Below are 121,896 nucleotides of genomic sequence, written 5' to 3'. Positions count from 1 at the left end.
TCCCGAATTGGCTGAACAGTTTGAAGTTGGAACCGTTTGAGTCGGTGAAAAATGTGAAAGGTAGAGCGCCAAAATCTGGAGAAGAAGAAGTTTAATAATAATAATAAACAGTTGAATTTTGGCGTAGAAAACCATGAATGCTTTGGAGCATTCACACAATTATACAAATATACAGAAGAAAAAAAGGGAATTCCACGCCATGGCAGAGTGGTGGTTGTTGTGTTGTTGGACACTTCCTGCTTCTTCGTCTCGTAAAGTGACAGATGCGCAGCGCACTGCATTGTGGGGAAACAAATAAGAGCGCCGAGAGGCTACCTGACAGCACAAAGGAAACGCAACAGCAAAAGTGACTTTTAATATGATAAAGTGATAAGATGTAAGTGCGTGGCCAGCCTTGTCAGAGCTCCGAGTGTGCCTGGCTAACGCGGGGGATGTATGCTCGCCAGGATACGACGCTGTCTCGCCGAATAGCTTTGGCTCAGCGCAACTGTTTGCAGGCCCAGCAACTGGTAGCGACCTCGGTCTAAGAAGGTAAATATCTATCCTCCAGTTCGTGTGCCAGCGGCTGTCTTATGGTCCCTGCTTATATCCGACTACCGTGCCTGGCAGGCATTGTTGTCGGGTGTCGGTAGTCGTCGGATAGCCGGTAAGGTACCGGTAGCGTTCGGCTAATGCTAGCATCTCTCGGTCCGCCGAGGTAGTCATGGTTAAACACGGTCAAACCGGAAATTCAATCGAGACATACTTCAAAATTAAAGCTTTTGTTTTTAAATTTTATTTTAAAAAAAGCAAGTCCAGGTCAAGACATCGTGTTCATTATTACATATGGTTGATGACAATATACAACATCGCATTTGATAATAAAGCAACGTCAATATATATTATATATATTTAAGTAATGAGCTCTCTTATTACTGTAATCACATGAGTGCATAAACAAAATGCATTACACATTATGGGAGGTATTTGAACATTTTGATGAGTCTTGCAAAAACATTATGTGATTCATAGTCAGTAGTCATCTGAGTACAACATATATGTTAAGCTAAATACACTCTCCACCAGCAGAGCAGAAAGGAGGAAATCATGTGATCAATCATCTCAACTATATATTTCACGTTGTTTTGTGTCCACAAACTATTCTTTTTAATTTTCCTGAAGGAATCAATAAAGTACTATCTATCTATCTATCTATCTATCTATCTATCTATCTATCTATCTATCTATCTATCTATCTATCTATCTATCTATCTATCTATCTATCTATCTTCACATCTTGACTGAAAATTAACTGGAATAGCTGACCACACGATGTTTTTTATTTTGCCACCCAAAACGGGAAAGTCTTGTTTAATCTCCACCTTGATTAGAACTTGACACTTAGCTGATGTTTGCTAAACTGTATTGTTGGCAATACATTCATTAATTAAGTTTATTTGGAACATTTATGTCTTTCTTGTCCTACGTTTTACATTAATTACTTTATATTTCTGTTCACTAGGGTGAAGCAAAGAGGTGTTTTAACAATTGTGTGTGGCCATAGTTAAAACAGTGACATGAAATGAGCAGGTTGTAAACTGGACGTCGCCTTTGCAAGCAATTGAGAGGTATAATGAAGACTGACTTTTGTTTTGTAATGTTGTTTCAGTGACCTGTGGTGGTTGTTGATCTAAAATGATATGTCAAGAAGCATCTACTACAGGTATATTAATGTGCTCTATTTTGTCAACAAATAGATGTGCAGATGAAAATATACTATATGCACCACGATAGGAAATTAGTTAATCTAGAACATTGACTCAGGTTGTTTTATGCTCTTACAACTTTACCATAAACCACACATTTAACAGCATTTCTTTCTTAATGTAAAATGATGGATTAGCACTATGATAGTATTTTCTATTCTTGTTTTCCGAGTCTATAATTCACTTTGCTTTTATTAGGCCATTTCAGTCCAGGAGTACTTTTTTTGAGTCTGTAATGCATGCTTTTCCCTGTGCGAGCCCCTTCACTCAAGCTTTTGTTTGATGGAAAATCTCATGGCTCTGAAAGTCCTCATGTCTCGCAGACAGCTGCTAAGCATCCTGTAGTTCACTGGCCTCCACATGAATCTGGCTTTCCTCACTGTACATCTGCTTTGATTGCAGTTACATAACTTGGCATTTTGTTCTCTGAGAGCCTTTCACCCTCTCCTTCTCCATTATCTTACTTTCAGTCCTTAATGTTCCTGTTTGACTGTCAACAATACACTGTTATCTCTGTGACCTTCTAAATTTCCCACTAATTATTGCAGATTCCTTTGTAACATATTACATCTTATTTAATTTTACAGTTTTTGTTTTTTGTTTGCGCAAACACCATTTTCGCCAGTTAGTGTTTCTGATCTTATTATCTATAATCATTTCAAGTATTGTTTTAATCAACCTTTTGGTTATGTTAACATTCCTTTCTGTCATGTCAGTATAAGAAGTGAACTACTGTATAATGCAACTTCAACACAACAGTTTTGAGTTCTCACCCGTAATTTTGATGACACAGGATGGCTTTGTAGCATATAAGGAGGGGCAGAGATAGGATTATTGATGGCCAGGTAACATGGGTTAGCGCAGTACTTTATCTTAGGGTATCTGGGGGCGCCAACTATTGGCCTTTGGAGGGTGAAACCGTTACATTTTGGCTCTCAAATGTGCTGTATTGACCCGCGTGTAAGAATACTTTTTCCAGAGAAAACAAACTGAAAAAATGGTTGTCCTATAATCATTGGTCTAGAGCAGGGGTCGGCAACCCGCGGCTCCGGAGCCGCATGCGGCTCTTTGACCACTCTGATGCGGCTCAGCTACATACTTGCCGACCCCCCGATTTTCCCAGGAGACTTATGGATCTCAGTGTCTCTCATAAATAACTCCCAGGGAAAAAATAATCCTATTTAGACTATAAATACTAGATAAAGGGCGTGCCCTGATTGCACTGCAGTAATTGTCCTCTATAGCATTTACATACAGCGTGCCAGTCCAGCCGCATGTTGCATGTTGTTATTAATCGCACACACAGGAGACAGCAAAGCATACTTACTCATCAGCCACACAGCTTACACTGACGGTAGCCGTATCAAACAACTTTAACATTGTTACGTTACAAATATGCGCCACACTGTGAACCCACACCAAAAAAGAATGAAAAACACATTTCTGGAGAACATCTGCACTGTAACACAACATAAACACAACACAACCATTACCCAGAATCCCATGCAGTCCTAACTCTTCCGGTCTAGATTATACACCCCGCTACCACAACCCCCCCACACATCAACCCCCCCCCCCCCCCTCTCCTTGCGTTGGTTGAGCGGAAGAGTTAGTGCTGCATGGGATTCTGGGTATTGGTACCGTCAGTGTAAGATGTGTATTGGTACCGTCAGTGTCAGATGTGTATTGGTACCGTCAGTGTAAGATGTGTGGTTGCTGAACTAGTACGGAAGAGTTAGTGCTGCATGGGATTCTGGGTATTGGCACCGTCAGTGTAAGATGTGTGGTTGCTGAGGTAGTACGCCTTGCTGTCACTTACGTGTGGTCAAGCAGGTACACTGTTAGGGCAGACTGTAGAGGGCGGTGTCATCACGCTCTGATATTCGGGAGTCTCCCGGGGAAAAATGAGAGGATTGGCAAGTATGACGCTATCAAGCGCCATTCATTCAAAACTCGCGGGCTGCACTAACATCAAATGTCCACATTAAAGTGCGTGCCGGTGCGTGTGTCGGAGACCCCTGGTTAATATAGCACAAAGCATTTAAGCTCTGTATGCAGTGTTTTTCATTTTAAATTGTAAATTTTTTTGTGGCTCCCATCACTTTCTTTAATTTGTGAAACTTGCCAAAATGGCTCTTTGAGTGGTAAAGGTTGCCGACCCCTGGTCTAGAGCAGGGGTCGGCAACCTTTACCACTCAAAGAGCCATTTTGACGAGTTTCACAAATTGAAGATAACAATGGGAGCCACAAAACTCTTATGAAATTTAAAATTAAATAACACTGCATACAAAGCTTTTTTTTTTTTAACTTTTGGGCTATGTTTAGACCAGGGGTCTCAGAAACATGCCCCGGTCCGCACCTTATTAAAACAATTGAATGTTAGTGCGGCCCGCGAGTTTTACATTAACGGCGCTTGACAGCGTCATACTTACCAACTCTCTCGGTCTTTCCGGGAGACACCCGAAATGTAGGGCGTACCTCTACAGCCTGCGCACACAGCGTACATGCTCAGCCACATGCTAAATGCAGCTTCTGCCTTGACACGAAAGTGATAGCAAGGCATACTTAGTCAACAGTCACACAGCTTACAATGACGGTGACCGTATAAAACAACTTTAACACAACATTAACACTGTTACGTTACAAATATGCGCCACACTGTGAACCCACACCAAAAAAGAATGACAAACACATTTCTGGAGAACATCTGCACCGTAACACAACATAAACACAACACATCGAATACCCAGAATCCCATGCAGCCCTAACTCTTCCGGTCTACATTGTACACCCCCGCTACCACCAAACCCCGCCCACCTCAACCGACGCACGAAGGGAGGTGGGGAGGGGGGTTGATGTGTGGGGGGGTGGTGGTGGTAAGGGGCGGGGGGTACAATGTAGACTGGAAGAGTTAGGGCTGCATGGGATTCTGGGTATTCGTTCTGTTGTATTTATGTTGTTTAACGGTGCGGATGTTCTCCAGAAAGGTGTTTGTCATTCTTTTTTGGTGTGGGTTCACAGTGTGGTGCATATTTGTAACGTAACAGTGTTAAAGTTGTTTTATACGGTAACCGTCAGTGTAAGCTGTGTGGCTGTTGACCAAGTATGCCTTGCTGTCTCCTACGTGTGCAGGTAAAAGCTACATACACCATGTGGACGGGTTGGCACAGTGTTTGTACAGGCTATAGAGGATCAGAAAATGCAGTGCTGTCATGGCACGCCCTTGATTAAGTTGTTAGGGTGTAAATTGGAGAATACATGCCTCGGGAGATTTTAATTTAGTTGTAAGGGTGAAAACTGGAGAATATTTACCCCGGGAGATTTCTAAGAGAGGCACTGAGATCCGTAAGTCTCCTGGGAAAATCGGGAGGGTCGGCAAGTATGCAGCTGAGCCGCATCAGAGTGGTCAAAGAGCCGCATGCGGCTCCGGAGCCGCGGGTTGCCGACCCTTGGTCTAGAGGTTTATAAATGAAAACCAGCAAGCCGACGGGACACGCAATGGCTGACAGTGTGCACATGAACGGTGCTTCTTGCCACACACAAACACACGCACAGAGAAGAGCACAGCAGAAAGACAGAATTAAAGATTTTCAAAGACATGTTAGACATAACCATTACAAAAAGTTCTTCATTAAAAAAAACGAATGTAACATACTTAAAACATACATTTGCAAATCTTTCGGATACATCTCCGACCGGCGTTCGAAACATGACTGTTTGATAGAAAATGTCAATGAAAATTTTACATTGTTGACATTTGTTGGAATTTTTCTTTCCTCGAATTTCCACGGATTGCGGGGCCCAACGCACGGAGCGTGATCTGCGTATAGGGAGGGACGGCCCAGCGCACCAGTCTATAGGTACTTCCTTGATAATTCTCATATATTAGTCCCTAGCACCGAGTTACAGTTACAAAGTAATAATGCTACCTCAAAACTACAAAATGATGAAAAGGAAAACACACCGAAATCATAATGGAACTGTGGCCGTGTGCGTTATGACTCCACTCACAGCACACGTCCTACAGAACAAGATGAAACAAAAGGGATCTGTGGTGCAAATTAAGCGACTTTGTTGCTATATTTAGCAAGTAAAGATATGCATTTTAAAAGTCAAAAAGAGGACTATGTCTGTTAGATTTGTCTACACAAGCCCGCAGAGTGTGCATACAACTGCCATGCAAAGGCCCCAGAAGCAACCCAAGCTTTTTTACTACCATGAGTAGTAAAGAAGAAGAGCCTGTTTAGAGACACGATTCTGTCCTTTAGCAATCATAAGTTGTCGTTTGGGGTACATTTCAGCTTTTCAAAGGGTACTTCAACACGTAAACAGTACACTATGTAATTTATTATCATCTATGTAACTCTCTTAAGGGTAATCAAATAATTTATGCAATATCACAATATTACGTTGAATACTTTTTGGAAACCAAGAATACATTGATTTAATGAATACATCCAAACACACTATTAATATTTAATATGTGCATGAACAAATAACAGTTAATATCGTATGTAGCTTCTAAAGAAGGAATAGGTTTCAGCACTTCAAGATTGGATCAACAACAGTCCTTTTTAATCTCATTAGTACCACAGATCTTTCATTTTTCGGACATGATAAAGGCTTAAATAATTTCAAACACATATCTTTACAATAACCACAAATATAAGTGTTTGTCTTGTTACATGTAGTAATCAGTAATGATGGTAAACGTGATTATTTTTACTAACTCAGGTACCTATGAGTCACTCACCGAAGTGAATCGATTCACTTGATTCAATTATCACAAAGCGCATGCGCAAAAGCTCACAAATGGCTAGTGACGCGATTCACTTGACTTACTCAGCACAGAGCGCATGTGTAGAACATTGCACATGATTGGCGACTACACAAGTCTCGCCGTCAACAGTCACAAGGCGCATGCGTATGGACTCACACATACATAACACGTAATCCCATTTAATAACACCAGCAAAAGAGGTAACAGTATTGATTCTACAATTTTGAAAACTATTTTAAAAAAGAACTTCACTTCGTCTTGATGAACTGCAGCCTTTTTTCAATTATATCCACAGTTGCAACGGTTAACGGCGTTGTATTAGTAAGTGTCACTGAATTAGGGCTGGGCAATATGGCCTTTTTTTAATATCTCGATATTTTTAGGCCATATCGCGATACACAATATATATCTCGATATTTTGCCTTAGTCTTGAATGAACACTTTATGCATATAATCACAGCAAAATGATGATTCTATGTGTCTACATTAAAACATTATTGTTCATACTGCATTAATATATGCTAATTTTAAACTTTCATGCAGAGAGGGAAACCCCAACTAAGTCAATTGACCAAAACTGTATTTATTAATTAAACAGTTATTAAGCAGTGGCACAAACATTCATGTCATTTCAAAACAGAAAGTGCAAGATTGTCAGAGATATTTTAAAACAAGCTATTAGTGCACTTTTGTGCATGATGTCACTAAGATGACAAATCAAAACAACACTAAATTAAAGTGCACTTTTTGTACTGAACGCCACTACAATAGTTTAAAACAAATAAAGTGCACTTTTGTGCATGATGTCACACAAGATATTTCAATAACTGTCAAATAAAAATGAGCTGCATAATAGGAAATCAAATAGTGTACGTCCTTTGCTATGTGGTAGGTTCCGGCGGACGTTATCTCCTTATGTCGTTTTTCTTTTCATGCGGTGTTTATGTGGAAATGGTTGCCTCGGCATTTTGTTGGTGTGGCACCGAACAGAGATGTTGACATGCAGAGTAAGCACTCTTCATTCTCTAGCAGATAACTTTTCAAATGATGCTACAAATTAACAGTAATGCTACTTTTTGTAGCAACGCTTTTGCTCCACACTTGACAAATGACGGTTGTCTGTTGGACATATTCCCACTTGACGCCAAACCACCGCCAGACGATGGACCCCGTGCTGTTTTTCTTGGGAATTAATTCTTCCTTCATTTGTTACCAGATTCGCACCTTCTTTCTCTCGTATTACCACTCGCACCACAGCTAACGTTACCCATGCTGCTACCTAATCTGCTCCGCGAGGACGTATACGTATGTGACGTATGTAAGAAGGTGCACTTGTTATGTCTCTGTGAGAAGGAGAGCCTAGAAAGAGTGAGAAGAGCCTGCAGTGTAATGCCTGCAGCTAAAAGCACCTGCGTGAGAAAGTATACTCGAATATCACGATATAGTCATTTTCTATATCGCACAGAGACAAACCCGCGATATATAGAGTATTTAGATATATCGCCCAGCCCTACACTGAATCATCGTTCACTTTGTAGTTCTTTCACTCAGTTTCGGCAGGGCGCAGTCAAAAAACGTATACCGTACATACATTTAAAACAAATCTGTTATTAATTAGTATTAACATTTTTTTTTTAAAATCATTTTGCCAAATATTCAATTGTTGCTGCTTTTTGTACAATGTACTTGTTTTACAGACTTTTAATGACTTAAAACATTTTTTAAAAACAACTAGTAACACATCTGTCATGTTCTTCTGGTGTTAATATAAAATGTACTCGACTTTAGAGACTCTACTTCTGTCCCTCAATGTCCCTGACAAAAGAGGCTAGCTGCAGCAAGCATGACATCACACTTGCTTGGCAATGTTACCCGAGTCTTCTTAAAAGCCGCCAATGTCCTCTTAATATTTGCACACTTTTGTAGATGGCTGTCCACGAGTACATCTGCAATATATATATAAAAATCACGTCCACTTTGCAGACATGCTGACAACGCTCCAGACAATGGCGTGCATTTTATTTACATCCGGTAGCACAGTTTTTAGTGATCAAAGTCTTTTTTCCGGTACATCTCTTGTCAATAATGCGCAAATAATAGGCTACATATATATTAGGGCTGCAACTAACGGTTAATTTGATAATCGATTAATGTGTCGATTATTACTTCGATTAATCGATTAATAAATATATATATATATATATATACATATACACACACTACCGTTCAAAAGTTTGGGGTCACCCAAACAATTTTGTGGAATAGCCTTCATTTCTAAGAACAAGAATAGACTGTCGAGTTTCAGATGAAAGTTCTCTTTTTCTGGCCATTTTGAGCGTTTAATTGACCCCACAAATGTGATGCTCCAGAAACTCAATCTGCTCAAAGGAAGGTCAGTTTTGTAGCTTCTGTAATGAGCTAAACTGTTTTCAGATGTGTGAACATGATTGCACAAGGGTTTTCTAATCATCAATTAGCCTTCTGGGCCAATGAGCAAACACATTGTACCATTAGAACACTGGAGTGATAGTTGCTGGAAATGGGCCTCTATACACCTATGTAGATTTTGCACCAAAAACCAGACATTTGCACCTAGAATAGTCATTTACCACATTAGGAATGTATATGGTAAATTGAAATGGTAAATGGGTTGTACTTGTATAGCGCTTTTCTACCTTTTTAAGGAACTCAAAGCGCTTTGACACTATTTTCCACATTCACCCATTCACACACACACATTCACACACTGATGGCGGAATATATGTATGGAGTGTATTTCTTTAAAGTTAAGACTAGTTTAAAGTTATCTTCATTGAAAAGTACAGTGTTTTTCCTTCAAAAATAAGGACATTTCAATGTGACCCCAAACTTTTGAACTGTAGTGTGTATATATATATATATATATATATATATATATATATATATATATATATATATATATATATATATATATATATATATATATATAAAAGCCAGAACAATATATATATATATTGTTCTGGCTTATATATATATATATATATATATATATATATATATATATATATATATATATATATATATATATATATATTAGGGGTGTAACGGTACACAAACATATCGGTTCGGTACGTACCTCAGTTTAGAGGTCACGGTTCGGTTCATTTTCGGTACAGTAAGAAAACAACAAAATATACATTTTTTTGGTTATTTATTTACCAAATTTGTAAACAATGGCTTTATCCTTTTAACATTGGAAACACTATAATAATTCTGCCCACGTTCATCAACATTAAACTGCCTCAAGTTGTTGCTCAGATAAAATAAAATGACAAAACGTTTCTTCTACATATAAAAAGTGAAACATTAAACAGTTTCAAGTCAACTCATCATGCTTAATTTATTACAGCATTTGGAAAGCCTGTAGTTGATTTATTATGTAAATGTTATATTTTTATCAACATGTGATAGCAGGGATCCTGCCATTCAAAACTAGGCTGCTGCATTACTAATGATTAATGTAACTATAGCTGAAAAAATGGTACAATAGCAATAGGAGAGACTATTCATCCCTGAACACCATGGAGTTCATGTAGGCTTAATTATGCAGTTACATTATTATATCAACTATCAGAGACAGAAACTCTTCATTTAACATAATGTCCTTTTTTGCTGCTTCAACACAGCTCAATCAACACAGAAAAAGGTCAAGTGAAATATCAGACAGACAGGGCTTTGCTATTTGTAACACACACATATACACACACACACACCGCAAAATTAGCTAACGATACACTAAAAGCGAATTAGTCTTCACCTCAAGCCAGGACTGCGAGCGAGCTGAGCTGTCTTTTATATTTCTAGAAGGTCAACGGGCTCATAGTGATGTTACTAGTAGTTGACTCGGAGGTGTTTATTATAATTTGGGGAGAGTCCGCTGCCTGATGCTTACCTGCTAAACGCTAAGCACTGACTACATGCGCTCTTAATACGCACTGCTGATTGGCTGTTACTGCTCTGAATACGCACTGCTGATTGGCTGTTACCGCTCTGTTTGTAACCAATCAGATGGTTGTGTGGGTGGGACAATGCTGGGTGCTGTGTAGAGTACTGACAGAAACATAGGCAGAAGGAAGCGTAGGCGGCTACTTAATATGTTCGTGTGGAAACTTGTTCGGTACACCTCCGAACCGAACCGAAAGCCCCGTACCGAAACGGTTCAATACAAATACACTTACCATTACACCCCTAATGTGTATATATATATATATATATATATATATATATATATATATATATATATATATATATATATATACAGTATATATATTAGTTCACACTGAAACGACCAACTAATGTTAATGTTTTATGTTCGTGTGGTTTGGATTTGATGTCAGTTTTTCCCATGTTTGCAAACACACCGTCCATGCCTGAAAGGTGATTGGCGGAGAATGAGGAAGTGTTGTTGTTTGTCTCGGGACTCACGAGACGAAAGTGTTTCCACGGGAGGTAAAATTAATTGGGATTGTGCCGTTTGTTATCATAAGATTGGTAATAAAAGTTAAAATTAGCGTCAGACTTTGTGGGATTTCTTCTGGGGTCAACAATATATTGTATTATTTTAATTTGTTTTCAAGTAAAAAAAACATTTTCAAGGTGTGGCGGTAATAAAAATGTTGTGGCGGCGCACCACATTCAATACCATTTAAACGGAAACCCTGGTCAGTCATCATCTGTCTTTGTCACTGTCTGTGTAGGCGAGGCCGCTAGCATACACACACACAAGTTGAAGCTTGTAATGTAAACGTAAGGTAACGTAGTACAAATGATCGGGATAAGCCTGCCCCCTCACCCATTGTTGCAAGTCTCGAGTTGTCCTAATAAGTATATGTGCGTTGTTATGGAGTTGTTGTTTTTCCTCACTCCAGACTTGGCCCACCTCAATCGGAGCCCAGTCTGAAATCAACTTTTTTTTTTTACTCATTCTCCCCTAGCCTCTCCCTTTTTCCAATTTGTTACGTAACGCAGTAAGTGGCATCCAATCATCGTTCTTGTTCTGTACGATGTTTGTTTGCCTAATAATGAACGGGTTTGTGGTGAAAATGAAATGTTGTACCTGTACAATGACAATAAAGAGCAAACCATATGGAAATGTAATGACTTGTTGTCCCATTTTGGACATTTCCTGAAAATAAATGAAAATCCCCCTGTAACTTTTTGAGCTACCTAAAGTAGGCCTGGACCGATAACACATTTTGCTTGACGATATATTAACGAATATATTAAATTATTGCAGATAAATGGTATTATTGTCAGTATTTTTATGGGTCAAAGTCGATAATACATAATGATAATACATAATGATAATGCACGTGTATCTTTTCAAATGCGATAAACGTTGTTGTGTATTTTAACATTGTAATTGGAATGAAAGTTATACAAAACAAACAAATAACAATAAAATATACTTTGTCTGTTAGCAAAATGTTGCACTTGAATAAAAATTACAACCAAAAGCAAAAAAATATCTTAAGGAGGGGCTGGGCAGGGGGACTCTAATATACACAACCTTAACAATAAATAAATGATAAATAAATAATAATAATAATAATATATAATAATAATAATAAATTAGATAAATAAGGTATTGACAAACAAAGATGCACTTCAATATTTAACATGCAGGCAGAGGTAGAGTTGTATATTACTTAACTGACAATCAAGTTAAGACATTTTTAAACAAAAGTGCAGAGTAACATTATAAACAGTACAGCCAAAAGTTCTAAACAGATGTATTAACAGGTCATATGCAAAACATAATTACGTTTGGCAGATTCCGAGTGAGGAACACCAACATGACATGACAAGATGACAGCACTTAAAAAAGAAAAAAAAAATGCTAGTTTTATAACAGTATTAAATGGAATAATTTATTCAACCACACTTTCTGGGAGTGCACACCATTTTGCACTGTTTTGTTAACACTGACCTGGCTTGTTGTGGAGTGGTTGTGTTTCAAGTGGGCGTGCAGGTTTGTTGTAGTCGCGCACATTCAGCAAACTGGCTTCTCTGTGTTGATAAGTTCATCTTGTTCCAAAGGTTTTAACTAAAATATTCCCACACTGATGCGGTGGCATTTGGTTTGTGATCATTTTGTCCATGTGAGCTGTTACATGCTAACTAGTTGCACTGTGTGCTGCTAGCGGGTCAGCGGTCCTACGTCGCTGCACAAAGAGTCAAAAACACTTAATGAGGACAAGATAATTCACCCCGTTCTTTTCATTCCACTATGGTACAAATGTGCTTAGCTACTAAAAGCGGCAAAATGCGTGAATGCTCTTAAAGCATGCACATGGCGATTCATCAATGCTGGAAAACTTCCCGGCTTCAATTTTCATTTATTGTCGGTCAATTGACGTATCGAATATTGGCCCAGGCCTAACCTCAAGCACAATGTAAGAAACAATGAAAGTGCACAAGCGTGCTTGTCTGTCTCTGCAAGGCTGCTAGCATACACTCACACAAAGAAGTATAAACGCAAGTAAGCGTATTACAAATGATCCCGATAAGACCCACAATTTAATCAGTTGTTCCTTATTCAATTTGGGATATTTTTTAAAAGTTTCATAAAAATCCGCTAATACGTTTTTGAGGTAATTTGTTAACTAACTCACAAATTAACAGCAATATTTACATAACCTCCTGGCACAGGTTTAAACATTAAAAAAAAAGGAATACTTTGAAATAACAATAATAAAGCGTAAATATGTCTTTAAAAGTGTTACATCAGTGTTAATTTTTTGTAGTTTGATCTTTTTCATGTAGTTTTTTCTATTTTTTTTGTCGACCCATTGCCTCTTTAAATGTACAGTATTGTATTGAGCAGCCAGTCCAGCGATTTTTGGTTCTGTGGATTTTATCACACTTGTCCCTTCAGTGGTGTCATCACAAACACACACTCTCAGCATAAGAACATAGTAAAACATGTGACATTGCTTTATTTTCATTCTGCTGCCTCGCAATATTTGCTGAGGTGTAATCATATCAGTGTGGCGCAACTCTTAATCCTTTTTGTTGTTAAAGCAGAAGTTGTTTACTTACTTAAGTAAATATTGTTAGTTAATTCAACATCTTATGATTATGAAAAGTAGCTAAGAAAAGATAAAAACACATAAAGATGACAATTATGATCTCTCTTTATAAAAGTCTGTTTTTTTCCCTTCTTTGTAGGGCACAATTTAGCCACATGGTCAGAGCCTGACTCTATCATGGGAGTCAAAACCTTCACCCATAACTCGACCTCCCACAGCCAGGAGATGCTTGAGAAGCTCAACGCTTTGCGCAACCAAGGTCACTTGTGTGATGTTACCATCAGGGTGCAAGACAAACATTTCCTGGCTCATAAAGTGGTCTTGGCTTGCTGCAGTGAATTTTTCCGTTCAAAACTGGTTGGTCGGCCAGAGGAGGAGGACAAGTTTGTGTTGGACCTTCACCATGTGACAGTGAGTGGCTTCGCTCCTCTGCTGGAATATGCCTACACGTCTACACTCTCCATTAGCACCGAGAATATTATTGATGTCCTTGCAGCTGCAAGTTATATGCAAATGTTCGCTGTGGCAAGTACGTGTTCAGAGTTCATGAAGTCCAGTATTCTGTGGAGCCCAAGTAACAATAGTAATGACACAATGGCAGCAGACAAACCCCGTGAATCAGCACCAGAGAGTGCCTCATCAAACTGTGTCCTTACGCCGCTTGACGGCAGCCTGTCACCTGTGTCGTCTGACTGTAGCATAATGGAGAGAAATGTTCCTGTTTGCCGCGAATCACGCCGGAAACGGAAAAGCTTTGTAACCATGGCGTCGCCTGAGAGTCCGCTCAAATGTGCCACACAGATGATCACGACCTCCCCCCAGGTCCCCAATCCATCCCCCTCCTTCTCAGACAACACAGCCCAGCCTGTGGAGTCCTCCCTGGCCTTCCCATGGACGTTCCCATTTGGCATTGACAGGAGATTCCACTCAGATAAATCAAAGCTCCAAGAAAGCCCACGTTGCCAAGAACAGACAGCCGCAGTTACTTCTGAAGTGGTGGTTGGTCGTCGACTCAGTGACTTTCTAACGTGTGAAAGTTCCAAGGCGGTGTCGCCACCTGTGCCAGCAGAGGAAGATGACGTGAGGGTAAAAGTGGAGCGCCTGAGTGACGAGGAGGTCCAAGATGCGTCCTCACACCCTGTCAACGCCCCACAAAGCTCGCTGAATGATCAACAGACGGTGCCAGGAAGTGACCAGGTTCAGGAAGACCTCCTCATCAGTCCACAGTCATCCTCCATAGGTTGGTTTATTTTGGCTACAAAATCAGTGGAACCTGTTTAATAGGTCAGGCTTACGTAGGCCACCCTGTTCGTCATGTTACTAAGAATGTCCCATTGATCTTTCACGATCAGTATCGGACAATTTTCTTGAAAAAGTATGCAACCGTAGTAGCCGATTAAAGTCTTTTAATGCAGATCACAAACCTCAATCTGACACTATGTATTTTCCGTTTCCCGGCTGACAAGCTGCTAGTGTTTCTATTAGGGATGTTACGATAAACGGTAATAATGATTACCACGATAAAACTCCCGACGGTTAGTAATACCTAATAAATCAAAATGATCGAAAAACCGTGATTGATAACTGCACTTTGATAAAATTATGAGCCGAGTAGCATTAGCTTGCTAGTTTTCCTAAATGCTTACTTGAAAACAGACGTTAACGTCTTTCCCCATTAAGAAAAGTCATACCCAAATCTAAACTTGTAAAAAACATTACTCTCTAAACAACTAAGATGCAGTATTCACATTGAACATAAAGGTTGTGCTGTCTTAGCACAAAGTGATCGAGCTATAGTCGACGGTGTCGAAGTGGAACAGACGGAGGCGTCTTCAACAGGAAGTGAACTTGCGTGACATCACATTAACCGTAAGTGAAGCGAATTGATCACCCAATTTGCTTTTAATAAAAAAGACATTCAAAAGTGTTTACAAATTAAAATGAAAGGAGATAAACATTTACACACACAAATAAACTCAATATGGGTCCTATGAAGCCAGAACTATATTTAATGTTTCCTCTGCCAAAAAATTTAATTTTTTCTATTTATATTAGCTATTTTAAAGAAAGTACAACTTTGTTAAAAGAGTGTGTATTAGTACTTTTTAAACACATTCAACAATACCGCAATATAAAATAAATGTGATCATTTCATTCACAATAACCATGATCTGAAATGTTTATATTGTTGCATGGTAAATGGTCTGTATTTATATATGATATCCAAAGCGCTTTCCGTTATACATTGCATTCACACACTGATGGCGGAAGCTGCCATGCAAGGCGCTAACCATGACCCATCAGGAGTAAGGGTGAAGTGTCTTGCCCAAGGAACCAGCAGCCAAGACTAGGATGGCGGAATCAAACATCCCCATACACAGTTTGGAGCCACTACCCTGATCTAATAATAATCATTTCAATTACGGCAACATTAAATGCATTTCTTAATATCATTATCACTGGTGGATGGGGCTAAACATGCTACACACCAAGAGCAAGTCAGGAGCAGACCTGCTAACCTGCTAAGCTAACTTTTAACAACAGTAAGAAATAAGTGTTTAGTAAACATTCAGAAGTGTAACTGGAACCGCATTGCAGCAGGAAGTAGACAACTATTAAAGGGAAATCAACAAGTAGATTAATGAAATGAAATGTCGGAAATGTAACAGCCAGTACACAACACATAAGGGAAGGGCAGATTGATCCATAAATTGGTGATGTCAGTACAAATGTAGTATGATCGATTCCAGAGTGATTAGGTCAGTATTTGTATTTTCTCAAAATTACTGTTTTTGTTAATGTTTACAGTAGACCGAATAGTCCTAACCCAGGACACAGGAGGACTTTGGGGGAAGAAACTAAAGGATTGAAATGAGTAGCATAATGGTAGTTTCCCCATGCGTTTAGTTATTGTGTGAGATGGATTTGGTTTCACTCAAACTATTGTATGTAATGAAAGCAAATAATAGGAACTAGTATTATTATTGTGTTGATATTTTAAAATCTCAGTTGCATTTACCATAAATAAATTGACAAATCGGCCGATCTCGCTCACGAATATTTGGAATCGGCAGCATAAAAGCCTGATCAGAGCATCCATACTTTTGTCAGCATAATTTGAGATCCAAAGGGTTCCTTTCTATGTCAATGCTGACGTGCTGTATTATCGTAAACTTAATTATTATCGCTAAGCAGTGTGAAATGACAACAGTTATGAGGACTGGTAACACATTATTAAAACTTGTGGCAAAAAAAGTGACTTGCTGTTTGTTGCAAAGTAAGATTCAAAATAAGAAAATGGCAGTATCAGGTTTCCAGCCTGCAATCAACTACAACTTTTTGTTGCTAGCCACTGGAAGAAATAGTTTTACATGTATGAGAGCTTTATTACCATTGTAGTCGAGACATGCAATGAAATTACCGCAACAGCTCTGTTCTTTAAGAGTATAAAATATCACATTAAACAGAAGACTCAAAATTAAAATATGACAAATGGAGGAAAGCCTGGTCAAGGTTAAAAAACATTTTATTGCTAATTTTTCTATACATAATGTTTTATTCTTTCAGGATCCCTGGATGAAGGAGTGTCGGAGGGCTTGCCATCTCTGCAGGGTACATCTAATGCTGGAGGACATGCAGAGGATGATGAAAGGTATCATTTCAATTTGTTTAGACTTGCTGTAAAGGAAGTCACAAGCAGAACAGAACGTGAAACATGACGTAAAACCTGTAACTGCATGTAGAAAGCACACTCATTTCAACATGCTGCTGAATTTACAACAGCAAGATTTATAGCAGTGGACCAATGCAAGATCTACCTACTGATGCATTAAAAAAAAATATAATAATAATGCAATGATTATTGTTTGAATTTATTTCGAACATGCATACAATTACAACATGATACATCACAATTTCCAGTTTCTCATTTCAACATGTTTGAAAAGGAGTAGGAAGAAGCAGAGTGTATTTAATCCTACATTACATAGCAATTGCTAAAGCTTTTGTTCACTTCCTGTTCTCAATTTATTCACAATATACTCCATGAATTATAACATAGATAAATGGTAAATAGTGAAGTAAATTGGATTTCATATAGTGAGATGAATAAGATTATCAGTAAGTTAAGAATGTTTATCTTTGTTCTTCTTTTTTGTACTTTGTAAACACGGAGTTTGAATAGTTTCTTAAATTGGATCATTGTAGTACACTGTTTGATTTCTTTACTAATCCATTCCATAATTTAACTCCACATAATGATATACTAAATGTTTTAAGTGGTTTACATGCATACACATGTATCTCTTTTAAAGATTTAACACAGTATGCAAAAAATCCTAACAAATTCCTAGAATATATTTTTTGATTTAGTTCTGGCCTGGTGGGCTGATCCAAGGGGGGTCTAGCTAATGGGGGTGCCTGGGCAGGGGTTGGGGTGTGGGTGGGACAGGGGGCAGCCTCCTTGGGGTCGGTGGTGGGCTCTCCCTCTGGCGTCGGGTCTCCTTGGTCTTCCTCCTTCCCCTGGGGCTGGGGGTTATTCTATTCTATTTTTTTGTCTATTCATTGATTATTTTTTTTAAAAAATTTTTATTGTATGTATATGTGTGTTTGTATGTACTGGAAAGTGTGTATTATGGTTTGGTCGGGTTGGTATTTTTGGTCGGAAGAAACCAAAAATTATGAAGCAAGATTCGTTTCATGAAGTCACTCACGGTTTGGGAATACAGGAAACAGGAAGTGTCACTGAGCAATGGGAGGGACACGCTAACAGCCAATCACATAAGAGCATCAACTACACCTTTCGTGCTTTCAGCTTCTAGTTCAGATTATAGTCAACAAGCGCAGGGGAGACGTTTCCTCCAGGGTCGATGTTTTCATCGGTGGTAACACCCTTCAGTTTACCCGACAATGGGTCTGCTCAGCTCTGCTTTCGAGTTGGAATGGCCGCCAATTTGTGGCTTTTTGATCGCTTTATTCTTAATCCTGCAGGACACAACCGGACACATTTGCCAGTCGCCACTACTGCTGCACTTGCATGTTACCACTTGCTTACTGACGTCACTCACGCAACACATTGCCATTCTTAAAGGAGCACACACACACATACGCTACTCTCATAACACTAGTGTGTTTGCGCCGTCTTTCTGTCTTGCTGTGGATTCACTGCATGGAGTGAAAATAGAAACTGTGAGATATCAACCCAATAACAGAAATTTGTCTTTAGTTTTGTTGGTTTTAATGCAGACAGTGCAACAACATCCTGACAATGTGTTGTTGGTTGAATGAGTTGCTTCCCAAACTAATGTGTAGTGTTCAATAGCTTTTACACTACTGCTATCTACTGTCTCAAATCTGCAACTAACTTCAAATCTATTTTAATTGTTTTATTACCTTAGCCGCGCTCATCCTACCTGGCACCCAGGTAAATAAATAACAGCTTTGGGAAATTGGAAATTGTGTTACTGTATTTATTGGCAGGCTTGAATAAATCATAAAAAGTATCAATAATTATCGATATCGATCAATATAAAAAATGTATATTGTGATATAGTTTTCGGCCATATCGCCCAGCCCTAGTGTGCATATATGTACAGTATGTGTCTGTGCATGCGTGAGTTTATGTATGTATTTATATATGGTGAAATATGTGTGTATGTATATATACATATGTTTATTTGTATATAATGATACATATATGTGTAAGCGTGTATTTATATATATATGGGTGTATATATGTATGTGACGTATTTTCCGGACCATAGGGCGCACCAGATTATAAGGCACACAGCCGATGAGCGGGTTTATTCAGGTCTATTTTCATACAAAAGGCGCACCGGATTATAAGGCACATTAAAAGGGTCATATTATGATTTTTTGCTAAATTTAAAACACTTCCTTGTGGTCTACATAACATGTAATGGTGGTTATTTGGTCTAAGTGTTGCATATATTATGTTTTACAGACAATCTTCATGTCGCTTTCTGACCGTCGCATCAGGATGTGCCGTTTTGTGGGTGGTTTTATTTAAGTTGCTCCACTTCGACAGCGTCTTCACCCCGTAATCTATAGCGTGCAAGGACGGTAGTCAAAGAAGTGTCAAAAGATGGAGCTAGTTTTTTTTTATGACATTCAGACTTTACTAAATCAATAATGGAGCAGCATCTCATCTGTGGCTCACTGGTGCAACATAAATGCCGGAAATGTGTCCCTTGAAAAACTGTCCGACCGGAACTCTCTAATAACTAAAGTTCCATGGGTGAATTATGTAAACCCACTACACCAGTAGTTTTTAGCGCTTCCATAGTGAGTCTACTGACAGATATATTATCTACCTTATATTAGAAATGGCAACAGCGGAGAATGAATGCCCCACAACAAGAAGATAGAGAAAAGGAAGAAGCTTATCAACTTCGGTGTTAGCACGGGCTACAATGGCGGACTTGCGCCAATTTTCAGGACTTATGCAGATCCCAAATACACATCAGCAGGTACCAATAGGAAAGAAACGTTGGTTTTGCATAATTTTGCACAAAATGCCAGGTAATATGTCTGCTAATAGGTGCCATTTTGCGGTCTTTAGACACACACCATAATATTACTGTATGTTGAAGCAGAGTACGTCTGACTACGGTAGCCCTAATGCTCCGACAATCCATCAAGCGGTGCGGCTTCATAGCTTACCAAAGTCGTACTAAAAAATGTTGACAGATTTTTGAGTGCTGTGTGTAATGTTCTATATACTCAATGGAACATTTCCAGTTTTGGTGTTGTTTACTGGCGTCATCTTGCAGTCTACACGTATCTTATGTGTGACTGCCATCTACTGGTCACAATTATCATTACACCATGTACCAAATAAAATAGCTTTGGTAAGCACAAACAGAATTATTCTGTACATTAGGCGCACCGGGGCAGTGAGTAGAATGGCCTGATGAAGTTGTGTCCGGGATGGCCGCGGCTGTCATCGTTGTCACGTTTTGGGGTGTTCTTTTTCGTTTTTTTTAGTGACTGTGGAATGAATGGGCAGTTGTTTTGGCTTCCATTTTGAAAGCTGTCACACAGGTTTCGCTTCCTGTTAGGCGGGGTCCTTGCCCGTCTGTTCCGGCCTCGCGCTGTGGTGTTTGTGTCGGTGGCTTGGCGCAGCGCAGCCCTTTTGTTTGGTGTATGTGCTGTGGCTCTGTAGTTTGGGCGGTGATGTGTTTGTGGGGGGTTGGACTGGGGAGTGAAGTTTTTTGGTTGGTTGATGGTGTTGATGTCTCTTGTTTGCATTTGGAAGGACTTGCTGGAGTCCATGGTCTTGTCAGCGTGTGGTTGTCAGTCGCGGTTTTTCAGTCGTTTTAATTTAATTAAGTGGTGCTGGTTGAGGGCGGTATTGCAACCGTTGTTTCTCCTGCCGTAGGTCTGTTGTGCCTATGGTTACTTGGTCTGGTGCGAGGGGGTGGCCCCTGTTGTGGTTTGTGGCAGCGCATGGTGATTGTCGGGGCTGGTGGACTTGCCGACATCGTTTTCAAATGTTGGTTGGCTTGTCAGGTGTCGATCCGGGCCTGCCCTGGCATTCTGTTGCGACGTCCTTTGCACACGATGTCGTGCCGTCGCCTGGGTGCAGGCTAGTCGTGGGTTGTCTCTGGGACAGGGAGGCACACGGCCAAACGTCTGGGAGTGGGCGAATGGATTGGCTGGTTCCCGGTGGACGGTGGATCGCTGCTTTGCTGGCTTAAATATGGATTATTTTGTTTATATATAGTGTGTGTGTGTGAGTGCACGTGCGTGCGATTATTATTATATCTGTGCGTGCTAGCGGATGTTTGGGGGTATTTATTTTTATTTTTATTTTTTATGGTGGCCGCTCTCGGACCCTGCTTGCCCCACAGGGTTCACCTTCTCGGGCTAGTGCAGCGTGTCTGGGGCCCCTGGGTCCTGCTGTCCACCCACTTCCTGTCTTTGTTGGGGCCTGCTGGGTCTAGTCCCTGTGTTAATCGTGGGACCTCAGTGGGTTGCATGGTATTCTGCAGTGTTGCATGGCGGCCAGCTGCTAGGGTAGTGACCTTTGTGTGTCGGTGTCTCTGTGATCTCCTCCTTTTTTTCTTTTTTTTTCCTTAGAGGGCTTATCCGCAAGGGCAGTTGCTGGGTGTTCCATCTCCATAGTTGGGGTGCCCGCAGGTGGGGCGGGTGGTTTCGGCCCTGCCGTGCCCCCGTGGGGGGGTTGGGCTCATGGGGCCCTGGTTGCTTGTGGGGCGGTGCGGTCTTTCCGTCCGGCTGTTGGGAGTCATGGGCCCCTCGGGCGGGGCGTCCCATCTTTCTGCCTGCGAGGGGTATGGTCTCCGCTTGCTTGGGGGATGGCTGTGCCCTCCCGTACCTTGTTTTCTGCTAGGCGCGTCTGTCTACGGCCTACCGCTGGCCTGCTGGGCGGCACGGTGGGCCTAGTTCTGGGGGTCCTGTCACTGGCCGACCTGACTGCGTGGGGCAAGTTGTCCCTTGTTCCCTGGGCACCGCACCTGCTGTTTTTGGTTGCGCTCTCTGGGTGGCTGGGGCCGTACTTTGGCTCCCGCACATACTAGAAGACAAATATATTGTATATACAAACACACCTACATATGCACGTACACACAATTATTCATACATATAGACATACATACGTGCATTCATTAATACATAGATACGCACATACATAGGTACATACGCTCCCACATACAGTACATACACAAATACAGTATATACATACACACACACACACACACAGTACATACATACACATGCACTTTCATTGTACAAACGTACATATACACATACTGTACATACAAAAGCACATATGCTTACATACACTCATGCATATAAACTTGTTTCATCAAACACATACAGTATTAACGTTGTCCCCCCAGGGGAAACTAGGTAAATCTCGGCACACTGATAAAACTTAACCTCTTTTTACTATGACAATCTTCAAGGTTTATATAGTTTGCTTCTCTTTCTTTTCCTACATTTATCTGCTTTCTTTTGTAGTTCCAAGTTATCATTACATATATGTTTTGTTCAGTGACGTGCAGTGAAGTTCATGACTGGTGAGGCACTGACTTCATCACAGTCAGTTTTACAAACATATGAACCCCAAAGAGTATCTTATTCACCATTTGATTGGCAGCAGTTAACGGGTTATGTTTAAAAGCTCATACCAGCATTCTTCCCTGCTTGGCACTCAGCATCAAGGGTGGGGGTTAAATCACCAAAAATTATTCCCGGGCGCAGCGCTGCTGCTGCCCACTGCTCCCCTCACCTCCCAGGGGGTGAACAAGGGGATGGGTCAAATGCAGAGGACAAATTTCACCACACCTAGTGTGTGTGTGACAATCATAGGTACTTTAACTTAACTTTAACTTTATACATACAAACCGTAGCACACAAAAAAGCACATTTAATAAAAAAAACGTTATTATGGTCTTACCTTTACTTATAAGTGCGGGAACAGTGGTGTTTGTGTTGGAGGAGTTGTGAATGAATGAAATATGAAATCCGTGCTGCAGTCTGCAGGTGTACCTAATGTTGTGTCCCTGTTCACGGCTCCTCCGGCGCGAGCATCGTTGTTTTTGCACTTTTTGGCTTCTTGTTAAGTGACTTTTTTTGGGTGGATTCTGTCTTGCACGTGGAGGGTTTGGGTGTGGGCTTTGTTTGGTGTGGCGCTCCCGTCAAGGGTGCATTCTGCGGCGGGGGTGCTTAGGCGGGATTACTGCGAGCCTCAGCCAGTGCGTCTTCGCAGCAGTTTTATGATTGCTCAGCACAAGAAATACTTTACACACATACAGTTGTTGACAAAATACACTGTACATTATATACCTCAGCTAACTAAACTATGGAAATGTACAATATAATTCATATAGCAATACGGTCTCACTGCACAGCAGGCCAGCAGTTAGCCGAGTCCGCAATCCATGTTGAGGCACAAGTGCCTCAACTGGCTGCTGATCACCGCACCGTCTCTTCTCAGTATTTGAACGGCAAATGTGAAAATTCAGCGATTTTGAATACAAATAATCTAAAACTGGTGAAGTTAAATAAATGGAAAATAACTTTATAGTATAATCACTGAATACATATAACAATTAAATTTTTTTTTTTTTCTTTTTAAATTTCTTTTCTTTCCATGATGGCAGGTGAGGCCCCGCCTCACCTGCCTCTGGTGACCGCACGTCACTGGTTTTGTTGCATTTGAAACAATTGTATTGTTGATAATAGAGGTAATTATTATTCATTATCAATAATGCTATTTCTATTGGTATTTTTTTTGCTCCATTTGTAGTGCAGTATGTACATTGTCATTTCTGTTTTTAATATTTATCTCACTAACTGCTTCTTTTCTATAATTTTTCATATTATATTTGTACATATATTTTCTGATGTTGTTCTGTTGTTGTTGTTTTTGTCTCTCTGTCTTATCCCTCTCTTGTACCCGCAATTTCCCCTTCTTTCTTCCTTTTTTTCTTCTTCTTTCTATCCCCTTGTGCTGCGGTCCGGCTGCGCCAAACATTAAATAAATCCAAAAGGGACAAGCGGTAGAAATTGGATGGATGGATTTAATAAAGTCAAATACAAGCCAACTAAGGCTGCAGCTAACGATTATTTTTCTATCGATTAATCTATAGATTATTTTTTCGATTAATCGGTTAATCTATAGATTATTTTTTCGATTCATCTATAGATTATTTTTCCTTTTACCGATTATTTTTTATTTTATTTTATATAAAATGAAGATGAAAAAATAAAAGTAGGCCAGTTTTTTCAAAAGGCATGGCTTTTATTTACAAAAAAAAAAAGTATGGCCACTCAGTCAACATTGACAACAACATGACAAAATATTCTGTAACAATGTAAACATTTAAAACTTTTAACATTTAACAAAATTAAAAGTAGCTTATTTGCTTTTTAATGTGCAAATATAAAAGTAAACATCCAGTGCAAATCTTAATATTCTGAAATAGTATAAGCATTTCAAAAGTAAAAGTATTGCTTATTTTGCTTTAAAATGTGCAAAAATAAAGATAAACATCCAATACAAAAAAGTGCAAAACGAAATATTCTGTAACAACAGTGTAAACATTTCAACAAAAGTGAAAGTATTGCTTATTTGCTAAAATGTGCAAACATAAAGATAAACATCCAATACAAAAAAGTGCCAATCTAAATATTCTGGAGCACTGTAAACATTAAGTATTGCTTTTAAAATGTGCAAAATAAACATCCAGTCCAACACAGTACACAATAACCAATTCTACTCATTCCAGTGAGTGACTAACAGTTGTAATGAAGAAAGGTTAGCATGTCTACTTGCTTTGCTTCTTTTCTTGTTTACAATATTCCCAGCAGCTGAAAATAGGCGCTCAGAAGGGGTCGATGTGGCTGGAACTGAGAGGTAATTAGCCTTCACCTCAAGCCAGGACTGCGAGTGAGCTGAGCTACAGTTTAAGTTTCTAGTAGGTCAACGGGCTCATAGTGATGTTACTAGTAGTTGACTGAGAGGTGTTTATTATCATTTGGGGAGAGTCCGCTGCTTGATGCTCACCTGCTAAACACCTATCTGCTCCACGCTGAAGCGCTGACTACATGCGCTATGAATACGCACTGCTGATTGGCTGATAATGCTTCGTGTGTACCAATCAGATGGTTGTGTGGGTGGGACAATGCTGCGTGTGTACCAATCAGATGGTTGTGTGGGTGGGACAATGCTGCGTGTGTACCAATCAGATGGTTGTGTGGGTGGGACAATGCTGCGTGCTGAGACAGAGGCAGAGAAGCAAAGCAACTTGTTAAGACTTTAGCAGCTAAAGTTAGCTTTAGCTTAGAAACTCGTTCGGTACACCCCCGTACCGAACCGAAAGCCTCGTACCGAAACGGTTCAATACAAAACACATACCGTTACACCCCTAGCAGATACAAATGACACATTCATGTTTATGTGTAATGATGACAACGTATGCTAACGCGGACGATTGACTAGTTGATGGTTGATGGGTTTCTTTTCAAATGTTCGTTCATAGCCGTTGTGCTGCTATGATAGGCCATTTCCGCTCGACACAGTGTGCATACAACAACATTATTAGGCTGTGTATTGAAATACTCCCACACTTTTGACGACTTTTGGCGTGCGTTTTTCCCCTCGCTCGCACAGTCTGCTTTGCGCTCCGCCATGACGGTAGTGTGACGTAATTATGCGACGCGTCGACGCACAAAAACGGCGTCGACGTATTTACATAACCGATGACGTCGACTACGTCGACGCGTCGTTTCAGCCTTAAAGCCAACAAGAGAAGTATCACACACTTCTCTTTTGTAAAGTCCATCTGTACAGCAGATGCTGGCATCTACATCAACATTATCATTTGCCAGAGTGCTGGACAGGACAAAAACTAAAAAAGTTGTCAGTGCTATTTTGTATGTTACCGGATTTATCGGTATTATGTCCTCATATCGGTCCAATAATGATCAATCTAATATCAATCAATCAAAGTGTACTTATATAGCCCTTAATCACAAATGTCTCAAAGGGCTGCACAAGCCACAATGACATCCTCGGCTCAGATCCCACATCAGGGCAAGAAAAAACTCAACCCAATGGGAACAACAAGAAACCTTGGAAGGGACCGCAGATGTGGGAAATGACCGGTGCAATGGATGCCGAGTGGATACGGTTAATAATGTGAGAGTCCATAGTGGGGCCAGCAGGGGATCCTCTTGTATGTAGACAAGTCGGGGCGCAGAGATGTCACTGACTAATGCATAAGGAGTGGTCCACCCCGGGGCCCGACTTCATGTGAAAGTCCAGTCTATTGGGAGGCCAGCAGGAGATCATCTTGAATGGAGACAAGTCAGCAGCACAGAGACGTCACCAACTGATACAAAGAAGAGTGGTCCATCCTGGGTCCCGACTTGGAACAGCTAGCGTGGAACAGCTTCGTGGTGGCTGATCCGTGGTCACCTGATAACCTCTCCACGCAGGAGAGGAGGGCAGAGCAGAAAAGAGAGACGGCAGATCAACTGGTCTGAAAGGGGTCTATTTAAAGGTTGGAGTATACAAATGAGTTTTAAGATGGGACTTAAATGCTTCTACTGAGATAGTATCTCTAACTGTTACAGGTAGGGCATTCCAGAGTACTGGAGCCCGAATAGAAAATGCTCTAAAGCCTGCAGACTTTTTTGGGGCTCTGGGAATTACTAATAAGCCGGTGTTCTTTGAACGCAAACTTCTGGCCGGGACAAGATAGGATGGAGCTAGACCGTTTAGTGTTTTATACATAAGTAGTAAAACCTTAAAGTCGCATCTTAAGTGCACAGGAAGCCAGTGCAGGTGAGCCAGTATAGGCGTAATATGATCAAACTTTCTTGTTCTTGTCAAAAGTCTAGCAGCCGCATTTTGTACCAACTGTAATCTTTTAATGCTAGACGTAGGTAGACCCGAGAATAATACGTTGCCGTAATCGAGACGAGACGTAACTAACGCATGAATAATGATTGCAGCGTCGGTGGGAGACAAAATGGGACAAATTTTGGGGATGTTATGGAGATGAAAGAAGGCTGTTTTAGTAACACCTTTAATGTGTGACTCAAATGAGAGAGTTGGATTGAAGATAATACCGATATTCTTTACTGAGTCTCTTTGTGTAATTGTTTTCTTGTCAAATGTTAAGGTGGTATTATTAAATGGGTGCCAATGTCTCACAGGACCGATAATTAGCATTTGCGTTTTCTACGGATGATATTGGAGTAGTAATTACTTTTAGCTAAGGTACGCGTGCGTTTATAAGTTATTAAACTATCAATCTATGCTTAATGGAAAACCTCAAGTTTAGTGGCACGCCATTTGCGTTACAGCTTTCCACATGATAGTTTAAGAGCTCTGTTTTTTTCTGTAAACCAGGGGGTATGCCTTTTAGGTGCCTATGTTAGCTTTAGTGCTGCTATATTATCAATGACGTTGCGCAGGGCATTGTTAAAGTTGTTAGTGAGATTATCGATAGCGCCCATATAATTTGGGAATGGTGCCATTACCGAAGGCAATACGCCAGCAAGAGTCGTAGTTGTGGCAGCATTAAGTGGCTGCTGAAGCAGTGGTTATTAGTAGATTGTTGACAATGAATCAGAACTTCAAGTTTGACAAGGTAATGATCAGACATTACTTTAGTGTACGGGAGGACCATAAATTTGGAGGTTTTGACACCCCGGACAAGGACTAGGTCTATCGTATTACCGTTGCGATGCATGGGTTAATTTATTATTTGTGTAAGACCACAGCTATCAATTAAAGTCTGGATCGTCACGAACGGAGGTTCTGACGGGGTATTCATATTGATATTAAAATCCTCCTTATAATTATATTATCTGCGTGTGTCACTAGATCGGCAACAAACTCTGAAAATTCCCTAATAAAGTCCGAATAGGGCCCAGGGGGGGCGATAGATAACAGCCAGATAGAGAGGTTGCGGTGTGACATACGTCATAGTAAGCACCTCAAATGATTTATATTTTTACTTAGGTCAGGGCTAAGGTTAAGGTTTTCATTGGATATTAGTGCGACCCGTCCACCCCTTTTAGGGGACGGGCAATATGTGCACTCGTATAGTTAAGAGGAGATGTCTCGTTAAGCGGGAAAATTAATCTGGTTTTAGCCAAGTTTCGCTGGGATCAATAACGTCAAAATTGTTGTCTCTAATGACCTTTTTAACTAATGATGTTTGTCATGCACCTCTATAAAACAAAGCTTATGAACCTGCCTCATGCAAATTACTACAATTACAACTGTAAAGGAAGAAAAGATAAAAAGGAACACTTAAACATGATGAACTTGCATAATTAAAGTTTCAACATTTAATTTTTATCATATAAAATATTGATTAGCTGGCAGCCCTAAGCCTAAGAACGGGCAGGTGACGTGTCCCCCTTCCCGCCCCAATATTGAAGACTAACACATTAGTCCCATCCAAAAATTATATCGCAGAGGAGAAATTTTTTTAATTTTAAAATATTTAACTCTCACGCTTTTATTTTATATGTGCGTCAAGTCACTCCTTGCCCCTTTCTTTTCACCAGCTCTGACGAGAGTGAGGGACAGCATGTGATCTTTAAACTGGAGTGTTCGGAGCGTAACCATACATGTGGCTTGTTTATTACGTCTTGTCTTTAGTTGAAATTCTTATTTATAAACCACATTTTTTGAGTGAAATTATCTTGATTGTGGGCTGGTCACTCATCAATATTTAATTGATAATTTTGTCAGTGTTCCCACATAATGTCAACACTAGCTAAAAGGTTTTGCCATCTCCTCAGCACAATACATTACCACAAAAGAAAAATCTGAAACAGCAACAGGACTAGGCTAACGTCAGCATGAGTAATGGTTACACAACACAAAGACAACACCTAATTTTACTCAACCATTTGTTTGGGACCTTTACTGTTCCTAATATACATAAGCGACATGTCATCGGCATGCGACTGTGAATTGTTTTTGTTTGCGGATGACTCTGCCCTGCTGGTATCCGACAAGGACAAGTCACAGGTGGAGAAAATCCTCAGTGCTGAGCTCTGTAGAACTTGCACCTGGATCGCTGACAACAAGCTATCCATACACTTGGGTAAAACAGAATCCATCCTGTTTGGGTCCCACATCAACCTTAAGAAAGTCAATGACTTCACCATAAAAGTGGGTGACATAGTTAACACCAGGAAAGATGAGGTCACCTACCTAAGTTCCATTCTAGAGGCTAACCTTTCCTGTGATAAAATGGCAACCAAGGTGATCAGAAAGGTTAACCAACGAACAAGATTTCTCTACAGAATCTCCTCTCTGGTCAACAAAAGCACCTTGAGGATTGTGGCGGGAACTCTTGTTCAACCCTTTTTCGATTACGCATGCACCTCTTGGTACCCTAGCACCTCCAAAACCAAACATCTCAGAACAAGCTAGTCAGGTTACTTCTAGACCTCCACCCCAGATCCCACCTCACTCCTACCCACTTCTCTAAAGTGGGCTGGCTCAAGGTGGAGGACAGAGTTAAACAAAATCCACTACACCTCCCTGATACCGAAGTACATGTCAAACTACTTCCTTAACATAAATGACCGCCATAACCACAACACCAGGGGGAGCTCCACTAACCACGTTAAACCCAGATTCCGAACTAACAAAGGTCTTAACTCATTCTCTTTCTATGCCACATCAATGTGGAATGCGCTCCCAACAGGTATAAAAGAAAGGGCATCTCTATCCTCCTTCAAAACCGCAATAAAAGTTCTCCTCCAGGCAGCTACAACCCTAAACTAACACCCTCCCCGGATTGCTAATAATCAAATGTAAACAAATCAAATGCAGATACTTTTTCTTATGCCTTCTGATCTCTCTCTCTCTCTCTCTCCTCTCTCTCTCTCTCTCTCTCTCTCTCTCTCTCTCTCTCTCTCTCTCTCTCTCTCTCTCTCTCTCTCTCTCTCTCTCTCTCTCTCTCTCTCTATGTCCACTACTTGCTGTCCATATCCTACCCCCCCCCCCCCCTCCACACCCCTGATTGTAAATAATGTAAATAATTCAATGTGATTATCTTGTGTGATGACTGTATTATGATGATGGTATATATGATAGTATATATCTGTATCATGAATCAATTTAATTGGACCCCGACTTAAACAAGTTGAAAAACTTATTAGGGTGTTACCATTTAGTGGTCAATTGTACGGAATATGTACTTTACTGTGCAACCTACTAATACAAGTCTCAATGAATCAATCAATCAACATTATTGGTATTTATTATTATTTTAAAAATATATTATTGATTGTAATAGATCCGAAAAGGAGAACGTGGGGAATGATGTTTAGTTACATTTTTAAAAATATATTGTATTACTTCCACACTAAATCAGAATTTGGGTGCAGTTATGTTGTAGTTTTCTTTCAGGTTTCCGATGTGTCCCCACCCAATGTTAAACTCTTTCCTACGCCGTTGCTGGAAACAACTACCGTATTTAAATAAATTAAATAAATTATTTTTGTTTAATCTTATTATTTATTTGTGTGTGGCGTCGCGCGGGTCTCGCTTCCTGTTGGGTGGGGCCCGTGCCCGTGTGGCCCGACCTTGCGCTGTGGGGTCTCTGTTGGCGACTTGATGTGGTGGCGGCGCGGCGCCCGTGTCTGGTCTGGATACTGTGTCTCGGTTGTTTGGGCGGTGGTGTGTTTGTGCGGGTTTGGGTTGGGGTGGTGGGGTCTTTTGGTGGGGGGGGGGGGTGTCTCTTGTTTGCGTGTTGGCGTTTGGGCTTGCTGGCGCTGGCTGGTCTCTGTGATCCTGTTGGCGTGTGATTGCCGGTCGCGTTTTTTTTTTTTTTTTTTGATCGCTTTGATCTGACTGGCTGTCTGGGGGTGTTGTGGCTGCTGTTTCTGCTCCCGTTTGTTTGTGGTGTGGGCGCCCGTGGCTGCTGGGTCTGGTGCAGGGGGGTGGCTGATGTTGTGACTGGTGGCAGCGCGAGCGCGTGGTGGTTGTCGGGGCTGACAAACTGTGTATATGTATGTGTATGTGTGTGTGTGTATGTATGTATGTATGTATGTATGTATGTATGTATGTATGTATGCATGTATGTATGTATGTATGTATGTATGTATGTATGCATGTGTATGTGTGTGTATGTGTACATGTGTATGTTTATGTGTATGTATATATATATGTATGTATGTATATTTCTGGGGGTACGTTCTGGGCCTGCCTGTCGGGTGGGGGTCGGCGCCTCAGGCTACTGCATCCGGACTGCGTGTCTGGAGCTCCTGGGTCCCACCGTCCATCCCTTCCGGGTGCCCGTCTTGGTTGGGGCCTGCTGGGTCTGGTCCGTGCGTCTACTGTGGTAGCTTGGTGCTGCAGGGTATTCCGAGGTGCTGCGAGTCGGCCAGTTGTTGGGGTAGCGACCTTGTGTGTCAGCATGTCTGTGATCTTCTTTTAATTCTTTTTTTTTTTTTTTTTTTTTTTTTTTATATGAATAGATTTAATTATTTATTTATTCTTATTTTTTTAAATATATTTAATTAATATTATTATTATGTATTTATTTATTTTATTTATTTATTCCCCTACCTCAGGGGGGGGACTCGGCGGGGCGGTTGCTGGTTATTCCATCTCCATCGTTGGGGTCCCTGCGGGTGGGGTGGGTGGTTCCTGTGGCCCCGTGCTGGGTGGTCCTGTGGCGGCCGGCTTGGGTGGGGTGGCCGTGGGCTGGCCTCGCCGCGCTCTCTGGGGGTGGGGGAGTGGGGGGGGGCTCGTGGGGGCCCTGTTGCCGGTGGGGCGGGGGCGGTCTTCCCGTCCGGTTGCGGGGGGTCTCCGGGCCCCTCGGGTGGGGCGTCCCGCCTTTCTGTCCGTGTAGGGTGTGGTCTCTCGCTGGCTTGGGGTCTGGCTTCCCCCTGCTTTTCTCGTGCCTTGTCCTCTGCCGGGTGCGTCTGTCTGCGGCCTGCTGTCTCCCTGGGCACCACACCTACTGTTTGTGGGATGGGCTCTCGGGGAGGCTGGGGCCGTACTCTGGCTCCCGCACACACTGGGAGTCAAATGTATTGTACATGCAAATTCATATATACTCACACACATACATACAGACATACATAGGTACCTACGCTCCCACATACATATACAAATAAATACAGTACATATTTACACACTCAAAGTTCGTACATCCACACGCACATTCATTATACAAACATACTGTATACACATACTGTACATATACATTCACTGTAAAAACATACATATACATATACTGTACATATACACTCACTGTACAAACACACACATACACATACTACACATATACATTCACTGTACAAACACACACATACATATACTGTACATATACATTCACTGTACAAACACACATATACACATACTGTACATATACATTCACTGTTCAAACACACATACTGTATACACATACTGTACATATACATTCGCTGTACACACATATACACATTCTGTACATATACATTCACTGTACAAGCACACATATACACATACTGTACATATACAAGTACATATGCACACATACACTCATGCACATAATCACGTTTCATCAAACATATATTAACGTTGTTGCCCTAGGGTAAACTGGGTATAACACATGGCACACTGACAAAGCTTAACCTATTGTTACTATAACAATCTACAAGGTTAATGTAGGTTGCTTCTCTTTCTTCCCCTCCATTTTTCTGCATTCTTTCGTATCTCAAGTTATCATTACGTATATGTATTGTTGCATTTGAACAATTGTATTGTTGATAATAAAGGTAAAGTATTGGTATTGTTTATTACCAATAGCACTATTTCTATTGGTATTCATATTGCTCCATTTTTAGTGTAATAATGCTCATTGTCATTTCTGTATTTTTTATTTTCTTTTCGCTAACTGCTTATTTGCTATTACTTTTACCATCATATTTGTACATGTCGTATTTGCTGATGTTGCTCTGTTGTTGTTGTTGTTGTGTTTGCTGTTGTTGTTTTTGTCTCTCTGTCTATTCCCCCTCTTGTCCCCACAATTCCCCCCTCTGTCTTCCTTTTTCTCTCTTTCTATCCCCTCCTGCTGCGGCCCGGCTGCACCAAATGATAATATAAATACATTTAATAAAGTCAAAATACAAGTAAGGCAACAAGAGAAGTATCCTACACTTCTCTTTTGTAAAGTAAATCTGAGCAGCCGATATGGGCATCTACATCTGCTATATGATTTGCCCGAGAAGCTGGGCAGGACATTAAAAAAAAAAAAAAAAATTAAATACAGTTCTGCCCTTATACTGGATCACTTTTTACAGTCCAAAACAAAACACTTCTCCATGAAGCTCACTCCGGCTGTGACAGAATGCTCCTTTGCTACGATTTGATTGATTTCATGTGTAAAAGTTTTCACAGAGATAAGTCAATCCAAAGTAGGTCGTCATTTTAGTGCACTCTCTATTTGTAAATCCTCAAAAGTCACTGCGTCCTGATCTGGCTTTCAGTTCGATGTCATTTTGCACATAAATGATCTCAACGACAACACAAGTTTGTAAAGCAAGTATATGTTGGAGTTTGACTGTCTACTACAGTACATCAAATGAGCTGAAAAGTAAGACAAAGGAGGCGCTAAGCTGGTGTGGTAACACTTGGTCTTTGTCAAATTCTCTGAAATGCTTATGGTTGAGAAATGAACATTCAATTCATGAGCACAACAGCGCTGCGGGACATTCCTGCAGTCAGCATGTCGCCTTCCCTAACACTTGTGACATCTGTGGCATTGCCCTGTGTGATAAAACTACATTTTATAGTAGCCCGCCTAACGCACACCTGTGCAATAGTCGTGCTGTCTACTTAGCATCTTGATGTGACACACCTGTTAGGTAGATGGATTATCTCGTCAAAAAAGAAGTGTTAAGTAACACAGATTATGACAGATTTTTAAACAATATTTCCGAAAAATGGGCATATTGTGTACATATAAAAATACACTCTTTGAGCGCAACTAATTAAAAACGGGAGCTAAAACAAAGTGCCCATTCATCTTCTAACGCTTGTCCCTTTCGGGTTCGCGGAGGTGCTAAAGCCTATCCCAGCTGCACTCGGGCGGAAGGCGGGGTACATCCTGGACAAGTCGCCACATCATCGCAGGGCCAACATAGATAGACAACATTCACACTCACATTCACACACTACGGCCAAATTAGTGTTGCCAATCAGCCTATCCCCAGGTGCATGTCTTTGGAGGTGGGAGGAAGCCAGAGTACCCAGAGGGAACCCATGCAGTCATGGGGAGAACATGCAAACTCCACACAGAAAGATCGAACCCAGGACCTTCGTATTGTGAGGCACATGCACTAACCCCTGCCCTACAACAAAGTGTTGCTCTTTTATTTTTTTCTTGAGTGGAGTGGTTTTTCACACATGCTAGACCAGTGATCACCAACCTTTTCAAGCCCAAGATGCCTGGTTTCAGCCAAAAACCAAAGCAGGATCTACCAATACGTCATATGTATGTATATTGGGGAAGTCGCTGTATGAACATTTCTCATTACGGTTATTGCGACCAAAATTATCATGGTTATCGTTATCGCGGTATTTTTAAATGTGCTCAAAATGTTGAAAAAGTACTCGTTTAACTAAGTTTTAGTTAAAAAACTAATAACACATTCAAAATTATATACATTGTGGAAGAAACATTATTGTAGATAACTGTTAAATGTAGCTCAAGTAGAAATTAAATGTGCATATGAAAGCAACATTAGCATTATTAACAGAGTAATATTGCAAAAAACTAAATAACATACTTTTTTTTTTAAATAAATATCAAAATGTGCATGATGTCCATAAGATGTACAAAACCCAAAACCAGTCAAGTTGGCACTTTGTGTAAATCGTTAATAAAAACAGAATACAATGATTTGCAAATCCTTTTCAACTTATATTCAATTGGATACACTGCGAAGAGCAAATATTAGCTCATTTGGAATTTGATGCCTGCAACATGTTTAAAAAAAGCTGGCACAAGTGGCAAAAAAGACTGAGAAAGTTGAGGAATGCTCATCAAACACTTATTTGGAACATCCTACAGGTGAACAGTCTAGTTGGGAACAGGTGGGTGCCATGATTGGGTATAAAAACAGCTTCCATAAAAAGCTCAGTCATTCACTAACAAGGATGGGGCGAGGGTCACCACTTTGTGAACAAATGCATGAGCAAATTGTCCAACCGTTTAACAACAACATTTCTCAACGAGCTATTGCAAGGAATTTAGGGATTTCACCATCTACAGTCCGTAATATCATCAAAAGGTTCAGAGAATCTAAAGAAATCATTGCACGTAAGCGATGATATTATGGACCTTCGATCCCTCAGGCGGTACTGCATCAAAAAGCGACATCAGTGTGTAAATGATATCACCACATGGGTTCAGGAACATTTCAGAAAACCACTGTCAGTAACTACAGTTTGTCACTACATCTGTAAGTGCAAGTTAAAACTGTACTATGCAAAGCGAAAGCCATTTATCAACAACACCCAGAAACGGCGCTGACTTCGCTGGGCCCGAGCTAATCTAAGATGGACTGATGTAAAGTGGAAAAGTGTTCTGTGGTCTGACGAATCCACATTTCAAATTGTTTTTAGAAACTGTGGACGTTGTGTCCTCCGGAACAAAGAGGAAAAGAACCATCTGATGTGTTATAGGCGCAAAGTTGAAAAGCCAGCATCTGTGATTGTATGGGGGTGTATTAGTGCCCAAGGCATGAGTAACTTACACATCTGTGAAGGCACCATTATTGCTGAAAGGTACATACAGGTTTTGGAGCAACATATGTTGCCATCCAAGCAATGTTATCATGGACGCCCCTGGTTATTTCAGCAAGACAATGCCAAGCCACGTGTTACAATAGCGTGACTTCATAGTAAAAGAGTGCAGGTACTAGACTGGCCTGCCTGTAGTCCAGACCTGTCTCCCATTGAAAATGTGTGGCGCAATATTAAGCCTTAAATACCACAACTGAGACCCCGGACTGTTGAACAACTTAAAGGCCTACTGAAATGAATTTTTTTTATTTAAACGGGGATAGCAGATCTATTCTATGTGTCATACTTGATCATTTCGCGATATTGCCATATTTTTGCTGAAAGGATTTAGTATAGAACAACGACGATAAAGATTGCAACTTTTGGTATCTGATAAAAAAAAGGCTTGCACCTACCGGAAGTAGCGTGACGTAGTCAGTTGAACATATACGCAAAGTTCCCTATTGTTTACAATGATGGCCGCATGAAGTGAGAGAGATTCGGACCGAGAAAGCGACAATTTCCCCATTGATTTGAGCGAGGATGAAAGATTTGTGGATGAGTAAAGTGCAAGTGAAGGACTAGTGGGGAGTTGAAGCTATTCAGATAGGGAAGATGCTGTGAGAGCCGGGGGTGACCTGATATTCAGCTGGGAATGACTACAACAGTAAATAAACACAAGACATATATATACTCTATTAGCCACAACACAACCAGGCTTATATTTAATATGCCACAAATTAATCCTGCATAAAAACACCTGTGTGTTTGTTATGCTAGCTCCTAGCTCCTCTGCTAGCTCCTAGCTCCATAGAACACGCCAATACAATTCAAACACCTGATCAACACACACAATCACTCAGCCCAAAAGACCGTTTACCTAACCCAAGGTTCATAAAGCTTATATATTTTTAAAAAGTTACGTACGTGACGCGCACATACGGTCAAGTTATCGAATGTTTAGCAGCCAAGGCTGCATACTCACGGTACCTGATATTCAGCTGGGAATGACTACAACAGTAAATAAACACAAGGCATATATATACTCTATTAGCCACAACACAACCAGGCTTATATTTAATATGCCACAAATTAATCCTGCATAATAACACCTGCGTGTTTGTTATGCTAGCTCCTAGCTCCTCTGCTAGCTCCTAGCTCCATAGAACACGCCAATACAATTCAAACACCTGATCAACACACACAATCACTCAGCCCAAAAGACCGTTCACCTAACCCAAGGTTCATAAAGCTTATATATTTTTAAAAAGTTACGTACGTGACGCGCACATACGGTCAAGTTATCGAATGTTTAGCAGCCAAGGCTGCATACTCACGGTACCTGATATTCAGCTGGGAATGACTACAACAGTAAATAAACACAAGGCATATATATACTCTATTAGCCACAACACAACCAGGCTTATATTTAATATGCCACAAATTAATCCTGCATAATAACACCTGCGTGTTTGTTATGCTAGCTCCTAGCTCCTCTGCTAGCTCCTAGCTCCATAGAACACGCCAATACAATTCAAACACCTGATCAACACACACAATCACTCAGCCCAAAAGACCGTTCACCTAACCCAAGGTTCATAAAGCTTATATATTTTTAAAAAGTTACGTACGTGACGCGCACGTAGGTACGGTACGTGTTATGCTAGCTCCTCTGCTAGCTCCTAGCTCCATAGAACACGCCAATACAATTCAAACACATGATCAACACACACAATCACTCAGCCCAAAAGACCGTTCACCTAACCCAAGGTTCATAAAGCTTATATATTTTTAAAAAGTTCCGTACATACGCAAAAAAAAGCCAAAGCTGCATACTCACAGTAGCACGTCTGCGTCTTTGTCATCCAAATCAAAGTAATCCTGGTAAGAGTCTGTGTTGTCCCAGTTCTCTACAGGCATCTGTGTATCCAAGTCAAATGTCCTCCTGGTTAGAGTCTCTGTTATCCGAGTTCTTCCATCTTGACTGCATCTTTCGGGAATGTCAACAAAGAAGCGCCGGCTGTGTACTGTTGTGGCTGACTACGTTCGAAAAATACGTCCATTTCGCACCGACAACTTTCTTCTTTGCTTGCTCAGCTTCCTTCTTCATAATGCAATGAACATGATTGAAACAGATTCACGAACACAGATGTCCAGAATACTGTGGAATTATGAAATGAAAACAGAGCTTTTTCGTATTGGCTTCAATGTGGAAGGCATACCCGTGTTCGCCGGTCTACGTCACGCGCATACGTCATCCTCAGAGGCGTTTCGAACCGGAAGTTTAGCGGCAAATTTAAAATGTCACTTTATAAGTTAACCCGGCCGTATTGGCATGTGTTATAATGTTAAGATTTCATCATTGATATATAAACTATCAGACTGCGTGGTCGGTAGTAGTGGGTTTCAGTAGGCCTTTAAGCTGTACATCGAGCAAGAATGGGAAAGAATTCCACCTGAAAAGCTTCAAGAATTGGTCCTTTTCAGTTCCCAAACGTTAACTGAGTGTGTGTGCGTGTGTGTATATACATATTTACATATATACTATATTGCCAAAAGTATTTGGCCACCTGCCTTGACTCGCATATGAACTTGAAGTGCCATCCCATTCCTTACCCATAGGGTTCAATATGATGTCTTTTGCAGCTATTACAGCTTCAACTCTCCTGGGAAGGCTGTTCACAAGGTTTCGGAGTGGGTTTATAGGAATTTTCGACCATTCTTCCAAAAGCGCGTTGGTGAGGTCACACACTAATGTTGGTCGAGATGGCCTGGCTCTCAGTCTCTGTTCTAATTCATCCCAAAGGTGTTCTATCGGGTTCAGGTCAGGACTCTGTGCAGGCCAGTCAAGTTAATCCACACCAGACTCAGTCATCCATGTCTTTATGGACCTTGCTTTGTGCACTGGTGCACAGTCATGTTGGAAGCGGAAGGGCCCCGCTCCAAACTGTTCCCACAAGTTTGGGCATGGAATTGTCCAAAATGTTTTGGTATCCTGGAGCATTCAAAGTTCCTTTCACTGGAACTAAAGGGTCAAAGACAACCCCACACCATAATTCCTCCTCTACCAAATTTCCCACTCGGCACAATGCAGTCCGAAATGTAACATTCTCCTGGCAACCTCCAAACCCAGACTCGTCACTCAGATTGCCAGATGGAAAAGTGTGATTCATCACTCCAGAGAACGCGTCTCCACTGCTCTATAGAGTCCAGTGGCGACGTGCTTTACACCCCTGCATTCGACGCTTTGCATTGGACTTGGTGATGTATGGTTTAGATGCAGCTGCTCGGCCATGGAAGCCCATTCCATGAAGCTCTCTGCGTAATGTACGTGGGCTAATTGGAAGGTCGCATGAAGTTTGGAGCTCTGTAGCAACTGACTGTGCAGAAAGTCGGCGACCTTTTTGCACTATGCGCTTCAGCATCCGCTGACCCCTCTCTGTCAGTTTACATGGCCTACCACTTTGTGGCTGAGTTGCTGTTGTTCCCAAACTCTTCCCTTTTCTTATAATAAAGCCGACAGTTGACTTTGGAATATTTAGGAGCGAGGAAATTTCACGACTGGTTGTGTTGCACAGGTGACAGTTCCACGCTGGAAATCACTGAGCTCCTGAGAGCGGCCCATTCTTTCACAAATGTTTGTAGAAACAGTCTCCATGCCTAAGTGTTTGATTTTATACACCTGTGGCCGGGCCAAGTGATTAGGACACCTGGTGGCCAAATACTTTTGGCAATATAGTGTGTGTGTCTTTATATGTACTGTGTGTATATGTATATATATATATATATATATATATATATATATATATATATATATATATATATATATATATATATATGTATGTATATATATATATATATGTATGTATATATATATATATATGTATGTATATATATATATATATGTATATATATATATGTATGTATATATATATATATATATATATATATATATATATATATATATATATATATATATATATATATATACAGGTATATTAGGGCTGTCAAACGATTAAGATATTTAATCGCGATAATCGCAATGTTCCTAGTTAACTCAAAATTAATCGCAGATAGGTATAATTTTTCATCATTAATAAGTGTACCCTAGACCAGTGGTTCTCAAATGGGGGTACGCGTACCCCTGGGGGTACTTCAAGGTATGCCAAGGGGTATGTGAGATTTTTTTTAAATATTCTAAAAATAGCAACAATTCAAAAATCCTTTATAAATATATTTATTTAATAATACTTCAACAAAATATGAATATAAGTTCATAAACTCAGTGAAGCACAAGCTCAGGTTTCTCACTAAAATGTATGTCAAAAAGAACTGCGAAAAGAAATGCAACAATACAAATTCAGTGTTGACAGCTAGATTTTTTGTGGACATGTTCCATAAATATTGATGTTAAAGATTTCTTTTTTTGTGAAGAAATGTTTAGAATTAAGTTCATGAATCCAGATGGATCTCTATTATAATCCCCAAAGAGGGTACTTTAAGTTGATGATTACTTCTATGTGTAATTGAATCACTTGTTTATTTTTCAACAAGTTTTTAGTTATTTTTATATCTTTTTTTCCAAATAGTTCAAGAAATACCACTACAAATGAACAATATTTTGCTCTGTAATACAATTCAATAAATCAGAAACTGATGACATAGTGCTGTATTTTACTTCTTTATCTCTTTTTTTCAACCAAAAATGCTTTGCTCTGATTAGGGGGTACTTTTGAATTTAAAAAAAGTTCACAGGGGGTACATCACTGAAAAAAGGTTGAGAACCACTGCCCTAGACAGATATATATCCATCCATCCATTTTCTACCGCTTCTACCGAAAAACCCTAAATGTGGCTAAACCGGATTTATAGCGTAGCGCTTTTATTTTGAAAAAAAAGTCAATCAATCATCAATCAATGTTTATTTATATAGCCCTAAATCACAAGTGTCTCAAAGGGCTGTACAAGCCACAACGACATCCTCGGTACAGAGCCCACATACGGGCAAGGAAAAACTCACCCCAGTGGGACGTCGGTGAATGACTATGAGAAACCTTGGAGAGGACCGCATATGTGGGTAACCCCCCTCTAGGGGAGACCGAAAGCAACGGATGTCGAGTGGGTCTGACATAACATTGTGAAAGTCCAGTCCACAGTGGATCCAACACATCAGCGGGAGTCCGGTCCACAGCGGGGCCAACAGGAAACCATCCCGAGCGGAGACGGGTCAGCAGCGCAGAGATGTCCCCAACCGATGCACAGGCTAGTGGTCCACCCGGGGTCCCGGCTCTGGACAGCCAGCACTTCATCCATGGCCACCGGAACTATGCAACTCCCCCTCGCAAGGGACAGGGGAGAAGAGGAGAGAAGAAAAGAAACGGCAGATCAACTGGTCTAAAAAAGGAGGGGTCTATTTAAAGGCTAGATTATACAAATGAGTTTTAAGATGGGACTTAAATGCTTCTACTGAGGTAGCATCTCTAACTGTTACCGGGAGGGCATTCCAGAGTACTGGAGCCCGAATAGAAAACGCTCTATAGCCCGCAGACTTTTTTTTGGCTCTGGGAATCACTAATAAGCCGGAGTTCTTTGAACGCAGATTTCTTGTCGGGACATATGGTACAATACAATCGGCGAGATAGGCTGGAGCTAAACCGTGTAATATTTTATACGTAAGTAGTAAAACCTTAAAGTCGCATCTTAAGTGCACAGGAAGCCAGTGCAAGTGAGCCAGTATAGGCGTAATATGATCAAACTTTCTTGTTTTTGTCAAAAGCCTTGCAGCCGCATTTTGTACCAACTGTAATCTTTTAATGCTAGACATAGGGAGGCCCGAAAATAATACGTTACAGTAATCGAGACGAGACGTAACGAACGCATGAATAATGATCTCAGCGTCGCTAGTGGACAAGATGGAACGAATTTTAGCGATATTACGGAGATGAAAGAAGGCCGTTTTAGTAACACTCTTAATGTGTGACTCAAACGAGAGAGTTGGGTCGAAGATAATACCCAGATTCTTTACCGAGTCTCCTTGTTTAATTGTTTGGTTGTCAAATGTTAAGGTGGTATTATTAAATAGATGTTGGTGTCTAGCAGGACCGATAATCAGCATTTCCGTTTTCTTAGCGTTGAGTTGCAAAAAGTTAGCGGACATCCATTGTTTAATTTCATTAAGACACGCCTCCAGCTGACTACAGTCCGGCGTGTTGGTCAGCTTTAGGGGCATGTAGAGTTGAGTGTCATCAGCATAACAGTGAAAGCTAACACCGTACTTGCGTATGATGTCACCTAGCGGCAGCATGTAAATACTAAAGAGTGCAGGGCCAAGAACCGAACCCTGGGGAACTCCGCACGTTACCTTGACATAGTCCGAGGTCACATTGTTATGGGAGACGCACTGCATCCTGTCAGTAAGATAAGAGTTAAACCAAGACAAGGCTAAGTCTGACATACCAATACGTGTTTTGATACGCTCTAATAAAATATTATGATCGACGGTATCGAAAGCGGCGCTAAGATCAAGAAGCAGCAACATAGATGACGCATCAGAATCCATCGTTAGCAATAGATCATTAGTCATTTTTGCGAGGGCTGTCTCCGTAGAGTGATTTGCCCTGAAACCGGATTGAAAAGGTTCACAGAGATTGTTAGTCACTAAGTGTTCATTTAGCTGCTGTGCAACAGTTTTTTCGAGAATTTTGGAAATAAACGGAAGGTGGGAGACCGGTCGGTAGTTTACCATGAGGTCAGGATCGAGGTTAGGTCTTTTGAGCAGAGGATGAATAACCGCTTTTTTGAATGCTAGGGGAACAGTGCCGGAGGAAAGTGATAAGTTTATAATATTTAACACTGATGGACCTAATAATACAAACAGTTCCTTGATAAGTTTCCCAGGAAGTGGGTCAAGTAAACATGTTGTTTGTTTTATCCCACTTACACGCTGTAATAATTCCTCTAATGTTATTTCATCAAAAATAGAGAGACTATTTTGGAGGGCAGTGTCCGTCGTATATACAGTCGTATTTGTGTTAATAGAGCCCAGTTGTAGCTGGGATGCGTTGTCTTTAATCTCCTTTCTAATGAGTTCAATTTTCTTATTAAAGAAATTCATAAAATCATCTGCCGAGTGGGTGGAGCTACTGGGCGGAGTCCCTTGTTGGGTTAGCGATGCTACTGTACTAAACAGAAATTTAGGATCGTTTTTGTTGAGGCGGATGAGATTTGAGTAGTATTTAGCTTTAGCTAAGGTAAGCATGCGTTTATAAGTTATTAAACTATCACTCCATGCTTGATGGAAAACCTCAAGTTTAGTCGCGCGCCATTTGCGTTCCAGTTTTCTACATGATAATTTATGAGCTCTAATTTCTTCTGTAAACCATGGGGTGCGCCTTTTAGGGGCCCTTTTTTGCTTTAGCGGTGCTATACTATCAATAATTTCGCGCAAGGCATCGTCAAAGTTGTTAGTGAGTTTATCAATAGAGCCGACATAATTTGGGAATGGTGCTATTACCGAAGGCAGTAGGTCAGCAAGAGTCATCGTTGTGGCAGCATTAATGTTGCGGCCGCTATAGCAGTTATTATTATTATTAGCTTGTTGACAAAGAGTCAAAACTTCAAATTTTATAAGGTAATGATCGGACATTACTTTAGTATATGGAAGTATCATAACTTTGGAGGTGGTGACACCCCTGACAAGCACTAGATCTATTGTATTACCGTTGCGATGCATGGGTTCATGTATTATTTGTGTAAGACCACAGCTATCAATTATGGTTTGGAGCGCCACGCACTGAGGGTCCGATGGGGTATTCATATGGATATTAAAGTCCCCCATTATGATTATATTGTCGGCGTGCGTCACTAGATCAGCAACGAACTCTGAGAATTCACTGATAAAGTCCGAATAGGGCCCAGGGGGGCGGTAGATAACAGCCAGGTCGAGAGGTAGCGGTGTGACAGACCTCATAGTAAGCACCTCAAACGATTTATATTTATTATTTAGGTTAGGGGTAAGGTTGAAATTTTCATTGTATATTAGTGCGACACCCCCTCCCCTTTTAAGAGGGCGGGCAACATGCGCATTCGTATAGTTAGGAGGAGATGCCTCATTGAGCGCAAAAAATTCGTCCGGTTTGAGCCAGGTTTCGCTAAGACCAATGACGTTAAGATTGTTGTCTCTAATGACCTCATTAACCAATAACGCCTTGGGAGACAATGATCTTATGTTTAAAAAGCCCATATTATAGGTATTGGGCTGTTTTGACGAGTTTTTGTTAAGATTATCCGTAGTGGCAATATTAACAATGTTGCGTTTATTATGCGTAGTGCACTTTAAATAGTTTCGACCATATCTAGGAATTGATATGACGGGAATTTTCCGATTGTTTGCTTGGTGCTGCAATAGACTGGACATATCATAATTTGCCACCTCAGTAGAATGCATGTCCACCCCTGACACAGACACAACAGAAAAAACATTATGTGAATTGTGTATTATTCTAAGAGAATTGCTATGCGTACATGGATTATCCAGCCTGGCGCTGGCTAGTTCTAGCTTAACTGACTCCTCACCCGGACTAACAGACATTGTAATTGCCTGTGACCGGGCTTGCTCTAGTGTAGTCAGTCAAGTGAGACTTAAATAGTAGTCTATGTTTCTAGACAGGATGATGGCGCCTTCCTGGTTAGGGTGAAGGCCGTCTCTCATCAGCAAGCCTGGTTTGCCCCAGAAAGAGGGCCAGTTATCAATAAACGTTAGTCCCTGCTGCCTACAGTAGCTAGCCAACCACTTGTTAAGCGAGACTAATCTGCTATATCTCTCATCATTGCCTCTCGCAGGCAGGGGGCCAGAGACAATTACTCGATGCCTGGACATCTTTCTGGCGAGATCACAAGTCCTGGCTATGTTTCTCTTTGTAATCTCTGACTGTCTCATTCTAGTGTCATTGGAGCCAACGTGTACAACTATATTCGCATAATTAGTGGTGCGATTAGCCTGTCGTACGTGTTTACTAGGCCTGTTGCGAGTTAGCTCCCTAAGATTAGCTTCAATGTCAGGTGCTCTGGCCCCGGGGATACACTTTATTGTGGCTGGTTTGCTAAGCTTTATGTTTCGGGTGATGGAGTCCCCTATAACTAAGGTGTGGTGCCCGGTAGACTGGGGTGTAGGACTAGCTAAAGAGCTAAATCTATTATGCGTCTCAACCGGTACACCGTAGCTTGTAGGCCGCTTAGGACTGCTACAAGCTGGGCTAGTTAGCTCGCTACAGCTAACGCTAGCAGATGTGTCCGCAACATCTAAAGTTACGACATTACTCTGCTCTAACTGGCGGACACGGCCCTCTAGCAGAGCCAACCTCTCCGTGAGTATGGTGCAAGACGCGCAGGAAGCCATTACTCACAGTGTTTTCTGTCACCGAGTGAAGTTCCTGCTGTCCTCAGGGAAGTGGTCGCGGTCTGTAGGAGTAGCTTCTTACTGACCGGCGCTGCCTTTCTCCGCGCTAGCTTAGCAGCTAGCTAGCAGTTGCGTCTTCTGAGTCCACACAGGAGCTGCCTTCCTTCCTCTTAGCAGCATGTCAAAGCAAAAGTGTGTGATTGTTTTGAGAAAATGTGTTGACATGTTTTAATGTCGGATCGACTGTTTGCAATTTAAAAAAAGTCCCCTTTCGACATCCTGTCGACCGTCTTTCATTTCTGTTGAGCTTCTATGCCATCTTATTTACCAAATCAATCACAGTAACAATCAAATTGTTTTGTTATCACTGCACCTTAATCGTAATCTGAACACAGAAGTGACGCACCACCCACCTAGAACGACACGCACAGCAGGGGTTTGATGCAAGGATGTCGCGAAAAATAGTCCTTGTTGGGAGAACAACTTGCTATGGCTTTAAACCTGATATTTACAAAAGGTAGACTTTCAATTTCTGCGTGCTTGTAGCTTATCAGTAGCAAGTGAACTGCAGCCAGGTTGCCCCCGCTACGGCGCGGCCCGATTGTCAACAAGGAAGTGTTAAAAAAATTTGTGCCGTTATTGAAATTTATAGTAACGCGTTATCGCTTTAACTTTGACAGCCCTAACAGCGGGCGTGTTCAGAGGTTAAAATGCGTGCCTGTTTGCGGGTCTGTTATTCACTTTATGGGTGTGGGTGTCACTGATGTCATATTCCATCCATCCATTTACTACCGCTTATTCCCTTCGGGGTCGCGGGGGGCGCTGGAGCCTATTTCAGCTACAATCGGGTGGAAGGTGGGGTACACCCTGGACAAGTCGCCACCTCATCGCAGGGCCAACACAGATAGACAGACAACATTCACACTCACATTCACACACTAGGGCCAATTTAGTGTTGCCAATCAACTTATCCCCAGGTGCATGTCTTTGGAGGTGGGAGGAAGCCGGAGTGCCCGGAGGGAACCCACACAGTCACGGGGAGAACATGTAAATTCCACACAGAAAGATCCCGAGGCCGGGATTGAACTCACGACTACTCAGGACCTTTGTATCGTCAGGCAGACGCACCCCTGTTCCACCGTGCTGCCCACATTAAATGTTTTCTAATATTTTCGTGAGGGTCCCAAAGATAGACTGGTTGATCACGGTGGACGGGTTAGCGACCCCTGTGCTAGACTATCACAGAAATGTTCTAAGAGAAAGAATTTCATCAGGCAGCGATTTGCTGTTTTTTAAGTACCTTAACATTTACAACTTAGTTTTATTGCTATTGTGAAACTTTTGGAACCTAAATCTGTTTTTCTATTCTTTGCTCTTTCAGGCTAGAAGGCATTCAGTATCCGTATCACCTTTATATCAGCCCATCAGCCCGGCCTGGAACCAATGGCCCTGATAGGCCCTTCCAGTGTCCAACCTGTGGAGTTCGATTCACACGCATTCAAAACCTGAAGCAGCACATGCTCATACACTCCGGTATGTAAACAAGTGAACACAATTTTTATAGATTCAAGAAAACGGTAGAAAGTGACATGTTATTCAGACAACGTCAAGACGAAGTGGGGTCACCTGAACTAGGCGCTTGTAAATTTGTAAAAAAAAATAATAGTGGACATATTTACTTTGCTGCAACAAATGTGTGCATTTTGTTAGTTGCTGTAATAGAATGCAGATTAATACTGTCATGCTTTTATTTGAAGCTTACTTTGCACTGAACAGGAATTTATTGTGTGCACATTTTAATGCTGTGTAACTGGACAGTAGTTGTGTTGCTCTTGGCGTTTCACGCTGTTTTGCGATGATGATGACGTTAATACTACAACACATGTAGGTGAATTTTGCTTAAAAATAACCCCTTTGCTTCTCAAAATGTATTTGAGCAGTGTAACGTGTCTGTTGACCTTGACTAAAGCAGGGACTTATTAGAACATGGTAGACTGATTATCACCACCACTGTATTATACAGTATTTGGTTTTATCATTTGCTATAGTTTTAGACTTCAAAACAAATATGAATGATAGAGTATTATTGAAGTTGATAGAATATTTATGTTCTTTCAGTGAAAATCAGATTGCAGTGTAATAGGAAGAAAAACAAATAGGCCATTACTTTGGACGTGGGAAACATTTGTTTAGAAAAACATTCAGCCATAATTCCTACAGTATCACAAATTTGAATCACAATTATGGCTGCCACAATTAAATTGTGATTGTCTGCGATATTAACATTTAAAAAACAGGCTCCGTGCTAATCAAACCAAGCACTTCAAGAACCGCGGTGGCAGAGAAAAGCCCTGTGAAGTGCGCGCTCGTCCACACCAGAGGCCTTTGTGTATGAGCAGAGAACTCCATCACCATGCCAAATTGAAACATTAACATTATTAGCATTATTAACATTAACATTAACTAACTTTTACGGGGGTTGCTGCAGCTGATCGCTTTGTTTGACTTCAATTCACTCGCTTCACTTCCGTGGAGTCACAGCATGTTTGAGACCACACTGCTATTACATGGCAACAACCGTGGACAATATTTGAGACAGACGTATTTGTCCCACCCAAAAAGTATATCGCGGGGTAAAATGTTTGATTTTACTTTCATTTTGAAAGCGCAACACTCCTTCACTCAACTGCTGTGACTGAGAGTGTCATGGACAGTAGGAAACATGCAGCAAGCGATCTGTAAAGCCATGTGTAAGGAACGTTGCCACAAGTTGCTGGTTTAATGGGATGGTCCCTCATCCATTATTTAATTGCTAACTTTGTCAGTGTTTCCAATAACATCAGCTCTAGCTAAAATGTTTTGTCATCTCATGGACTTGAATACAGGCTGTAAAGTGACAGCACGCTGAGTTGTCAGTGAGGCATGAAGCTTGTGTACTAGATGTGAAAGGTATCACTCCTATTTGTTTGTGTTGGCCAAACTGATCCACATGGATTGTTAGAGAAGAACAGGGCTTGTTTATCAGACTTTAAACTGATTTGTGTTTTAAATTGATATTAAAAACTAAGCACCATTTTTTCGTACATTATTGGTAAAGGTGGGAATCTTTTTTGTCGCCTCACAATTCGATTGTTTTCCAATTCTTTGGGTGATGATTCGATTCAAAATCTATTCTAGATTCAAAACAATTCTCCTAATATATTATTTGGTAAATAAATCAATTGTAATAAAACCTTTCCAAAACAGGTTACAGGTTACAAAAGCTCCTCTTGGCTGCTGTTGTTCGACTTATTTTATACACGCAGTGTATAAAATAAAATAAAACATTATTTTTTAATAAATGTTTTATATTTTTTGGTACAAAAATCACAGAATGTTAATCAATTTAATAAAAGAAAGTAGAGCAACCACAACTTTAACCCAATTCCAGCTTTACAATACTTGGGATTCAAATTTAAAAAGCAATTGAGAAGACATTCAAGCACAATACTAAATAAAAGGAAAACTAAGAAAAGCAACACTTTTAATAATAATATTAATATCAATAATAGTATCAATAATAGTTGTTTAATGTTTTTAATTTAAAAAATGATTCTTTAAAAAAAAAAATATTTCTCGTGTTCTCAAATTATGAATTGACTTTGAATCGGAATAAAACAATCTTAATTTTGATGTGAATTAGGACTGCATGATTTTGAGAAGAAACCTAATTTTTCTTGATATGACACACCTGTTAGGTAGATGCATTATCTCGTCAAAAAAGAAGTGTTAAGTAACACAGATTATGACAGATTTTTAAATATTTCAGAAAACTGGGCATATTGTGTACATAGAAAAATATACTGTTTGAGCGCAACTGTTTGAGCGATTTTTCTCTCCAAAATTGCAGTTGCGATTTGATTTGCAATGTTTATATTGTATACAAAGTTTGAAAATCCCTGGTCTATATCATGCTCTTAAAATGAAGAAATAACCGTTTATAATGTAATGTAAATATAATATATATAATAATGCAAGTAACCATTTAAAATTATATAAATGTTTATTTCTCATTACTGTAGAACTGTTTAGCATTGTACTGTAATTGGAAGGTACATTTTAGTTATCTTAAAAAAAATAAACAAAAAAATAAAATGGACTCTCATCTCTGTTAGCAAACATTTAACCTAAATAACTATTGAAATAAAAAACTACATCCGGTTGTTGTTTTTTTGTTATCACTTGATCATGACATTCTCACTCATTCGTCCATGTTGATAGGCTCATATTGCCCATACGGGTTGAAACAGTCGGGACAGTTGGCTTTGTAATCATATTTTCTCCTCCTAATTTGTGTTACTTTGCGGAGCGTCTCACTAGTGAGTTGCGAGTAGGTAGGCAATGTCTGTGTGCTTCCTGTGTGTGCAAGCAAGCAGTCTTGCTCTATGCCAACCAAGACAAAGATTGTGAATAACTGAAAAGAAGTCTCACTCAACTGAATACACGCAGGCCACCCATGGTACCGAAAGAAAGCATTTAAAATTGAAATATGGAGCTAAAGAGAAAAACCTGCCTGGTTGATTCAATGAACAAAAACACACACATTGTTTCTTTAAATTTATGGATAATGTTTATTTAGCCCTTTTACTAGACGGTCTCATTACAAATTACATGATGGCGTCGCAACACAACACAGTTTTACCTAACATAATAAATAATTGTGATTATTATTTTGGGCCATAATTGAGCAGCTGTAGTATTACCCACACACAAATATTAAACATACCCATTGACACGAAAGCTAAGTGTTGATTTTTTTTTTTTATTCCACCAGGCATTAAGCCTTTCCAGTGTGACCGCTGTGGAAAAAAGTTCACACGAGCCTACTCCCTAAAGATGCATCGGCTGAAGCACGAAGGTAAACGCTGTTTCCGGTGCCAGATTTGTAGTGCCACATTCACGTCCTTCGGTGAATATAAGCACCACATGAGAGTCTCCCGACACATAATCCGCAAGCCGCGGATTTATGAGTGCAAAACGTGCGGCGCCATGTTCACCAACTCTGGCAATTTAATTGTACACCTGAGGAGTCTGAACCATGAGGCATCCGAACTAGCAAACTACTTCCAGAGCAGGTGAGGAGTCAAGGGGCGCTGACCCCATCATTCACTCAGATCGCACCGGGGGTCAGAAATCACACATAGGTCATATGTCATAGATCAGAGGTTAGATCATATAGATTTGTATCTGTGTTGTTAATGTAATAATTCATTTTGCATAGCTTTACGTATAGAGAATTTTTTTGAATGTATACACTTTAGTCAAAACAACTATTATTTGGAATTATTTGGCTGTGTGTGTGTGATATATTCAATGTTAAAATGAAATTTAAATGCATCAGAGGGCTTTTTTTTACAAATGTCCATGAAATAATAATATGAAATTGGCGAAAGGGAGGTCACACAACAGAACCAAAACACCCAATATTCTGAACATAATCTTATATTGAGTATTTGCTCCATTATTTAGCAGATTGTTTTTGGCATAAGGGAAGCACTTGGTCTGTTTTTGATATTTTTCAATTGTTGCTATCAATCATCCACCTCCTCTTCCTATTCCTTTTGAACATGTTGAACTTGAACTATTAAAGTTGTGATTATTATAATATGCTTGTAAATGTTTTCAATAGAGATGAGGCCGCTATTATCGGCCGATAAATGCTTTGAAATGTAATATCGGAAATTATCGGTATCGGTTTCAACCTCCCGATTTTCCCGGGAGACTCACGAATTTCAGTGCCCCTCCCGAAAATCTCCCAGGGCAACCATTCTCCCGAATTTCTCCCCGGCAACATTATTGGGGGCGTGCCTTAAAGGCACTGCCTTTAACGTCCGCTACAACCTGTCGTCACGTCAGCTTTTCCTCCATACAAACAGCGTGCCGGCCCAGTCATAATATATGCGGGTTGTACACACACATAAGTGAATGCAATGCATACTTGATCAACAGCCATACAGGTCACACTGAGGGTGGAAGTATAAACAACTTTAACACTGTCACATATATGCGCCACACTGTGATTCCACACCAAACAAGAATGACAAACACATTTCGGGAGAATATCCGCATGGTAACACAACACAAACACAACAGAACAAATACCCAGAACCCCTTGCAGCACTAACTCTTCCGGGACGCTACAATATACACCCCCCGCTACCACCCCCCCCCTTCCATCTCCCGAATTCGAGGTCTCAAGGTTGGCAAGTATGCTCTAGTATACTCTGGACTGAAGCTGTGTGCCTCCATTGTTTTTGTAGCTGTTGCTTTGAGGCATGTTTAAAAAAATAATGCACTTTGTGAAAGTCAAAGTATAGTATTTCCCATAGTTGTAGTGGGTATTAGGATTATCTCAGGGAGAGCATGTCCCAAATTCCAAGCTGCTGTTTTGAGGCATGTTAAAAAAATTATGCACTTTGTGACTTCAATAATAAATATAGCAGTGCCATGTTGGCAATTTTTTCCATAACTGGAGTTGAAGTTGTTCTCTTATTTTGGAAAACCTTGTTTTTGATTGATTGATTGAAACTTGTATTAGTAGATTGCACAGTACAGTACATATTCCGTACAATTGACCACTAAATGGTAACACCCGAATACGTTTTTCAACTTGTTTAAGTCGGGGTCCACATTAATCAATTCATTGTAAAGTTACATTGTTTAATGCATCCAGCGGGGCATCACAACAAAATTAGGCATAATAATGTGTTAATGCCACGACTGAAATATATTGTTTATATCGGAATCGGTAATTACGAGTTAGACAATATCGGAATATCGGATATCGGCAAAAAAGCCATTATCTGACATCTCTAGTTTTAAATTATCAAAATAAAATGGATTGATTGACCTAGAACAGGTGCATTTTAATACATTTTGAACATAGTGCAACAGTTACTTGATTTCTCGTTTTCAATTTATAGAGGCTCAGGATATTTTTGCAGTCCGACACCAGTAGTTTTGTGAGAAACTCAATTTGAGTTTTTTGGGGTTTTTTTGCTGTAAACTATTATCCTCAGAATTATCAACAAATTAGGAAATATTTCACTCAATGTAGCGAATCTGTAGAATAAAAGTTACACTTTTTCAATTGAACTACTGAAAAAATACACTTTTTTAAATAAAAAAAAAAGTAATTGAAGAATGAATTAAATTGCCATGTCCGTGTATGTTTGTTTTGTTTGTCTGTTGCTTCCAAACAGGCTGCAGGGTTCACTCTTTGCTGTTATATTGCGGAATGAAATAAATAGAGAAGCCCCTTGTCAGTCATCCACTGTCTTTGTCTCTGTGGGTGGAGGCGAGGCCGCTTTCATACAAACACAGAAGTTTGCCATATAAACCTAGAACAGGACAAGTGGTAAAAAAATGGATGGATAGAACTCCTTACTTGTTTTTCTGTGGTTGGTTTGCACACTGGAAGGGGCGTTGCAAGAGAGAGAGAGAGAGAATACGGCTAATTGGGATGAGGAAGTCCCAATAATGAGACCACTACACTGCTTAATTGTCCCTTTATTTCATATGAACCGATTCTTTCACATGTTTAAGAACTCCATCTTTATCCCTGATGATGGTCATGGTATTTGAGTGGCTTGGACCAGGCATACAGTTGAAATTAGTCTGCATTACTCCCTTTTCATATTGACATACTGTAATTAAAGGAACAAGGGTAACTAAAAATACCAAATGTGGTGTTGTCCTTGCATAGTGTCGCACTACTACGTATTCTTCCGCATATCTGTAGTTATTTTTTTATTTTTTACATCATTAATCATTTATCGGTGTATTCGTATTGCATGCGGAGGAGTAATCGCATGAAGTGGATGTTCTTTGTTTTGACTGTGGATTATTCTTGAGTGTTTCTAGTACTTTCTAAAATGGAAGGTGGTGCTTAGCAAATGTAACTGTAACGACTGCAATACCACCGGCTCAGCTGCGCCCGTGCATGTGTGGACTTATTTTCAGTTATTGTCACCCCAACGTCATTTTTGAATAAATTTTAACTGAAGACGAGTGATCTCATTACATTATGTGCTTGCATGTTCGCACGGCCATCTGCCTTCCCAAAATTGTAAACCTAAGGGAAACACTGTATTGTATTTGCTTTCAATCAATTATGAAAATGTTGTATCATGAAAGCCATATTTGTAATTAATTTGTTTTACTTTTTAAAAAGTAACTAATTCTATTTTCCTATGCACTACTAGTCTGAACAGTACAAACTGAATGTGTAATATATACTTGACTGTGAACTGTGAACCCAATATGTTTTGTTTTTTTGTTCTAATAGTGATTTCCTCGTGCCCGACTACCTGAGCCAGGTGCAGGAGGAGGAGGAGGCTCTGGGAGTCCAGTATGATCTGGAAGAATCCCAACATCACCCTGTCTATGCAGGTGGAACCTCTACTGTCATTGCCACCTCGTCCTCCTCCTCAGTCCAGCTACCTGTCATATCCCAGGTCTCCTCTTCTACCCAGAATTGTGAGAGCTCAACTGGCCTCCTTTCACCTGATTCCCTCGATCCCCTTGAAAACCACTCCTTCAAGATGGATACCGGCCATACTGTAGCCCTGGCAGAGGAGACAAAGACGAACAACGGCGAAGAAGGGAGTTCACCAGGGGTGTTTGAACAAGAGCACCATCGGCGGCATAACGCCGAGCCCGTTGAGTTGGCTTCTATCACCATCGAATGATTCAGTTTATTTGATGACACCAAAAAGAAATGTATTTTTACATCACTGACTGCATCAAGACAAGTTGTCCCCAAACTCGAGTTGGCCTGGTGAGGTTTTCCACTTTTAACAAGGTAAAGCATTACTTTTTATTGTTTTCCTGAACAAGTTGAAACATAATTTAAAAAATTTTCCCATTTGATGTGAGTACTTTTCTGCTGGAGGTATGTGAAATTCAAGCCTTGTCCTTTTGGGAAGTGCCTGAGAGTAACTGGTAACTTGTGATTGAAAAGCACCTGAGTTAGCCACCAATAACAAATCAAGTCCCTGCAAACTGGGTTTCAAAACACAAAATGTCCTTTACGGTGATAATGCCAATTTATTGGTTACAGTGTTATTCTTTCAGGGCTGTCACTGTAGGCATACATATCAATGTCATTGCTGTCTATGTTGCAAGTTTCTAATGTAGTTTGCTGTCTGAATGCAGTATACGTTGGCTAATGTAGAACAATGTGTGTATATGTATTTATCCAATAGAACACTTACAGTACATTTTGTCTATATTCACCGTTTTTAAGCAAAATACTACTGTCAAATATCCAAATTATTATTATCACTGACAAGTATTTAACTCTCAATCATACAGTTGTGGTCAGAAGTTGTGGATTGCTTCAGTTGTTATATAAAAAATTGTTTAGAAAAACAGAAACTTTTTGGCATGAACAAGAAAACAGATGCTGAACCAGCAACCCCTCTCTTAGGTCAACGATCAGTGACTTCTGACCTAATCCCGAATAAATACCTCTCTAGGATTTAAAGTGAAGTGAATTATATTTATATAGCGCTTTTCTCTAGTGACTCAAAGCAATTTACACAGTGAAACCCATTATCTAAGTTACATTTAAACCAGTGTGGGTGGGCACTGGGAGCCGGTGGGTAAAGTGTCTTACCCAAGGACACAACGGCAGTGACTAGGATGGCGGAAGTGGGGATCGAACCTGCAACCCTCAAGTTGCTGGCACAGCCGCTGTACCAACCGAGCCACGCCGCCCCAAAGACACATTTAGGGTAAAGGAACAAAATGCAAAACATAAAACTTGGCTTTTGGCAGGCAATTCTGTAATAAATGAAATTCTCAAATACAAAATGAAATAGTGGTTTATATTCAGGCCGCATGGTGGCCTGGTGGTGATTATTTAGGCTGAAGACTCAAGTTTGTCAATAGGTATGAATCTGAGTGAGAATGGTTGTTTGTCTATATGTGCCCTGTGATTGGTTGGTGACCAGTCTGGAGTGTAGCCCGGCTCTCGCCCAAAGTCAGCAGGGATAGGCACCACCTTACTCGTAACCCAAATAAGCAAATAAGCGGTGTAGAAAATGTACAGAAGTTTAGCCACATTAAGTAAATGTTAGGTAACATAGTAGAAATGCATTAAATTCTATTTGCATTCAGACAAATAGAAGAATGCGGGCTCCACTTTGATTCAGTGCATTAAATATTCCAAAAATTAGTGCGGTCACATCTCTACTTCTGGATGAATGGACAATTTGCAAAGACAAACTCAAACATTTTCTTAACCAGACGAGTGGAAGCCATTGGAGCTGCATTTTTATTTATTTTTTAAAAGGAAATCTTTGCAGAAGAGCATGTTCCCCCTAATTGTCCTAGGCTGGCTATATCTGTGGATTTATATGTCAGGTGCTCCAATTTCCTCCTACGTCCCAAAAACATGCATGTTAGGTTAATTATAGACTCCAAATTGTCCATTGGCGCGAATGATAGTGCTCGGTATCAATTGGATGGAAATGAAAAATCTAAACTTGAAATAATGGATTTTGCTGTTTTTGTTTTGTGAAATCAACACTAACTTGAAAAATTTTAGTTTTTTTTTTCTTGTAGAGATATATAATGGAGTCTGTGTTAACATCTGACCACAACTGTACAGAACGTAGAAGGTGCCGCTGCCATCTAAGTTGGATATGCAAAGTCTTCACACAATCTCAGTGCTCTGAAACAAGCTGTAGCATTTCATGCAGGTTTGAATTATGTCTGCTCTTTTCATTTTTCTGTGAACAGATAAGTGTGTTATACAGTTGTATCCACTTAAGGTCCCGTTAATGTCAAAAACCCGCCAACCATCTCATCTTCTTATGTGCTATACATGCAGTACGTGGCTGACCTCTCGAGTCGACATGGACTTTCCGACCCAAAGGGGTTATTAGTATTAAAAAACAGATCAGTTTATATTGGGGTATTGTTAACTTCATCATTATCGCTTGCATGTTTTTGCAAAAAGAGATTTGTTATGTACAACAATAGGAAGAAAGATGGGGGCAACAGTAAAGGAACTGCAGTGAGCTTCTCAACTTTGGGATTGGTTGTTACTTATTTTGCAGGAGATGTCTCAGCTGTTCTTGTATCCTCCTTTCTGCAACTAACAAAATTGACCTTTTACATTTTGCACAAATGTAGGAAATTTACCAACAAACTGCCGTAGATTAAAAAATCCTTTATCGCCCATACTCCTTGTAGTTCTGGCAAAAGTCACATGTAAATATGCAAGCAATGGCTGTTTTACTTAAATCGACAACCGCTTATGTCGACACGAGTCAGCCAATCCGAGGGATGTTGACTGCTCGACTTTAACAGGATTCACTGTTTGAAGGCGTTATAAGCTGCATCACCAGTTTGAGGAAAGCCTATTTGAAGACATGCAAGATGTTAAAGCGTAACATGATTGATCAGACTGTAGATGTTTGGTATTATGGGTCCTATTCTTACATGTGCTTAAGTGAAAAAAGCTGCGCAGTTGCATGGATTCTCCCCCTGATGCGATGCCATCATCAAACTATCTGTTTCATGGAAAATACACATAATGTAGTGTCTATAATTTATTCGATTGATTTTTTTGACAGTTAATATCAAACTGTCAGCTGTCAGGCCCCCTCACAAGCACACCCACTCAAACCGCTGTCTAAACAAAACTTTTAACATCAGGGTAGTTTAATAACGAGTAGCACAGTTTAATCTAAAAAGTTACATCTTGCCGAAAAAAGTATTTATGTTTTGCGTGTGCATACGCATAGGTCTGGACTATTATGGCAACAATTATTTTTGATTGATATTGAAATCACAATTAATAACACAATCATTCTTTCATTTGAAAACATCAGTATTTATTGCACAACCAAAACTCAACTTTAAATAAAATGTTAATGAGCAACAGATATAAATTAGTAATGAATAAACAAGAAAAGTAAAAATCACAATGATAGTAACAGTAATAAATTAAAATTACAGTAGGTATATAAAAACAATAACATTCAGAGAGGGACAAGCGGAAAAAATGAATGAATGGATGGATTGACCTGGATTTTAGGTCAAAGCATAATACTGGTAATTGTGTAAATGTGCCATAAGTGCTTTAAGTACATTATGCCTGTGTATGGTACTTTTCTGAAACCTTAATTTTGTTAGCACAATCAGACCGGATGTGGTGCACTGCGCTATTATTGTGTTGGGTGGTCTGCGCGGTTGTTCTCAGCTTTAATAAAACATTTTAAAAAAGAGCGCACCTCTCAAGTTGCGACTGCTCTCCTGTTTATACATTGGTCTTACATCGATGATGTCGTTCACAACAACACGAGTATATGAGATGTGGGTGTATGGATTTATTTTTTTGCTAGCTTTAGCTTTGTTGTGTAGTCGCTGTTTCAAGTGATTATATCAACATTGTTTAGTTTAGGACATGTTTCGGGGATGAATGAGCGGTACGGACACATTATTTTCCCAAACAAATGTTCCTTCTCCTCACAATGACAGCATTTCACTCACGTTTATGTCAATTTCCGTGATACTCTGTTTATTAGCCTTTTATTAGCGTATTATTGCTTTATTGGCCAATTCTGTGACTCTGTCCGCGGTTACGCCAACACGGAAATCATATAGCCTTACTTTTTTGTTGAGTTTAGTGATTATTGATTAGACATACTAGCACAGTGTCAAATAAAAAGTAGCAATCATTGTGAGTTCATAAACTTCCAGTAGACGTGGTCTTCTTTGTAATCATACGCTCACTCATCCATTTCTCTGTCACAAGCGCCGGAATTTGCATGCATGTTGTGCGGCCCATTAATTTTTTTTTCTTCTTCCAATATTAGATTTTTATGATCGTGAGAAGCAATAATTGAAATAGAAATCAAAACTTGATTAATTGGCCTGCCCTAAATACAGGCATGGCATCACTATGACGACACATGTTTAGCACGGTCTGGAGTGACGCGGCCTTCTCAAATGTGAAGTGTTTTATTTTTCATGGATTTCAATGACATACACACGCCATGTTTCATGATTTTCACATAGCCAAAAAATGCACTATGGCAAAGTCCGCCTCATTGGTAATGAGCCCGCCTTCATCCACGACATAAGCACTTGGGTCTCACTTACGCAGAGTGGGCGTGTCCGTAGCCTGGATAGGAGAATTCAAATAAGAGAAACCTGTGTAACTTCAAGCGCGTAAAAAAAAACACTTAAGCGAACGGGAGAATAGGGCCCTATGTGTTATTTAATAGACTTAATTATACATTATACAAATCCTCACTTGGTATAACAGTAAAACTGTGTTTTAAGTGATTTTGGGTCAAACATGTGCAACTAAAAATCTAATCAATGACTTGAATGCTGATTGGCTAACTAATCAGTTGAAGTAGGAAGAAGTAAAAAGCCTTGTTATAAGGGTTGATTGTACAGATGAATATTATGTGTTAATGTCCTGATTTAATCAAATTCACTGAGCGCTGTCTTAAGAGTTTGTCACACAGTGCCATCGTGTCAGCAAAGTCTTGTGTGCCATTTGTCCCACTGAAAATCAAGCCTTTCTTTTCCCCACAGGACCAAATGTTTTATATATCATTGTGAGATTTGCCATGGCAATCAATACTTGCACATTTAAAAAAGAAAAAAAAAAGAAAAAAAGATGGCGATAATCAGTATAAGTGGTCCATGGAAAGTAGCAAAGGGGTTTTGCTATTTTGCCCCTAAAACACTGTATGATGTTGTGCATCCAAGAGGTTAGCCTTAGTAAACGGACCTATTAACTCTAGTTGCACACTCAAAACTATTTTTAATTTCTCCATTTGTTATGCTTTACAATTGTTGTGTAGGTGTCTGTTTTCTAACAATCTTTTACATATATATATATATATATATATATATATATATATATATATATATATATATATATATATATATATATATATATATATATATATATATATATATATATATATATATATATATATATATATGTTATGAAAATGCTGCTGTTTGCTGGAAAGTGCCCAAACTATTTTTGTGAACTAATTGTGTGCAATAAATGGACAGGTGTTGTTCTCAAAGTGAGAAGTCAGTTTTTTTGGGAGAAATATATCCTGTGTACACTACACAACAAAAGTCAGTGTACCGCTCGTATTTCTGGCAATATTTTAATATATATTTTGCATTGAACAACACTGAAGAAATGACACAATGATGTATCTCTTACAGACCCCACACTGGAAGATAGAACATCAGGCATCGAACAGTTCTACTCTTTGAGTGCAGTGTGTTACGATAATATCAACACCCAGCCAAATTCGAGTCATCCAGGCCCAAAATCACACGTGAACAAACGTGAACTAACAAAATCGAAGAAGCAGAACCCTAGCAACCGCCATAGCAACACCCAGAAAAACAGGCAATATCAGAAGGGGAGGGAATGTTAGTGGTCTTGGGACTATTTTTGAAAGAAAAATCCCAAACCAAAAAAATCATGGAGACGGCATTAACTTAATATTTATAATCTACTGAGCAAGCTAGAGGTGCGTATGATCTCCACAAAGCTGTTTTCGCTTCTTGAGTCGCTTCTTTCCGTGACACATCACAATTCACGAAATAATGACTTGTGAGTTGTCTGTTCCCCCCCCACAGACATGAAAAGTTTTGGTTGTTTTGGAAAGTCTGGAGAACCTTTTTATCAGGCATACCTGCTTTGTTGACATAAACAATTGCAATATTACCTGAAGCACAGGAGTCACACTCAAGGCCACATCATTTTATTTTGCCCACAAAGGCCTGGAAATAATATGCATCAAAAAAGTAATTTATCTTTTCTTATTAAATGTATTCGTTCATTCCGTTTTGACAGAAAAAAAGACATGCACTGAATGCAAATGCATATAGTTTTATTCAATATTATCTAATAATGCAATAAATATTATATTATACATTACAGTTTGTTCTCAAAATAAAAATAAGTACTCAAATGTAAGCTGGACTTATGTATGGATCTGTAATAATAATGTTAACCTTAATAATGTAATGTTCGTTACATTTGTTATGAATTTAGGTTAGATCATACCGGGTGGTTATAATCTGTAATAATAAAGAACTAGTTTACTGTTTCCTAATAATTTAACAAATATTAAATTATCAGACATTACAAACCTTTTACTAAAATACAAATAAATATCTGATTTAATAATGATTTCAAAGCAAGTTATCCATTAAATTGTACAATTGGAAAAATGGTAATAGATTTTACAGTAAAAAAAAACAACAACTGTCAGCTCAGTTGCCAGAATTTAGTACGTAAAAAAATATATAATAATCAAATGCATAGGCATAACTACAACTATATAATGAGGTGAATCCTTATACATTCATATTAGTTTGATACTCACTGTTGCAATCGGCCTTCTGAGGGCAGCCAGAACTGCAATGTGGCCCTCAGTGAAAATGAGTTTAACACTCCTGATCTAGGGACAGTGCAGCTTAGTCCGCTCTGAGTGCCTGACTGCTTGTTTCACTGCCAAGTGCTTGAGCTGATACCGAGTCTGCAACCGGATGCAATGTCACGTGCAACTAAGGTGTAAAAATATGCGACTGGTTGATTTTTCGTGAATCTGTTACCGTTTGTGGTGACAAAATTCAGTATGTACCTATAAAAGTACCGAGTTGGGTCCCCATCCCGAGCTTGTAGTTCACTGGGAGCGTCACATGTTATTGGAATCTTCTTCCACTCCTTCATGAGTCTCATGACGACTGGGCGAGAGGATGGCTAATTGGAACCAATTTGGCTATTTTTATTTGGAGTGTACTACCTTTTGTTGCCAGAAGGTTAGACCTTAATGGCTGTTTGCTGACTAATTTTGAGGGGACGGTGAATGTACATTGTTTTAAAAGCTGTACACAAACGACATCACTTAAATTGTATCAAAGTGTCATTTCTGTAGTGTTGTCCAATAAAAAGAGATAATGAAATATTTTAAGAAATGTGATGGAAGTACTCACTTTTGTAAGGTACTGTGTATATACAAGACGGACCAAAAGTAGGTATAGTCTTAATTTTTTGTTTTTGATCATATTTGCACCTATTTATTAGAGTTACAACTTCATTACACCAACAGTTGGGTGCAACATTTTAAAATGCATGGAGAGGTAGATGGGGCCAGTCATGATATTTAAAATGCAGCTGCTATAATCTTGTAGAGTTAAAATATATATATATATATATATATATATATATATATATATATATATATATATATATATATATATATATATATATATATATATATATATATCAAGAGGTTGCCTACAGCCGAAGCTGCTAATGGTTAATTGGAGAACCCTGCAGTTATTTGCTTTTGTAGACCCTGTAAATGCAAAAAAAAAAAAAAAAAAAACTGTTGGTGTATACCTACTTAAGGCACCCACTGTATACACTACAGTACGTATAATTTATACAAATAATTTGTCATGTATTTTTATTAATATGAACTGAAGAGGAACATAACCCATTTGATCTGTGAAACAAGAAGCCTGTGTGTTCGTCTTTAAAGTTGCATGTTTGTGTCGTGCAAAGTGTAGAGCATGTCATTGATGTGTTGATCACACGGTGTAGCTTTAGATCTGTCGCTGGAGCATGACCTCTTTTCTTTTTCTATACACTAGCCCTTTTATGTGCAATGGTTTTCAAAAATATTCTTGTCATACATGATATGCCTTTTAAATGTACACTTGGTGTTGTCACGAGAATTTTTTACCAACCTCTGCTTTATTTACAAGTATGGGAAACATTTATATATATATATATATATATATATATATATATATATATATATATATATATATATATATATATATATATATATATATATATATATATATGTATATATATATATATATATATATATATAATGATGATACAAACACATATGGTCACTGTTTGATGGCATCGTTCTTGTTAAATGTGAATGGAACAGTTTTTCATTGAAGAGTAGTTTTCACTCTGTGACTGTCTGCAGTATGTGTGTATAGTTCATATGAATAAACAGTATATAAATACTGGTTTGCATATTCTTTATAATGTAGGCTACTTGATTACAAGCTGCTTTCGGAAAGATTTATTTTTTGTCTTTGATACTGTATTTAGCTTGGAGAAACAATATATGAGTTTGTAAAGGACTGCACATTTGTGTGTGTGAGTGAGTTTTACATTTTTGCTCTCAAAAACTGACAATACCACTCTGTATTTTAGGATTTGTGGTTGTACTAATTCTGAATTTGATAAGTGTTTTATGGCTTTGCAGTCCTGCTGTTATTTTGTAAATGCATAAAATGCAAATAAAAATACAACTAATGCCATGTGTGACGTTTTCTGTCACTGATGTTGCTCATTTGTCCTTTGCATCACAGCAGGGTGCCCAAAGCAATGAACAGTGGTCCTTATTTTAACTGGCCAGCTTATGACGACCAAGTCATCAAGTCCTGGTCCTCCATCTTCTTTTTATTGGTAAAACGTTCCCACTTATAGAGTAAGTGCACTTTTTTGGTAATTTTGCCGATCATTCACAATCCTTATGTAAGACGAGACTACATATGTTTTTCTTTTTTTATGCATTCTAATTCGTAAAATACAGCAAGTACAAAGTGGCTAACAACGCAGTCCTTTTGCGCCCATATAGCCCTCTGAAAAACATCCAAAAACCGCCAACAACACTCCATTTACTTTACATCTCATGACCTGTATTGACCATGTGTGACTATGACCATGTCAACAACCTGGTCCTGAACGTCGACAAGACCAAGGAGATCATCGTCGACTTCAGGAGGGACCAGTCCAGCCATGCTCCACTCTTCATCAACGGCACAGCAGTGGAGATCGTAAACAGCACCAAGTTCCTGGGGGTGCTGATAACTGACAATATGACCCGGTCCCTACACTTGTAAAAAGAGCTCAACAGCGCATGCACTTATTGCATCAGATGAATAGAGCACTGCTCCCTCCCCCCATTCTCACCACATTCTACAGAGGCACTATAGAGAGCCTACTGACCAACTGCATCTTTGTCTGGACTGGAGCCTGCAGTGCCTCAGACTGGAAGTCTCTGCAGAGAGTGGTGAGGACAGCGGAAAAGATCATCGGGACTCCTCTTCCTCCTATCCAGGGAACCGCAAAAAGCCGCTGCCTGACCAGGGCTCAGAAAATCTGCAGAGAATCCTCCCATCCCCACCAAGGACTGTTTTCACTGCTGGACTCTAGAAAGAGGTTCCGCAGCCTCCGTAGCAGAACCTCCAGGTTCTGTAACAGCTTCTTCCCTCAGGCCATAAGACTCTAGAAGGCATTATAATAATCCCCTCAATTCCCCCCAAAAACGGATTGACTCGCTGGAATATAAAGACAATATAACATACATCCATAAATGTGGATGCATATGCAAAAGTGCAATATATTTATCTGTGCAGTAATGTATTTAATTATATCTACACCTTATTGCTCTTTTATCCTGCACTACAACGAGCTAATGCAACACAATTTCGTTCTTATCTGTACTGTAAAGTTCAAATTTGAATGACAATAAAAAGGAAGTCTAAGAAGTCTGTCTATTAGTGATATTTTTTAGTATAAGCACTAAAGTTAAAAAACTACTTTTCGTGGTGCCCTAATCACAGAGAGCTAACTAGCTTATGCAGCTACTGTATTGACATACTGAGCTGCTGCATTGCCTCTGAATTAGTGAAAAATTATTCTAGATTTTAAATTATGTCTCATCTGTATAATCGAATGATGTAGCCATAAACGGTTGGTCAATTTTGACATCCACCTTAAACCCGGAGATGGCCAGAAAGGCCCCTAAAGGCAATTAATGTTTCATCTAAGTAAGGTAAGGCGACTAAGTAAGTTGGCATCCCAGTGGGAGCAGACATTGTACAGTAAGTGACTGCTTTATTATGTTTGTATATCTTGTTTGTCACTTAGCAATATTGCTGCATGATGCTTAGTGTGTCACTAAAGCTGGATCTGTTTCGGAAACAGCTGCTACAATTTGTAGCCCATCCTGTATATTCAGGCTTAAAAATTCAAGGTTGTGGACAGTATTGATAATAACTGCATTACAAACTGCATTATTTTTTTCAGTAACGAGTAATCAAATTAATTACTGTTCATGTCGTTGCAACACTGTTAATGAGAATGAAGAGTTGTGTAAATCGTAAATAAAAACAATACAATGATTTGCAAATCCTTTGCAACCTATATTTAATTGAATAGACTGCAAAACTTTATTTTTTTCAAATATGAGCTCATTTGGAATTTAATGCCTGCAACATGTTTCAAAAACGCTGGCACAAGTGGCAAAAAACACTGAGAAAGTTCAGGAATGCTCATCCAACACTTATTTGGAACATCCCCCAGGTGAACAGGCTAATTGGGAACAGGTGGGGGCCATGATTGGATATGAAAGCAGCTTCCATTAAATGCTCAGTCATTCACAAACAAGGATGGGGCGAGGGTCACTACTTTGTGAACAAATGCGTGAGCAAATTGTTGAACAGTTTAAAAACAACATTTCTCAACGAGCTATTGCAAGGAATTTAGGGATTTCTCCATCCACGGTCCGTAATATCATCAAAAGGTTCAGAGAATCTGGAGAAATCACTGCACGTAAGCTGCAAGGCCGAATAATTCGATCCCTCAGGCGATACTGCATTCAAAACCAACATCGGTGTGTAAAGGATATCACCACATAGGCTCAGGAACACTTCAGAAAACCACTGTCAGTAACTACAGTTTGTCGTTACATCTGTAAGTGCAAGTTAAATCTCTACTATGCAAAGCAAAAACCATTTATCAACAACACCCAGAAACGCCGCCGGCTTCACTGGGCCCGAGCTCATCTAAGATGGACTGATGCAAAGTGGGAAAGTGTTCTGTGGTCTGACGAGTCCACATTTCCAATTGTTTTTGGAAACTGTGGACGTCGTGTCCTCCGGACCAAAGAGGAAAAGAACCATGCGGACTGTTATAGGCGTAAAGTTCAAAAGCCAGCATCTGTGATGGCTTGGGGGTGTATTAGTGCCCAAGGCATGGGTAACTTACACATCTGTGAAGGCACCTGGGGAAATTGCCCTCCTGTGGGTTCTTCTGACACAAAGATCCTTTCGTTATCCCGGTAGTCTGAGGTAACAAGTCTTTTATTTTCATAAAGCAGTATGGTTTTGCTTTCCAGCAAAGTGTCTCTCGCTCTCATGCCTCTGCTCACCAGCAACTACCACCACGTCTCAGTCTGGCTGCTGCTAATAAGAGCGACAGGTGATTAGATAACAAGCCCCAGCAGGGCAATTTACTCACCTGCCGCTGACTTCAAGGCCGATCCTTACACACCCCGCTCCGCGGCAGGCCCGCAGACCACGCCCCCTCCACAGCACCATTAATGCTGAAAGGTACATACAGGTTTTGGAGCAAAATATGTTGCCATCCAAGCAACGTCTTTTTCATGGACACCCCTGCTTATTTCCGCAAGACAATGCCAACCCACATTTTGCACGTGTTACAACAGCATGGCTTCATAGTAAAAGAGTGCGGGTACTACACTGGCCTGCCTGTAGTCCAGACCTATCTCCCATTGAAAATGTGTGGCGCATTATGAAGCGTAAAATACGACAACGGAGACCCCGGACTGTTGAACAACTTAAGCTGTACATCAAGCAAGAATGGGAAAGAATTCCACCTGAAAAGCTTCAAAAATTGGTCTCCTCAGTTCCAAAACGTTTACTGAGTGTTGTTAAAAGAAAAGGCCATGTAACACAGTGGTAAAAATGCCCCTGTGCCAACTTGTTTGCAATGTGTTGCTACCATTAAATTCTAAATTAATGATTATTTGCAAAAAAAAAAAAGTTTATCAGTTCCAACATTGAATATCTTGTCTTTGCAGTCTATTCAATTGAATATAAGTTAAAGGATTTGCAAATCATTGTATTCTGTTTTTATTTACGTTTCACACAATGTGCCAACTTCACTGGTTTTGGGTTTTGTATTTTTAGCCACAGAAAGAAAGGTACGAAAGCTCTATTGTCCTTTTAGTGAAATAGAGTTACCACAGCAGCTTTTTCTTAGATAAGAGTATACAATTTGTGAAAACACAAAAATTACAATAAAAAAATTGTATGTAAAAAAGTTTTTTATCACCCATTCAACTAAAGTCACAAGTCGATTTTGATTATGTTGACAACCGCTTATGTCAATGCCAGTCAGCCAGTCTGAAGGGAATCAACATAAACAGGTTGCATTGTACAATTAAAGACTTTAGGCCCAAATCAAAACAATAATAAAAAAACGCAGAGCCTAAGGTTAAACTACAGTGCTTAACACCACCACCCAAATTTACAGTTAAATGCTGACAACATTGGCACTTATTTCAGAGTTCAGGACCTAAAATAATGTCTACATGTAAAATTAGGCTGGTTTTATCACAAGTTTTAGCACATTTTGCAACACCCACGTTTAGCTCCATCAGTCTGTTGATGTCACATACAGAAGGCTGGAGACAATTACATATTGCGTAAAATGTGTTTTGGTTGCAGCGTCTTTTCCAATCACGATATTTGTGTGCAGAATTTGAAGGAAATTATCAAATATCTCTGCCAGATGCATTGTTGCAGGTTAAAAAGGGGCTCAGCTTGCAGTAATGCTCATAAGTTTACATACCCTGGGAGAATTTATGATTTCTTGGCCATTCTTCAGAGAATATGAATGATAACACAAAAACCTTTCCTCCACTCATGCTTAATGGTTGTGTGAAGCTATTTATTGGCAAACAACTGTGTTTACTCTTTTTAAATCAAAATGACACAGTCTGGTACCCAAATGACCCTGATCAAAAGTTTACATACCCCAGGGACTTTGTTTTGATAACATGCACAAAAGTTGACACAAACAGGTTTGAATGGCTAATCAAGGTTCCAATCCTCACCTGTGACATGTTTGTTTGTAATTAATGTGTGTGTATAAAAGGTCAGTGAGTTTCTGAGCTTCTGACAGACCATTGCATCTTTCATCCAGTGCTGCACAGATGTTTCTGGATTCTGAGTCATGGGGAAGGCAAAAGAATTGTCAAAGGATCTGCGAGAAAAGGTAATTGAACTGCATAAAACAGGAAAGGGGTATAAAAATGTATCCAAGGAATTGAGAATGTCAATCAGCAGTGTTCAAACGCTGATTAAGAAGTGGAAAATGAGGGATTCAGGTAGACCAGCAAAGATTTCAGCCACAACTGCCAGGAAAATTGTTTGAGATGCAAAGAAAAATCCACAAATAACTTCAGCTGAAATACAGGACTCTCTGAAAAATTGTGGTGTGGCTGTTTCAAGATGCACAATAAGGAGGCACTTGAAGAAAAATGGGCTGCATGGTGGAGTCGCCAGAAGGAATCCATTTGTGCGCAAATGTCACAAAGTATCCCGCTTACATTACGCCAAACAGCACAGAGACAAGCCTCAAAACTTCTGGAACAAAGTAATTTGGAGTGATGGCTTCCTTCAGGCGACTCGACCATGCAGCCCATTTTTCTTCAAGTCCCTCCACTCACTGAGCTTTTATACACACACATTAATTACAAACAAACATGTCACAGGTGAGGATTGGAACCTTGATTAGCCATTCAAACCTGTTTGTGTCAACTTTTGTGCATGTTATCAGATCAAAGTCACTTGGGTATGTAAACTTTTGATCAGGGTCATTTTGGTACTTTCTTTTGTCATTTTGATTTAAAAAGAGTAAACAGTTGTTTGTCAATAAATAGCTTCACACAACCATTAAGCATGAGTGGAAGAAGGTTTTTGTGTTATCATTCATATTCTCTGAAGAATGGTAACTTATGAGCAATACTGTACATTTTCAAAGGAGTGTAATTTGCAGCGATTATTTAAAAGATTCTGACTTCGAAGAAAAGGGTTTTTGGTTAATGTTTGGATGGAAACCATTAAAAAAGATTTAAGCAAAATGTAATCCCGAAAATCAGGAGCACCCTTCGGAGAAAGACTGCGTCAGAACCTGGAGGAAAACGGAGAAGGAAAAGCAGACCCGGCGCTCAAAAACAAGAGAAAAAGAAGGTAAGCCGTGGGTCCTTTTCTACTGATGTTTTTCTCAAGACGCTTTAGGAAAAGCTGAAAGAGCATGAGGAAAGCGGCTATGGTGTCTATATAGGAAGAGATGGAAAAGCAAGGAAGTCTAGAAATGGCAACTCTTTGAAATTAAATTTTTGTTAACAATGTTAACATATCAGTTTTGAAGTAATCAAAACCAACGCGACAAATGCAATTAAATGATCAAAATAATAGTTTGCCTTTAATTTTTATTTTTTTTACGAGCAAAAAATACATAAAGAGAACTTGTTAGTGAAAGGTTGGTCATCTAGACCAGGGGTTGTTAACTTATTTTACGATAGGGCCCAACTTTTCCACTCAAATAACACTGAATTGGTTATCTTACTCTTGATTGTAATCCTATTCAATAATTATATCTAAACTATAGTTCAGCAGGATAAATTGTGTCAAGCGATATGAAACCATGTGTTGATCACAAACATTATTATCAAGTCTTAGGTCTAGCTCAGTAAAAAATAAATACTAATTAAATCACTGCAAAAGAAGGGACTTGTAAAAAAAAAGATGAAAAAAAAAACTTAAAGGCCTACTGAAATGATTTTTTTTTATTTAAACGGGGATAGCAGATCTATTCTATGTGTCATACTTGATCATTTCGCGATATTGCCATATTTTTGCTGAAAGGATTTAGTATAGAACAACGACGATAAAGATCGCAACTTTTGGTATCTGATAAAAAAAGGCTTGCCCCTACCGGAAGTAGCGTGACGTAGTCAATTGAACATACACGCAAAGTTCCCTATTGTTTACAATGATGGCCGCATGAAGTGAGAGAGATTCGGACCGAGAAAGCGACGATTTCCCCATTAATTTGAGCGAGGATGAAATATTTTTAAATGAGGAAAGTGCAAGTGAAGGACTAGTGGGGAGTGGAAGATGCTGTGAGAGCCGGGGGTGACCTGATATTCAGCTGGAAATGACTACAACAGTAAATAAACACAAGACATATATATACTCTATTAGCCACAACACAACCAGGCTTATATTTAATATGCCACAAATTAATCCCGCATAAAAACACCTAGGTGTTTGTTATGCTAGCTCCTAGCTACTAGCTCGAGCTAGTTATAGCTCGAGCGGGTAATATGGACGGGATCCTGTATATATAACCCGCCAATACAATTCAAACACCTGCACAACACACACACTCTCTCAGCCCAAACAACCGTTCACCTAACCCAAGGTTCATAAAGCTTATATATTTAATCAAAGTTACGTACATGACACGCACGTACTGGCAAGCAATCAAATGTTTGGAAGCGCGCGGGTGGGACCTGATATTCAGCTGGGAATGACTACAACAGTAAATAAACACAAGACATATATATACTCTATTAGCCACAACACAACCAGGCTTATATTTAATATGCCACAAATGAATCCCGCATAAAAACACCTAGGTGTTTGTTATGCTAGCTCCTAGCTACTAGCTACTAGCTCGAGCTAGTTATAGCTCGAGCGGGTAATATGGACGGGATCCCGTATATATAACCCGCCAATACAATTCAAACACCTGCATAACACACACACTCACTCAGCCCAAACAACCGTTCACCTAACCCAAGGTTCATAAAGCTTATATATTTAATCAAAGTTACGTACATGACACGCACGTACGGGCAAGCAATCAAATGTTTGGAAGCGCGCGGGTGGGACCTGATATTCAGCTGGGAATGACTACAACAATAAATAAACACAAGACATATATATACTCTATTAGCCACAACACAACCAGGCTTATATTTAATATGCCACAAATTAATCCTAATGCTAGCTCCTAGCTCCTAGCTACTAGCTCGAGCTAGTTATAGCAAGCGATCAAATGTTTGGAAGCGCAGCTGTGTACTCACGTTATCGCAACTGTGTATCCAAATCAAAGTCCTCCTGGTAAGAGTCTCTGTTGTCCGAGTTCTTCCATCTTGACTGCATCTTTCGGGAATGTAAACAAAGAAGCGCCGGCTGTGTACGTGTTGTTGCTGACTTCCCTCGCAAAATAGACACTTTGCACCGACAACTTTCTTCTTTGCTTGCTCAGCTTCTTTCTCCATAATGCAATGAACAAATTGCAACAGATTCACCAACACAGATGTCCAGAATACTGTGGAATAATGAGATGAAAACCAGAGCTATTTCGTATTGACTTCAATGGTGTCCGAATACTTCCGTTTCAATGATTGACGTCACGCGCATACGTCAACCCTCAGAGGCGTTTCGAACCGGAAGTTTAGCGGGAAATTTAAAATTGCACTTTATAAGTTAACCCGGCCGTATTGGCATGTGTTGCAATGTTAAGATTTCATCATTGATATATAAACTATCAGACTGCGTGGTCGGTAGTAGTGGCTTTCAGTAGGCCTTTAAAGGGGCTGTTTGCAACATTTATACTAGACGGGGCTAACTTTCCAATGTATTTTACACAAAAGATCCCGCCCTCTTATTGCTTCTCGTAAGTACGTAATACAACAAGTCATACCAAAGACTATAAAAATGGGACCCATTACCTCCCTGCTTGGCACTCAGCATCAAGGGTTGGAATTGGGGGTTAAATCACCCAAAATGATTCCTGGGCGCGGCCACCGCTGCTGCTCACTGCTCCTCTCACCTCCCAGGGGGTGATCGAGGGTGATGGGTCAAATGCAGAGAATAATTTCACCACACCTAGTGTGTGTGTGTGACAATCATTGGCACTTTAACTTTAACATGCATGCACATTAGTTTTAATAGCAATTTGGATAACTAGCGTTCGCTGTCATTGAATGTATATGCTGTACCTAGAAGATAGAAAAGCACTATACAAGTATAACCCATTATAATAACAACAACATGACTGCATATTGTTTTTTAGAATTTTAGAACTTTGTAATTGTGAAAGATATACACACTTAATAATGGGTTACACTTGTATAGCGCTTTTCTACCTTCAAGGTACTCAAAGTGCTTTGACATTTTTTCCACATTCACCCATTCACACACCCGACCCATCAGGATTAAGGGTGAAGCGTCTTGCCGAAGGTCACAGTTGTCAAATGTGTTCTGTTAAACCACTAATATTAACATAAGCTGGTGGTGTTCTTATTTTTTTTGCTATGAAAACTGTTACTGTGAGGAAGTTGCAAACAGCACCTTTAAGTGCAAATGAAAATACAGCTTTACCACCTTAGTCATAATTTGAAACTTTGCTAGGACTTTAGCTCTAATGAGACAGTCGTGTATAAAGAGAGTATGGCCAACTACAGGCGCCATTTTTTTCTACCAAGTACGTTTGCAGCTGTGCCCGGATGCATGCAATTGACGTTAGTTTTTCTGACGAAATAAACCAAAATAATTTGTCTATATATAGTTCTAAACTATATATTTCCCGAGAGGGACAAGCGGTAGAAAAATGGATGGATGTCAACTGTGGTGGCTGCCTCCAATGTAATTGTAATCACTGTATATATCACTCGTTATGTATTATTCGAAGTGATCTTTCTTTACTTCTGTAGTTTACCTTTGTAGTTATTCCCCCATATTTCTGCACAATGGTAACACTGGCAAGCAATAGAGAATATGGAGTGACTTTTGATCCAGAACATATGTTTATTCATTATTATCAAATTTCTTGCCACTTAATGTTGTATATTTTTTATGAAATTTTGAGTTAATATTTTCCTTTATTATTACATCCAAAATGTGGTTTCTTTTAATTTTTCAGTGTCCGTCTATTTGTATTTGGGTTTGACTTCTACTGTTACTGAATAGCATTATTTTAGTTTTACTGAGATTTAAATATAGTCTGTTTTTGTCAAACCATCTCTTTAATTTGTCAATTTATTCTGTTATTTGTATTATAGCTTCTGTGTTTTCCACTGAACAAAACACAAGTGTTGTGTCGAGTATCTCAGGAGTTTCCCCATTTTTGCTCATAAACGTGCTCCTAATTTAAGAGACAAATTAGTCAAAGCAGATTGTTTTATTCGTCCACAACATTTTCTATCATCTCTTCCCAATTGGTAATTTTTCGTGTCGTAATTGTGTTCAATGTAATGCTATGATTAAAGCTGAATATTTCTCCCATCCTCATTCAGGTCGAAAAAAACCCTATAAAAAGTGTAATTTCCTGTAGAACTAAATTTGTTGTGTATCTTCTCAAGTGTCAATGTGGCCTTTGTTATGTTGGAAAGACTAAGAGAGAGCTCAAAATTCGCATTTCAGAACATAAAAGTAGCATTAGGAATTGTGATATAAAATCCTCTGTAGCAAGACACTTTAATAGTGCTGGACATGATATATGTTCATTGAGGTTTCAGGGTTTGGAAGAAGTGAAACCTTTGAGGAAAGGGGGAGATAGACAAAAAGTTTTACTGCAACATGAAGAATTTTGGATACACACGTTACAAACTGAGTACACTAAGGGGATGAATGAGGAGTTGCTTTTGGGATGTTTTCTATAATGGTTTTCCATGAAGTTGTCTATGTGCATATCATGTGTTTCATATATATTTTTTGTGGCTTGATGTAGGGCTTCAGGATGGTGCTTCATTTTGGTACTTTATAAGTAATATATATGTATACAGGGAGCTATATAGCGCTTTATTTATTTTTTTCACTGTGCTGCGGTGCTATGTCTTCTTTTATTATAATGGTTGCCCACACATTTTTTTATTGCTTTATTTATTTTCCTATGATACTGTACTGAGTCTTTGATTTATTTTGTACACATTTCTATTTTGTCTATTATCTGTGCACTTTCATTTTTGAAGTTGTTCTTGATTTCTTGTTACGTCAGTTGATTGACCACAGCTGTGACTATTTAAGTGCATCACTTCCTGTTGAAAATTGCACACTGACGAAAACAATTTCGAAACCGGTCCGTGTTTGGTAGTGCCTGCGCAGTTTGTATTAATATTATTAGAAGGATACGAGTGTTGCTGGCCTTGCTTTTTCTTTAAGTTCACTTTTTGCTGTGCACTTCTTTATTTTTGTCTACTAGGTTTTTTGGAGAGTGCAAGTTTTTCCTGTATTTTGTGTCGAGTGTTTACCTCTCCCAAGACATGTAATCGGTGGCTCTCCAGTGTTGACGGAACCATCACTTCCCATACTTGTCTTCTTTCCCGGTGATGGGGAAAGCGATGTAAAAGCTTTCCACAATTATTGTGGATGAAGCACACCCATGTTGCACAACAGGGCATGTTTCAGAGGTGGGACCAAGTCATTGCTTTGCAAGTCACAAGTAAGTCTCAAGTCTTTGCCCTCAAGTCTCGAGTCAAGTCCCGAGTCAAGACAGGCAAGTCCCGAGTCAAGTCCAAAGTCAAGACTGGAAAGTCTCAAGTCAAGTCACAAGTCATGCATTTTGAGTTTCGAGTCCTTTCAAGTCCTTTTAACCACAGACTAATATTTTTACACAGATTGTGTATGCTTTTAAAACGTTGTATTTATTTATTAAAACAAGTGCATTTGAAATAGCAGGAAAAAAAATAGTACTGACATTGCAATTCATAATAGTCATTTTAATAGTGTAAACAATTTTAAACATTTAACTCATTCCTTTACAGAATAAACACATTTGCAAAAACAAGTGCAACTGTACTTATTTTTACAAAAGTGTTAACATTGTATGTCCATGGCATATTGCATTGTAACTAGTTCCACAGCAGTTTCTATTCTGTTCTTACCTTATCTCATTGATCTCATCTCATACTGTATGTGTGTTGATGTGTGCGTACACATGAAAAACATAACAAATACATGAACATAACAATGAACAGAGTTGTACTTTTTAGATGTCAGGGCCCTATGCAATATGTACACATATTGTTAATATAGTATACATTTTAACTGACCTTTATTTGACTATGTTTGTCTTTTTGTAGGTGGCTAAAATATGCGGTGCTGCTGACCGCCGTCTAACGTTATGTTACTGTGTGTGATACATTGAGTAACGTAACGTTATGTGTTAGGTACCTCATGCAACCCTGCTTAAAAAAAATCACTTGACAAAAAGTATGAATAAGGTAGCAAACTGCAGTGGACGCAACATATTGCCGTGTTTGCAATGACGTTATAACCACAGACATCTTATAAGTAGACGCAGCATTGGTTGCTGTGACGCGAGCAATTTGCATCTTGAAGTGGTGATGAGGAGCCGGCGAGTAGCCTAAACTGACAGTTGACAGGTAGAAAACAAAGATGCCGGGCTGGTGTTCAGCGTTTTCCTGCTCAAATGAGCGGACTGTTGAAAATAGGAATCGGGGGATTACTTTTCACAAGTAAGATTTAACATTAATGTACTATTGGTTGTATTTTATGAAAATAACATTACCACAGAGTTGAGAAGGAGCAAAGATCTTCAATATTTGTATGTGAAAATCACAAAGAAATCTTCTGGGGGAGGATGACGCCCCTAAAGCGGTTTGGTTTACAAACTTTCAGCCCCACCTAAAACAAAATTCACCAGCCGCCACTGATTATGATGCATTCTCATTTTAGGCAAAATATAAGACAATACTTTCTTAACAGTATAATTGTAACCAGGAATAAGTCTTCAAGTAACAATATTCAAATACTAACATTGTTGGGTAAGACAGCATTTGGTTTTATTCTGAATCCAGTGAAACAGATTGGTGGTTTCAGCTGATATAAAGACTTTCAGGTGTTTATATATGTTTAAGTATTTGGCAGACGCTTTTATCCAAAGCGACATACATAAAAAATACATATATAACAATCACTGTAAACATGATCATTTAAGGGAAGAATGTAATACAAAATATCAATACAAAGTGTCAAGACAGAATAAACTCTCTGCTGCTGCAGCAACAGAGATACAGTATATAAGATATATAGATATCTAATGTATTCATACATTGTTTATGTAGGATATACACATGTATATATAACCTAATCATATTGTTTCTTCAATTTAAAAATAGCTGACCGTTTTTTTCCCCTTTCTCTGGGGATTATATTCCCAGTTTTGATCTCGGACGTCTGGTTACTTATAGCGTATAAGAATATTATATTACTGTTAAGCAAACTATGAATAATAAAACACGCCAAAACACGTGTCCTTTATCATAGCTACACGTATGACAAAAAAGCGCGTGAAAATCAGTGGTATTCAGTGAGGTAAGATGAATTAAATGTGCTGACAGTTCATTGCTCCTGCCAAATGAATTGCACTAGTGGAGCGGATCACCACTCCAAGATGGCGGCCCCGCGTCTCGTCTGCGCCTGTAGGCAGTAGCGCTCCATGCTGCGTACCCTGGCACTCAGCAACAAAGGGTTGGAGTTGGGGGTTAAATCACCAAAATGATTCCCGGGCGCGGCGCCGCTGCTGCCCACTGCTCCCCAAGGGGATGGGTCAAATGTAGAGGACAAATTTCACCACATCTAGTGTGTGTGTGACAATCATTGGTACTTTAATCTTTAATCTTTAATCTTATAAGATGTCTATGGTTATAACGTTAGCAGTGAGTTTACAGCCTCACTGATTTAACTACACAGCAAATAAAAGTCACGTTACTTAGCCAATAAACGTTAGCTTACATTCAAAACTTACCCTTCTTTGTGCATCTTCAAATGTCGAACGAAGTTGGAAGTTGTTACGTCTCCGTCTATAATATTCGAACTGCATGATTTGCATAGGGCTATTCGTTTTTTGTTGACCGAGTCGTAGTTTTAATACCCGAACGAAATTAACTTTGGCATAATTGTTTCTCACTGCCGCATTGTTTGACAATTCTTCTTCATTGGTTGTCCTGCAATTTGATTGGATGAGAGCTGTGTGATGAAAACAGCGTAGATCTAATTTGATTGGCTGTTGTACTGAGAGCACACCAGCTGACAGGAACAACATGCTGATAGACACAGACGAAGAAAAGGAAAAATACGGAGCGGCGCGCTCCCAAATAACTTTTTAATCTTTGGGTTTTGGGGAAAGTAGCAAGTCATGTCAAGTCAAAAGGCTCAAGTCCAAGTGAAGTCACAAGTCATTGATGTTAAAGTCTAAGTCGAGTTGCAAGTCTCTTTACATTATGTCAAGTCGAGTCCAAAGTCATCAAATTCATGACTCGAGTCTGACTCGAGTCCAAGTCATGTGACTCGAGTCCACACCTCTGGCATGTTTACACATCGAAAAACTAACGAGGAAGCACCGCAAAAACATAGCATCAGCTCAAAGTTAGTAGTAGTCGTGACCATACTTGCCAACCTTGAGACCTCCGAATTCGGGAGATTGGGGGGGTGGGCGGGGGCGGAGTTGAGAGAGGAGGAGTATATTTATAGCTAGAATTCACTGAAATTCAAGTGTTTCTTATATATATATATATATATATATATATGTATATATATATATATATATATATATATATATATATATATATATATATATATATATATATATATATATATATATATATATATATGTGTGTGTGTGTGGGAAAAATCACAAGACTATTTCATCTCTACAGGCCTGTTTCATGAGGGTTTCCTTAATCATCAAGAGGAAGAAAAAAAAAATCTCCTGATGATTGAGGAAACCCTCATGAAACAGGCCTGTAGAGATGAAATAGTCTTGTGATTTTTCCCACACATACATATTACGCTCTACCACGGTATGGAGCACTATTTTTTTTTTTTTTTTTTTTTTTGGATAATCCAATCAAGACATATATATATATATATATATATATATATATATATATATATATATATATATATATATATATATATATATATATATATATATATATATATACACTACCGTTCAAAAGTTTGGGGTCACATTGAAATGTCCTTATTTTTGAAGGAAAAGCACTGTACTTTTCAATGAAGATAACTTTAAACTAGTCTTAACTTTAAAGAAATACACTCTATACATTGCTAATGTGGTAAATGACTATTCTAGCTGCAAATGTCTGGTTTTTGGTGCAATATCTACATAGGTGTATAGAGGCCCATTTCCAGCAACTATCACTCCAGTGTTCTAATGGTACAATGTGTTTGCTCATTGGCTCAGAAGGCTAATTGCACAAGGGTTTTCTAATCATCAATCATGTTCACACATCTGAAAACAGTTTAGCTCGTTACAGAAGCTACAAAACTGACCTTCCTTTGAGCAGATTGAGTTTCTGGAACATCACATTTGTGGGGTCAATTAAAGGCTCAAAATGGCCAGAAAAAGAGAACTTTCATCTGAAACTCGACAGTCTATTCTTGTTCTTAGAAATGAAGGCTATTCCACAAAATTGTTTGGGTGACCCCAAACTTTTGAACGGTAGTGTATGTATATATATATACATACATATATATATAAAAAATTGGCCCTTGTGTGTGAATGTGAGTGTAAATGTTGCCTCTATATCTATGTTGGCCCTGTGATGAGGTGGCGACTTGTCCAGGGTGTACGCCACCTTCCGCCCGAATGCAGCTGAGTTAGACTCCAGCGCCCCCCGCGACCTCGAAAGGGACAATCGGTAGAAATGGATGGATATATATATATATATATATATATATATATATATATATATATATATATATATATATATATATATATATATATATATATATATATATATATATATATATATATATACATGTATATATACCGGTGTATATATATATATATATATATATATATATATATATATATATATATATATATATATATATATATATATATATATGGTACAGTAAACAGTAATGAAAACACAGTTGTTCTACTAACTGTACTGTACTTGCTGTCTACTTTAAAAAAAACAAAAAACATTTACCTTTCACTATTTGAGTAGCCTTTGTTCTGCCATTTGAGTACTGGCGAGCGATCTCTGAATCCGGGAACATATCCTTCACGGATTTGTTGAAAACATCCGCAAATGAGAACGGGATGTTTCTTGCAGCTATCAGCATGGCCATCTTTGTCTCGGCATATGTTACACCCTCGGGTCTCCATTTAGCAAGGTGGCCCATAATACTGGGCTGTGACCGGTGCTGCGTTGCCGTCGCCTTGTGCTTCTCTGACCGTTCATGAGTGAATATATCCATTCGGCCACCATGTTATGGGTTATAGATAAACCTATGGATAACGGAGACATATACAAACCCCGTTTCCAGGAGTTGGGAAATTGTGTTTGATGTAAATATAAACGGAATACAATGATTTGCAAATCCTTTTCAACCCATATTCAATTGAATGCACTACAAAGACAACATATCCGATGTTCAAACTCATAAACTTGATTTTTTTTTGCAAATAATAATTAACTTACAATTTCATGGCTGCAACACATGCCAAAGTAGTTGGGAAAGGGCATGTTCACCACTGTGTTACATGGCCTTTCCTTTTAACAACACTCAGTAAACACTTGGGAACTGAGGAGACACATTTTTTAAGCTTCTCAGGTGGAATTCTTTCCCATTCTTGCTTGATGTACAGCTTAAGTTGTTCAACAGTCCGGGGGTCTCTGTTGTGGTATTTTATGCTTCATAATGCGCCACACATTTTCAATGGGAGACAGGTCTGGACTACAGGCAGGCCAGTCTAGTACCCGCACTCTTTTACTATGAAGCCACGTTGATGTAACACGTGGCTTGGCATTGTCTTGCTGAAATAAGCAGGGGCGTCCATGGTAACGTTGCTTGGATGGCAACATATGTTGCTCCAAAACCTGTATGTACCTTTCAGCATTAATGGTGCCTTCACAGATGTGTAAGTTACCCATGTCTTGGGCACTAATACACCCCCATACCATCACAGATGCTGGCTTTTCAACTTTGCGCCTATAACAATCCGGATGGTTCTTTTCCTCTTTGGTCCGGAGGACACGACGTCCACAGTTTCCAAAAACAATTTGAAATGTGGACTCGTCAGACCACAGAACACTTTTCCACTTTGCATCAGTCCATCTTAGATGAGCTCAGGCCCAGCGAAGCCGACTGCGTTTCTGGGTGTTGTTGATAAACGGTTTTCGCCTTGCATAGGAGAGTTTTAACTTGCACTTACAGATGGAGCGACCAACTGTAGTTACTGACAGTGGGTTTCTGAAGTGTTCCTGAGCCCATGTGGTGATATCCTTTACACACTGATGTCGCTTGTTGATGCAGTACAGCCTGAGGGATCGAAGGTCACGGGCTTAGCTGCTTACGTGCAGTGATTTCTCCAGATTCTCTGAACCCTTTGATGATATTACGGACCGTAGATGGTGAAATCCCTAAATTCCTTGCAATAGCTGGTTGAGAAAGGTTTTTCTTAAACTGTTCAACAATTTGCTCACGAATTTGTTGACAAAGTGGTGACCCTCGCCCCATCCTTGTTTGCGAATGACTGAGCATTTCATGGAATCTACTTTTATACCCAATCATGGCACCCACCTGTTCCTAATTTGCCTGTTCACCTGTGGGATGTTCCAAATAAGTGTTTGATGAGCATTCCTCAACTTTATCAGTATTTATTGCCACCTTTCCCAACTTCTTTGTCAAGTGTTGCTGGCATCAAATTCTAAAGTTAATGATTATTTGCAAAAAAAAAAAAGTTTATCAGTTTGAACATCAAATATGTTGTCTTTGTAGCATATTCAACTGACTATGGGTTGAAAATTATTTACATTTTTTATTTTATTTTTATTTATTTATATTTACATCTAACACAATTTCCCAACTCATATGGAAACGGGGTTTGTATAATAGTCTCATTTTCAGGTGAGAGAGGACGCTAAAGGCAGTGCCTTTTAAGGTACGCCCCCAAAATTGTTGTCCGGCTGGAAATCGGGAGAAATTCGGGAGAATGGTTGTCCCGGGAGAATTTCGGGAGAGGCACTGAAATTCGGGAGTCTCCCGGAAAATTCGGTAGGGTTGGCAAGTATGGTCGTGACGCCCTGTAGTCAAGCGAGTACCTTTTGACCAATCATTGAGATCGCCCGAGACCGAGTTGGCCATACTTACTTAATACTCGACTGTGGAGTGAGATTGTCATTACTGCCACACATGGTGGAAAAGTGTATTACAACTTAGCACCACTACGAGCCATACTGAACATAGCTGAGAAACAGATATTCTTTAGTGGCCCTCGAGGCGGTGCTCTTGGCCCAATTGGCCCTGGCCCAATGGTTAAAGGGGAACTGACTTTTTTGGGAATTTTGCCTATTGTTCACAATCATTACAAAAGACATGACGACGGATGGATTTTTTTTTAATGTAATCTCAATATTAAATAAATGTAAATAAAAGTTAGCTTACAGCTGTGCCAATGGGAGCACCACTATTTCGCCCATAAAATCCAATAGATAACCATTCAAAAAACGCCAACGATACTTCATTTACATTTCATGACTTGAAAATTAACCAAGTATTAGTGATATTGTTATTGTAAGCGCTAACGCAGACAAAGTATTTATAGCAGCGCCGTGATCACTTTTGTGTGTCCCTATGTTTACATCATCAAGTGGTATGCGGATTTCTTGCTTCGTTGCTCCCATTAAGTTTATTGTAGATCATAACATTTTTTAATTTTCCTGAGGGGACTCTCCTGAAGGAATCAATAAAGTACTAACTATCTATAAATCATGCCTCTCACCTGGACATGAGACGTCTGAGTAGGTAATCCGACAAGTTGGGACACTTTGACAGCCATTTAGGATCTGGAACTGGCAAGAAAGACACGAAAAGTGTTTGTGCATCCTTGCATTCTCCAATGTTTCAGTTTGAACACCGTGAATTTGAGCGTATGTATTAATGGAGACAAGATGTAGATTAGGTAATAATAATAATGGGCTATACTCTCAGGTAAGTAATGATCCTGTGAGGACTGCAACAACAAGGTAGTCCTGAAATTAATAGTTGGATGAACCTCTTAAAAAATTTACGACTGGCTTTTCCTGTCAGCCTCTGAGACCACCTTAACCAAAGCTATCTATAAATTTGTCTTCCTTCGCTGGATTAAAGTTGTCATGACAAGGTCTGTTGGCCTCCTGCCTGTAATGGAACCTTTTCGAAATAGTGTAAGGCTTTGTTAAAAAATAGAAGATATATTGCTGCTGCTTAAAGCCTACATTGACGTCATAAAGTACAATAAATTAAAAAATAAAAGGGCAAGATGTTCATAATCACATCATATCTTTTTATCTGACTATTGTCCATCAAATGATTGTCAGTACAATACTGCCAATATTGCCAATACGGATACTTGACACTTCTTGACAATCATTCAATGATTTTGATATTTTGCCTTTATTTGACCACAATAAAAAGTACAATTACAGAAGGATTGGGATGTACGATTCAATGCAGGAATGATGTTCATCATCACATCATCTCTCTGTCTATCTGTTTATCTATTAATCTAGCAAATGTTAGTATACTTCCAATACCAACACGCAGACCGATATTTTCTACTTGACATTTTTACAATTAAAGATTGTTGACTGATTTTGTGTTTTTGCCCTTCTTTTGTTGATCATGGTTAGAACTTATAAAACACAAGACAAAGATTTAAGGCAAAACACAAAATATTTTTGCAACAAATATTTGTGAACATTTAACAGCATACAAATACGATATAAGACAATATAACATTATCGACAAAATAATACAATTATTCCTTATTATTACTTTGTTTGGGCAAAATCAAGTCAATAGTGCAAAATGAGTAAGTTACTAAAATAAACAAAAACTATTATTTGCTCTCATTCAAATATGTTAGATGTTTGTGTCCAATAACTTGTTTCCTGAATTTCCACAACAAATGTGAACTACACCACAGTAAAAACACAAGTATTTCTAATATCTTGTAAACAAATACAAAAAAACATAGAAGAGAACAGGAAACTATCGATCTTATTATGTATCGATTGTATAGATCCGGCCTCCCCGACTAGCTCACTATCTATCTAACACTTCCTTGTGGTCTACATAACATTTAAAGGTGGTTCTTTGGTCAACATTTTGAATAGATTATGTTTTACAGACCGTTTTCAAGCTGCTTTCTGATCGTCTCTTCAGGATGCGCCTTTTTCTGGGCGGCCTTATTTACGTGGCTCCACTTAGACAAGGTCTTCTCCTCGTCAGCCATGTTCTTGTTTTTAGCGCTTCCATATCGAGTCTACTGACAGATATAAGTTAGAACTATACGCTACTTTCTATTAGAAATTGCAAAAGCGGGGGCTGCATGTGCATGTACGAGCCAGTCTGCCCCACAACAAGATGATAGAGAAAAAAAGGATCTTATTAACTACAATGCGGACTCGTTCAAAGCACTTTTGGTAAATTCCTACCATCACAATTGGGAAAACGTCACTAATAGGGCAAGTTCCAAACCGGCTAGTTTGGAGGATATTTGAATAAAGGCAAGATTATTTTGTAAATATCTCCGCAATACCTCCATGGTTTGATTATACATTTTCGGGATTTAATGCAGATAATACATAATACACAAAATACAGGTAGCATTAGCTAAGAAAGGTTGGTTTTGCATAATGATTAAACATTGTAATTAGATTAATCACACTTTTGAATGTGGATTAATCACAGATTATTACTCGCTTCCATAATGAAAATTTTACTTTAAAAAAGACCCCAGTGTTTCAACAAAACATTTTATTGTCAAAATGTCACACAAAAACATTTTTTAAATTGGTTTACTTGAATGAACGTTTTTTATTTGCTCCAAACTTGTTTACAGTTTTATCTATGAACAACCTGCTTTTGCCTTTCAGGTAACCAAATGTCCACGGTTATGGTAAAGGATAATTTGTGGTCAAAATAATTCAGGTGATTAATCTGGATACATACACTTCAATGCAGTTTCTATGCCGCTGGACAAAGCTCAAACAAAATCTCGTTGACATGTATAACTTAAGTGTTATTATGACAATGACAATAAAGGAATTGATTGATTGATTGATTGATTGATTGAATAATGCGATATTATTTTTGTGAATAATTACATGAGTAACTCTGGGAGTTTTGACAGTCCTACAAAAACTATAACAACACCACTGGCTAGTTTATGGTACCAGTAGTGCTTTAACAGAACATAAATATTTTTATCAAATGTCTATATGTTTCACAATTACTAATTATATTGTGTAAAATTGCTTGTTGTCCTAAGGAATTTGTTTGGCGTTCAGGCTTGTCACTCACCACTGTCTGGTACACTCGTACAGTCAAGAAGCACGTGCGCACGCACAAAAGCAGTGAAGTGAAGCAACTAACAATTTGCAATCTCTTACAATAGAAAATATAGTGTGTTCCATTTGTACTGGGAGGTCGGATTTTCCGAGTTCCTAGTCAGAAGGTTAAACTGGAATGACCCCTGAGGTCGAATTTACTACTCAGAAAGTTGGAGAGTCTCCACCACAGCCAAATTGTCTTCACACCTCCGCTCCGGACAGGCTAACCTCCTCCAACCTCAGAGGACAAAGCTACGAACAATGGGAGACTGGACTTTCTGCTCCGCCGCTCCCAGTCTGTGGAACGCTCTCCCTGACCACCTGAGGGCACCGCAGACTGTGGATGCTTTTAAAAAAGGCTTAAAAGCCCTTCTTTTTAAAAAAGCCTTTTTTTTAGATATGTGCATACTAGCTACAGCTATTTGGCTGTTCTATTTTTTTTAATTTTTATTTATTATCTTTTTTTTTTTTTATTTTTTTTTTTTTAAATTTATTTATTTATTTATTTATTTTTTTAATACACTTTAGCACTTTGAGATTTACTCAATATAAAGTGTTTTTTTACAAATAAAATATATTATTATTATTATTATAAATGGCTGCTTTGAGTGTAAACAATAATAGAAGTTTCTGTAATGTCCGTTATTAGCACTTCTGACCTTTTTTCTTGCACTAAATCAGCCGAATACGGTATATTGCTGGACATTTATAAATGGTAACTGCAGTGTAGGGTTGTACGGTATACCGGTATTAGTATAATACAGCGATATTAATTAATCATATTAGGTACTATACCGCCTCTATAAAGTACCGTTTTTTTTATTTTTTTATTATATTACGTTTATAAACTCAGGAAATACATCTCTGGATATATGAGGACTTTGAATATGACCAATGTATGATCCTGTAACTACTTGGTATCGGATTGATACCCAAATTTGTGGTATCATCCTAAACTAATGTAAAGTATCCAAACAACAGAAGAATTAGTGATTATTAGATTTTAACCAAAGTGTAGATAGAACATTTTAAAAGAGAAAGTAAGCAGATATCAACAGTAAATAAACAAGTAGATTAAAAATTAATCTTCCTTAATAATTTTGACAAAATAATAGAATAAAAAATGACACAATATGTTACTGCATATGTCAGCAGACTAATTAAGAGCCTTTGTTTACTTACTACTAAGTACAAGTTGTCTTGTGTGTTCACTATTTCATTTAAGGACAAACTTGCATTAAGAAACATATGTTTAATGTACCATAATATTTTTTGTTAAAGCCAATAATGCAATTTTTTGTGGTGCCCTTTATTTATAAAAAAAAAGTATCGAAAAGTACCGAAAATTCTAAAAATATATTTTGGTACCGGTGCCAAAATATTGTTATAGGGACAACACTACTACAGTGTAAATCAAAATTTTCATGTGTTTCCTCCTCATCCACCGTGTTTGAAGGTTGCAGAAGGAGTCAATATTTTTCCATAATTTGTTTATATTCGGATAAGGCAAGCGCAAGAATGTGGCCATTTTGATTTCTGACCTCGTAACTGGAAAGCGTCATAACTCGGCTGTAACGTCATTCCCAGCGCCGACTTCCAACTTCCGAGATTACCGAAACGAAACTTTACATTCAATGATAGCTAACATTAGCTAGCCAAAGCGCTATCGTTAGCTAACACAAAACACAAAGCTAATGCATGTTTGTGTGTTACGTATGGGCGTATTTTACATCATTACATAAAAAATCCGGAAGATGATGATAAAATACAACACTTTTAAGTCAACCTTTTAGTTGCACCCTAATCCTAATAGTTAAGGCAGACAAAAGACAGGTGCGTGAATACGAGGCACTTATTTTAACCCTGTTGTGTAACACTTGGCTCATCCCTCGCTCGTTGTAAACCTTTTTCCCCTGTCGTAGGTGTTTGCAGATTTGTTTACGACTGGTTTACATTGCAGGCTATCTGTGGACGTGCGCGGCCAGGAGGCGGGTTGGTTTGATCAAATGGACATGGCAGTTAGCGAGCAGACTGATAATGCGACGGTGAGTCTCTCAGCCAGGAAAAATAAAACAGCCTGCATGACTAATGCGCATGTCATGCATTCCCAATCAATGGAAAGGTTGGACGCAATGGAATATTCCACAAAGCAAAGCGTTGCCAAATTTGTTAGCTTTTTTTCTTTTTTTTTTTTTTGCATCCACAGAAAATAACAAATTCTGCATTCCAAGAGGTGATTCCAGGACCTGGGTAATATTACACAGTCATTACTGCAGTAATGCAAAAAAACATTTATTCCATTAACAATACACACACAGCATTGACTTGTCATCTGAAAAATATTAGGCACCCTGATTTCTCCCCACCCAGCAGTAGCTCTAATCTTCCAACTACTTGCTGACAGGAGCAAGAAGAAAAACATTCGACGGCGATGTGTCAGTTTCCCCCCTTCCCCTTCCCCACCCTTAACACAGCCTGCCAATCTACTATTGGAATCTTAGCCAGATGAAACATTGAGTTTTCATTCCAACGTAAATTCTTTTCAAGAATCATGTGATGCAGCGCAGGGCCTTGGCACGTAGCACCGCGGCTATCATCCCGTGCTGTACTAGCCTGCATTTGTCCAGGTGGACAGGTACGACATTGTAGTGACCTACATCACCACTTGAGACCCCAGAATCCTCTCCCTATTGATTCGTATTAACATTTCACAATAAGAGTTCAAAATAACGCAGCTGTTGGGGTCCATAAAATACAGATCTTGTTATGCTCGAGATTTCGTTATATAGAAATTCTTTTTTTTTTTTACCCTTTTTTTTCCGAAATACATTAAAATGATCCCCAAACCAGTCGTGACGTGAATGTTGGATTGTGCTCCTTCGTCACAACACTGGGTCGATAGTTAATTTTTTATTTACTTCCAATTTCTTTCGACAGTGAAAGAAAAATCATTCGTCATTGCTTTTGATGTGGCTGTGCTTCTTCATCCTTCGTCGTCAAGATAAGTGCGATTTTCTTATTTTTTGCGCTTCTAATTATTCTTCAGCCCTTCTCCAACACATTATGCCAATATTCAACTTATGAAAAAGTGAGACTTGGCACTGAAAATATCCTTAAAAACGTATAAGCTACAAACAGATACACAAGTTTTTAAAGAACTAAGAAGTAAAGTGGTTGTAGTATTTTTACTTCTTGCAGATGTTTGCTGATTCTCGAGAAAATAGTTTGCTCATTTGGAAATATATCAATAAATCAACCAATCACAAATCTACTTCAGGATATTGTATATTCAACTTAATGTTAATGGAATGGTTCATAATGATGCTTCACAAATTGCAAATGAGATAAATTCATATTTTGTGAACTCTGTTTACAACAACTTGCAGCCAGTTTTATCCCATAACCGCTACCATGTAATGATATGGAAAATTCACCCTAAACTTTTTATAGTATAACACTGGCTAATCAAAACAAGATATTTAATATAGACACCTCTTTAATCAAAAAGCATGCTACAACAATATCAAAACCCATATGATTCTTCCCACAAAACTGTTGTGACACCAATGTTTAAAGGAGCCATATGTAATAATCTGGTCAGTAATGGTACTGCAATCACGGTCAAAATTCTGTAGTCCCCTCGCTCTCTCCCTGACTGAAGTTGCCAGATACGCAGCCGAATCCAGCTCGATCGACTGGGCTACTGCAAGGAATTTCAAAATTCCACTGCCTCTTACTAGGGGTTGAGGTGTTGGGACCATAATAGCTGAATAAACAAGCGTATTGTCGATAACAAATCTATAACCAACACATTTTACACAGTAATTAGGCTATTTTCAGGATGTAGTACGTCATGCCTGCGTACAATATCACAACAAATGGCAATCATATGGTTATTGTCAGTACTATCAGAAAATAAAGACTAAAATAAACTACAACCAACGCTAGCAATGGTTATACTGGTGAAAATAAGTAGAGTATGCTTAGCAGCCTAATATACGCCCAAAACTAAAGAGGAGACATTTTACCAAGGTATGCCTATAGGCTACTGTTTCAAACGTTTCAGATTGCCATATAACTTGGTACATGTAGTCCACAATATGCAAACGCGAATGAGGAATTATTTTATCATGTGATTTGGCTGTCTCCATATGTTTCACATTGCCTCGATGACAGCCGTGTTAATGTTGGAACACATTTCCTCAGCGTACCAGCATAAATTAAAATGGAAACATTCATTTTTTACACTCAATGTTTGATATAACGCGATGTATCAAACTTTGAGAGTAAAAAATATATTTTTTTAAATACATTTTTAAGCCATCTCCGTGCAGCCATAATGAGATGTATTAACCTGTAAGCTGTTTTGGAAAACTCAGGGGATAAGTCTCAAAATACAGGAAGGCTGTAAACACAAATGATTTAAAGGCCTACTGAAATGAAATGTTCTTATTTAAACGGGGATAGCAGATCCATTCTATGTGTCATACTTGATCATTTCGCGATATTGACATATTTTTGCTGAAAGGATTTAGTAGAGAACATCGACGATAAAGTTCGCAACTTTTGGTCGCTGATAAAAAAAGCCTTGCCTGTACCGGAAGTGGCGTGACATCACAGGTTGAAGGGCTCCTCACATTTGCACATTGTTTACAACAGCAGCGAGAGCGATTCGGACTGAGAAAGCGACGATTACCCCATTAATTTGAGCCAGGATGAAAGATTTGTGAATGAGGAAAGTGAGAGTGAAGGATTAGAGCGCAGTGCAGGACGTATCTTTTTTCGCTCTGACCGTAACTTAGGTACAAGGGCTCATTGGATTCGACACTCTCTCCTTTTTCTATTGTGGATCACGGATTTGTATTTTAAACCACCTCGGATCTTATATCCTCTTGAAAATGAGAGTCGAGAACGCGAAATGGACATTCACAGTGACTTTTATCTCCATGACAATACATCGACGAAAGCACTTTAGCTACGGAGCTAACATGATAGCATCGTGCTTAACTGCAGATAGAAACAGAAGAAATAAGCCCCTGACTGGAAGGATAGACAGAAAATCAACAATACCACCAAATCCTGGACCTGTAACCACACGGTTAATGCTGTGCCGCCTGGCGAAGCCTAGCAATGCTGTTGCTAATGACGCCATTGAAGCTAGCTTAGCTACGGGACCTCGACAGAGCTATGCTAAAAACATTAGCTCTCCACCTACACCAGCCCTCATCTGCTCATCAACACCCATGCTCACTTGTGTTCCAGCGATCGACGGCACGACGAAGGACTTCACCACGATGATCGGTGCGGTCGGCGGCCCGCAGACGGAGGAAGTCAACCCAGACAGGTGAGGACAGCGGCGCGGCGGCGGACGGCGTTATAGCTTTCGACGACACCCCGGCCGCCATCAGAGTCGGCAAGAAACATATATTTCCCCAAAGTTACGTACGTGACATGCACATAGCGGCACGCACGTACGGGCAAGCAATCAAATGTTTGGAAGCCAAAGCTGTACTCACGGTAGCGCGTCTTCTATCCAACTCAAAGTCCCCCTGGTTGTGTTGCTGTAGCCAGCCGCTAATACACTGATCCCACCTACAGCTTTCTTCTTTGCAGTCTCTATTGTTAATTGAACAAATTGCAAAAGATTCACCAACACAGATGTCCAGAATACTGTGGAATTATGTGGTGAAAACAGACGACTTAAGCTGGCCACCGTGCTATTCCAAAATGTTTGCTTCAACCCGTGACGTCACGAGCAAACGTCGTCATACCAAGACGTTTTCAGCCGGAAGTTTCCCGGGAAATTTAAAATTGCACTTTATAAGTTTGTAACAAACGCACCCAAGTTCCCCGGGTGTCTTTGCCACTACGCAATTAAGGAGTCACGGGTGGGACCTGATATTCAGCTGGGAATGATTAATATATTAAATAAACACAAGACATGTATAACTATTAGCCACAAAACGATCAGGCTTATATTTAATATGCCACAAATTAATCCCGCATAGCAAACAACTCCCCCCTCCCGTCCATATAACCCGCCAATATAAATCAAACACCTACACAACACACTAAATCCCACAGCCCAAAGTTCATACAACACATATATTTCCCCAAAGTCCCAAAAGTTACGTACGTGACACGCACGTAGCGTGACATGCACGTACGGGCAAGCGATGAATGTTTGAAAGCCGCAGCAGTGTACTCACGGTACCGAGACTGCGCATCCAACTCAAAGTCCTCCTGGAAAGAGTCCCTGTTCTCCCGGTTCTCCACAGGCCAATGGAAAGCACACCAAAAAAGTCAAAAGGCAGATTATTCCAAGAAGTGGCTCCGTGGCAAAAAACACTGCGTCTGACAGGTGCTCCAGGTGGTTAGTGACGTCACTTTCCGCTTCCGCCATGTCACCAGTAGGCCCAATCCAAATGGTGTTGCTGAGCTGACTAACTTGCTGGACTCTATGTATTTAGAACAGTCCAGACAGGAGGCGGCAGCAGAGGAAGAGGATGGGGTGGAACCAGAAGCTGTCCTGGAGCAACTTCTAACGCTGCAACAACGAGTGGACATTCTGGAGAACCGACTCACAGAAGCGGTCGACAGCACCCTTAACCGGGAGGATGGACTTAGGGCAGCGATGGAGGCCATGGCGGCAGAGATGAAAGCGTATGTGGACACGAAGGTGCAGAACTTCGACCAAGCTGTCGCAGCATGTCTGCGTCGAAGAGATGAAAGGTGGGGAGAGGAATTGAAAAATACCCTTGTTAAAACCCGAAGGTTTTGGCGACCAGCTAGCTTCTCCACTCCTGCAGCCGCCATACCAGTCCACCACCACCCGCCTGTCCGAGACATCACCTTCCCTATTACACCTGCTGTCACCGCCAGACCACCTGCTGTCACAGCCAGACCACCTGCTGTCACCATTGCACCTGCTGTCACCACCACTGCACCTGCTGTCACTGCCAGACCACCTGCTGTCACCGCCATTACACCTGCTGCCACAGTCAGACCACCCATCAGGATGGAGTTTCCTCAGTTTGGAGAGTCCAGAGGCTCGGCCGATGTCACCGATTTCATCGAACAGTGTGAAAACTTTTTAGCACTCCGCCCTCTGAGCGATGCTGAGCTGGTGGGAACACTCAATGCTGTCTTAAAAGGTCCTGCCAGGAGTTGGTGGTCGGCAGCCCGCAGTACCATAACCAGCTGGTCTACATTTAAGCAGTCTTTCCTGGAAGCCTTTTTGCCAACTGACTACCAATCCGAGATTGAGATGCAGCTCCACTCCATTCTTCAAACTCCTAATCAGTGCTTGCGAGATTTCGCATATGATTATCGTGCCCTCTGCCTGAAGTGGAGACATGACATGGAGGAAGCCGAGATCGTGCGTCGCATACTCGGTGCCTGCAATCCCAGGTTGGCCAGTGGTCTACGTGGAATTGTGACAACGGTAGAACAGCTGGTCAAGGTGGGCTCCCTGATTGAACGAGATTGGACAAATGGTAAAGACTATTGGAGTCGTGTCCAACAAAGCAACCCTCCAAAAAGATCTGGCAAGAAGATGGAGCATGGGCCGAGTCGAAGTGGGGCCGACCTTGCCGCTGCTATGGGCGAACAATCCCTCCTGGTGGTCCCTATTAGCATGCGCGGCTCTAAAGGAGATGGAGTCCTGGACTCCGGATGCACGTACTCACTAATGAGTCATACGCTGTGGAAGGCTGTGAGGAAGTGCGGCGAGGTTCTGGAGCCAAGCGGCATTCCAAAGTTTGTCATGGCAAATGGACAAATAAACCAAGCAGTTGGAAAAGCCACCCTGCTCCTCAATCTGCATGACTGTCATACCACCCTACAGATTCATGTGATGGCTGATGGCCACTTATGTATGCCCTTGTTGTTAGGTCTCGACTTCATGACCACATCACAAATGGTACTCAAACCTCATCTCAAGAGGTATGTCATGCCCGGAGGGAGAGAATTCAAATTTCTCCCCAAAGGCAGAGAAATGCTTCGCTGGACTCACCCAGGTTCCTCCATTAATTTGTGTAGTGGCAAAGACACCCGGGGAACTTGGGTGCGTTTGTTACAGAGTAGGCGTATCCAAGCGTGAGCACACGGTCCATCCAGCCCTTCAGGATAGCAGGAAGGCTGAACCAGTACATGGGGAACTGAAAGATGACAAGATCAGCCTCTGTGAGTTTACGTTACGTTACGTTACGTTACGTTACGTACGGGCCACCACTCTGTAACAAACGCACCCAAGTTCCCCGGGTGTCTTTGCCACTACGCAATTAAGGAGTCACGGGTGGGACCTGATATTCAGCTGGGAATGATTAATATATTAAATAAACACAAGACATGTATAACTATTAGCCACAAAACGATCAGGCTTATATTTAATATGCCACAAATTAATCCCGCATAGCAAACAACTCCCCCCTCCCGTCCATATAACCCGCCAATATAAATCAAACACCTACACAACACACTAAATCCCACAGCCCAAAGTTCATACAACACATATATTTCCCCAAAGTCCCAAAAGTTACGTACGTGACATGCACGTAGCGTGACATGCACGTACGGGCAAGCGATGAATGTTTGAAAGCCGCAGCAGTGTACTCACGGTACCGAGACTGCGCATCCAACTCAAAGTTCTCCTGGAAAGAGTCCCTGTTCTCCCGGTTCTCCACAGGCCAATGGAAAGCACACCAAAAAAGTCAAAAGGCAGATTATTCCAAGAAGTGGCTCCGTGGCAAAAAACACTGCGTCTGACAGGTGCTCCAGGTGGTTAGTGACGTCACTTTCCGCTTCCGCCCGGTCTGATAGAACCGGATGCCTTTTATATCCCCACATATTATTTACGTACATATTTAATATTAACAAGATTATTAAATACGCCTGTAGCAGTTTATAATAAGTAAATGGATGACAATAAGTATATATATATATTTATTTTCCCAGCTGAGCACAAGTTAACTGTGACTGGCAATTTATTATATATATATATATATCGATGGACCCCTATGGCCATTACAAGTTAACCCGGCCGTATTGGCATGTGTTGCAATGTTAAGATTTCATCATTGATATATAAACTATCAGACTGCGTGGTCGGTAGTAGTGGGTTTCAGTAGGCCTTTAAATGGGAGCAAATAGTAGTTTTTGCTTTTGTTTAGTTATTGTGCACTAGCCACTTTATGTTGTTGATAAATAAAATGCATATATGTACTGTATATGTAGTAGTGGTGTCCCTATACCAATATTTTAGTACCGGTACTGGTACCAAATTATTTCGATACTTTTCGGTACTTTTCTAAATGCATTATTGGCTTTATTTTAACAAAAAATCTTACGGTACATTAAACATATGTTTATTATTGCAAGTTTGTCCTTAAATGAAATAGTGAACATACAAGACAACTTGTCTTTTATTAGTAAGTAAGCAAACAAAGGCTCCTAATTTAGTCTGCTGACGTATGCAGTAACATATTGTGTAAATTCTCATTGTATTATTTGGTCGAAATTATTAAGGACAAGTGGTAGAAAATTAATTATTAATTTACTTGTTCATTTACTGTTAATATCTGCTTACTTTCTCTTTTACCATGTTCTCTTTACACTTTTGTTCAAATGTAATAATCACTTATTCTTCTGTTGTTTGGATGCTTTACATTAGTTTTGGATGATACCACAAATTTGGGTATCAATCCGATACCAAGTAGTTACAGGATCAAACATCGGTCATATTCAAAGTTCTCATTTTTCCAGGAACATATTTCCTGAGTTTATAAACATAATATAAATGTTAAAATAACGAAAGAAGATGTGATGCCAAAAAATATTGTTGTAATCATAGTAGTATCGACTGGATACACTATTGTACTTGGTATCATTACAGTGGATTATAGGTGTAGATCCACCAATGGCGTTTGTTGACATTAATAATAATAATGGATTAGAAATTTAAATCGCGCTTTTCTATTGTTAGATACTCAAAGCGCTTACAGAGAAGTGGGAACTGTCACGCCAATTTTCTTCCCATTACAAAAACCTTCCTACCCCCCATTTACTTCCGGGGTCATTTCCGCTTACGTCATTTCCTCTTACGTCTTTGACAGCGATCGATAGCACTTCGTTTGACTCTTTTTTATAATACAGCGTTAACAAAACGTCTGTATTAATCGGACAATTATTAATCTGACAAATTAATTTGAGGATATTCCTGACTGCACATTTGACTCATGGACATATGCGAAAATTAATAACAGTGTACAATAAGTTAATTAATTATCAATCAACATTATTAAACTTAATTAAAACTAAATGTATTCGTTAAATTCAGTTTTTTTTTAGTTCTCTGTGTAAGTGAACTAAATTAAAATGACATTTATGTGCACATATGTACCTCAGTGAAGTCAGATGACCTGTGGTCAGACAAACGACAATATTTAGAATACGAACATAATAATAAAGAAAAACCTTAGGTATTTCTTCAAGACTTTAAAATGAGGCAAAAAACTGCAATGTAAAATGTTTTTTTATTGTTTACAAATGTTTTGTTCCAAACATTGCGCGATCTGCACCTAAAGAATGGGGAACACAGATAAAGGACAAAGCGTCAATTATAATCACAAGTGGTGGTCACCTCAGAAGTAGACATGTTATAGTGAAAAGCTTTTAAACCACATCAAGGTACAAACCAATAAAGGTTATTAGATTATTATTTTTGAACCAGTTATTTTTCCCCCAGCTTACATATTTCTCCAATCATTTTTTTTTATGGAGCAACATAGGTATGATACAATTTATTCACTTTTGTGTCATGGCATACCAGTACTGTATTCAGTTCATCTTTGATGACGCAGTTGATGGCCTGGACTGAGTTTCTGGATACTCTAAAGACTCGCTGAAGAATGCCCTGCAATAGGCCGCTCGCCTTGTCTGTCCAATAACAGAACCTCTGGTCATGCCTTTGGGGAAATTGAAGAAAAGCTCTTCAGATTACAGTTACTAATCCATCCATCGATCCATCCATTTTCTACCGCTTGTCCCTTTTTGAGGTCGCGGGGGGTCGCTGTAGCCTATCTCAGCTGCATTCGGGTGGAAGGCAGGGTACACCCTGGACAAGTCGCCACCTCATCCCAGGCAGTTACTAATCATGATAAACAATACATCATATATTTCAAGAAGTTGTCCTACCCTTCAATGCCAAAGCGCTCCATTAGAAGGACACACCACCAACGCCGGATTGACTGCATGTCTAGCTAGAGCAGATATAACAATGAGTTCATTATTTTTACCTCTCAGAGCCGCTTATTTTGAAATCTTTTAAATATCTAAATACTTACCACACTGTAGTGAAAAGTAGTGTCCGTACAGAGCCAGAGGGAGTACTAAAAATAGAAAATAGTAATTTTTCTGAGCACATGTAATAATTGTGTAATGAAAAAAATATTTCTGTACTTTGTAATAATCTACTAAATTGATGAAAAGAGCCGTCAACATCAATACTGGAAATGTGATAAATAGGAATATCTCTGGAAGCAATAATTGCAACCAAATATTTTTGTAATTTGATACTGTGTTTCACATCATTGTGGGGGAAGTTTAACCTACTCTTCTTCTTTAAAAATGCTCAACTTACCATGAGCATGAAAACACCACAGTCATTCCCCAAGGTCTGGCGTGGGATCTCCTGGTAATACACATTAGCACCATGAAAATGTATACAGCCTTTGGGTTTACTACAAGACATTTATATTTTATAGAGTAAACCTATTACCTGCATGTCTTTTCCAGTGAGCTCACTCCAGCTTCCTGGGACGATGTGCTGCGCAATGCTCCTGCAGTAAAAAAGCCAAATGTGAATAAAATAAAATGCAATAAGCCACTTGGCATATTAAAACATGAAGACAAATTGTAAATAAACAAGTGAAAATTCTATTAAAACACTGCCAAAGCATGAACAAAATCACGTTTCACCAGTACTGGTCCATGACTCTGTGGTTGGGGACCCCTGTAGCACACCACTGGAACATGGCTAGAATGGGAACATAGCCGAAAGAAGAACATGTCTAAAACATGAGCATAGCGGGGAAGGGAAAGATGACTAGAACAGAACCATAGCCAAAACCAGAACATGGCTGGAACAAAAAGTGGCCAAAATGGAACTGTGGCCAGGATTATTATAAAGGGACCTAAAGATGGCTCTGTACACCTCATCACCAAAACCAGATGGCCAAAGGGCAAACTGAGAGTCCAGCAAGAGAATTTCTCTCTTTGCCGGCCGGCCTCAACACCTATAATGGTCAATGCAGAAAGAGGCATAAATAATGTAATTGCACAAGAATTATAAGATATCTCCAGTATTTTTCTTTTCAACACTAGAACAGAGAAGGTAATGCTCTGGCCCGTTGTGCTTGCTCCACGCTGGGAAGAGGAGTGCATCCTTTAGATGTGCATCCCTCTGTAGTAAACATTTATGAATATTTTAGAAAGAAATTTCAGATTAGTGTAGCTATTATCATTCAAATGTCATTGTAATCACTGGAAGGCTTGACATTGGATCGACGTCTTTGTGCTTCCACGTTGGTACAATATACATGTTGGCAATGAAGACATCTTTGCCCTGGAACAGTTTTGAATCCAAAAACATGAGGATATGTGAGGTTTTATATTAACCATTGAATCAGATTTTTTAATGACCAAAAGCAGCCTCTGTTGTGCAGCTCTAAGAAATCATACATGTCTCTGAGCAGCTTCCTGAACCAGCTGGAGGCAAGCATTTCCAATCTGTCATCACATTACAGATGTAACAAAGTTATACATATCCATGGAATAAGCAGTCAAGTGAAACAAACATAACAGTTACAGTACTGACCGTGGAGTCCATGTCTCTGGACAACCCGAGAGACCAAAACTCTTCTCGGGTTAAACACACCCCTCCCTCTTTAACGATCAGTTCCATAGCTGGACGATCGCAGGCCAAAACATACTCGAGCTGTTCATGAGAAAATTTTACATTACTCGACTTGAAGATAACCTTGGCCACCTCACAAAGCAATAAATGTATATATTTTTAATCATATACTGGCTCCAATGTCAAAATTTTACTCAATTTGAAACCTGCTCACCAGTTGTTTCTGGTCGGGGTGCAGCTCCTTTTTCCAGGGTGATGTGGGGCCAGCATATGTATGGTCCGTGAAACAATGACACTGGACATGTGTCAATCATACAAATAGTTAGAAAGCTACATGTATGGACACATAAACACTTTTTTTCTGAAAAAGTACCTCAGTTTCCTCCTCCGATGATGAAGTCAGCATTTCAGCATCTCCTGGAAGAACAGGGGCTGAAGGGGAATCCTTTGGCCAGCCAGGGTGAGTCCCTAAAAGAGAGAGGAGGCATATTATGATACAGGGGAGGGATATTAAGATCTCTGAACAAAAATGCCTGTAAACAGCATTCAGTTTGACATACTCGGGCGCAGAGGTTTCAGTGATGCATACGGAGTCATCATATGCTTGGGCTTTCCATCCAGGGTCTCCAGCCTAACCATATTGTTTGGAAGAACCTCCATAACTCTGTAACATCAATGGAATGAGTTCTGGCTTGGTCATCACCAATATGACAATCATGAAACATTTTACCAGTAACGTTGAGGTTAGAATTCAATATTGCATTCAAGCATGTGAGTACATTCAGACTGAATTACAATCCTAGAGTACAATAGTCAAAGACCACCATTTAGTTACCTCTTTCTTGAATTCAGTGCCCTGGTCAGTGAGGATAACTTCAGGCAAACCATGAGTAAAGAAAATGTCCCTCAAGGCCTGTGGGGCACCACAGAAATTATATTAGTGGCTTTTTCCCTTTCTGATTATGGCCGTAGGTAAGTGAAACACCAAAATATAAAGAATACCTCCTTCACATTGGCTGCTGTCTTTTTAGGGAATGTTCTTGCTTCAACCCACTTGGTGAAATAATCGGTCAAAGTGAGACAATATCTGTTCCCCTTAGACGACTTTTTCACAGGGTCCGCACCTAGAGCATGAATTCCAGTTCTCAGTTTAGCAAATATTTGAATGTAGACTGACTTTTTGTATAGTTGTGCGTGAAAAGGTGAGGGATGTGTGAATAAACCCCCTCACCAACCATGTACCAAGGTGATACAACCTTGATGGGCTTCAGCTCAGGCGCCTCGGTCTTTAATTTTTCAAAGCGCTGGCAGTCAGGACATGTGCGCACCTAAAAGCAGTAATAAAGGGAAACATATTGTAGATATGATTTGATTCCACAACACTTTGCGACCTACTACTAACTACTAACCTGAGTGTTTCAACTAAAAATAAAAATTAAAAGCAAATATCTTCCTTCTAGGAGCTTGCTTACCCAATCCAATGAGTCCTTTGTGATGGACCGCCAATAAAACCGGGGAACAATCTTCGCTTGCTTCCTCCGTGGTCCAAAATGGCCTGCATGGGCTTCGGTTAACACAGCCACTTTCTCCTCCTCTGTCAAAATGACCCTTCTGTTCCCATGGTACAGGACCTCTTCTACACACACACGTTGTAGTGAAATGGTTTCAACAATAATGTTGATTTAAAGAACAGACATTTAACAGTATTATATATTAATTAATATTAGTGAAATGGTTTCAACAATAATGTTGATTTAAAGTAGTACAGACATTTAACAGTATCATATATTAATTAATATTAGTGAAATGGTTTCAACAATAATGTTGATTTAAAGTACAGACATTTAACATTATTATATATTAATTAATATTAGTGAAATGGTTTCAACAATAATGTTGATTTAAAGTAGTACAGACATTTAACAGTATTATATATTAATTAATATTTTTTGCACGTTACCACGAAGACAGAAGTTCCCAGCAGCGGCCCTAACACTCCGCTTGAAATGTTTCGAAGCCTGCTGGTGTTTGACATAAGTCCCCTGGGAAAGATAAAGACGAATATCATTCAGTGACACCACCATTTTCAGGAGATTTGGATTCTATCGATTCTATCGATCGCTGTCAATGACGTAAGAGGAAATGACTATATTATAAAAAAATTTAAAAAACCAGCGACGGGCAGTAAGAGGAAATGACGTACGTAAGAGGAAATGACGTAAGCGGAAATTACCCCGGAAGTAAATGGGGGCTAGGAAGATTTTTGTAATGGGAAGAAAATTGGCATGACAGAACCCATCATTCATTCACACCTGGTGGTGGTAAGCTACATTTGTAGCCACAGCTGCCCTGGGGTAGACTGACGGAAGCGAGGCTGCCAGTTTGCGCCTACGGCCCAGCCCCTCCGACCACCACCTACCATTCATTCATCATTCATTCACCAGTGTGAGCGGCACCGGGGCAAGGGTGAAGTGTCCTGCCCAAGGACACAGCGGCAGCGATTTTGGATGTCAAGAGGCGGGGAGCGAACCTGCAACCCTCAGGTTTCTGGCTCGGCCGCTCTACCCGCAACGCCCTACCCACAACGCCATACCCACCGCATTGTGATGCCGGTGAGCTACGGTGTGTAGTGAAGCATGTTTAGCTATTCCTCGTCCTGCAGGGATGATACTTGTAAGAAACTCACTTTATTTGTCGCCATGGAGGCGAGGATTAGTGATTTAGAAGTAGCTAAAACACTGCCGACGGCGGATGGACGTTAGCCGCTAGCTAGCTAGCCATCTCTTAAAGCACCTCTTCCTGAGTTAGTGTTATAACTTCACCTTTATCTTTAGTTTTTAAGCCAAAATGCGTCCGTTCTCCCTTTTCTGCCTGCACACTAGAGTAAGTACTGTAAGTACTCCGTGATTGTGCGCTACCGAACATGATCCTCTGCTCGTAAAACCAGCAATGACATGACTTGATGACGACAGGGGTGCGGGGGGTGCGGGACCGGTACTTTTCAGAGGCGGTATCGTACCGAATATGATTCATTAGTATCGCGGTACTATACTAATACCGGTATACCGTACAACCCTCATATGTAGCATTCAATACCATGCATAATACATCATCAGATTTACAACAATACTATCAAATTCCAAATGTAATAAGATACGCTTTATAAAAAATGTCTTTACATTATTTACTAGCTATGAACATTTTTAGTTCTATAATCTATTCAGTCGAAAAATCGGATTGGATCTGAGGCCAAAAAATGTTTATCAGGACATCCCTTATATAAAAATATGTGAAACAAATTGTTCAATCATTTTCATTTTATATACCAAATGTTTTGTTTTTTGAAGATTGTATGATTTAGTTTAATGTTTGCCTTGCCTGCACTGGCTAAGGATCAAACCAATATCGTCTGCAACAAAAAGAAAAGTTATATGTCAACAACATAGCCACTTTCAAGTAGAACAGTGTTCTGATTATTTTCTTTCTTCTATTTGCTCATGATTCATATTGTTGTTTGGATGCCAACTCTTCTGTCCAACTGCCTGTCGGCACGTCTGACCGCTGATTGGTCAGCCTCAGCCTGTTGTCAATCCTTGCGGTGCTGCGTCACCTTAGTAGGAAACAGATCAGTGCCACAGAGCCAATCAAGGAGCTTGTGGGCGGTCTAAAGGGAAACAGGCCTTGAGCGGCCTTTTTCCACATTATTTCCAGACAGTAAAAAGTGAAAACTGACTTTTGAAAAAGTGCAGGACATGTCCTTTCTGTCCACACCCAAATGACCTCTCTGCGGAGAGACAGGGTATCAGATTAATACTAGTGTGATGAGTTTGATATTTTTAAGTTTTTTTCTAACTTTGTTTTTAACAAATATTTGTGTTTCATTGTTGTGTTGTTTATATTGTTACATTGTCGATATTCCTATATTTACGTATTGTTATATTGTTCACAAACTTCTTGGTCACATGATAAAATTTGAAAAAAAGTCACTAGTTTTGCTTTTGTTAGTTATTTTGCACTATTGGCTTGTTTTGCTCAAACAATAGTATTTAACCTGAGAGAATCATTATCTTATTTTCTTTATATATTCGATTGTTTGCCCAACTTCAGTAGTAGAAGACTAGCCATTCATGCAAAATTCCATAAGAACGATTATTGTTTACACAAGCATCTTTTACTTTTTTCAAGCCAATCAATGAATGCATGAAATTGTAGTTTACTGCTTTTCTCTTTGTCTTTGTCTTTGTCTTTGTTGGGCAATACTGTAAACTGTGATATCCATCCGAGCCATCATCTGGGCCATCATCGCCACAAGGGATACTGATACTTTTTACTTTAAACACATTGAAAATCATTGAAAGTTTTTATCAGTTTAGTCTTTAATTTGTTACATATACTGTATACATGTATATACAGTATATATATATATATATATATATATATATATATATATATATATATATATATATATATATATATATATATATATATATATATATATATATATATATATATATATATATATATATATATATATATATGTGTGTGTGTGTGTATGTATATATAAACAGTGTTGGGTTAGTTACTGAAAACCAGTAACTAGTTACAGTTACTAGTTACTTTATTTCAAAAGTAACTCAGTTGCTAACTGTTAGGTTCAAACCCGGTTTGACATCTATTGAAACAGATAAGAGACAAAGAATCAAACAGAGACAGAATCAAAATTGGACTCAATATTGAGGAGAGACATGGCCACTGTACTGTCTGTTCAGTCCTGCACCACGCTCTGACAAAAAAGCTTTTCGTCACCTCTTTTATTTTAGATAGTCAATGTTTACGCACCAACACGTCACCGCAGGTATAGGAAGTATGCAAAACAGTCACTGTTCTTGGTCACATCGAAGACAAAAGAAAAGGAGGATGTCTCGGGCCTGGGCTCATCCTGGGTCCAGCTACATCAAGAGGGCAGCGGGTCGTAAATAGCGTTGCCCTCGGTTACCAAAGAGTTCAGAGAGAGTTCGTAAGACACTTCAAAGGCGTTCCTCTGGAAGTTGAGCAGATCCTGTCATCTGTCCCCTTTGAAGCCCTCTGGCCAGCTGTGCCGGTTTCCTGAAGACAATGGGTAACACCTCCCGTCTTCTTCCATCGTATACCTGTCGCATCCTCCAAAGGCCCCGCTTGGTACAACAAAGACATCTCTCATCGTGCCCACAGGAAAAGAGTGGAAAGTTTTTTGATATATTACATACAATTTTTCTGACACTAACTCAGTTACTTACACCAAAAAGTAATGCGTTACTGTGAAAAGTAACTATTTAGTTACTTCTTTTTTTCTTCTTTTTTTTTAAAGATCCCTTGTAGCTTTCATTTCAGTAGTGTTATTGCACTGGAGAATAATACAATCTGTTGATAATAAATGATAAATGGGTTATACTTGTATAGCACTTTTCTACCTTCAAGGTACTCAAAGCGCTTTGACAGTATTTCCACATTCACCCATTCACACACACATTCACACACTGATGGCGGGAGCTGCCATGCAAGGCGCTACCAGCAGCCATCAGGAGCAAGGGTGAAGTCAACTTGACATGCATTTGCATCACTGAACTCTGCTAAGCAATGTGGTCTACTTACAACACACAAAGACAAAGATATGTTTCAAAGGGCCAATTTATTTCAGGCCAGAACAAATTGACAAAACTATTTTAAATAGCTGCAACATAACATACATAAGTAACAAACTGCGTAATAACAACATAGCTGTAAACCTGGCTTCACCCAAGGAAGGCACACATGACATACACAAAGCCTAACTAGGCATTTTTTTTCTCTTAAGGAATTTGGAAATAAAATCATGTATTCAGGAGATCAACACCGTACTGGAGCCCAGAACACTCTACACATTTCCTCCAGTTTTAGTTTAGAGATAAGGAAAGATTGGCCTGGCCCACTAGGATCCCTCTTTATGTTTGTGAACTTTATAGTCTATACATTTAGAGTGATGTAATAATCAAACATTCTAGAAGTCTAGAATGAATGAGTATATAGAGAATTGACAGAGTGTGTTTACCTTCAGTGATGAATGATGAGCAGAGGCAGAGTTTGGAGTGTTTTCCTTAGCTCGCTCACTGTCCAGGTACTTGGAAAATGTTTTCCGTGCCATTTGCTGTTTGACGCCGGTATCATGCTAATTAGCTGCCTGAAAGCTGTAGAAATAGCCGGCATGTCTTCTAGCACAAACACTGCAATGGCTCTATTAATGCTGTCCTGGCTAGCAGTCCCTCCTTTAAAATCCTTAAGTGGAGCTGAAGTGGCATCGGAGTCTGTGTCTCTCTTTACTAGCTTCGTCGAAGCATGTTTCTTTTGTAGCTGTTTAATCAGATTTGAATTGCTGTTTTGGGCAGTATTCCCGGGCGCGGTCACCGCTGCTCGTCACTGCTCCCCTCACCTTCCAGGGGGTGATCAAGGGTGATGGGTCAAATGCAGAGAATAATTTCGCCACACCTAGTGTGTGTGTGACAATCATTAGCACTTTAACTTTAAGTAGATGGGATCTTTGATCCAAGACACAACTTACATTTAACTAAAATGTTCTTTTCTTTGTGCTCGACAAAAGAAAAGTAGTGAGAATATCTCCATCTTAAGAAACTCGACTTCTGGCTCCGACATGATGTCTTGTTAGTTGTTATGAGAGTCGCGTATGTGTGTGTGTGTGTGTGGCCCTTCAAGATATGACTGCATGTGAAGTGAGTGACGTCAGTGAGTGAGTGGGCGAGAGAAGTGAGTGTGTGCAGGTGCTCATAGCTCGGTGGATGGCTGAGTGCAAGACACCAATAAAGTCACAAAGTTGCAACAAACCGCCGGCCTCGTCATTCACCCTCGAGTCCGGAGCTGTAAAGACCCACTGACGGGTAAAGTGAAGGGTGTTACCCCCGAAGTGACATGGGCCCTGGAGGAACGTCTCCCCTGCGCTCCACGACTACGGTCTGGGAGCCCGGAGCCCCCCTCCTACACAAAGCACGCCTCTTCTTTTCCTTGTGACACAAAAGGAGGACACCGCAGCGCTCCAATAAAAGACACTCAGATCTTCTGTTTCTAGCCGATACTACATAAAAAATAACATAAAATAACGCAGTAACGCAACATGTAGTAACGGTAACTGAGTTACTGAATATAAAAAATAACGCGTTAGACTACTAGTTACCGCCGAAACTAACGGCGTTACAGTAACGCATTTGTAACGCGTTACCCCAACACTGTATATATAAGTGGTGGGCCGTCAGGACCGGCAATGCCTTCTCTGCTGTTCTAACATAACCAAAAATCATGATCAAAATTAAAGATACAAGTAATTTTTTATTTACTTTCCCTAAATATCTAAACATATTCCTATTCTCTTCATGTCACATCATGCTCCTTTCAATGCTGTTGTTTTTAGGTTAGAGTTTGTATCCAATCAGAATTCAGCTGGCCTATGTTGCCATGCTGTACGAAATCTGCCGGAGCCTTCAGAATCAACAATGCAGGCGTCTTTGCACTGCAAGTGAACGGACACATGGAGTTGATAGACAGTTGCCAATCAGATCACGAGTTGTTATCAGTAAGGCCTTTTAGCTGGCCTTACGCTGTGATTGGATACTCAATTGGGAGTCCCAAGGGAGTATCCAATCACAAGTGGCGAAAACAGCAAGTGGCACCGGAACTATACGAGCCACAGAAAGCCACAGAAAAGTCACCGGTACAATAACCACGAAGATAAAGTGTTTGTCTTACACCTAGTAATCCACTGTGGACGGACGAAGCCAAGCAATGCAGGTTTAGCGAACTGTGCGCACTCCCGCGAAGGAAATACATTTTTGGCGGGTAATCAAATTTTGGCACAACACCTGCGGTGAAATGGGGAAATGCCCGCCACTTTCACACGAATCAACCGACTACGACGGTACCACTGGCTTATCGGCGTCGGATGGGTGCCATAAATTGTGAGTTCAAATATTTTCTTTCTTTCTTTTTTTCATGTTTGATTTGTTTTATACAATTATTTTAATTTTGACAGTAACACGCAGGATATGTTTTTATTGCTGAAGCGGGTTTATTGAATGTTAAATGTGCCAAAAAATAGACCCTTTTGTACACTGTTGAGGGGATTCAATGGCCAGTAGCGTGCAAGTGTGGTTCTATATAGTATCTCCAGCCATGTCCATGTGGTTACATAAATTACGGTATTTTGAGACGTGAAGTCGACTAAGTAGGACATCATCATCATCATCATCATCACTGAGAAACGCACGGCAAGCCACTGATATATATAGATTCAAGCCAGTATAATCCGATACTTGCTTTTTTTGCTGATAATGAACCTATATCCGATATCAGTATGGGAATGAGGCACTCCTAATTATGAGACACTTTTAAAACATTGAACAAATCAATATCTAGTGAAAATAACTAATTCATTACTCAATTTTCTATGTTGCTTATATTGATTAGGGGCCTGATGCTGGAGCCTATGACAGCTGACTTAGGGACCAGTGTCCCTAGTCAATCACAGGGCACATATAGACAACTACTCAAACTCACATTTATACCTTATGGTTATGAGGGTTTGATTTAGAATTAGGGATAAGGTAGCGTTGAGTTGAGTTGAGTTGAGTTTGAGTTTATTTCGAACATGCAAGCATACAACATGATACATCACAATTTCCAGTTTCTTTCCAACATGTTCAAAAAGGAGTAGGAAGAAGCAGAGCTTATTTAATCCTACCCCTTTTCTTTACATAACAGTTGCAAAACTTTTTGTTCACTTCCTGTTCACAATTTTTTCACAATAAACTCCATAAGTAATCACAATAAAAATAAATAAATAAATAATAGTAAGAATTTAATAATAATGATTGGTGAAGTAAGTCATATTTCATATGATGAGATAAGTAAGATTACTTTAAGAATGAATGAATGGATGGATGAAATAAATTGAGAATGTTTGTCATGGTTCTTCTTCTTTGTACTTTGTAAACACTTTAAGTTTGAAGAGTTTCTTGAAGTGTATCATATTAGTACATTGTTTGATTGCTTTGCTTAATCCATTCCATAATTTAATTCCACATACTGATATACTGAAGGTCTTAAGTGTTGTACGTGCAAACAAATGTTTTAAATTAAGTTTTTCTCTAAGATTATATTTCTCCTCTTTTTTTTAGAAGAATTGTTGTATATTCTTGGGTAGCAGGTTATAGTTTGATTTGTGCATAATTTTAGCTGTTTGCAAATTCACTATGTCGTGGAATTTCAGTATTTTTGATTCAATAAATAAAGGGTTTCTATGTTCTCTATATCCAACATTATGTATTATTCTAACTGATCTTTTTTGTAACACCGTTAATGAATGAAGTGTACTTTTGTAATTATTTCCCCATATTTCTACACAGTAGCTCAGATATGGTAACACTAGTGAGCAGTAGAGAATATGAAGGGATTTTTGGTCTAGAACATGTTTTGCTTTATTCATTATTGACGTGTTTCTTGCAACTTTATGTTGTATATTTTTTACGTGAGATTTCCAGTTCAATTTATCATCAATCATTATACCTAGAAATTTGGTTTCGTTTACTCTTTCAATTTCTATTCCGTCTATTTGTATTTGTGTTTGACTTTCTCTTCTACTGTTACCAAATAGCATTATTTTAGTTTTACTAAGATTCAACAATAGTCTGTTTTTGTCAAACCATCTTTTTAATTTGTTAATTTCTTCTGTTATTATTTGTATTATCTCCTGTGTGTTCTCTCCTGAACAAAACGCTGTTGTATCATCCGCAAATAATACTAACTTTAAATCTTTTGTAACTTTACAAATGTCATTTATATAGAGATTGAAAAATTTAGGTCCTAGTATTGATCTCTGAGGTACACCACAGGATATATTTAGCGTTGTAGACGTGTGTTCGCCTAGCTTCACGTATTGTTTCCTGTTCGTTAGATAACTTCTTATCCAGTTTAAGACTAACCCTCTGATGCCACATCGTTCTAGTTTTTTGATTAAAATATTGTGATTAATTGTGTCAAATGCTTTAGTTAGATCCATAAAAACCGCTGCCGCACATTTTTTACTATCTATTGCATTGGTAATTTCTTCTGTAATTTCAATTAAAGCCATTGAAGTTGAAACATTAGCTCTGTATCCATATTGGTTCTCTTCGAGTATTCTATTTTTATTTATGAAACTTTCTAATCTGTTATTGAACAGTTTTTCAATGATTTTAGAAAATTGTGGAAGTAGAGAAACAGGTCTATAATTTGTAAATTGATGTTTGTCTCCAGTCTTATAAATTGGTGCAACTTTAGCTATTTTCATTTTGTTTGGAAATGTACCTGTTTGAAATGATAGGTTACTAATATACATTAATGGTCCTGAGATCTCTTCAATAACCTTTTTTATCGTTTCCATATCAATTCCGTTACAATCAGTTGAAGTCTTAGATTTACATTTGTTCACGATTGTAACTATTTCCTCCTGTGTCACATTACTGAGGAACATGGAGTTGGGATTTCGCTCTATGGTATCATTATAGTCCTCAATTGGAACTGGGTCTGGAATCCTTTCTTCCAATTTTGGTCCAATATTTACAAAATAATTATTGAAGCTTTCAACTACTTCCTTTATGTTGTCATTTTTTTTATTTTCATCTAAAAAGTATTGAGGGTAGTCTCTCTTAGTGCCATTTTTAATAATGCTATTGAGGATGCCCCATGTTGCTCTCATATTATTTTTGTTCCTGTCCAATAATTCACTGTAATATTCTTTTCTACATGATCGTAGTATGTCTGTTAACTTGTTTTTATACTTTTTGTACTTAATTTCTGCCTCTATAGTTCTTTGTGCTATACATTTTCTATATAGTGTATTCTTCTTCTTACAAGCATTTTTTAATCCTTTTGTCATCCATGGTTGATTATTCTTTCTCTGCTTGTTACTGAGTTGTATCCATGGACAATGTTTGTCATAAAGTATTATGAACTTGTTTAAGAAATGTTCATATGCTTCATCAACCTATTTTTCATTATACACATTGTCCCAATCTTGCTTTTGTAGCTCAATTTTGAAGGCAGTCATCCTCTTCTCTGTGCACAGTCTTCGAAATGTCCTTTTGTCTTCCATGTTCTTCTTGTAGTTTCCATCATATATTGTAAAAACTGGCAGATGATCACTAACATCGCTTATAAGTAGACCACTTGTAGTGTTATTATCAAAATCATTGGTAAAAATATTATCAATAAGCGTGGCACATTGTCCTGTGATTCTACTTGGCTTTGTGATTTTAGGATATAGACTGATGCTGTACATTGTATCAATGAGGTGATCAATAGACTTTTGCTTGTTGGGGTTCAATAAGTCAATATTAAAGTCACCACATAAGAACATTATTCTTTGACCATTGTCCATGTAAGTTGCCTTGATCCATTCTTCAAATGTTTCTATACTTGACTTAGGTGATCTATATATACAACTGATGAATATGTTTTTGCTTTTTTCCTGACATATTTCAATGGTTATACATTCTAAGATATTATCTATGGCAAATGACATGTTTTTTTTACCACTTTGTAGTTCAGGTTCTTCATCACATACACAGCTACTCCTCCTCCATTTTTGTTGGTTCTGTTGATGTAGTTTAGTTCATAACCCTCCAGATCAAAATCTATTCCTTTTTTTATCATCAATCCATGTTTCTGTGACAGCAATCACTTTGAAGGGTTCGTTGATGTGTTCCAAAAAGTTCTTAATGTTGTTGTAATTTGCATACAAGCTTCTACTATTAAAATGAATAATTGACTATTTGTTTTCACATTCAATGTTGCTATTATATTGATCATCTGTATAATAAAAACAACTATTACTGATGTGGGAGAAAAAATTTGTATCTGGATCTATATCATTTTCCAAATCCTGGTTTTTGTGATCTTTGTTGCAGAAATTTTTTAGTTCCATATTTTCTTGTTCAACAAACTTTGATGTTGTTTCAATAATCTCTATAAGTGTAGGTGGATGCAATCCTGAATCTAGGTCCTCTTGTTTAGTCGTCCCTTGGAACATAGTAGTGCCGATGCTGAATTTAGGTGCTTGTTTTCTGTCAGAGTCCATTATCATCGTTGTTGTGGTAGCTGTGTAAACTTTAAAAATTGTCCAGGTCCTTGATGTCATGGACAACAATTACTCTTGCTTCTGGACCTCCATTCAGCTTGATGTAGATTTTACAGTTGGCGCTCCAAGTTCCCTGGATTTTTCCCTGCTTTTTCAAGTCGCGTGCTTTCTTGGCGATTCCAGCATTACGTTTTGTGAGATGCTCATTCATGTACACATTTGTTCCCTTCAGCTTCTTTCCCTGTCTCAGCAATGCCATTTTAGATTTTCTGTTTATGAGTTTCACGAGCACGACTGGAGTGGCGTTGTTGTTTCTTCCGTTCAGTGGGATGCATGTTTCGATGGTATTAATGTCAATTTCAATTTCTTTTGATTGCAGAAAGTTGACCACTTGCTGTTCTGCTGAGACCATATCCATTTCATCTGGTTCACCTTCATTATTCACAGCTTTCGCATAGGATCTTGGTTTAATTCGGTGCCCTGTCACAATGATATCATTCATTTGTTTATCCTGATCCATTTCATCTATGATGTTCCTCAGCATGTTGTTGTCTTCTTTAAGGATCGTCATTTGTTTGCTCATTTCAGTGGCTTCTTTATTTCTGGAGTTGTTCTCTTTTTTCATTTCTTTAATTTCTTCTTTCATTTCTTTCATATCCTCTTTCCATCCATCCATCAATTCTTCCAATGTTTCTATCATTTCTTCTTTAAATTCCTGGAGTATTTTTTGTAGTATCCCTTCTTGAATCCCATCATGTCCTGTGCCCAGCTTCAAATCAGTCTTTCCAGTCAATCCTTTAACTTTTGGCATCGCGGCAGTCACTGACGTCAGCGCCTCTTATGTCTTAAGGGCAGTTACTTCTTTAGCGACTTGCAGCACTTTTAACTTGTTTTTTCAACAATTTCGTACCTTGCGCCGTTCATAGATCAATTTGAGGTGTCAGCCTGTCAACTTATATCACTCTGCGACGTCGGGATCACTTTAAAACAGCTGTAAACTGGATGTATCTTTTGGTTGCTAGGCAACCGCTTTGAACTGCGGGAGGCGCCTTTGGCTTGAGGCTAACGGCTCTTCCACTCACCTTATTTCAGCGTATCAGTGCCTCTCAACTGACCAAAATCAGATCGAAGATGCCAGGTGACTCTCCTGTGGCTGTGATCGCAAATCAGTGGTCAAATCAGTGGTCAAAATCTTCAGACTTAACAAAAACTCCGGTAGCAGAAGCGGAGCTTTTTTTCTTTGCGTCCTTTCTCATTGACAGGAAGTGACGCACTTGATGTTGAAGTTAGAGTTAGTTTAGTAGTTTCCAGAGTGTGTGCTTTTTCCCCAGCTCTCGATTTAACCTAAAGGCCAACAAATGAATTATATGCAGTATTTAGTCTTGGATCCATGTATAGTCATAAATTTCATGGCCTAAAATGAAGTTACATAAGCAACAGTGGAAAAGCTGTAGTCAATGACAGTGTGCTTTCAAACAATCATCTCATTATACGCCAGTCCCATATAAGTGTGCTGGCCACCCAAACTTTTCCACAGACAATACATCAAAATACACACCGCTGCACTATGAATAGTGGCTGCAGATGAAAACTTAACGCCTCACACCCATTTTTTTAAGCTAAAAAAACACACTTTATATCATAGCACATTTTGATTGTTTTTCAGACTAAATGGAGGAAAAAAAGGGCCCAGAACCCATCAGACTGTTGTGAGAATTATTTTTATAACTCTTGTAACATGTCTAAGCAGAGGTGCTATGCATTCAGAAAGTCAGCCAAATGTTTGGGGCTAACCAACTTTGAATCACGAAAAAGAACAGCTGTAATGTGAAGAGTTGGCATCCACAGAACTCCCTAAAGCAGCGATATTTCAACTAAATATTTTTGATTTGCCACATTTCCAGAAAGTTAAGGACTGGAAGGCTGGACTTCTGCCTTTATTATCAGTCTTATGTCGTATCTTCCAGAGAACCAGAACAGTAGATGTTCGATTCTGCAAAACATCTAGTCAAAGATCATCTCAATGACAGCACTTTTTAAAAATCTGCAACAAAAACGTGAGTCTCTCACAATTTTTGAACTGAACTCAGACCACCAGAAAAATAGAGGACCTAAAATGGAAGTTGGAGGAACACCACTCGTATATAAGAAGCAAGACTGCATCTGAAGTAAACAGCAACTCCTTAGTTACATTAATTACATTACGAAAAAAATGTGTAACTGCCAAAAATGATAAGGGACTTAAAGAGGAACACCTTATGTGAAACACAAGTTTGGACCCCAGTTTTCTATGTTTGCTAGCTAGGTTAAAATGTCATTGCAAGGAACTGCCAATGTGTTTACAGTGGGCCAAATTCTTCTACACAACAGGAGCACTCTAGTGTTTTTAGGAATTTGCTGCAAAAATGTGTGTCTCCCAAGTTGTGAACTGAATTTGGGCAGTCTGGTGTCAATCAGATTTGGCGCCTGAGTCGCCAGTTCAATAGGAACCTCACATCTTGTCCATTTTAAGAGGGTCATGTTTAGGGCTGCGAATCTTTGGGTGTCCCACGATTTGATTCAATATCGATTCTTGGGGTCAGGATTCGATTCAAAATTTAAAAAAATCGATTCAACGCGATTCTCGATTCAAAAACGATATTTTCCCGATTCAAAAGGATTCTCTATTCATTCAATACATAGGATTTCAGCAGGATCTACCCCAGTCTGCTGACTTGCAAGCAGAGTAGTAGATTTTTGTAAAAAGCTTTTATAATTGTAAAGGACAATGTTTTATCAACTGATTGCAATAATGTAAATTTGTTTTAACTATTGAATGAACCAAAAATATGACTTATTTTATCTTTCTGAAAATATTGGACACAGTGTGTTGTCAAGCTTATGAGATGCGATGCAAGAAAAAGAACAGCTGTAATGTGAAGAGTTGGCATCCACAGAACTCCCTAAAGCAGCGATATTTCAACTAAATATTTTTGATTTGCCACATTTCCAGAAAGCTAAGGACTGGAAGGCTGGACTACTGCCTTTATTATCAGTCTTATGTCGTATCTTCCAGAGAACCAGAACAGTAGATGTTCGATTCTGCAAAACATCTAGTCAAAGATCATCTCAATGACAGCACTTTTTAAAAATCTGCAACAAAAACGTGAGTCTCTCACAATTTTTGACACTATTGTTCTTTTTATTTTAATTTTATAAATGTCTAATGATAATGTCATTGAGGGATTTTTAATCACTGCTATGTTGAAATTGTAACTAATATTGATACTGTTGTTGATAATATTCATTTTTGTTTCACTACTTTTGGTTCGTTCTGTGTCGTGTTTGTGTCTCCTCTCAATTGCTCTGTTTATTGCAGTTCTTAGTGTTGCTGGGTCGGGTTTGGTTTTGGAATTGGATTGCATTGTTATGGTATTGCTGTGTATTGTTTTGTTGGATTGATTAATTAAAAATAAAAAAATAAAAAAAAAATATTTTTTTAGAAATGAGAATCGATTCTGAATCGCACAACGGGAGAATCGCGATTCGAATTTGAATCTATTTTTTCCCATACCCCAAGTCATGTTATGCAAAACCCACTTTTCTTGCCTGTTGGCATCTTTTTGTATATTTGGGATCCCCCACGTTCCGAAAATTTGAATTCAAACTCGGGAGACGTTGAGAAGATATTCATAAAAACAAGTTTGGCTTGTTCCAAAGGAGCGATATGAGCTTTGCTCCAACTTATAACGCATGCCAACTTGTTACGTCAGCGGACATCTCCATAGCCTACAGCCCTGCATGGTAAATGTTTTCTGGCTGATGCCTGTGTGGGTCCACCATTTTTTTTTCATAGCGTGTTTTTAGTTCAAACACAAATATGTTTACGGTGAGACCCATGAGCTGAAATGCTCTGCATTGTTTGTGTTAACCAGCACATGTCACTACACCAAGCTCCAGCCTAATGTGAAGTAAGAAGTGTTTAACGTTTGTGATGGGTGACAATGAACAGTACCTACTCAGATGCGGGGCTCAGCGAGAGATGCAGCTGCACATGAAGCATGAGGTCCATCTTCGAGCCCTACATCTTTCCGAGGACAATATACAAGGATTTACCCAAAACTTAATTAATTTAATCACAAAGACAGTTTTTACTATGGCTGGAATCTTTGGGCATCACACGATTCAATTCGATTCGATTCTTGGGGGTAAGTACTCGATTTAGAATCGGTTCTCGACTTAAAGCTATTCTCGATTCAAAATCAATACTTTTTTTTAACATTGGGTGCCAGTTCTATGATTAACTACATTCCTCCATTATATAGATAAGCAGCTCTGATAAATTTACTTTAATTAATTTAATTTAATTTAAATTCTACCTAAACATTTAATTATGTCAAATACAAAGAAAGGCAACAAAAGATTTATCCAACACTTCTCTTTTCTGAAGTAAATCTGAAGAGCAGATGTGGGCATCTATATCGACAATATTACTTGCATGGGTGGCTGGACAGGACCGATTCAAAATATTTATATGTATATATACTGTATATATTTCCGCTTATCCGAGGTCGGGTCGCGGGGGCTGCAGCCTAAACAGGGAGCCCAAGACTTTCCTCTCCGCAGCCACTTCATCCAGCTCCTCCCGGGGGATCCAGAGGTGTTCCCAGGCCAGCCAAGAGACAGAGTCTCCCCAATGTGTACTGGATCTTCCCCGTGGCCTCCTCCCAATCGGACGTGCCCTAAACACCTCCCCAGGGAGGTGGGCATCCTGACCAGATGCCCGAACCTCCTCATTGGGCTCTTCTCGATGTGGAGGAGCAGCGGCTTTACTTTGAGCTCCTCCCGGATGACAGAGCTTCTCACCCTATCTCTCATGGAGAGAACCGCCACCCGACGGAGGTGATGGTGGAGCCCAGGAAGCAGAAGGATTCCTGCATAGATATACATTATTTCAAAAAGGGAGACAGACATTATAATAACACAAAACATGTATACTTATCGATCAGCACTTTACAAAATCATAATGACAAACATGTTAAAAGCAAGTAAGCACAGGGTAAAAATAAATAAGAAACATGCATATTAAAACAAAATATATCTAAAAACTTAATTATGTGTTAAAAGCCAGTTTAAACAGGTAAGTTTTTAGTTGAGATTTAAAAACTTCTAGTTCCGTGATGACGCGCAACTCAGAAGGGAGTGAGTTCCATAACTTGGGTGTAGAAGCAGCAAAAGAACAATCACCCCGATTTCAGTCTTTGCTACTCCCAAATGTGTGTTTAAAGATGAGTGGGTGGGTGGCGAACAGTTAAAATATCAGCCAAGTTATACTTGGCTGATGTTTGGCCCCATAAGCTGGGGCCAAACCATTAAGGGCTTAAAAACAAAAAGCAGGATTTTAAAATGTATTCAAAAACAAACTGGGAGCCAAAGGAGATAAAAGAGAACCCGGGTAATATGGGCATGTTTATGGACTGAAAGGTATTGAAAGAGAAAGCTAATAATAAACCTTATAAAATATCTTCAAAGTTCTGATGTTTCTTCTTTGGTTTCCTCTCGCTGGATGCAACAATCCTCCGCTGTTCCCGTTTGTTCTAAAAAGCCACATATAGTTCTGATATATTTGTCAAAGAGCCCACAAAAGGACTCACACAAAGTCCTTGAAAAAGGGGCTAGAAGATGGCCTGTAAATCAAAATATATGCAAATTTTGGACCAAAGCCCCACCATTACAGATTATGTAGACTGCAAGGACGTATAGATTAAAAAATCAGAACAATACGAAGGTCCTGAGTTCAATGCCGGGCTCGAGATCTTTCTGTGTGGAGTTTGCATGTTCTCCCCGTCCTGCGGTGTTTACAGAAATAAACTCGGAAATAAACATGCTTCAATTGTAGTCTTCTCAGTCCTGGTGCATTTGTGGCGATTTCAAGTATTCTGTACAATAAAAGTCAAGAATTTTTTTAACCGTGGAGAAGATTATGAAAGAAAATGTCTCCTGCAGTTTCAGGGAGAACAGCGATCAGTGGTGGAACATTGATTGGTGTGAGTTCTTAAACATTATTTTCGCCTGTTTCTGCTAATTTGTCAACTATTTATTTTGTATTCATCTATTTTGGTGAATAATAATGAGGCTTATAGAAAGCCTCATCATTGTTCGCTATTATGCGACCGGAGCGCAGGAGAGTTTACACGGAGGTTGCATCATAACACTATCTGATTGATTTCTAATATAAAACTCATAATAAACTAAAAACAATTGCTGACAGAAAAATAACTCCCGAGCACACTACTACAGCTTTGCAGTATAGGTGTGCTGCTTAAACCTAATAGTAGTTTAATAGCCCTTGTGTTATTTTATAGTGTATTGGGGGCTCTGAAGACATAGTAAAAAGGTGGAGTTCTATGGGTGTTTTTTATATCTTCACTGTTATCGTTTTCACCATTAATGGCAGGTTGTTGGGATAATACATATTAAGAAAATTTAAAAAAAAATTAAATTGATGCGTTTTGGTGTCATTTAATATTTTTTAATGACGTTTCACATATATCCTATGTATTAAAAACATTATTGAAGTATGCATTTTTTGCGTCTTGAGCACTGTAGTGCAGCCTCTCTCACATGCACCTTTAGACACATCTTGTACAAGTTGGGATGGTGTGGCTCAGTTGGTAGAGCGGCCGTGCCAGCAACCTAAGGGTTCCAGGTTCGATCCTCGATTTCGCCATCCTAATCACTGCCATTGTGTCGTTGGGCAAGATACTTTACCCACCTACTCCCAGTGCCACCCACACTGGTTTAAATGTCACTTAGATAATGGGTTTCACTATTTAAAGCACTTTGAGTCACTACAGAAAAGCACTATATAAAATATAAATCACTTCAAATCACTTCACCTCGCAAAAGCCTCATTTAAATAAGGTGGTATGCACTACTTTTCAATTGCACACGCAGTTTTAGTAGATCGCACACAAGTCGCCCACGTGCTACTTTATAGATTTCACACGCTGTTTAGCCTGAGGTATTTAGATCGGTTTCATAAATACACCTTACGGTGCAACCTGGACACATCATCAGTGATTCTCCCGGGGTCATAGGGTGTTTCGGGTCTTAATCAAACACCCTCTCCCGGGCGACCCAGCCGAGGGTGATCAGTCCCTCGACTTGTGTCCAGGTAGCGCTCCACGCCACGCGTCCCCCCTCCAACGGTCTGCCCCGGGGTTGCGCCGGTGGTGCTTGGAGGTTCCAGGCACTGTGGGGAGTGTCCGGGCCTGGGTCCTCCTCCGTCTCATCAGGGCCGTACAAGGTACTGGCCCTGTGCGTTGCACCACGGGTTTCCTCAAGCAGCCTATCTTGACCTTATGTGTTTTTCGCAGCGTTATATGGGTGTTCCCTTGCGGGAGCTGCAGCTTGGGATCCTATCCTTCCCTGCCCCGGTTGCCGTCTTTCCGGGCTGTCTTAGTAAATCAGACCCTAAGTCTCACTGTCTTGTCACTTGTTTCTTTGTCAGTCTGTCTTCTTTTATACCTACTATCTAAAATCTGTGATATAAGCGCTGCGATACAAGCAGTCCAGCAGCGTGTCTACTTGTGCTTAGTTTGACAGCAAGAAACATCAAAACATCCTCCAATAAGCACACAAGTTTGGTCTTTTCTTCAATTCTAGTAAAGTCATTTAAAAGGTGAACATGGTAGACTAAAGACTAATAGGAGCTAGTAGCTACACAAAAGCTAAGCACACAATAACACACAGGCGAGACAGTGTCCTTAATTGAACAGTATTGCAGTCTAAAACACGACTAATAACAAATCATTATAGTTGCATATTTCCTATAGATATGTCTCCAAGTCAGAGAAGTGTACTCGAAAGTACCCAGTAACAAATGTGTATCATTCAACCAATTGCATCACAAGCTTAACATAATGAATTTTTGTGGCCACTAAGTGTCGCCAAAAACAATTACCACTCCACCTAAACTTAAAGACAGTATAAGTCCGTTCTCGACTGTTGATAAACAGGTTGGTGTTTTTTATACCTTCCATGGTTCTCTGTTTGACTAGTTTCCCTTGATCAAGCCTTTTCTAACATTCCACACAACAAAATTATAAAAGGATGTATGATGTATCATAATTGGAAGTGCAAAAGTTGTATTAGGACACCCCTATAAAGTATTATTTTCATAAATTACCTGAAAAATATTTTTATAACTTTTTTTTATTGAACAATGCAAAACCCACTCAAATAAATATTTTACCCGATATAACAAGTGTAGTAATATATTTAAATTCAGTTTGATACACTCTCTTACTTTGACTTATTTCATGGGAAGTGAAAACCTTTTCAATAATATAAGTGTTTGGCCTTTTTCTAGAGCTTTTTTTGACATAGTTCTCTCATCAAATTATTATCACCAACTTTATTCTGGTGATGTGTAAAGATTAAAGATTAAAGATTAAAGATACCAATGATTGTCACACACACACTAGATGTGGTGAAATTTGTCCTCTGCATTTGACCCATCCCCTTGGGGAGCAGTGGGCAGCAGCGGCGCCGCGCCCGGAAATCATTTTGGTGACTTAACCCCCAACTCCAACCCGTGTTGCTGAGTGCCAAGCAGGGAGGTTATGGGTCCCATTTTTATAGTCTTTGGTATGACTCGGCTGGGATTTGAACTCCAACCTACCGATCTCAGGGCGGACACTCTAACCACTAGAATAAAGTTATTGAGTTTATGTCAAGTCCAATTTGTGCCTCATTGTTTTGTTGCTGCTTTACTGACATCAAACAATGGTCTCAATTTCCAAATAATTTCCCCAACAATCCCAGAGGTACCGCCTGGAAGTTTAAGCAGCCCAGGTTTATACGGCAAAGTGAGCGTCTGCTTTTTCACTCTGTTCATTCATTAGCTGTGAGCCATTCAGCCTATTCCCATGTGTGCTAAAAGAAGGTTTTAACGAGGACACATTTGTGACATAAGGCGCATGCTGCTCATATTGAAGGCATCACTTTTTCCTCTCGTTAACCAGCAGTCCTCGTCTACTACGGCTAAGACAAGTTTCAATTTCTAGACAAACAGCATAAATATTTGGATCACATGATGGATTTCTTTGAACAATTAAGTCAATTCCAACTCTCCAATTAACCATCAAAAAACGCTCTGAGGGTAGGTTTTTTTTTCCATAATTTCATTGCAAAGTCTTTTCCATTGCTTGACTGGGAAGTCATGGAAAAGCCGAACTGACAGCTGTGACAGGAAAGCACACACACCTGTGACATTTTCCAGTAGTCCTGGTGTCAGGTCAGCACATGTGATCCATTTGTGAACACAATTGAAGGCCAGAACCTGCATAAGCTACAACTTTCATAGAACATGACAGGACTTTTTTCACTATTATATCGTATTCAACTAGGGTTTTACAACCACTGGACTAGAATGCTGTCACAGAGTTGATCTTTCACTAGCTTTTTTGCAGAAGGTCCTTGAAAACAACAGAGCACTCCTTTACTTTGACAAAATAATAGACCAAAATCAAATGGCAATAAATCAGTATTGTTTCATTAAAATCGCCATTGCCGATTAATGCCTTTTATTGGCGATCACAAACGCTGATCCCCTCTGGCTAATATTGTATTTATTTTTGGGGCCCCGGTTGACCAGCTGGCAGCTAATTGTGTATATATATATATATATATGTACATTAGGGTTGTACCGTATACCGGTATTAGTATAGTACCGCGATACTAATGAATCATATTCGGTACTATACCGCAACTGAAAAGTACCGGTCCATAAAAAATATTAAAAAGTATGTCCCTGGACACATGAGGACTTTGAATATGACCAATGTATGATCCTGTAACTACTTGGTATTGGATTGATACCCAAATTTGTGGTATCATCCAAAACTAATGTAAAGTATCAAACAACAGAAAAATAAGTGGTTATTACATTTTAACAGAAGTGTAGATAGAACATGCTAAAAGAGAAAGTAAGCAGATAATAACAGTAACTGAACAAGTAAATTAACAATTCATTTTCTACCACTTGTCCTTAATAATTTTGACAAAATAATTGAATGGAAAATTACACAGTATGTTACTGCATATGTCAGCCGCTAAATTGGGAGCCTTTGCTTGCTTACTTACTACTAAAAGACAAGTTGTCTAGTATGTTCACTATTTTATTTAAGGACAAACATGCAATAATAAACATATGTTTAATGTACTCTAAGATTTTTTGTTAAAATAAAGCCAATAATGCAATTTTTTGTGGTCCCCTTTATTTAGAAAAGTACCGAAAAATATCTAAATAATTTTGGTACCGGTACCAAAATATTGGTATCGGGACAACATTAATATATATCAGTGGCCTAGTGGTTAGAGTGTCCGCCCTGAGATCGGTAGGTTGGAGTTCAAATCCCAGCCGAGTCATACCAAAGACTATAAAAATGGGACCCATTACCTCCCTGCTTGGCACTCAGCATCAAGGGTTGGAGTTGGGGGTTAAATCACCAAAATGATTCCCGGGCGCGGCGCCGCTGCTGCCCACTGCTCCCCAAGGGGATGGGTCAAATGTAGAGGACAAATTTCACCACATCTAGTGTGTGTGTGACAATCATTGATACTTTAATCTTAATCTTAATCTTATAATATATATACATATATATATATGTAAAAAATAAATATATATATATATATGTACATATATACAGTATGTGCATATACATATATATATATATATATATATATATATATATATATATATATATATATATATATATATATATATACAGTATATGCACATACTGTATATATGTACATATATATATATATTTATTTTTTATATATACATATATATATATGCACATATACAGTATATTTGTACAAATATATATTTATATGTATATATATATATATATATATATATATATATATATATATATATATATATATATATATATATATATATATATATATATATATATATATATTTCCATCCATCACATGAAGTTTAAAATATCATCTTAAAGCAAAAGATATATACTCAGGGATGGTGCCAACAGTGTTGCCAATCCTCTTGGTGACTTTTTTTGTAAACAGCTACTAGCGACAAATCTAGCGACTTTTTCCAGTGACACTGGAGACTTTTTTGTGTTTTGGAGATAGCAGTCACCGTCCTCAGCGACCAGTGAGTGACTGCCGGTCAGCTGGTGTTGCTGCTCTGCTCGCGCCCGTAACTACATGCTAGCATGAATGCTAGCTACATCCACAACCAGCAGAGGAGAACGCTACGCTGGCAAAGTTTACTGATTCAATGTTGTCAACAAAAGTACCACAGCCTCCGCCCTTAGGACATCTACTATCTGTGAAGACAAAGTCCTGCTAGAAGATGTCATTCATATCACCACAGCTGATCTTTCGAACAATACCTTGGAGAAGCACAATTACAGCAAGGATAAACCAACAAACAAGAGCATCAATTTGCAACTCAGGACCGAATGTGAATTTATTTAGCTTCCCGGATAACGTTGGACATCTGTAAGTAACCGCAACGAGCTGGGGTCGCATTCTACCACAAAAAAAGAGATCAGCATTGACATCTGAATAAGGTAAATAATAATAATAATGGATTAGATTTATATAGCACTTATCTATACACTAGACCAGGGGTCACCAACGCGGTGCCCGCGGGCACCAGGTCGCCCGTAAGGACCAGATGAGTCGCCCGCGGGCCTGTTCTAAAAAAAAATTTTAAAAAAAATTATTTTTTTTAAAAATAAAAAAAAAAATTTTAAAAAAAATTAAATCTACATAGAAAAAACACAAGATACACTTTCAATCAGTTCATTCATGTACACAGAAAAAAATTAGGGAACACAACAGATTGCATATAATTTATAAACAAAATTACATTTTCAAAATAAGCATTTATGTACAGTCCAGATTATGTCCAGGTCACTCAAATTAGGGAACACAACAACAGATATCATATAATCTATAAACATAATTATACTTTCAAAATAAGCCTTTGAGGACTTCTCATCTTTTTTTTAATGTTTTTTGGCATCATTATCGTTTTCAACAATGTAACTTTCTAAAGTTAGAAAATACTGAATAAATGTTTTAAAGAAAGTAATACTAAGTGAATATCTGTTTTTGGCCTTAAAAATAAACATTTTACCGAGTACTATAATTAAATTGACTAAATCATGATTGTCAATGAACTCTCCTAAAATAACAGAAACCACATTAAGCTTCATAAACAAACCAATCCTTAAACACATTTTTTCAACTTCCACCCAAAACAAAGACACAATATGACAATACCAAAATAAATGCAGGGTGGATTCAGGCTCCTGACAACAAAATCGGCAATCATCTGACTCTGTCATATTCCATAATTTTAACATTTTCCCTGTGGGTAAGAAGTTATAAATAATTTTAATTTGAAAATAACGATTTTGCACATCGATAGTGGTTTTATAGATTAGTTTGAATATGGCATCCCATGGCAACGGGCAGTCAAAAAAGTCCTCCCATTTTCCATTTGTGTTGTATGAGGCAGCCTTCAAAGATTTCTTTATTAAATAAAAATTATATATTTTTCTATTTATTTTAGTTCCTTTTTGCCAACTAGAATTTCTTATTAAAGGTTTACAAACTAATAATTTAGTAGTTCCATAATTAATTATTTGTTTCCATCTTTTCCCAATTACTCCAGTTAGTTGATAAAATGAAAAGCTTGAGCAAGCATCACCATACATAGCTCTAAATTCATCATACTTCATAATTTTACCATTCTCATTGATAATATCATTGACAAAAATTATTCCTCTTTCAAACACATTTTTCCAAAAGAAAGGCTTTCCATCTATTACAATATTAGAGTTCATCCATATTAACTGCTGCAAAATATCGTGTCTTTTTTCTGGCACATAAAATTGAAAACACCACTATGAGTGGATTGTTTCCTTTATGAACCCCGCCATGTTTCCCAGCAGACTCTCTGGGAGGGGATCACTTGTAAAAAAGGATACAATTTCTTTTGATACAGTACATGTTTTTTGTCCAACAGGACATTTGTGTACCACTCAATGTTTAAATACATCTTTGGAACAATTGATGCTTTTAAAGACAGACATATAGCTTCAAGGTTGAGAAGTTCCGGCCCCCATATTCATACTCTTTGTACAAAACCTTTCTTTTAATCTTTTCTGGTTTGCCGTTCCAGACAAAA

At 39.1% G+C, this 121,896-nt stretch overlaps 2 protein-coding genes across 7 annotated transcripts; one reads left to right on the top strand and one right to left on the bottom strand.

The window, feature by feature from the left end:
• The first annotated feature begins 237 nt into the window (after nucleotides 1-237).
• zbtb44 (zinc finger and BTB domain containing 44) lies at nucleotides 238-67,403 on the top strand. Of its 5 annotated transcripts, none has more exons than XR_009828347.1 (8): nucleotides 238-531; nucleotides 1,649-1,702; nucleotides 13,735-14,835; nucleotides 17,163-17,247; nucleotides 46,674-46,825; nucleotides 50,106-50,406; nucleotides 53,619-54,134; nucleotides 67,383-67,403. XR_009828347.1 is itself a non-coding variant. In XM_062067879.1 (7 exons), exons 2-7 carry the CDS (start codon nucleotides 1,675-1,677, stop codon nucleotides 54,019-54,021), a joined length of 2,070 nt encoding a protein of 689 aa, XP_061923863.1. In that variant the 5' UTR covers nucleotides 238-531; nucleotides 1,649-1,674; the 3' UTR covers nucleotides 54,022-59,203. The 5 variants fall into 5 exon arrangements, 3 of the variants coding, with proteins under 3 accessions (XP_061923863.1, XP_061923864.1, XP_061923865.1); XR_009828346.1 differs by lacking the exon at nucleotides 67,383-67,403 and adding an exon at nucleotides 59,546-61,526; XM_062067879.1 differs by lacking the exon at nucleotides 67,383-67,403 and having other exon boundaries at nucleotides 53,619-59,203.
• Nucleotides 67,404-95,910: 28,507 nt separating this feature from the next.
• LOC133663858 (uncharacterized) lies at nucleotides 95,911-97,597 on the bottom strand. 2 transcript variants are annotated; one of them, XM_062068571.1, is made up of 9 exons: nucleotides 97,544-97,597; nucleotides 97,377-97,454; nucleotides 97,102-97,205; nucleotides 96,915-97,009; nucleotides 96,756-96,836; nucleotides 96,503-96,622; nucleotides 96,367-96,414; nucleotides 96,170-96,250; nucleotides 95,911-96,088 (listed from the first exon to the last, which is right to left on the bottom strand). In XM_062068571.1, the coding sequence occupies exons 2-9, from the start codon at nucleotides 97,427-97,429 to the stop codon at nucleotides 95,972-95,974; spliced, it is 699 nt and encodes a 232-aa protein (XP_061924555.1). In that variant the 5' UTR covers nucleotides 97,430-97,454; nucleotides 97,544-97,597; the 3' UTR covers nucleotides 95,911-95,971. The 2 variants fall into 2 exon arrangements, with proteins under 2 accessions (XP_061924555.1, XP_061924556.1); XM_062068572.1 differs by lacking the exon at nucleotides 96,367-96,414.
• Between the last annotated feature and the right edge of the window lie 24,299 nt (nucleotides 97,598-121,896).

Source organism: Entelurus aequoreus, linkage group LG13, assembly GCF_033978785.1.
Source record: "Entelurus aequoreus isolate RoL-2023_Sb linkage group LG13, RoL_Eaeq_v1.1, whole genome shotgun sequence".
Lineage (NCBI taxonomy): Eukaryota > Metazoa > Chordata > Actinopteri > Syngnathiformes > Syngnathidae > Entelurus > Entelurus aequoreus.
The sequence above is the reverse complement of the archived record's forward strand: the minus strand, read 5'-3'. Positions and strand labels throughout refer to the sequence as shown.

What these genes read in the sequence shown, in the direction of transcription:
- zbtb44 (XM_062067879.1), top strand. Translation starts at nt 1,675, where the DNA reads ATGATATGTCAAGAAGCATCTACTACAG. An exon ending in TCCACAGTCATCCTCCATAG is followed by an intron (nt 14,836 to 17,162) that starts GTTGGTTTATTT and finishes TTATTCTTTCAG; the next exon opens with GATCCCTGGATGAAGGAGTG. An exon ending in GCAAACTACTTCCAGAGCAG is followed by an intron (nt 50,407 to 53,618) that starts GTGAGGAGTCAA and finishes TTGTTCTAATAG; the next exon opens with TGATTTCCTCGTGCCCGACT.
- LOC133663858 (XM_062068571.1), bottom strand. Translation starts at nt 97,429, where the DNA reads ATGGTTTGCCTGAAGTTATCCTCACTGACCAGGGCACTGAATTCAAGA. An exon ending in CATCGGAGGAGGAAACTGAG is followed by an intron (nt 96,837 to 96,914) that starts GTACTTTTTCAG and finishes ACACATGTCCAG; the next exon opens with TGTCATTGTTTCACGGACCA. An exon ending in CCAGAGACATGGACTCCACG is followed by an intron (nt 96,415 to 96,502) that starts GTCAGTACTGTA and finishes ATGTGATGACAG; the next exon opens with ATTGGAAATGCTTGCCTCCA.